Raw genomic sequence first — 140115 nt, 5'->3', positions numbered from 1 at the left:
TCTTAAGGGCGCCAGGACCCGCCCACTTCCGCTTTGGGGGCCAGCAACAGTTGCCAGGGCAATCCTGGGCAAGGCAGGGGGATTAAGGGCGCCTGGACCCGCCCACTTCCGCTTTGGGGGCCAGCAACAGTTGCCAGGGCAATCCTGGGCAAGGCAGGGGGATTAAGGGCGCCTGGACCCGCCCACTTCCGCTTTGGGGGCCAGCAACAGTTGCAAGGATAACCCTGGGCATGGCAGGGGGCTTAAGGGCGCCTGGACCCGCCCACTTCCGCTTTGAGCGCCAGCAACAGTTGCCAGGGCAACCCTGGGCATGGCAGGGGGCTTAAGGGCGCCTGGACCCGCCCACTTCCGCTTTGGGGGCCAGCAACAGTTGCCAGGGCAACCCAGGGCATGGCAGGGGCTTAATGGCGATAGGCCCCGCCCACTTCCGCTTTGGGGGACAGCAACAGTTGCCAGGGCAACCCTGGGCAAGGCAGGAGGCTTAAGGGCGCCTGGACCCGCCCACTTCCGCTTTGGGGGCCAGCAACAGTTGCCAGGGCAACCCTTGGCATGGCAGGTAGCTTAAGGGCGCCTGGACCCACCCACTTCTGCTTTGGGGGCCAGCAACAGTTGCCAGGGCAACCCTGGGCATGGCAGGGGGCTTAAGGGCGCCTGGACCCGCCCACTTCCGCTTTGGGGGCCAGCAACAGTTGCCAGGTCAACCCAGGGCATGGCAGGGGGTTTAAAGGTGCCAGGCCCCGCCCACTTCCGCTTTGGGGGCCAGCAACAGTTGCAAGGGCAACCCTGGGCATGGCAGGGGGCTTAAGGGCGCCAGGACCCGCCCACTTCCGCTTTGGGGGCCAGCAACAGTTGCCAGGGCAACCCAGGGCAACGCAGGAGGCTTAAGGGCGCCTGGACCTGCCCACTTCCGCTTTGGGGGCCAGCAACAGTTGCCAGGGCAATCCTGGGCAAGGCAGGGGGATTAGGGCACCTGGACCCGCCCACTTCCGCTTTGGGGGCCAGCAACAGTTGCCAGGATAACCCTGGGCATGGCAGGGGGCTTAAGGGCGCCTGGACCCGCCCACTTCCGCTTTGGGGGCCAGCAACAGTTGCCAGGGCAACCCAGGGCATGGCAGGGGGCTTAAAGGCGCCAGGCCCCGCCCACTTCCGCTTTGGGGGCCAGCAACAGTTGCAAGGGCAACCCTGGGCATGGCAGGGGACTTAAGGGCGCCAGGACCCGCCCACTTCCGCTTTGGGGGCCAGCAACAGTTGCCAGGGCAATCCTGGGCAAGGCAGGGGGATTAAGGGCGCCAGGCCCCGCCCACTTCCGCTTTGGGGGCCAGCAACAGTTGCAAGGGCAACCCTGGGCATGGTAGGGGGCTTAAGGGCGCCAGGACCCGCCCACTTTCGCTTTGGGGGATAGCAACAGTTGCCAAGGCAATCCTGGGCATGGCAGAGGGCTTAAGGGCGCCTGGACCCGCCCACTTCCACTTTGGGGGCCAGCAACATTTGCCAAGGCAACCCTGGGCAAGGCTGGGGGCTTAAGGGCGCCTGGACCCGCCCACTTCCGCTTTGGGGGCCAGCAACAGTTGCCAGGGCTACCCTGGGCATGGCAGGGGGCTTAAGGGCGCCTGGACCCGCCCACTTCCGCTTTGGGGGCCAGCAACAGTTGCCAGGTCAACCCAGGGCATGGCAGGGGGTTTAAAGGCGCCAGGCCCCGCCCACTTCCGCTTTGGGGGCCAGCAACAGTTGCCAGGTCAACCCAGGGCATGGCAGGTGGTTTAAAGGTGCCAGGCCCCGCCCACTTCCGCTTTGGGGGCCAGCAACAGTTGCAAGGGCAACCCTGGGCATGGCAGGGGGATTAAGGGCGCCAGGACCCGCCCAATTCCGCTTTGGGGGCCAGCAACAGTTGCCAGGGCAACCCAGGGCAAGGCAGGAGGCTTAAGGGCGCCTGGACCCGCCCACTTCCGCTTTGGGGGCCAGCAACAGTTGCCAGGGCAATCCTGGGCAAGGCAGGGGGATTAGGGCACCTGGACCCGCCCACTTCCGCTTTGGGGGCCAGCAACAGTTGCCAGGATAACCCTGGGCATGGCAGGGGGCTTAAGGGCGCCTGGACCCGCCCACTTCCGCTTTGAGGGCCAGCAACAGTTGCCAGGGCAACCCTGGGCATGGCAGGGTGCTTAAGGGCGCCTGGACCCGCCCACTTCCGCTTTGGGGGCCAGCAACAGTTGCCAGGGCAACCCAGGGCATGGCAGGGGCTTAATGGCGATAGGCCCCGCCCACTTCCGCTTTGGGGGACAGCAACAGTTGCCAAGGCAATCCTGGCATGACAGAGGGCTTAAGGGCGCCTGGACCCGCCCACTTCCGCTTTGGGGGCCAGCAACATTTGCCAGGGCAACCCTGGGCAAGGCTGGGGGCTTAAGGGCGCCTGGACCCGCCCACTTCCGCTTTGGGGGCCAGAAACAGTTGCCAGGGCAACCCTGGGCATGGCAGGGGGCTTAAGGGCGCCTGGACCCGCCCACTTCCGCTTTGGGGGCCAGCAACAGTTGCCAGGTCAACCCAGGGCATGGCAGGGGGTTTAAAGGCGCCAGGCCCCGCCCACTTCCGCTTTGGGGGCCAGCAACAGTTGCAAGGGCAACCCTGGGCATGGCAGGGGACTTAAGGGCGCCAGGACCCGCCCACTTCCGCTTTGAAGGCCAGCAACAGTTGCCAGGGCAACCCAGGGCAAGGCAGGGGGATTAAGGGCGCCTGGACCCGCCCACTTCCGCTTTGGGGGCCAGCAACAGTTGCCAGGATAACCCTGGGCATGGCAGGGGGCTTAAGGGCGCCTGGACCCGCCCACTTCCGCTTTGAGGGCCAGCAACAGTTGCCAGGGCAACCCTGGGCATGGCAGGGGGCTTAAGGGCGCCTGGACCCGCCCACTTCCGCTTTGGGGGCCAGCAACAGTTGCCAGGGCAACCCAGGGCATGGCAGGGGCTTAATGGCGATAGTCCCCGCCCACTTCCGCTTTGGGGGACAGCAACAGTTGCCAATGCAACCCTGGGCATGGCAGAGGGCTTAAGGGCGCCTGGACCCGCCCACTTCCGCTTTGGGGGCCAGCAACAGTTGCCAGGGCAATCCTGGGCAAGGCAGGGGGATTAAGGGCGCCTGGACCCGCCCACTTCCGCTTTGGGGGCCAGCAACAGTTGCCAGGATAACCCTGGGCATGGCAGGGGGTTTAAAGGCGCCAGGCCCCGCCCACTTCCGCTTTGGGGGCCAGCAACAGTTGCAAGGGCAACCCTGGGCAAGGCTGGGGGCTTAAGGGAGCCAGGACCCGCCCACTTCCGCTTTGGGGGCCAGCAACAGTTGCCAGGGCAACCCTGGGCAAGACTGGGGGCTTAAGGGCGCCAGGACCCGCCCACTTCCGCTTTGGGGGCCAGCAACAGTTGCCAGGGCAACCCTTGGCATGGCAGGTAGCTTAAGGGCGCCTGGACCTGCCCACTTCCGCTTTGGGGGCCAGCAACAGTTGCCAGGGCAACCCTGGGCATGGCAGGGGGCTTAAGGGCACCTGGACCCGCCCACTTCCGCTTTGGGGGCCAGCAACAGTTGCCAGGGCAACCCAGGGCATGGCAGGGGGCTTAAAGGCGCCAGGCCCCGCCCACTTCCGCTTTGGGGGCCAGCAACAGTTGCAAGGGCAACCCTGGGCATGGCAGGGGACTTAAGGGCGCCAGGACCCGCCCACTTCCGCTTTGGGGGCCAGCAACAGTTGCCAGGGCAATCCTGGGCAAGGCAGGGGGATTAAGGGCGCCTGGACCCGCCCACTTCCGCTTTGGGGGCCAGCAACAGTTGCCAGGGCAATCCTGGGCAAGGCAGGGGGATTAAGGGCGCCTGGACCCGCCCACTTCCGCTTTGGGGGCCAGCAACAGTTGCAAGGATAACCCTGGGCATGGCAGGGGGCTTAAGGGCGCCTGGACCCGCCCACTTCCGCTTTGAGCGCCAGCAACAGTTGCCAGGGCAACCCTGGGCATGGCAGGGGGCTTAAGGGCGCCTGGACCCGCCCACTTCCGCTTTGGGGGCCAGCAACAGTTGCCAGGGCAACCCAGGGCATGGCAGGGGCTTAATGGCGATAGGCCCCGCCCACTTCCGCTTTGGGGGACAGCAACAGTTGCCAGGGCAACCCTGGGCAAGGCAGGAGGCTTAAGGGCGCCTGGACCCGCCCACTTCCGCTTTGGGGGCCAGCAACAGTTGCCAGGGCAACCCTTGGCATGGCAGGTAGCTTAAGGGCGCCTGGACCTACCCACTTCTGCTTTGGGGGCCAGCAACAGTTGCCAGGGCAACCCTGGGCATGGCAGGGGGCTTAAGGGCGCCTGGACCCGCCCACTTCCGCTTTGGGGGCCAGCAACAGTTGCCAGGTCAACCCAGGGCATGGCAGGGGGTTTAAAGGTGCCAGGCCCCGCCCACTTCCGCTTTGGGGGCCAGCAACAGTTGCAAGGGCAACCCTGGGCATGGCAGGGGGCTTAAGGGCGCCAGGACCCGCCCACTTCCGCTTTGGGGGCCAGCAACAGTTGCCAGGGCAACCCAGGGCAAGGCAGGAGGCTTAAGGGTGCCTGGACCTGCCCACTTCCGCTTTGGGGGCCAGCAACAGTTGCCAGGGCAATCCTGGGCAAGGCAGGGGGATTAGGGCACCTGGACCCGCCCACTTCCGCTTTGGGGGCCAGCAACAGTTGCCAGGATAACCCTGGGCATGGCAGGGGGCTTAAGGGCGCCTGGACCCGCCCACTTCCGCTTTGGGGGCCAGCAACAGTTGCCAGGGCAACCCAGGGCATGGCAGGGGGCTTAAAGGCGCCAGGCCCCGCCCACTTCCGCTTTGGGGGCCAGCAACAGTTGCAAGGGCAACCCTGGGCATGGCAGGGGACTTAAGGGCGCCAGGACCCGCCCACTTCCGCTTTGGGGGCCAGCAACAGTTGCCAGGGCAATCCTGGGCAAGGCAGGGGGATTAAGGGCGCCAGGCCCCGCCCACTTCCGCTTTGGGGGCCAGCAACAGTTGCAAGGGCAACCCTGGGCATGGTAGGGGGCTTAAGGGCGCCAGGACCCGCCCACTTTCGCTTTGGGGGATAGCAACAGTTGCCAAGGCAATCCTGGGCATGGCAGAGGGCTTAAGGGCGCCTGGACCCGCCCACTTCCACTTTGGGGGCCAGCAACATTTGCCAGGGCAACCCTGGGCAAGGCTGGGGGCTTAAGGGCGCCTGGACCCGCCCACTTCCGCTTTGGGGGCCAGCAACAGTTGCCAGGGCTACCCTGGGCATGGCAGGGGGCTTAAGGGCGCCTGGACCCGCCCACTTCCGCTTTGGGGGCCAGCAACAGTTGCCAGGTCAACCCAGGGCATGGCAGGGGGTTTAAAGGCGCCAGGCCCCGCCCACTTCCGCTTTGGGGGCCAGCAACAGTTGCAAGGGCAACCCTGGGCATGGCAGGGGACTTAAGGGCGCCAGGACCCGCCCACTTCCGCTTTGGGGGCCAGCAACAGTTGCCATGGCAACCCAGGGCAAGGCAGGGGGCTTAAGGGCGCCTGGATTCGCCCACTTCCGCTTTGGGGGCCAGCAACAGTTGCCAGGATAACCCTGGGCATGGCAGGGGGCTTAAGGGCGCCTGGACCCGCCCACTTCCGCTTTGAGGGCCAGCAACAGTTGCCAGGGCAACCCTGGACATGGCAGGGGGCTTAAGGGCGCCTGGACCCGCCCACTTCCGCTTTGGGGGCCAGCAACAATTGCCAGGGCAACCCAGGGCATGGCAGGGGCTTAATGGCGATAGTCCCCGCCCACTTCCGCTTTAAGGGACAGCAACAGTTGCCAAGGCAACCCTGGGCATGGCAGAGGGCTTAAGGGCGCCTGGACCTGCCCACTTCCGCTTTGGGGGCCAGCAACAGTTGCCAGGGCAACCCTGGGCATGGCAGGGGGCTTAAGGGCACCTGGACCCGCCCACTTCCGCTTTGGGGGCCAGCAACAGTTGCCAGGGCAACCCAGGGCATGGCAGGGGGCTTAAAGGCGCCAGGCCCCGCCCACTTCCGCTTTGGGGGCCAGCAACAGTTGCAAGGGCAACCCTGGGCATGGCAGGGGACTTAAGGGCGCCAGGACCCGCCCACTTCCGCTTTGGGGGCCAGCAACAGTTGCCAGGGCAATCCTGGGCAAGGCAGGGGGATTAAGGGCGCCTGGACCCGCCCACTTCCGCTTTGGGGGCCAGCAACAGTTGCCAGGGCAATCCTGGGCAAGGCAGGGGGATTAAGGGCGCCTGGACCCGCCCACTTCCGCTTTGGGGGCCAGCAACAGTTGCAAGGATAACCCTGGGCATGGCAGGGGGCTTAAGGGCGCCTGGACCCGCCCACTTCCGCTTTGAGCGCCAGCAACAGTTGCCAGGGCAACCCTGGGCATGGCAGGGGGCTTAAGGGCGCCTGGACCCGCCCACTTCCGCTTTGGGGGCCAGCAACAGTTGCCAGGGCAACCCAGGGCATGGCAGGGGCTTAATGGCGATAGGCCCCGCCCACTTCCGCTTTGGGGGACAGCAACAGTTGCCAGGGCAACCCTGGGCAAGGCAGGAGGCTTAAGGGCGCCTGGACCCGCCCACTTCCGCTTTGGGGGCCAGCAACAGTTGCCAGGGCAACCCTTGGCATGGCAGGTAGCTTAAGGGCGCCTGGACCCACCCACTTCTGCTTTGGGGGCCAGCAACAGTTGCCAGGGCAACCCTGGGCATGGCAGGGGGCTTAAGGGCGCCTGGACCCGCCCACTTCCGCTTTGGGGGCCAGCAACAGTTGCCAGGTCAACCCAGGGCATGGCAGGGGGTTTAAAGGTGCCAGGCCCCGCCCACTTCCGCTTTGGGGGCCAGCAACAGTTGCAAGGGCAACCCTGGGCATGGCAGGGGGCTTAAGGGCGCCAGGACCCGCCCACTTCCGCTTTGGGGGCCAGCAACAGTTGCCAGGGCAACCCAGGGCAAGGCAGGAGGCTTAAGGGCGCCTGGACCTGCCCACTTCCGCTTTGGGGGCCAGCAACAGTTGCCAGGGCAATCCTGGGCAAGGCAGGGGGATTAGGGCACCTGGACCCGCCCACTTCCGCTTTGGGGGCCAGCAACAGTTGCCAGGATAACCCTGGGCATGGCAGGGGGCTTAAGGGCGCCTGGACCCGCCCACTTCCGCTTTGGGGGCCAGCAACAGTTGCCAGGGCAACCCAGGGCATGGCAGGGGGCTTAAAGGCGCCAGGCCCCGCCCACTTCCGCTTTGGGGGCCAGCAACAGTTGCAAGGGCAACCCTGGGCATGGCAGGGGACTTAAGGGCGCCAGGACCCGCCCACTTCCGCTTTGGGGGCCAGCAACAGTTGCCAGGGCAATCCTGGGCAAGGCAGGGGGATTAAGGGCGCCAGGCCCCGCCCACTTCCGCTTTGGGGGCCAGCAACAGTTGCAAGGGCAACCCTGGGCATGGTAGGGGGCTTAAGGGCGCCAGGACCCGCCCACTTTCGCTTTGGGGGATAGCAACAGTTGCCAAGGCAATCCTGGGCATGGCAGAGGGCTTAAGGGCGCCTGGACCCGCCCACTTCCACTTTGGGGGCCAGCAACATTTGCCAGGGCAACCCTGGGCAAGGCTGGGGGCTTAAGGGCGCCTGGACCCGCCCACTTCCGCTTTGGGGGCCAGCAACAGTTGCCAGGGCTACCCTGGGCATGGCAGGGGGCTTAAGGGCGCCTGGACCCGCCCACTTCCGCTTTGGGGGCCAGCAACAGTTGCCAGGTCAACCCAGGGCATGGCAGGGGGTTTAAAGGCGCCAGGCCCCGCCCACTTCCGCTTTGGGGGCCAGCAACAGTTGCAAGGGCAACCCTGGGCATGGCAGGGGACTTAAGGGCGCCAGGACCCGCCCACTTCCGCTTTGGGGGCCAGCAACAGTTGCCATGGCAACCCAGGGCAAGGCAGGGGGCTTAAGGGCGCCTGGACCCGCCCACTTCCGCTTTGGGGGCCAGCAACAGTTGCCAGGATAACCCTGGGCATGGCAGGGGGCTTAAGGGCGCCTGGACCCGCCCACTTCCGCTTTGAGGGCCAGCAACAGTTGCCAGGGCAACCCTGGACATGGCAGGGGGCTTAAGGGCGCCTGGACCCGCCCACTTCCGCTTTGGGGGCCAGCAACAATTGCCAGGGCAACCCAGGGCATGGCAGGGGCTTAATGGCGATAGTCCCCGCCCACTTCCGCTTTAAGGGACAGCAACAGTTGCCAAGGCAACCCTGGGCATGGCAGAGGGCTTAAGGGCGCCTGGACCCGCCCACTTCCGCTTTGGGGGCCAGCAACATTTGCCAGGGCAACCCTGGGCAAGGCTGGGGGCTTAAGGGAGCCAGGACCTGCCCACTTCCGCTTTGGGAGCCAGCAACAGTTGCCAGGGCAACCCTGGGCAAGGCTGGGGGCTTAAGGGCGCCAGGACCCGCCCACTTCCGCTTTGGGGGCCAGCAACAGTTGTCAGGGCAACCCTTGGCATGGCAGGTAGCTTAAGAGCACCTGGACCTGCCCACTTCCGCTTTGGGGGCCAGCAACAATTGCCAGGGCAACCCTGGGCATGGCAGGGGGCTTAAGGGCGCCTGGACCCGCCCACTTCCGCTTTGGGGGCCAGCAACAGTTGCCATGGCAACCCAGGGCATGGCAGGGGGCTTAAAGGCGCCAGGCCCCGCCCACTTCCGCTTTGGGGGCCAGCAACAGTTGCAAGGGCAACCATGGGCATGGCAGGGGACTTAAGGGCGCCAGGACCCGCCCACTTCCGCTTTGGGGGCCAGCAACAGTTGCCAGGGCAACCCAGGGCAAGGCAGGAGGCTTAAGGGCACCTGGACCCGCCCACTTCCGCTTTGGGGGCCAGCAACAGTTGCCAGGGCAACCCTGGGCATGGCAGGGGGCTTAAGGGCGCCAGGACCCGCCCACTTCCGCTTTGGGGGCCAGCAACAGTTGCCAGGGCAACCCTGGGAAAGGCAGGAGGCTTAAGGGCACCTGGACCCGCCCACTTCCGCTTTGGGGGCCAGCAACAGTTGCCAGGGCAACCCTTGGCATGGCAGGTAGCTTAAGGGCGCCTGGACCCGCCCACTTCCGCTTTGGGGGCCAGCAACAGTTGCCAGGGCAACCCTGGGCATGGCAGGGGGCTTAAGGGCGCCTGGACCCGCCCACTTCCGCTTTGGGGGCCAGCAACAGTTGCCAGGGCAACCCAGGGCATGGCAGGGGGCTTAAAGGCGCCAGGCCCCGCCCACTTCCGCTTTGGGGGCAAGCAACAGTTGCCAGGGCAACCCTGGGCATGGCAGGGGGCTTAAGGGCGCCTGGACCCGCCCACTTCCGCTTTGGGGGCCAGCAACGGTTGCCAGGGCAACCCAGGGCTTGGCAGGGGGCTTAAAGGCGCCAGGCCCCGCCTACTTCCGCTTTGGTGGCCAGCAACAGTTGCCAGGGCAACTCTGGGCATGGCAGGGGGCTTAAGGGCGCCTGGACCCGCCCACTTCCGCTTTGGGGGCCAGCAACAGTTGCCAGGGCAAACCTGGGCATGGCACGGGGCTTAAGGGCGCCTGGACCCGCCCACTTCCGCTTTGGGGGCCAGCAACAGTTGATAGGGCAACCCTGGGCAAGGCAGGAGGCTTAAGGGCGCCTGGACCCGCCCACTTCCACTTTGGGGGCCAGCAACAGTTGCCAGGGCAACCCTGGGCATGCCTGGGGGCTTAAGGGCGCCAAGCCCCGCCCACTTCCGCTCTGGGCCCCATAGCAGCTGCACCCCCTGCACCTATGGTAGTTACATCCTTGGTGCTGAGCATTCTAAGCGATGCTAGAACGCTCAGCAAGATCGCTCAGGACACAGCAATGTGTCAGCACTGTGTTTTGAGCGATCTCTCAGGGCCAGTGTTCTGCGGTGAGAAGTAGATTTATCCAGCATGCTGCATATTAATCGCTGAGCGATAGCAACGCGCGGGGCCACAAATCACTATCACTATGGCCCCTACGCACTGAGCTATGTAGGGGCATTTTCTAAGCGATCTAATGAGATTGCTTAGAAAATGCCCTAAAATCACCCCATTTGTAAGCCCCATTACATCTGCCCCAACTACAGTACAACATGGTTTGCCATAGTATCCTTTACTCACACTGATGAATCTGGCACATAAAGGTAAGTGGAACTTTGAAGCACTGGAAATTGTCCATACAATTATTGTCCATATAAAAAAATGTTATCCATATAACAATTAATTTTCCATATATTTTTTTTTTACTAATTTTATTTATTCCGTTACAGTGTCTTATATAGCGCAGCAGATTCCGTTAAAGGGTCTTATATAGCGCAGCAGATTCCGTTACAGTGTCTTATATAGCGCAGCAGATTCCGTTACAGTGCCTTACATAGCGCAGCAGATTCCGTTACAGTGTCTTATATAGCGTGGCAGATTCCGTTACAGTGTCTTATATAGCGCGGCAGATTCCGTTACAGTGTCTTATATAGCGCAGCAGATTCCGTTACAGTGTCTTATATAGCGCAGCAGATTCCGTTACAGGGTCTTATATTGCGCAGCAGATTCCGTTACAGGGTCTTATATAGCGCAGCAGATTCCGTTACAGCGTCTTATATAGCGCAGCAGATTCCGTTACAGTGTCTTATATAGCGCAGCAGATTCTGTTACAGTGTATTATATAGCGCAGCAGATTCCGTTGCAGCGTCTTATATAGCGCAGCAGATTCCGTTACAGCGTCTTATATAGCGCAGCAGATTCCGTTACAGTGTCTTATATAGCGCAGCAGGTCCCGTTACAGTGTCTTATATAGCGCAGCAGATTCCGTTACAGCGTCTTATATAGCGCAGCAGATTCCGTTACAGTGTCTTATATAGCGCAGCAGATTCCGTTACAGTTTCTTATATAGTGCAGCAGATTCCGTTACAGTGTCTTATATAGCGCAGCAGATTCCGTTACAGTGTCTTATATAGCCAGCAGATTCCGTTACAGTGTCTTATATAGCGCAGCAGATTCCGTTACAGTGTCTTATATAGCGCAGCAGATTCCGTTACAGTGTCTTATATAGCGCAGCAGATTCCGTTACAGTGTCTTATATAGCGCAGCAGATTCCGTTGCAGCGTCTTATATAGCGCAGCAGATTCCGTTACAGCATCTTATATAGCACAGCAGATTCCGTTACAGTGTCTTATATAGCGCAGCAGGTCCCGTTACAGTGTCTTATATAGTGCAGCAGATTCCGTTACAGCGTCTTATATAGCGCAGCAGATTCCGTTACAGTGTCTTATATAGCGCAGCAGATTCCGTTACAGTGTCTTATATAGCGCAGCAGATTTTGTTACAGCATCTTATATAGCGCAGCAGATTCCGTTACAGTTTCTTATATAGTGCAGCAGATTCCGTTACAGTGTCTTATATAGCGCAGCAGATTCCGTTACAGTGTCTTATATAGCGCAGCAGATTTTGTTACAGCGTCTTATATAGCGCAGCAGATTCCGTTACAGTTTCTTATATAGCGCAGCAGATTCCGTTACAGTGTCTTATATAGCACAGCAGATTCCGTTACAGTGTCTTATATAGCGCTGCAGATTCTGTTACAGGGTCTTATATAGCGCAGCAGATCCCGTTACAGCGTCTTATATAGCGCAGCAGATTCCGTTACAGTGTCTTATATAGCGCAGCAGATTCCGTTACAGTGTCTTATATAGCGCAACAGATTTTGTTACAGCGTCTTATATAGCGCAGCAGATTCCGTTACAGTTTCTTATATAGCGCAGCAGATTCCGTTACAGTGTCTTATATAGCGCAGCAGATTCCATTACAGTGTCTTATATAGCGCAGCAGATTCTGTTACAGGGTCTTATATAACGCAAAAAAGGGGGAGGGGACAGTAGAGATTGGGTGGGTGCACTCTGCAGATCGCTATATAAGGCGTCCAACTGATTATGTACTCTTTAAAATTTAACTTTTATTAGGTATGCTTTAAAAGAGAAGGAGTATGCTAATTACTGATTCTCATTAGAACAGATATATAGAAGTGCATAAAGTTTAGAAAAGTGATTAAAAATGATCGTGATGTAGATGCTCAATTAATTTATATGTGTTTCTGTCTCGTATTATTTCCTTATCCGCTAAGGAGAAGGAACTTTTGTTTATTGATTAAATGTTTTTTTTTTTTTTTCTGACCGTATTATTTTTACTCTAACCAAGTATTTTGCTTCCTTTAACTTTAAGAGCTCTTTGGCTCCTTGAATCTTCGTACACTTTTGGTTTTATGTGGATATAAATAGTGTATACTTCTTCCACTATATAGATATGTGACAATTAGATTGTATCGGTAGTACACACTGACCAATCAGTCTTTCAGTTGTCACTTCAAACGCTGGATAATGATCTCACATTATACACACTTTCTCACATTGTGGTACCCAATTTTCTAGTGGGTGCTTGATGGTGTATTAATCAAGTCTACACCCTTATAGATGGTCACTGAGCGATCTTTTCAGATATCTGTAACACTTCAGTGTGAACTCCTCATGTGGGTGCTTCCAAATATGTGTGTGTTTGAGTGAACGTTAAGACGGGCATACATTAGCCACTCCTGGTTCATCCAATCATGTTATATTGTGTCACAATATATTTATATGTGTACGTACAATTCTCCAATATTTTTTGGATGAGTGTATTATTTAGAATACTTTCTAAGTCATCCTATCCCTCATACTTGGTAACTGTTCAATGCATTTGCTGTTCGGCAGGTTCAGTCATGCGTACACACTATCCAATTTCACTAATGAAATTTTTTAGAATTTCAACAATTTTTCATCACTGTGCTTGACCACTCGTGCATGTGAGATCAGTGGTCATAGCCTTAATAATTATATACAGTGCCTGCAATATTTCTAAAAGTACATTCCACAACACCTTATTTATTATTAATGACCCGTGCAGTTAGTTACCGCTACGTATGCTACTTTATTTAGCGGTCATTTTTATTGGTTGATAAGTGGATCCTTTATCCCCTATAGTGCAGATCATATGCACTTAAACACTTTATGGGGATAGGAAACAGCGTTCATGCATGCGCGTCAGGCTGAATAACCCTGAGCCGCATGCTATGTGCGCTGGGCAAACGCTGGCCGCTTCCTTTGATGTTAGCACTGTGGCACCAGCGTATGTATCAGGCCCCTGTATATTCTGTGAATTTTTTAAACAAGTTTATTAGTGTGTACACATCATCCAATTTTGTCAGTAAAACCCTTTATATTTCTGCCGTTTTTTGGCTTTATTGCTAATATGCTTAAATCACATGTACATGTAAATTTAACGGTCAGAGCGTAACTGTATACAGTGCCTATAGTGTTCTAAAGGTACGTCTCACAGCACCTGTTTGTTACATTAGTGACCCGTGCGGTTACTTGCCGCTACACATGCTATAGTATTTAGCGGTCACTTTTTACAGGTTAGCCGATGGATCTGGACACCTCATCTGGTGCAGATCATATATCCTCTAGACTTTATTATGATAACGGGCAGCGCTACATATGTACGTTAGGCAGAGACAGCCATCAGCCGCGTGCTGTATGTACTGAACAAACGCTGGCTGCTTCCCTCCGTATCAGCGCTGCGGCTCAAGCATATAAGTTAGGCTCCTGTATAGTCAATGTATTTTTACTCTATGAGACAGTGTATCATCACAATATTAATTAGGTGGTATTCCTATATTGGTTGAGCTAATCTACATCACGCGCCTATGCGCATTTCACCGGCTGTGCCGGCTTCCTCAGGGCAAGCCGAGTTGTCCTTCAGGAAGGATATTTATACTGTTTCCTTAGTAACCGTTGTCATGGGGCGGGTCGACGCTATGTTACCTTCAAAAAATTTCTCTGGACTCTCCTTGTGAATTGAGACTTGTGTTCGTATTAATTAATCTATTTGTGTTTTTTTCATCTGGATCAATCACATTTTATTCTCAATGTGTCTCTCATAGGTGTGTACAGATTGAATATATTTTATTTAGTTGGTTCATCACCATTCGAGGATTTCTTTTATTAATATCATCTTGATTTTTACTGGTATTAATTATTGTTTAATATCACTCTTTTTCTTATTTTAAATTTATTTGTTATTATTAATTATTGATTTGTTCCTTGTTTGTTCGATAAATTATTTTTAATGAATCATCCTTTCATTTTTAATTTCTTATTAATATTATCTGGACATTTTCGTGACATGTTTTTAGTGCTTTATTTTATATGATAATTATATTTAGCCCCTATTTTGTCCAATAGTTTCCCATACATTATTGGATCCACTGTTTCAAGGGGAATTCCTTTTTGTGCTGGTGTCTGTATCCACTCAAGGGGAAATTACAATGTTTCGTTTTTTCACAATGTTGTTATTATGTGTCCCCTCAGTGATCTGCTAATTTATCTAGATGTTCAAAATAGTCATAGTGAATGTCCTTATTGTGAATGATCTTTAATGACTCAATATTTGATGATTGAAGAAATTGGTATTTATTTTAGTTGTTTCACTGGTTCCATGGTGAGCTCAATAGGAGGGATATTAGAGTTGCTCTCATATCATTCTAAAAACCTGAATATATTCTACATTGAAACAGTTATGTAGGGTGATTACTCAGTGCTGTTATATTTAATAATGAATAGTGATGGTGCTAGAATATTATTAATTGTAATTTTTATAGTGATTATTATGATTTTTAATGTGATTTTTGTGCATGATTTTTAAAGTTTTTGGTGTTGTGTAGATGTTAGGTAATCTAGAATAACAGGTAAATAAATAATGTAAGGAGATAGGGAAATGCCCATTCTCATGCAGTGAAGCAGGCAAATAAAATGAAATGAATAAATAAAGTACAATGTGATCTGGTATTTTAGGGTTACCGATTATGTTCAGTATCTTTTAGTGATTTAAATAACTACAGTGCCCTGAATGTTAAGTGTTGGTCTCTTAGGTATTTTTAGTATTTATATTCAGTGTTTAAATTTTTCTTCTTTCTTCACTTCTCCTATTATTGTCTCATCTCATTTCTGGTTTCAGTGATTTTTTATTAATTTTTCTCTCAGGTGATGATGTTATTTTTCATTTCAGAGCCATTCCAGCACATCTCTTCGATGTCTCTGGGTGCTTCTCATATTCCTGGTAAGTATCTATGTTAACCTATCTTTGTTTGTATGTCTGTATTGTTTCTTTATTTTTTTACCATTATCCCGTATATGTAAAAATGCATAAAAATGAGGAGAGAATAATGCATGAACAAAGAGGCAAGGGTATATGTATAAACAATGATAAAAGATAATAAATAATAGTACAATCTCAAAGAATAATTTTCATAGAAAATGATTGGTCAGGACTTCTGCCTATAGAATAAATAACAAAAAATCATATACTGGCCCTTCCTTACAATCAAATGTACCATCTAATTATAGACGCCCTTCAAAATCAAAACAAAATAAACCCTATAGATACCATAGCCAAAACAGAAGAGAAGAGAGACCGAGATACAATAATTCATCTCACCCTACTCAGTCCACTAATAAGGATATATATCACGAAAGAGGCCCTACTCAGTCCACTAATAAAGATATATATCACGAAAGAGGCCCTTAACACACTAACACCCTGGATTTAGGTGCTAGACCTAAAACAAGCAGAGAAAAAGACACCCAAGACCCTGAGGTTTTTTTAGATCCTCTGACCAGAAGGAGACGATACAGCCCTCTCCCCAAAAGAGACCGCCAATTAGGGACACCAAAAAGACGAAGGGGTTCAAGCTACGAGGAAGAAGGGGAGGTAGACAGACACAACTCAAGAGGTAGAAAATAATTGCTAAAAATGAAAATAATAATAAAAAGAGACCCTCCACGATTTTTAATCTTTCTTCTAAAAAATTAACCGCAACAGAAATTTCTTTATTAGAACGTGGCCTTAAATTTGCACCTTCTCAGAGCCCTAATATCTTCGACTTGTTCGTTGAGCTAAACAGATATGTCCGAATACTCTGTCGCAAACGTTATTTTGCACAGAAAAAATTAGATAAACACAATGATCAAATCTCCACACCTATTGTACTAGACTGTGAAGATAAACAAGCATTAGAAGATCTTGCGGACCTTCTGAAAGAATCAAAATCCCCTCAAAAAATCTTCGACCTAAAAAATCACTTTAAATTACAGTCAGAGTTCTTTCCAATAAAAACAAAAGGCAGTAGCATCGAAAGTTTCTATAAAACAACTTTGGGAGACTTCAAAAGACTGTGCAAAGAATCTGAGCACAAAACTAATAAGTATTCCAATCTCAATAAGTGGGAACTCAAAGCTCTTAAAAAATTGACAAAAGACTCCTCGATAGTGATAAAAGAGGCAGATAAAGGGGGGGGCCTCGTAATTCAGGATCGTGCTGACTACATCCATGAGGCGAATCGCCAACTGGATGATATCAAATTCTATTCCAAACTGGATAAGGATCCAACTGCTCCCTTTCAGGCTGATTTATTCAGTCTACTTGAGGAGGCCCGAATTGAGGGGATTATTTCCAAACAGGAATTCCATTTTCTTTTTCACGAGCACCCCCTAACACTATTATCACTTACCCAAAATCCATAAGTCACTTTCTTCACCACCTGGTCGACCTATAATTTCGGGCATTGACTCACTTTCTTCCAACCTCTCATTTTATGTTGATTCCTTTCTCCAACCACGGGTTCCTTCCCTCAGGTCTCACATCAAAGATTCTACTCATTTTTTACAATTAATCCAAAATGTACAATGGAAGGACTCATACGCTTTCCTTACATTAGAGAAAAGAAGGATATACAAATATCCAAAGAAGGCGCTTGGTGCGAGTAGTTTGGCTAAGAAGCAGCGGTCTAAAAAAGGGGTAGTCAGCCCCAATACAATATGCAAGAAGAAAAGGGGGTGGTCGACTGCGCTAGGGTGGGTTTACAAAAAAAAAAAAAAACATTTTAAAGCATATATTCCTTAAAAGAATGGTCAGGTGTATAGTGAAAAAGGAGTTACAATTTATTAAAATGGACACAATTGTACATATAAAAGCAACAAAATGACAAATGACTAAAAATAAATATATAGTCACCCTTAGATTTGCGACTGTCCAGTCCACTGGATTTTTTGAGGGAAAAAAGGACTTAGATTTGTAATCCACTCAAGCAATTTTTGAAGAAAGATGGTTTCACATCTAATGATGGTGTCCCAATGTAAGAAATGAATTTCCAAGAGACGAACTGCAGGGGAAACAGTGGGAGGGAAGGTACCTCAGAATTTGTGGGGGGCCAATTCACGTTATCTGAGGGAAATTCAGACGATGATGGTAGCCTTCTCAGTGTTGGAAAATAATTTTTCACTCACAGGGAGCACTGAGTGCCTTCCTTGATGTTACCGGGCTATTATTAGGGGGTAGCGTACCTCCAGAAGATTGTGTTCGCCCCGATGGGTGGAAGGTCCAGGTGTTAATTCCTGTTGGTAAAAGTAGAACTGAGGAAGGCAAGTCCCACTGGAAGATGGAATAATTTTTCCGGCTGCAGGTAGTAGGTAAGAATGGAATTCGGTGTTAGTAGTAGCAAATCTGTAGGGTGACTGGGGTCATCTGTTTGTACCTACGCGTTTCGCTGCCCACAGCAGCTTTTTCAAGGAAAAAGAAAGGAAAAGGCTGCTGTGGGCAGCGAAATGCGTAGGTACAAACAGATGACCCCAGTCACCCTACAGCGAAATTGGCGCCTTCCATACTACACCTCAGCCGGTCACGTGTCCAGATCACGTGATCGCGCCCGCCCCACGTGTCTACAAAAGCCTCATTGTTATTGGTTCAGCCTAAGATTGTTTATATGTATCCTTAGTAACTCATCCTCCCACTGGAAGATTGGCAGAAGTCCTAACCAATCATTTTCTATGAAGCTCTGACCCCGTTTTTTATTCTTTGAGATTGTACTATTATTTATTATCTTTTATCATTGTTTATACATATACCCTTGCCTCTTTGTTCATGCATTATTTTCTCCTCGTTTTTATGCATTTTTATTGATATTGTGATTTATGTATGCACAGGTGCACTCATTTCCCCATAATGGGAGGGGTATATAAACCCTTAGCAAACACTATGAGATTATCCTTTGATAAAGCTGCTCCTTTATGCAGCGAAACGCGTCAGGCACCCTGCACCAGCCACCTACCACCAGCCAATCTTTGCCACCTACCATCATTTGGGGATCCAGACCAGACGCCACCGGATTGTTTTATCCTCCAAACAGACCGCTTGAAATGGAGTCCTGAGGTAAATACCCTCAAAACCAATTGTTGGACTTTGCTCTTATGCCATCCTAAGAAGGATTAAAACCACATTTGGGACTACCTGCGGTAAATATTACTCTTACCTTTTATGTGAAGAGACTCTTCACTTTTCCGGAAACAGGCGACGTTTATAGGAATGGACCAATTTCTTTAGGTGCTGGTGCATTTGTTTTATGAATTTGTCTATTTTTAAATTGTCTGTGCACTTTATACATTAAATGTGATATTGCTTTTACTTTCTTATATAGCGCAGCAGATTCCGTTACAGTGTCTTATGTAGCACAGCAGATTCCGTTGCGCTTTACAATAGTAGACAGTGATAAAACAAACTAGGTAAGAGACAGACAGACTTGGAGGTAGGAGGGCCCTGCTGCAAGCTTACAATCTATAGGGATATAGGAGGGAAACACAAGGACAGGCATCAGTAATAGTATAGCAGTCCCACCAAGTTACAAGTCCAGAAGGGAAGCTATATAATACATAAGTACCTCAGAGGGTATATAAATATGATAGGCTTGCCTGAAGAGGTGAGTTTTCAGGGAACACTTGAAAGTTTGGAGGCTAGCGGAGAGTCTTATTGTGCGTGGAAGGGCATTCCATAGGATGGGAGCAGCCCGATGAAAGTCCTGTAATAGTGAATGGGAGCTAGTGATCCGTGCAGAAGAGAGACGCAGATCTTGTGCAGAGCGGAGTGGTCGAGATGGGAGATATTTTGTAATAAGTAAAGAGATATATGCTGGTGCAGTATGGTTAATAGCTTTATATGTGAGTAGAAGTGTTTTATATTGAATACGGTAAGACTAATGCCATCATCAAGAGTACAAATAATATTCCCTTAGGAAAATATACTGTATTTAACAATGTGCAAAATCTTTACTGTAGAGAAAAATAAACTTGATGCATTACGGGAGTGTGATTCCATTTGTCCTCTGAGGTCACCCGTAGTGTCACTGATGAGGTGCAGTCCACATGCTGTAGTCGTCACTATTAAAGCACCTGGGACAAATCTGACAGTGGGACGGCTGAGAAGCTGATTCCTTTTAGTGCCAGTTGTAGCTATTTCAAGGCTCCCTTCTCCTTCTGCTGAGAGCACAGAATACAACCAGACAAGAATAACTTTACTTATTGCAACATGTGCTGAGCTCAAGATGGCTTTTCAGAGTTCACATATGAAATTGCTTTACCCAACATAATGTTTGAAGTTTTTTTCAAGAAGGAGAAACACATTTTCATTGAAAGAGCAATAACTGAATATCGTTTGCAATGCCTCACACACGTACAAGGAACACCAGCCCTGTTCCCGAAGTGAACTGGGATGCAGGACTTAAGGAAATGAACGAAACATGGAAAGGAGCTATTGCTTGTGTCGGGGTTGCCATCTTTTTTATCATGACAATTGGCATTATTTACTGGCAGGTGATGGACCAACCTAACAAAAACTGGATCCTGAAAGGCAAAGTCAGTGGACTCATATGGGAAAGGAACACTCACACACTGATACTGCAGACATTGAGCGAAAACAAAACGTACGTGGAGATAGACGTGGGGAACTTTCCCGACATGGAACAAAATTTTGTGAAAAACTTATGTTGGCTCAATAAGACAGACTTTTGCTATACGTGGGATTCTATTACAGACCTTAAGATTACGCTCGATCGTAATTTCCCAGCTGGTACTGAATGTTACAATATTACTTGGACCCCCATACATTGTGATGTGAGACTAAAGGTATGTAATTAACTAACGGCCTGTCCAATGAATTATTACTGAAAGGTAGTCATGGAGCTATCAAACAGCGTTGGTGGGATTTTCGACTTTTGGGCTATTTTATTTAATGGTTTATCAAGTATATTTATTTATTTAGTAATAGTTACTTATATAGCGCACACATATTCCGCAGCGCTTTACAGAGAATATTTGAACACTGATATCAGTCCCTGCCCCAGTGGAGCTTACAATCTATATTCCCTACCACATTTACAGGCAAACACATTCATTCTAAGAAATAGAAAGAAAGAAAGGGTACACTGCGCTATAACTTGATTAAATATTAATAAAATAACGTTTATAAAAATGCATCAATTAATTAATGTGCCAGTAGTGTGTAAAATGTATAATGACATTTTAATAAAAAGACATATAATGACTATGACAAATATAACGAGAATAGATAAAAAATGTATATAAACGAATACTTAGACAAGGGGACCAATGGTAATGTCAGTCCATACGGTACCGTGTCTGGAGTGCTGTATGCAGGGGGTCCGTTCCTATATTGCCTTTTTGGTGGAGTAAAGAAACTGGAGTCAGCTTAAAGGAATTGTGGCCACCATAAGCCCCTTTCACATTGCAGTTTTAACACGGCATATTGCCGATTTTTAACTGCTTTAAAATGGTACCAGCTGCAATCAATCCACAATCAATTTACCGGTTCCAATATACCGGTATTTTGAAACGTGTTAAAAGCAGGATCCTACACGATTCAGAGCCGTTTTCCCTGCAGCCTGAACAGCTCAGAAACGGTATTTGCTACAAATGATAACCACACTTGATCCCCGCCCACAAGCAGGAAAAAAACATTTAAAATGTCATTGTATGGCTTTCTATGGGGGAAACGGGTTGAATCTGAAGGTACAAAAACAGTATTGAAACTGCAATATACCTTTACAACATGCAATATGAAAGGGGTTTAACTGGCTTATGACCCGTTTTAAGACACGTTTGCAGAAATGGGTTGAAAGCAGGTTTTTGCAATGTGAAACCAGCTAAAGATGTTTAGCCGTTATGTGGACAACATGATAGATGGTTTTGTGAGTCCAAAACATTTGCGGCTGATGCACCTAATAGGTGGACATCAGCCGCAAATGTTTTGATGCATTTTTATAAATGTTATTTTATTAATATTTAATCAACTTATAGCATAGTGTACCCTTTCTTTCTTTCTTTCTTTCTTTCTTTCTATTTCTTTATACTAGGGGTTGACTACCCCTTACACACACTGCAGCTTGACCAAACATCACATATTCCTTGCGGCCCACAACGTGTTGATAATTTATCAACTCCTTTCCGCATTCATTCTAAGGTTAATTTTGTTGGAAGCCAATTAGCCTACCAGTATATTTTTGAAATGTGGGAGGAAACCAGAGTACCCGGAGGAAACCCATGCGAGCATGGGGAGACTATACAAACTCCACACAGTTGGGGCCATAGGGGGAATCGAAACCCAAGTATATGCCCTGCTATGACTTCAAGTATTTCTTTGCACGTTCATCCTTGCTTTTATATAATCAGCAACCGAGTATATGTTATTTCAAAATTCTGAAGCAGCTTTTGGGTTATAATGCAGAAAGCCTAGAGACACTTGTTCCATATGTGGGGAACATAAGTCAAAGCAATTGGGCATTTTTAACCCTTTGAGTGCCAATATCTCTGTGAGACATGTGATTCACAGACCCCCGCACCACCCCCCCTGCGCCCCCCCTCCCTTGATTCACGGCACCCCCGCGCCCCTCCCTCGATTCACGGACCTCCACAACCCCCCCTCCAGCAATTCACTGACCCCGACAACCCCCCTCCCGCAATTTGCGGACCCCCCTTCCCGCGATTCAAGCCCCCCCCCCCGCACCCCCTCCCACGATTTGCGGACCTCCGCCCCCACCCACTTTTGGATTTTGTGTGTGTAGTGCTTTATACTTACCCTCCTCCATCACAATATCCCCGCGATCCACCGATATCCCCGGCAGCAGCGTTCAGTCCACCTCCTCCTCCGGCACTCGCAGCCATCAATGTACGCAATTCGCGTAATGCCGCTGTGGGAGCAGGGAAACCATGTGATGCTCCCCAAGCGGCACTAGGCTGAATTATATACATTGTACATGCGCCGGGGAGTGACTGCGGGAGGAGGGGGACTGAACGCTGCCAGCGGGGACATTGCTGCCGCCGGGGACATCGGTGGATAGCGAGATATTGTGATGGACGCGGTGGAGGAGGGTAAGTATAAAGCACTACACACACACACAAAATCCAAAAGTGTATTATCACGGCAACGGGCACCTTAGGGTACGTTGAAAACGTAGCGTAGCCGGGCGCCGTGATAATACACAAGTGCCAATGTATCTTTATTATTATTATCAGTTATTTATTTATATAGCGCACACATATTCCGCAGTGCTTTACAGAGAATATTTTGAACATTCACACATGTAACCACACACAGACATTCTAGGGTTCATTTTGTGGGAGCCAATTGACCTACCAGTATATTTTTGTATTGTGGGAGGAAACCGGAGTACCCAGAGGAAACCCACGCAAGCACAGGGAGAATATACAAATTCTGCACAGTTAGGGCCATGGTGGGAATCAAACCCATGACCTCGGCCCTGTGATGCAGTAATGCTAACCATTACACTGTCTGTATCTTTAAACCTCTTACCCAAATTAGGGCAGATTAAATAGAGTTTATTCCAATTTGGTTTTGCTTATGATTTTCAGATTTTTTAAATTTATTTCTATTTTATTATGTAAGGGTCCATACACACTGGCTGTCATCGCTGGAGGGAAAGCTGCTCAGTGCAAACACACTGAGCGGCTTTCCCCCTGCCAGGTGCTGTCAGCGGAGGGGGGGTGGCTTTCCATAGTGCAGCAAAGCCTCTCATCTGCTGGTAATACGGAAAGCTGTCCACAAAGCCTCTCATCTGCTGGTAATACCAGCAGATGAGCGGCTTTCCCGGTGATGATGCGGGAGCGTGCAGCAGAGCTCTCCGCTCATTGCAAGGCCATACACACTGGGGGCTTTGAGCTGAAAGCCGCTCAAACTTGGTGTTTTGAGCGGCTTTCAGCTCAAAATCACACAGTGTGTATGGGCCTTTAGGGTTGTTTTAAAGTTTAGATGGATAGAATGAACCAATCTAAGGCCCTTATTCTGATTGACGCGGACTTTACCGCATACTTTCGGATCGCGTGTTTTCGGCGTCTGCGCATGCGTGGAGAACGCATCGCGCATGTGCCACGCCTTGACTCCGTACCAGTTCGGCCAAATCCCGTCCAAAACTGTTCCCCGCAATCAGTCGGGAAATATGGGCGTATTATGGGCGTCATGCGGAATGAGACATGGGCGTAGTTTCAAAGTGGGCAAAACGGGGCGGAAACATGGGCGGATACGGGGGAGTACACTTATGTTGGGGGGCGTACATTCGGATAGCACTCCGAATGCACGCGATCAAAAAGGGCAGAAATGTGCGGTGTCCACAAGTGTACTATTGCTTAGCGGACACCACTCGTTCATGCGGTAGGCGAACGTACGCCTAATGACTACAAGCATTAACACCTGAACCCAATAGAATCGACTCCTTTACTCATTACTCACTAATAGGACGCTTGTCAGTGCTTTAATTGAAACCATTGCACTTCAATTGCTGTAAGGGTTAATGTGTGCAATGCATGTGTTAGGCATGCTTGTAAGGATATATTGGCATCTAATTGATTCCAATTCCAAATAAGAAGTTTTTTATGAGGATAGGTATTTGAATAAGTGGGTCATGTGATGTCTTGCAGAAGATACATAATAGTGGGTTGTTTGGCGTAAATACTCCGCTTACGTGCGGTAGCACCGCTTGGCTCCCGTTCGGATGCGGTATTCCCGAGCATACTCTGTAATACTCTGTAATACCGTGCAGAATCTGAGTGTTTCTCCCGCACACGCATGGTTTGTATGTCGTCCGTAAACACGCCCTGTTCTTAAAGAGTGAGTCCGTCCGAATGCGGAGGACCCGTGGGCGTTTCTACGGACGATGGCCGCACGCGGCAGAACACCGTGGCGTGCGGACCGCACCGTAAGAATGCGGGAATATCCGCACCGATCAGAATAAGGGCCTAAGTATTGTTGTTTCATTAAGATCTCACTCATGTTCTCTTATTTTAACTTTGTGGTGCTGATTTTGATTGTTGCATTTTAGAAAAGCATAAAAGACACCAAAAACTATTCAACAGACTACTGTCTTATATATTGAGCGGGAACATTCTAGAATGATCGCGGAGTGAACATCTAAAAAAGTCTAATTCCTCACCTTCTAGAATAAAGTAGATATTTAGGGGGAAATTTACTAATGGAAATTTGTAAAAAATAGGTGTATTGGTATCCAGAAATACACTTATTTTTGACATTTACTATCCCGAAAATACGCCAATTCGTATTTGTATTGATAGCACATCAATACGAATACGAATTGCTGTATTTTCGGGATAGTAAATGTCAAAAATAAGTGTATTTCTGGATACAAATACACCTATTTTTTTTACAAATTTCCTTTAGTAAATTTCCCCCTTATTATCTCAAGCACTAGAGCTATTTCCAAAAACAAACAAAAAAAAAATATCTACATTTTTCAAATGTCCTTGCCAACAAAACAATTTTTTTTGTTAGGCTGTTTTATTTATAGCGAAGCTAAGAACAAGTGTTGGCTTCGTTGCTATATGTTGCAGCCTAAAAGGGCTCATATTCAAGCAAGGACATAAACTATGTTTGTGAGCAGAGTTTAATCAGAGTTAAAATTTAAAATGATTCAAACAAAAGCAGGGAACAGAGCAGAAAATGGGGTCAATCCAATTGTCCATGATGATTTTGGGGGCGTGAGTCATTGCGGCAGCACTTTACGGTGGCCCAGATTTACACAAATGTGGGGCCGCTTTCAGACAGCAAAAGTTGCAAATTTGGGTGCCCTTACCGACGTTAAAACACAGCGGCAACAGCACATCACACTTCGCGGACAATGGGATTGACTCCTATGTAGACCCTGTGGACATAGGCAAAACTAAAAAGTTGGTAATGGGTGGTGCCAGTTGCAAATTTTCAATTTTTGAAAGAAAGAAATTGTGCGCGCCATGGTCTCACTGCATAGGGTGTGGCTTTGCTGCATGGGGCATGGTCTTAATACATAGTATGTATCTAATGTAGTGTCTAATTTATAAATCAGGGATTTTTATATTATTAGGCATGTTGATTCTAGCATACCTGGGAGCTTAACAATTCTAAAATTGTATTTAGGATGAGAAGAATGTTTTGTCACTTGGTGGTGCACCAATCGTAAGAAAAACACGATGTTAAAATATACCTTTTATTAGGTTATTTATTAAAAACTGCGAAATATAACAAACAACATATAACATCAAACACAAGTGAGTACAGTGCAAATTTAAAATGGTCAGAGGTTCAGAAGTAACAAGGCACAATGACCTTGATATTATCAATCAATGATGTTCTCTTATTACAAATAACCATGATCATCCTTGACCTTTTCTATTAGAGGGGAGGTGATCAGACCTATCTACGATGTATTGTATTATATACTGTATATATATATATATATATATATATATACACACATATTGAGGGTATTAGATTTAATAGAGGTAGCTTTTACTGTGTTGTTACGTATTTCTGAAGAGCAGACGGAGGAGAGACAGGATTGGGATGAATGGAATCTAGTATTATTATGGGAACAGATGGGGGAGAGGCACAATTGGGATAGAAGAAAAGGTATGGTAATATATTTAAAATTAATACATTTTTATAGATAGAGCACAAGCATTGAGTTTTCATTTATAGTATTTCTATAGATTGAGCGCAAATTTTGAAAAAAAAAAAAAAATTTTTGCCGACCAGGAGTTTGAAAGATTCAATATGGTGGTTCAGCAAGAAGGCTAGGCCATTATCCTTCCCCTCCTGATTTTAATCACTGTTGATTGATAAATTGCATAACTAGATGATCAGATTACGTTAAATGTTCCTACTGGTGTTTTTGAAGCCGCCGGTTTATCTGTCAAAAAAATGACTTCCAAACAAGTTCTAAATCTTAATACATAGTATGTATCTAATGTAGTGTCTAATTTATAAATCAGGGATTATTATATTATTAGGCATGTTGATTCGAGCATACCTGGGAGCTTAACAATTCTAAAATTGGCAGCGGTATAGCGAGGGGGGTGGGGGGGGGGGGCAACAATTATACCTGCAGAAGAATTCTTAAAAATCAGAGCCTATCTGAGAGGGGAGCCAGTCAATATAGGACTGATTAATGGTTTTTTTTTGCTAGGGTCTGAGAGCAGATGAGCTGGGGGGGGGGGGGGGCAGCCCAAGAGGCAGGTGGTCACATGGGTCATGGCTGTCTACAACCCAGAATGTGCACATCAGTCCTCCAACTCTCCCATAGCAAGGGATGTACACCTTATTGCTGTGATTTACAAAAACACTACTTTCCTACTTTGTAAGGCTCCTCGCAGGAGAAGCCCAGAGAGAAGACAGTGCAGGGAACTTCAGAGGGCAGCAGGGAACTTCAGGGGGCAGCAGGGAACTTCAGGGGGCAGGGCCCCACCCCAACATAGGGAAACCTCTGCTATGATGGTCAAAGCTAAATTACACAATCCAGTAATATGGCCCCACTCTCTTCCAACAGCTCACACGATTACTGGTACGTAGCATACAATGTATGTATTCACCTTGAAATCCAGTTGTCCAACCGGTAAGACCTGGTGGCTGCGGCCCGCCACATAAGTTTGGGTTCTAGCATAGGAGCCTTTGTGCAGACTCCTTTCGGCCAACTGAGTCATGTTGAATGGGATCCGCTTGGCCACTATGTGTGGCCCCAACCTAAAACATGTAAATGTAATTAAAACATCTCCCCATCTCCTTAAACGTTCTTTAAAGTGTTACTGTATGAACTATATTTGCAACATACTGTACTAAAATGATGGGTGCTTTGCAAAAAAGTGGGAAACCCCTTTATATTTTGCCTCAATTATATACATGCACCACATCTTCTTTATCAGTAAGTATTAGTTGTAATTTATTTAGCAAATTCAGCATCTTAACACTTTGCTTGAAAAAGTTCATGGGAGAAATTCCTGGCTCATTCCTGAGGAAGAATCCTCTAATTTTAAACCTGGAAATGTAACACTTCCTGGTTCAGTTTCATTACTGCACATCAACACCTTCAGTGAGGAACATAGTCTATAACTAGTATCCATCTACACTAGAACTGGGCTGACAGCTTGTGACCCAAGAGACATGGAGGTTTATGATATAAGGGGTTTATTTACTGAGCCTAGGATGGAGATAAGTGGATGGAGATAAAGTCCTAACCAACCAGCTCCTAACTGACATTTTTCAAACACATCCTATAACATGGCAGTTACACAGAACACAATTCCACTGCTCCACAGTCTAGTATCGGTGTGCTTTACACAACACCATATAACGCTTGGCATTGGTGATGTCAAGCATGCATCTGTCATGAAAACCAATTCCATTAAGCTCATGCTCCACAGTTTTTGTATTTACATTAATGCCAGTGGAGTTTTGGAACTCTTCAACTATGGAATAATGCGACTTTTATGCACCATGCTTCTTAGCAGTCATTGATTTTAAGTGGTCTTCCGCTTCATGGCCAAGTTGCTGTTGTTCCTAAATGTGTCCACTTTCTAATAATGTCACTTGACTGTGGAATATCCAGCAGGGAGAAAATTTCACTAACCCACTTATTGCAAAGATGGCATCCTATCACAATACCACACAAAGGGGCATCCTGTCACAGTACCACACAAAGGGAGTATCCTATCATAATACCACACAAAGGGAGTATCCTATCACAATACCACACAAAGGGAGCATCCTGTCACAGTACCACACAAAGGGAGTATCCAATAATAATACCACACAAAGGTGGCATCATATCACAGTACCTCACAAAGGGGGCATCCTGTCACAGTACCACACAAAGGGAGTATCCTATCATAATACCACACAAAGGGGGCATCCTGTCACAGTACCACACAAAGGGAGTATCCTATCATAATACCACACAAAGGTGGCATCATATCACAGTACCTCATAAAGGGGGCATCCTGTCACAGTACCACACAGAGGTGGCATCATATCACAGTACCTCATAAAGGGGGCATCCTGTCACAGTACCACACAAAGGGAGTATCCTATCACAGTACCACACAAAGGTGGCATCCTATCACAGTACCACACAGAGGTGGCATACCATCACAGTACCACATAAAGGTGGCATCCTATCACAGTACCACACAAAGGTGACATCCTATCACAGTGCCACACAGAGGTGGCATACCATCACAGTACCACACAAAGGAAGTATCCTATCACAGTACCACACAGAGGTGGCATCCTATCACAGTACCACACAGAGGTGGCATCCTATCACAGTACCACACAGAGGTGGCATCCTATCACAGTACCACACAAAGGTGGCATCCTATCACAGTACCACACAAAGGGGGCATCCCATCACAGTACCACACAACGGGAGTATCCTATCACAGTACCACACAGAGGTGGCATCCCATCACAGTACCACACAAAGGGGGCATCTTGTCACAGTACCACACAAAGGGGGCATCTTATCACAGTACCACACAAAGGTGGCATCCTATCACAGTACCACACAAAGGGGGCATCCCATCACAGTACCACACAACGGGAGTATCCTATCACAGTACCACACAGAGGTGGCATCCCATCACAGTACCACACAAAGGGGGCATCTTGTCACAGTACCACACAAAGGGGGCATCTTATCACAGTACCACACAAAGGTGGCATCCCATCACAGTACCACACATGGTATTACAAATGTTTGCAAATGGAGACTGCATGACTAGGTGCTTGATTTTATACACCTAGGCAACAGTTACACTTGAATCAATAATTAATAGGTTTGGCCAAATACCTTTGTTCATATATTGCATACAAAATTGCATGTATGTTTTTATGTGTTAACCCCCCACCCATGCAATATGTTGCAGTCGCTGGAGTACACAGGAAGCAGCCACCACTTTTTTAGCAATGCAGTATGGCCAGGAAGTGAGACACTGAACCATCACAGTTGCAAACAGGATTGTAGGTGTAGAATGCGACTGTCAATCAATTTCTGAATTAATACTCTCTGTGACCGCCGGCTGCAGTGTAGATCAAATATTATAACTTAATGGCAAAACCACTGGATTTGTGTACAGGCCCCATGACAACAGGAGGCACATTTTTGGGATTTATAATATCTTATAATGGCTCATAATGACCCCTGCCACAAGGTACGTTTCTGTGAAATCCATACACCGAAAGGATGGCTACTGTACCTATTGCAGCTTTCTGAAATGAATGCAGTGACCTTATCCACAAGTAACATAAGGAGGGTTTGGGATTACATGTTTAGTATTCCCCAAGGTACCAAAGCTCACTGGAAAGTTGCTGCAGAACCACTTATGGAAAATGATCCGTTTTATTTTGACACCCTCTGAAAATACTGTGCTAGTCAATGGTGTGCTATGTAATTAATAGAGAGCGAGTTCCTTGCTGGGATATTCAGTTCCTAATAACTTACTCCATTCGCTGGCAGAGGTCTCTTCCATATTTTCTCTCTAGTGGCCAGACTAAATTTAGGGCCCATATTGATGGGTGGTGAAAAACAACACTGCTTAATGTGTAAACCAGGCATGTCCAAACTATGGCCCTCCAGCTGTCCTGAAACTACAAGTCCCATCATGCCTTGCCACAGTTTTGCTACTAGGGAATGCTAAAATGATCAGAATCAGCTTTATTGGCCAGGTATACTCACATATACTAGGAATTTGATTTGGATTGCTGTGCAAGAGTCAGTTAGGTACAGTGACAGTACAGATATACATAACACATACAGGTATATGCTAGATGTAATACAACAATATTCCAATTCACGCTTATAAAAGTAGTTAGTGTAATTTTTACAGCAGTCTATACACTTAAATCCCTTGAAGGAGGGGAAAAGGAAATAACATGTAAAACAGTATTGACGCTAGTAACAAATGTCCATAATAGTTTCCGATAATGTAAATTTTCCAAATATCCAGAGTACGAAGCAGAAGTCTTATCCGGTGTTTTTTTTATTGAAAAGTCTTAAATATGAGCTGGCACAAGCCAACAGTTTTTCATGGTCAAGAAGAGGTACAGTACTCAATGCGTTTCTTCCTTAAAAGAACTTCATCAGGGGTAACAGATTCCTTTCCCCATATGGGCAGACAAAGCTTATAGGGGTAATGAGTGTAAAAAAATGAAAAAAGGCCCTTCAAATTGACCTCATAAAGTAGAACCTGTTCTCTCCGAGTCTGAAGCAGGAGGCTCTGTAGGTGGGGGGTGTGTGTTCCGTGAGGAGGCCTGGTCAAGATGGTGTTACACCTGGAGCTGGTGCAGTCTGCCGAATCCGCTCATTGCCGGGGACCATGCTGTGCCAGTGGACTTATGGGGCGGGGGGTAGTTGCCACCTCTGGGTGACATGCCAGGGGCCATGGTGCTGATATGCCTCCTGTCCCCCAGCGATGTGCATGTGTGTGTGTGTGTGTGTGGTGGTTCCCTGTGCTTGGACCCCCTCACCCCTCACTATCCATCCTGTGCCGGGCCCTCTATGGCACCTCCCGTTAATGGAGAGAAGGAGCTGGTGAACTTTCCTCATCTGGGGAGCCGATGGTGCTGCCGGGTGGAAGGGGGAGGGCGCAGCGCTGCCCGCTTCCGGCCGGGTGTCGCTGTATCCTGCTGCCACCACCATGCTACTCTGGAGGCCGGGGATGGTTTAGCTCCGTGGGAGATCAGAGCTCCACGTATATGCGACCATCTCTGGCCTCCACTGGATTTCAGACATCCAGCATGGCATGCTGGGATGTGTAGTTTCACAACAGCTGGAGGGCCATAGTTTGGACATGCCTGGGGGATGATTTTAACCCACTTGGTGAGGGTTGAATTCGCTACCCCGTCCTATATTTGGGGTTTGAGAATGCGTGAATATGCGCATGTGCAAACCCCCGGAGAGAACGCCTTTGGCGAGTTTCACATTCAGGGGGGCGTTCGCTCAATAGTGGGTGGACAGGGGGCGGAAGAAGGGGAACGCCAATCTTTTTATGGGCATGTCTATAGAAACGCTGGGTGTACCCCTGCAAAAGCAGGTGTGTCTATGCCTGCTTGGGGCGGGCGGCTGACGTCACATGACACAGGGCGGCGTTTAGTGAATATACACAGTCTAGCGAGCAGGACTGAATCAGGCCCCAAATTTTGTAGTTTGACTCGCTTTAGCAGAGTGTAAGTGGTATGTTAATTAATGCGCAGTGCTCCTATAGAGTTCCATTGTAATTAGCCAAACAGTAAAGTTTCTGATTGTTTTCTGCATTTCACAGCTGTTAATGGGCTTCGAGAACAACATAAAACACTTTGAAATTACCCTGCTTTTATCTATCAGCTGCATGTTCAAAAACTTTATGAATACAACCCCTCAACATATCTTTTGCCCATCGATTAGCCCATTCATCTTTCTCAGAGGAGGCTCAGCCTCAAAGTAGTTTGTCCAGGGAGTCAAGACCTTTATAAAATGAGCTGGTGGCCAAACCTGTTGTTATGACTCTGGAGGGTAACACCAAACTCCTAAACTCTATTTCCTTTCCCCAAGGCCAGTGGACACGTTCAGTGCTAATCTTCACCTCTATCAGCCGTGTTCGAAGAAGCTGGTTATGCCGGCTCCAACCCCAATGTCGCCAGGCCTTACATGGGACAACGTGTCCACCGAGGGGGAGAGAGAGCACAAGAGGAACGCTAACTAAAGAGACAAACAGGATGGGGTACCCCCAGAGTCTACCAAAGTGCAGGGATTATTCCCCACGGGTGCAACAATGCACTAAGGTGGTGAATACACAATACAACTCCAGACTACTGCACAGGGAAGGAATTACCCCTAGAGGGCAAGCCTGACCCCCAGTGCAAGCTGCTGCTACAATGCAGAGATGGTACAGGACAATATAATAATAAAATAAGCAGTTGCAGGGAGAAACCCCTGACTTATCTGGAATGATGGTATTACAGCAGACAGATCTCAGGAGACTGCAGCGCAGGCAGGACTGCTGACTGGGACCAGGAACACAGACATTGTAGCACAAGTAAGGCTTGGGGCTCAGGACGCTCAGCAGGAGTGCTTGCTGGAATACACAGGACTGTATCAGGGTTAAGACAGGACTCAGACCAGGCTCAGACAAGACTAGAGAGAACTCCACTAGGAACTATAACCGGCATGGTAGTGCTGGGGACAATGCCTTAAGAAGGGCTCAGGTGATCAACACACCTGTGACAGATCCAGACCAACTGCCAAGCTGGGATAATGAGGTCATTAACTCTCAGACTTGTGCATAAATCAGCTCACAGGAGATTGAGCTGCAATGGCACAGACCTACCACCGGAGGCCACCAGAGAGTCAAATACCTGGCAAAACCACAGAACTGACATTACAGAACTGAGACATTATTAATGGCTCCTAATACCTGTCCTCAAGATCTCCCAACAGTTCATAGTTTTTTCAGGAAACCTTCAGTAGAAATTAATGCAGCATGTTTGAAAATGTGACAGTTAGTAATGACTGCAGCTGTGCAGCAGCTAGGGAACTTAGAAAGTGTGGACCTTTTTGTAGATCTCGAGGACCGTTTAGGCCACCCCTGATGTAGACTGTATTAATTGTAGCAGTCAAAGATGGAGTGAGAAGATTTCCATAGCAAGGCACTGTGACACTTTGCAGAGTTTAAACTATGCCTAAATTACTTTTGAGTTGAGCAGAACGCATGAGGGTTGAGTTGGGAAAGTATAGAATATCAAGGAGAATCCTAAAGTTGAATTCCTCTAATTGAGAATATCCTATGTTTAACAGCAGAATAATGTATTTAATAATTAAAATCTTTTTGTGGGCTATGTTCAATCTTTCTGGCCTTAGAGAATGTGTGCTATAATAGGAATTATTGTGTTTACGATTATCTGTGTGAGAACTTCAATGCGCTACTTTATGTTAAATCTTTTGCACTCTACTAAGTAGTCATGCGGATTGTTAAATCTTACTAATCCTCTCTGGAGACAAAACCGATTTAATGGGTACAGAGGATTTGCGTTTAGGCTGACAGGCAGCACAACTGAGAAATTCCGATGAACTTAATAAAGTATGTGACTAAAGCAAAGGCCAAGATAACACTGTGTGAGAATGAGTGCAGAGAATTACAGTAAACAATAAAGTTATTTAACTTTGTATTAGATTCATAAATGTAAGATAATTGTATCTCCGTTCAGTGTGACACATTGCGAAGATAACCTCTTAACCATCCAGGGCCTGCAAAAAAAAAAAAAGGGGGGAGGGGAATGTATCAAGCCTAGAATAATGAGATAAAGTACCAACCAACCAACTTACTTTTGTCATTTACTGTTGGCCAGTTGGGACATGGCAGTGCATACACTACCAGAGGCGGCTGGCACATAATTGGGCATGTTGGAGCATTTTTATTGCAGAGCCCTCCGATCATCGCTGTTGGTTGGTGGGTATGTAATACCCCTTTCATCAGAAAAAAAGACCCGGTAATTTCCTGGCTCTTGCCGAGTTGACCCAGGTTTTTTTTCTGTCTGAAAGGGTCAAGATCCTCACCTCAAGGGGCATTGTATTGTGTGTACCCAGCAACAGGTAGCCAATAAACTAAAAGCTCTCTGCAAGTACTACAACAAAGTTTGTGACAATAACAGGAGGAAAAGTGGTGCTGGGAGGATGAAAGTCTCCCTGCCTGCCCAAGAACTTTTGTGGAGGGGAGGAGGGCTCCCCGGGACCCAGGCAGCACAAGCTGCCCTGCCCCCAGAGCCAGCAGGGGACCGGGTATAGTCACTGCTCCCGATCATGCATATGTAATGATCGGGTGCAGTGAATATATGAATATCTAATGAGCGGCTCGGCTCCCGGCCCCCTGCTGGCTGCTCTGTGTAAAAAAAAAATATATATATATATTCATGTGCAATAAGCACATGAATAAAAATAGCATGCCCTTTCACAGAATAAAATTCCTTATTTTTTTACACCAAAATTAAAACAAAAAAACTTTTATTTAAAAAGTTCACATTCCACTTCTCCATGAAAAGATGGAGAATTGCTAGACGGAGAGACACGGCGAAAAGATCACTCAGAAAGACGGCGAGAAGTGCACGTTGAATAGGGTTGTTCGCTTTTTAAGAGCAAAAGTCTCCGTCCAACGCGAGAAAAGCACAAACTTGCCATAAAACACGGCAAATTTTTCTCATTGAATACTGCCCTTTGTTACAAAAACAGTTTACTGCCGGCTGAAAAGGTGGGGCTGCTGGACAGTTATCACACTTGTGTGTGCCCTATACTCTAGTGTATTGCAATAGTTCAGTGCATATATGTTTACACTTTATATTTTAAAAGGGTATGTGCTATTTATATCCAAAAAAAGAATAGTCTTTAAACTGGAAAAAAAAAATGATATTTAAACTAGAGATGAGCGGGTTCGGATCCTAGAGATCCGACCCCCCACGAACTTACCTGATCCGAGACTGGATCCGAGGAGTTCGCTGGTTCCCGCCATCTTTCCGAGTCCAAATCGAGGCTAAAACGTCATCATCCCGTATCGGATTCTCGCGAGACCTGGGGATATATAGTCCCCGGCATTCGGCGCCATTTTCAAACAAGCTGGTGATTTCAGACAGCACAGATGTGTCCATGCTGTCTGCTGAGGGGTGTAAGGGGGAAACCTGCTGGGGGGGGGGGGGTTAATGCATAGAGGGGGCTGCTAGTGCTACAGAGGGGGCTGCATTATTTTAGTTAAAAAAAAATTCAAAGCAAAAAAAAAAGTTTTTTTTAACTACTGCTGCCAGTGCCCAGGGTGTCTGCATGTGTGCTGCATCAGTCCAGGGGTGCCCACATGTGTACTGTATCTATCCAGGGGTGCCCACATGTGTGCTGTATTTGTCCAGGGGTGCCCACATTTGTGCTGTATCAGTCCAGGGGTGCCCACATGTGTGCTGTATTTGTCCAGGGGTGCCCGCATGTGTACTGTATCCATCCAGGGGTGCCCACATGTGTGCTGTATTTGTCCAGGAGTGCCCACATGTGTGCTGTATCAGTCCAGGGGTGCCCGTATGTGTACTGTATCCATCCAGGGGTGCCCACATGTGTGCTGTATCAGTCATGGGGTGCCCGCATGTGTGCCATATAATTCCATGGGTGCCCCCATGTGTCCTGTATCAGTCCTGGGGTGCCCGCATATGTGCCGTATAATTCCAGGGGTGCCCCCATGTGTCCCGTATCCGACCTGGGGAGCTGCCCCTTTTTTTAAAATGAAAATAAAAATAAGGGTTTTTGTTTTACTGCAAGGGCTGTTAAATGCGCTGTAGTCCAGGGGTGAGCCAAGAGTGCTGTATAATTCATGGGGTATTGCTAAGTCTGCCGTATAATTCCAGGTGTGCTGCTCTTTTTTATAATTAAAAGAATACAAATTTTTATTTTTAAAAATGTGTGCCATATAATTTCATGCCTGACGCCATGTGTGCCGTATCAGTCCAGGGGTGCCATCATCTGTGCCGTATAATTCCATGTGTGCTGTATCAGGTCATGGATGCCCGCATGTTTGACGCATAATTTCTGGGGTGAGCCAAGTGTGTCATATAATTCATGGGTTGCTGCAAAGTCTGCTGTATAATTCACCGGTTGCTGCTAAGTGTGCCGTCACAGTCCAGTGGTGATGCTAAGTGTGCCGTATCAGTCCAGGGGTGAGCCAAGTGTGCTGTATAATTTATGGGGTGCTGCTAAGTCTGCTGTATCAATCCAGGGGTGCTGCCATTTTTTTTATTAAAATAATAACTCTTTTTACTGCAGGAGTGTCACTATGGCCCTTATTCTGATCGGTGCGTACGTTCGCGAATTCTTTCGGTGCGGTCCGCACGCCACGCTGTGCGGTGGCGTACGGCTAACGTCCGTAGAAACGCCCACGTGTCCTCCGCATTCGGACGGACTCACTCTTTAAGAACAGGGCGTGTTTACGGACGACATACAAACCGTGCGTGTGCGGTGGAAACGCACAGATTCTTGCACGGTCTTCCCGCACAAGCACGGTCTTACCGGGTCAGAACGTACAGGAAGCTGTCCGTACGCCCAGATGCGGAGTATTCACGCTCAATCCCACACTTTTTTACTGAGTACACACAGCGATCACATGACCCACTTAGGCAATTAGGCAACCTCCTGAAAAAGGGATTGTTATCAATTTCAATCAATTAAATGCTCATCTATACTGACCCACATTCCTACTACATTCATGACACACATTAACCCTTACAGCATGTGACCCTAACATACATCTATATACACTATTTACATTTTGCTTATTTAAAAGATTTTAAACAAGTTACACATATACTTTAGCATGTTAGAAAAAAACACTGACAACTTTGAACTTTAAATAACTATTTATTAAAAAACAACTGTCCACAAAAACGTAATTAATTATCGGCATCAATTATGCGGTCCATTTCCGCCAACATCTGGCGCATCAGGCCTCGCAGTCTAAGGAGGGCCCCACGGCGACCCTCCTCTGCTTGGGCAGGCTCATCTGTGGAGGAAATTCAAATTGAAAAATGACTAATGATATTCATGCATACATTTAACATAGTCAAACCTACATTTTAAACATGCACCGTGACAGGTGTGTGTGTATATATATATATATATATATATATATATATATATATATATATATATATATATACACACATATATAACTATATATATGAGACATACACCTATACATACATGCATACATACTACATGGAAAGCCTGATTTTGGCCCTCTACCCTTTACTCTGTCGAACACCTCACAGTCATACTGCTCCTTCTCAATCCAAACCCACCCATGACTAAGCTCTGAGAAGCATGTCACGCGCTGCACCAATCACAATTCTGCAAACAAAGTTCAGTGTCTGTTATATGATGGAGCCTGGCAGGGGAGTTACACAACTCTCAGGAATGCTCAGTACATTTGTGCAATCAAGCATGGCTTGCCTGCTGATGGTCTGCTCCAGAAATCATTGTCAGAATGCCAGTTAGGGGAAGCTGCAGCACTAACCCAATCCCATGATCAAAAGCATTACTAAGACCAAATCAACACACAATTATGGTGCAAAACATACATGCAGACCGCTAGAGGAGGGCCCAGGGGCACTGACCACTTGTTACTCCAGTCTAAGCCACGCCTGTCCATACTCCATTTATGCCATACTGAATCTAGTTTACAAAGATCAATCACCAGTAAACTCTACTCACCTATATGAGGCTACAGATTGTATGCAAGCAGCAGGGACATGTAACCCTTACATGAGCAAATCATCACTTTCTTCCTGGATACAGATTAACTACACAGGTTCAGTGGCACTTAAAATCGACCTGACAGCCATCCGCACAACCTGTGTCATTAATATGTGTCCAGGATGAAAGGGATGGTTTGGCCACCCTATCTAACCCCAAAGTGTGTCTGTTGCTATCCAGTTTGTTTTATCACTTTATAGTATTGCAAAAAACAATTGAATCACCAGTGCTACAAAGCAAATAGAAGATGACAAAAGGAATAATGAATCTTTATGTATACATACCACTTTCCTCCGCCTGCGCCACCTCACAGGCCTCCTCATCCTCCTCTTCTTGGTGGTCCTCCTCCTGTGGCACCACCTCCTCTTCAGCTGGTACCACCTCTTCCTCCACCAGCTCCTCCTCCTGTGGCACCACCTCCTCCTCCACAAGCTCCTCCTCCTGTGGCACCACCTCCTCGGCCATCTCGGCAGTGCCCTCCTCCTGGGCCTGCGACGCCTCTGCCTGCTCCCGGGCCTGTCTTGCTCGATCACGTGCTGTGTTTGGGAAAAGTAAAAAAAGTGCCAATTAGTGGTAATTTGTATTAAGCCTTATCAACCTATAAATGCAAAGGTTATAAGTACAGATAATTGTACAGGCAAACAGCTCCTTAGTGGCCTTTACAAAACACAGCCTGTAACATGGCAGGTATGCTGTGACATTTGGGCCATTGTAAGCATCACAAGCATTAATCCTCCCCAATAACATATTTTATGACCATTACAGGGTGTCAAACAGGAAGTAGCACTCATATATTGTATGCCATGTTTAACTCATGATCAGGCTGGTGACCTTAGTGGATTAAATAATGTCAGGTAAGCAATCATGTCCAAATCCCCATTTACTGTCGAAATACTCACATCTAGCAATGCTGGCCCTTATTTGCTGAAGCTTGTCTGGCTCCCTGCGCCTCAGGTCGGACCACCGCCGCTCCAGCTGAGCGATGGTCCGCCGCACCTGGGTGCGTGCGAATATACGGCGGCGGGCCACCGCATAGGCATTGCGTTTTTGCCTATTGGTAATAAATGGGCCCGCCCGCCCCAGCCTGGTCTCCATAACGGAGACCAGTGTTCTCAGCTCCGCTGGTGAGAATGGGGCTGCTCTCCCATAGGCCGCCATCTTAGCAATGGCACAAATCAAACAATCATGTGCTATCATTGGTTGATCAGAGTGATATTTGGTATTAACTTTATTGTTCATTTTTACACTAACAGCGTGTATGCGCCCGAACAGACGGCTAACCCATTGCATCGCACACCCATCCTAAACAGACAGTGTAAAATAAGATGGAAACACATTATATATAATCTATAACATTCACCAAACATGGGTATAAGCAACAGGTGAAATAGTCTGCATCACTAGACACTTACACCTAACTCCACAAGGTACTAAACAGCTATTTTATAATGAAAGCTATGCAGCAGAAACATAGCAAATAGTGGCAGAGCTTTTCCCAAAATTAGGCCATGCTGCCATGTGTACACTTACCTTCTACTGGCCCATACTACAGAGGTGGAATGAAAAGTAGCTAGCATCCAGCCTGAATTTGGAGTGCTTTCACATGTGATTTGGATGCTAGCACTGATTACTTGTGGCTAAGTGGTGGACTGGATTTACATATGGAATGGGTAGTGTCAGTTGTACTACATCCCAAACAAGTGCACAGTACAGATGTACAATCAAATATACATTTCATGTGTGACCTCAGTTTTATTTGATCTTTGTGTTGGAATCTGCATTTAGCTACTAAATCAGACTTACTCAGTTTGCCAGATTTTTGAGAAATATTTTTCCACACCAAGGGGCGTCCTGTATGCGCCGCACGGTTGACGCTGGCGTACGGAACGCGGCCGTACGGAACGCAGGTTGCAGCTGATTAACGCCAATTACAGAAATAGTATTTAAAGTGGTCCTAGAAAGGCAAACAGTTGTTGCAAACATGGCTGGCTCAGAGTCAGAGGAAGAACAGGTGGTGCAGAATCTCTTGTCCCGCATGGAGGCCAACACCACCTATGTCCCTCTCAACCCAGAGCAGCCAGATGGCCCATCAACATCAGGCCAATCAGCAGCTGGCCCATCCTCAGCATCAGCAGAATCATTGGCAACACAGCAGGTGGCTTCCCAACAGAGTAGCCAGCCCAGCACTTCAAGTACAGCAACCGGTGGCCGTGGCAGTGGCGGTGCCAGTGGCCGTGCCAGTGGCCGTGCCCGTGGCCGCAGTCGGGCAACAGAGGAACCAACCACAAGAAACATGGCATATGAACCGCAGGAGCTTGACATCCTGGTGACCCGGGCACGTGATTTGATAGAGTGCCCAGCGGTAAAGTTGACACACACAAGGAGATGGAAGATCTGGGAGGAGATAACGGCGGAGATTAATGCAGTGGCTCCACAAGTTCGTGAGGCGGAGCACGTTAAGAAGAGGCAAGTACATGTGTGTTACATTTGAGCAGTACAAGTCCAGTAATGTTTACATTCAATATTAGATGAAGTTGGTCAATGGGTGGTCACGTTGCTTGGAGGCACAGACATGTTTGCCATGACTTTGAATTGATAGTTATTGGAGGGTGACTGTTGTTGTATCTTCTAAGGGTTGGTTTTAAAAATGAATATAATGTAAGTTTGGTGTCAGTAGGCACATGTTGTATTATGTTTCAGATTGCAATGGGTGCTACAGCAAACATGAGGAGTTACATGTATTAATATGTACACTTTGATTGCAGGTGGCACGACTTCAAAGGAAACCTCAAGAAGAAATTGACCCAGCGGTGGGAACACAGCCACACCTCTGGGGCTGGCCCCATGCCTGGCAAGCTGAAGCTCACCCCCCTGGAAGAGATGGCACAGTGCTGCATTGCAGTGGAGGAGGTCCGGGGGGTGAGCACCATAGACAGCGAGTCCCCAGCGGAAGTGATGGCTTCTACGCTTGAAGGTAATTATTTGCCAGGCCATAAGTAGATGTTTTGAATTTGGCATGGAATGTGTGGTAATTGGTATTTTCTGGTTCAACAGCATCCCCACCGCTTGGTCAAGATTCTCTTGAGGAGGTTGTGGAGTCTGTGCCACCTGGCCCCAGTAGCAGGCCCGTGCAGCAGCAGCCGGAAATGTCCGCGGCTGAATTGTCCACGTGGGGGCGTGTGCTAGAAAGTATTGTGCAGCAGGGAGACTCGGCATCAGAGCGGGTGCGTAGGGCCGAGGAGGTGCTGCAGGGTTTGACCACCAGCCACCAGAGTATTGCTGCGAGCCTGCAGGCTATGAGTGCCAGCCAGCAAGCTATGAGTGCCAGCCAGCAAGCTATTGCTGCTAGCCTGCAGGTGCTGGCTGATCAAGCCCTGCGGCAAAATGAACTCCTCCTCCGCCATAATGAACTTATGGTGGAGCTAGTTACCACCAATAGGGTCCTAATGTCACCCACTTCTGGTGCATTACCACCATCATCACTCCCTGCTGCCAGAGGGGGAAGAACATCCACCCCCTCCCCAGCATGTGCTCCACGTGACCCACCATCTGACTGTGGCCGTGGGCGAGGCCGAAGAGCTTCTGCACGTGGCAAGGAGCCTGCCAGGGGCAAACGTGCCCGCAAATGAACTTGTGTCCCCATTAATCTCCACCGTTATGTCTTCCCAAATCTTCCATTGAGCTGTGTGTGTCAGCATCCTGCGTCAAAATCCGTGCCGAGGGTCACCACATTTGCCCGCGGTTCAAATGTCATGTTTGGTTCCCCTGTTGCCCTGTTTCGGCTAGCATTACTGTGTGCTGTACTTGAAGTGTTGGTGCTGTACTTTTGTTGTGAAGCCACCTGATGTGTTCCTAATGATTCTGCTGTGGCTATTTATTATATATTATTTACTTTTAGTCCTGTTATGGTACCATTTGTTTTGTGATGGTTTTGACATTTATGGCAAAGTTGCTTTAATAAATGTTAGTTTGGCCCCACAAATGTCTGCATTAATTGATACACGCAGAAGTGACATGTCTATTAGTATTATTAATATTAAGTTGTGTTGATTATTTGCTGTGTAAAAGTGTGTGACAAGTGCAGCATGTAATGTTCCCTTTAAGCTGCAATGCTTCCAATTGTAGCAGTGAGAAGCGTGTAATTAACAAGTAATGAGTAAAGTAGGTGATTGTATTGTGTTCAGCTGACATTGGTTGAGGTGCGTCCGTCCTGATTAGGCGTTCCGATTGCCTAGCGCATGACCGAGTGGTGTCCGCAAAGCAATACTAGCCTTTTGGACACTGCACATTTCTACCCTTTTTGTTCGCGTGCATTCGGCGTGCTGTCCGAATGCACGCCTACCAAAATATGTGTACTCCCCCGTGTCCGCCCATGTTTCCGCCCAGTTTAGCCCACTTTGAAACTATGCCCCTGTGTCATTCCGCATGACGCCCATAACACACCCATATTGCCCGAATGATTGCGGTGCACATTTCTGTACGGTATTAGTGAGAACAAGTACGGAGACCATGCGTGGCACATGCGCATAGCGTTCCCCACGCATGCGCAGACGGCTAAAAAACGCGATCCGAAAGAATTCGGGAAAGTACGCACCGATCAGAATAAGGGCCTATGTGTGCCGTATAATTCCATGTGTGCTGTGTCAGTCCAGGGGTTCCGCCATCTGTGCCGTATAATACCATGTGTGCTATCATGTGTGCTGTATCAGGTCAGGGGTGCCACCATCTGTGCCTTATAATTCCTGGGGTGAGCCAAGTCTGCCGTATAATTCATGGGGTGCTGCCAAGTGTGCTGTATTAGTCCAGGGGTGATGCTAAGTGTGCCATATCAGTCCAGGGGTGATGCTAAGTGTGCCATATCAGTCCAGGTGTGAGCCAAGTTTGCCAAATAATTCCTGGGGTGAGCCAAGTCTGCAGTATAATTCATGGGGTGCTGCCAAGTGTGCTGTTTTAGTCCAGGAGTGATGCTAAGTGTGCCATATCAGTCCAGGGGTGATGCTAAGTGTGCCATATCAGTCCAGGGGTGCTATTAAGTGTGCCGTATCAGTCTAGTGTTTGTGCCACCCACTTGTGTCGCTTATCATAGTTATCCAACTACTTCCGTGCAACCTTTTGGCATAAAAACAATATTGTGAAATGTTCAGAATAGACTGGAAATGAGTGGAGATGAATGCTATTGAGGTTAATAATAGCGTAGGAGCAAAAAAAAAACTAATTCTGCGATTTTAGCAGTTTTTATGCTTTTAAAAAAAAAATTCAGAACCCAAAACCCCAAAATCCAAACACAAAACGTTTAGGGGGTGTTTTGGCAAAACCCATTAGAACCCAAAACCTGAAGGTAATCAGAACCCAAAACACAAAACACGAGCCGGTAGACATCCCTAATTTAAACATATTTTGAACAAAATAAAACAAGTTATTTCAAACATACAACGCATGTGTCCTTGTACTGTGTCATTGTATGTAAGTTAACAGTTAGGGCAGTGGTTCTCAAACTGTGCGCCTAGGCTCCCTGGGGTGCCTCGGAGCACTTGCAGGGGTGCCTCGGTTTGGTGGTCCACAACTGATTCAAATTATTTATGGTCAATGCAAAAGGCAAAACCAGAGCTTGTGGCTTCCAGTTTTAAAATATGTGGATAAACAGAAGTGAATCCTGTCCCTTACCACATAACTGGACCTAAGGATGAAATATAAGCACAACGTATTTAATTTAATATTGTTTTCTGAAATTTCGGTAGTAAACTTTGCACCTAGGGGTGCCGTTAAAAATATTCTGATAATCTAGGGTGCCGTGATGCAAAAAAGTTTGGGAACCACTGAGTTAGGGTGTTACGGATAACCTCAGCACTGGAGCATCTTGTCTCACCCTCGTAGCCTGCTAATTCTACAGGGGTATCAGCAAGGTCATAGTCCATCACATTCCAATCAGGAAAAAAGTTCTCTTTCTGTAGCTCACACACATTGTGAAGAATGCAGCAAGCTGCCATTACATCCGGAACAAGGGTAATGGCAATGTCATTCCTCTTCAGTAGACACTGCCATCGCCCCTTTAGTCTACCAAAGGCGTTTTCCACCACCATGCGAGCCGAGCTCAAAGTGTGGGTGTAGTGGACTTGGTCAGGAGACAGTGGGGTATGTTGCGTGAAGCCCTTCATAAGCCAACGCCTTAAAGGGTATGCCACATCTCCAATAAGATGGACTGGGATCTCCACCCCAGATACAAACTTTGATCTCTGTGAAGGTAAAAACAAAACATTAGAATAGTATAGGTGGCAAGTGTATGTTGGTTTACTTGTGTCTTTATCTACTGTATATTAGACGTGAACAGCAGTGGTTAAAGAACACATGCCAGGATGTCAAAGAAAAGAGAAAAGATTGTCCATGTCAGGCACACGTAAAGAGAAAAAGATTTATAAAATATAACTTTTATTTCTTATTTTAAGAACTGCGACATATAAAACACATGTAAGGGTAAGACAAGGTAAGTATAAAATATGGAGAATGACCCCGCGTAGTGGATCCCCTCTATCCCCAAATAATATGTTATGATGCGTTAGTGCTAAATGTCAGGTAGGCTCGGCGCATTAAACAATATTTTCCTTGGATTTGTAATAGAGCGAAAGAATGTGTACAATGTGCTGTTTTTTCTCTTTTCTTTAACTACATTTCTATTGTCCCTAGGCAGCACACCCCACAACCAATTTTGTCTTAGACTATAACAAAGGGGTTCTACAAATATATATAATTCCTACCGTCCAGTGCGATTGGCAAAACCCCCCTTTTCTGTTGCACATGCCAGTATGCCTTGACACAGTTTCAGCTTTTTAACTGTGCCACAGCATGCTGGGATATGTAGTTACTGTATTCCGAAGCATTAGCAAAGTATATTTGACACACTAGCTGTCAAACTTAATAGGATGGACACTTACACCAATTTACATCTATTGCATGATTATTTTGCAGTAAAATAAACATTTTTCAAAAATAGACAAATTTAGCTCTCTAGGGAACAACCACCCACCTCTCTTCCCCTTCGCAATCTGGAACAAGTCTGAATTGGCAAGTACCCATGAGTCATGAGCAAGACCAGGCCAGCCAATGTAGACATACAGTATGTGAAACTGAACAGAAAACGTATTTGTGTTTAACAATATACAGTGCGGCCCAATCATATCACTCACATGTAAACACTGCATACTGTACTACTACTTATGGTCCACCACAGCCTGCAGGATGATGGAGTGCCAACCTTTACGATTATGGGAATCCGCTGGGTTATCTGGGGGTGCAATAATGGGTATGTGTGTCCCATCGATGGCTTCAGCACACTGCGGATAGCCTCTTTGCAGAAAGCATGTTATGGTCTCATCCAGTCGGTCGCCTTGTGGTAAGCAGATGAAACGGTGGTAAAGGCTCTCCAACAATGCCTGTGTCACTTCCTGCACTAGAACACACACCGTAGAAATGCCCACACCAAACAGACATGAGATGGTACAGTATTCCCCTGGGGTTCCGTACCACCACAACACAATCCCCAGTCTCCTGCACGGCTCATTGGTCTTCCGATAATTGGTGCATCCCCTTGTAAGTTCTGTGGTGACCAGTTCCAGCAAGTAGTTGAAAGTAGCTTGTGACATCCGAAAATGTGCCAGCCACTGCTCAGGTGCAAAGGCTTCCACCGTCGCCCAGAAAGCTTCTCCATGCCTGCGGTCTCTGGCCCACAACGACCTGTTTGTGGCACTTGTAAACTTCAGGATGGAGGTAACACTGGACAAAAGCAGGGCTTTCCTCTGGCGCAAATACCTGCATCGAGTGGAAGCCCTCTCCACCAAAAATTATATACGAGCAAAAGTCTATAGATATTCTTACTGATTTTTGATACTATGTTTATTGTAATTTGATATATATTTATTTATATTTTATTAAAAACATTGTTTGATATAAATTGTGTATAGCATTAATTCAGTCATATTGCACCTCATTTAATATTAACGCAGATATTGGGATTTATTTTCTGTTGTCTTGTAGGGGGTGTCCTGCATTTGTGTAGGGTTAAAACCTTCTAAATTAGGTGTGATTACACACTCACACCACCCCACCTGCTGCTGAACAAATACTATTTTTATTTTTATTTATTCTAATTATTCTTTATATCTATTGGATAGAGAATCAAATATATATATATATATATATTTCTAATTCATTCAGCGCCTAAAATCGGAGGGCAAACTCAAGAAACCACAAAAAATTGTGCCTTCCTCCTCTTGGCATAACACTGTGCCAGGTAGCACAGTGTAAGCATCTGCATAACTGTACACAAAAAAACACACAGAGCACTCATTACCTCCAGGTTCTGCAACTTGTCAGCCATGTTTAATGCAGTGAGCAGCAGAGGCGGAACTACCATTGGTGCAGCAGGTGCATTGCACCAGGGCCCCTGAAGACTAAGGGGCCCACTTCTGCCACCCACTGCTGTGTGGCATATTGTGAACTTGGGTTGGAGTGGAAGAGGAGGGCCCAAAAATGTCATTTTGCACCTGGGCCAACCACTCATAAGTTCCGGCACTGGTGAGCAGTCACCTCCCACTTTCCATGACCTCATCTCTGTGTGCCTTTGAAACTGTCCTTTTCTTATGACACACAGAGTTTTGCAGGAAAAATCCGGCTTCTGTGTGAAAGGGGTCGACACGGGAAATACCCGGGTTTTTGTTGCTGTGTGAAAGGGGGTCAGCACCTTTCAGCCTAGTTCTACCCGGGTTTTTGTATCTGGGAAATACCTGGGTTTTTGGGGAATTTCTGTCTCAAAGGGGTATAAGTATCATACAGCTCCACCGAAAATCTGTTGATTGGGCTGATAATTAAATATTGTAGGGGTTTCCCCATTACAGTACAGGTTTTAAGGATATCCATGCTCGAGCCAATAATGTTAAATCAAATTGACTGAGGTACTAGTTAAAGGTGTATTTACTATAAAGTGGACAGAGATAAAGTACCAGCCAATCAACTCTTAATTGCCATGTTACAGGGCCAGATGCACTAAGCCTCAAAAGTGATAAAATGGAGAGTTATAAACAACCAGCCAATCAGCTCCTACCTGACATGTCACAGACTGTGTTTGAAAAATGTCAGGCAGGAGCTGATTGGCTGGTTATTTATCATTCTCCATGTTATCACTTTTGAAGCTTAGTGCATCTGGCAATGTAATGGTGGAATTTCTGAACCTCTGATATAATGCATTTCTGCTTAAGATGTGAAATTTGTTTGAAGAAGAATTTGTCTAATTGGAAATTGCTATGGAGCAGGCAGATGTGGACACTTGAATCTATAGGGGAAATTTACTAAGATGTGTATTCTACTTCACATGTCATATTGTTATGGGCAACCAATCACAATGGACTTATTTATTTAGCACCATCTAGAAGATAGTAGACAGGATCTGATTGGTTGCCGATAGCAACATCACATGTGAAATAGAATACACATCTTAGTAAATTCCCCCCTATGACTCTGGCTTATACTCTTCATATTTTCCAGTCAGCAATGTTAGCATGTTGCCCATAGCAACCAATCAATTGAATCCACTTCTTATTTATTTAACACCTTCTAGAAGATAATACATAGAATTTGATTGGTTGCCCCTAGCAACATCTCACCTTCAATAGAGATCCCATCTTAGTAATTAAACCCCTAAGGTACAGATCGAGCGCCTCTCACACAGCATCCCCAGAATGCCCCTGCTGGCAAGATGGCGCTCCATCTGACTGGGACGCGTGGGTGTCTCACATGCATGCACGTCCCAGTTTCCCGTGAGCCCTGCCCGTCTCCGCTTCAGGGAGACGGGCAGGGTTTGGGGGGGGGGAGTTGGGGGCAATCGGCAGGGACCGACGGCGGGGCGTCAGGCACCGGTGGAGAGCTCTGTTAGAAGGGGGGTATGAGCGTCCCCTGCGCTTGCGTCCCCTTCCGGCGGCTGACGGTTGGCGATCCGACCTCCAGACCCCCGCTGAATGAGGCCGGCTACATCTGTATCATATCCTCGTATATACAAAGTAGAAAATACGCCTTGGTTTCCCGTTGCTGCTAGAGAGCCTCAAAATATCCGCTTTAAATGCCAGCATCGCTCACAGTGATTGTTCTTTTACAATAAATAAATACAAATACAACCAAGTCAATTAATTGAAATTTTATTAAATATTACACCCCCCCCCCCCCCCAAAAAAAAAAAAAAATTACGGTCGCTGCCATTCTTAACAGATATTTTGAGGATCTCTCACAGCAATGTGGGCACCCAAAGGGTTAATAAAAAGGGTTGCTTGGTAATTCTCACACCTATTTTTTTTTTTAAATTCCCTTGGCACTCAAAGGGTTAAAAATAGAATACCATACTTTTTTTTTTTAAAGCCTATAGATTGCATCCTTTACATTTCACTGTGGCTGTTTAATCTGAATTCTCAGGTGGCAGAGCAAGACTCAATCAAATTAAATGCTGTCACCCAATTTAGACTTGGTTCTTAGTACAAGAGGTCACCACTCTCACCAAGGTATTGATAGACAGTGTAAACAAATTATTTTGTAGCACTATAGGAGACAGTTCCTGTACATTCAAGGAATGAAAGATCTGCACAAATGGTAGAGGTAATGTATAGATGTGGTGAAAGATGACTGCTAATGTTTTTCTTTTAGACAAATTTGCAACTCTACTGAAAAAGCAAATTGCTTACATAATTCACAACCCCCCCCCCCCCCCCCCCCCGGTTACCCTTCCCAACCCATATTAGCTATGTACAAAGTGAAACATGATATTTTGGTACACGCTACACGCTTTTTATTTCAGAATTATTGTTGGACTGAAACTAGAGGGAAGAAGATTCAGGGGCAATTTGAGGAAAAATTACTTCACAGAAAGAGTAGTGGATAAGTGGAATAGCCTCCCATCAGAGGTGGTAGAGGCAAATACAGTAGAGCAATGTAAACATGGTTGGGATAGGCATATTGATATCCTTACGAAGAAGTAAGGATCAAATATGGTTTGAGGTAACATGTTTAAAAAAGGGGCAGACTAGATGGGCCAAGTGGTTCTTATCTGCCGTCACATTCTATGTTTCTATAGACCACATGGGGGATAATTTAGAGTTAGGTGCTAATTTGGTGCAGACTTTGGAGTTAATTAAGCCATTTTCAAGTTGCAAGGGTTGCAACTGATAAGTTATGAGAGCAAACACTGCTTTCATACAGGAGGGGTTGATTCTTTGTTGGGACCAAAGATCAAAAGTAAATCCTCATACACACTAGTCGACCTCTCCAACACCTATATGGGCGGTGACGGTGGCAGAGACCCAGCATACACACTTGCTGATGCCGGCTTTGAAGTGAGCAATGGTGGGGGGATGGGTGGCAGGGGGAGCGACGGCCATGCTGTGCAGCATGGCCATCGTTAACGAGGATCTCCCTTACCCGGACATGCTGGACGAGGTTAACGTTGTGCTGGAGCACACATTCAGTGTACACACTAGAAGATAAACTGAAATCTATCCTTGAGAAAGGACTTTCTGAAACATATCTTTCACTTTATCTACTAGTGTGTATGGGCCTTTACTAGACACCTGGGCAAAACCATGTTACATATCTGGTGGGGTAGAGTTAAAATGCGCAGAAAGAGATTTGAATTGAGAAGGACATTTCCACACTCAAATCTAAAGTGCAGTGGAAAATAAAGCTGCCCAGCAACTGTAGCTACTTGCAAAAACGGAAGCGGGACCATTTGTCTACAGAAATAAGATAGACAGCCATTAGGTTGACACCATTAGTTCGACAAGCCAATAGGTCGACATGCCATTAGGTCGACAGTGTATATGTCGACAGTCAAAAGGTCGACATGGGGTTGTTCACTGGGTTTTTACCCAAATGTCGACACCGTCGACATGGACGACACCGTTAGTTCGACATGCCAAAAGGTCGACATGGCAAAACGTTGACATGCCATTAGGTCTACACTGCCATTAGGTCGACAGTGTCTAGGTCGACAGTCAAAAGGTCGACATGGGGTTTTTCACTGTTTTTTTACCCAAATGTCGACATGGACACAGTTTGAAGTTAACTGCAGCCCCTCGCATCGCTCGCTTTGCTCGCAATGCTTCGGGCACGGTGCCTCACTGAGCTTGGCACACTATTTTATTCTCCCACCACGCCCTAGTGGATGGTAGAGCATGAAATACCGCCTGTCGGCACATGGGTCAAAAAACTGTGAAAAACCCCATGTCAACCTTTTGACTGTCGACCTAGACACTGTCGACCTAATGGCAGTGTCGACCTAATGGCATGTCGATCTTTTGGCATGTCGACCTGTTGGCTTGTCGAACTAATGGTGTTGACCTAATGGCTGTCTATCTTTTTTTTGTAGACAAATAGTCCGATACCTGCAAAAACAGCCAGTATTTACCATGGATGGAAAAAAGTAAATAAATGTACCCTTTGCATCGCAACATGGTTTGTCCAGGGACAAAGTAACTTGTGTTTTTTGTGTGTATTTTTTTTTCTTTTGCTGCCAAATCCACTCTTACTGTCTAAGCAGCTCCATATCTACACCAAACTTAAACGTTGGCCTGGATTATACCTCCCTCACAAGGGATACATTTACTAAAGCTTCTAAAAATGAAGGGGTGATGGTGCCCATAGCAAACAATCAGATTCTGTCTATCATTTCTTTATTGCATTCCACACAATTACTCTAAAAGTCTTATAGTCTTGAAACAATATTAAATTCACCTGCGTGCCAGTATTAAGCTTAAAGGGAATGACAATCTCGTTCACAGTTAAAGGGACAATCCATTCTTTCTTATCTGCACTGCAAAGTTCAATGCAATCCACAAAGAACTCCACTGTTTGTTTAACAGCATGCACTTTGGTTGTTTCACTTTTCATTTTACAGCATTTGGCAAAGTGAGTAAGTCTACCACATTTTGTGCAGGTTTTACCATAAGCAGGGCACATTTTAGGATTGTGAGCATTTCAGGCTTACACATATTAGTAAGGGAGTGTCTACAAATATTAAGCATTCTAATACACTAACATCACAACAACCCAAACATTTTTAACCAAATTACAAAAAGATTCTAGTGTTCAGCAGTGTTGGATTTCCCATTAGGGGTATGATTCTGGTTGGTTTGCAAAAGCAAATTCTCTCTTTAATGGACAAAACATTGGGCCTTATTCTGGCAATGTGCATGTGCAACGCAGTGTCTTCGCACTCGTTCTCAGCAATACTGTCTACAAATGTGCACCGAACTCCCTCTGGAAATCTGGGCGTAATATGGGCGTCATGTGAGCGTACACAAGGGCGCGGTTTCAAAGTGGGCAAAACTGGGCGTACACGTGGGAGTGCATGAACAGTGGTAGGCGTGCATTCGGACCGGACACCCAGTGCAAGCGAACCAACACGGCAGAAATCTGCGGCGTTCATAAGCAAGTTTCAGTTCTCGGGAAGGCAATGGTTCATGCGCTAGGCATTCGGATCGCCCAATTAGTACGCCCGCACCTTAAACACTCTCAGCTGAGCACAATACAATCCACTACTCTAGTCCGAGAGTTAGAAGTTGTCTGTGTGTTTTTGTTAAATTTTACAGTATATGTGTAAATTGTGTAATATATTTATGTCACTTGCAAAAGGTAGATACTGTATAGAGATGTGTGTTTGCATAAAGTGTAATAAAGTGAAGGGTAATGAATAAATGGTGTTGAAGGTGTGGTGGTGTGTATGTTTGTGTGTTTGCACAGCGATGTAGAGTACCTTTATTATAGTGACCAATTCATTGCATGACACAAAATTCAATTATTTTTAATAAAAATAACGTTAGCCAGTATGCATAATGATGTACACACACACGTACTATGTGTTAATCCCAATTTGAACATTTTGAATGATTGCATTTGACTTGCAATTAATATATATTATGCATACATAAAACATAGGTAAAGGGGCAACAATGAAGTAATCAAACTTAACATGATGTAATGGTTAATCTAAAGTGCAAGTAATGTGTTTAAGTGTCAATTAGGAAGAAATTGATTACATTTTAACAAAATATATATGTTACAAGGTAGCCTAATTGAATAAGTGTGTCATGTTGCTGAAGCATGACTTCTGAATAGATTACTGAGGTTTGCGCAAATACACCAACTCGGTGCGTACGGTCAGCTTCCCGTCCGTTCAGACGCAGTAAGACAGTGCAGATTCTTTGAGTTCCCACTGCAAACGCACGTTTGGATGCAGTCTGAAGACACTCCCTCTTCTTAGCAAGTCCGTCCGAACGGATGCAGACGAGCTGTGGGCATGTGTTCTTAGAATGTCCGCCGTGCGTGGTGTTCGGTCATTTCCGAAAGAACGCGCATCCCAAAGAACCAACCAGAATAAGGCCCTATGTGCACTGCAGGGGGGCGGGGGTGGTGGCTGATGTAACATGCACAGAGAGAGTTAGTTTTTGGTGTTATTTTGTCTCTGTGCAGGGTAAATACTGGCTGCTTGATTTTTACACTGTGATAAAGATATCAGTTTGAAGTACAAACCCCACCCAAATCTATCTCTCTCTGCACATTTTACATCTGCCACCAGTGCTCATGTTTTTTTTTTTTTTTTTCATTTAAAGAGAGAATTAGCTTTTGATAGTGAACCAGAATCATGCCCTAGGAATGCGAAGCAAGTGCCTAGGGGTGACACTTGCTTGGGTGCGGTAGAGCATGCCTCCTTGCATGAGAGCCCTGCTAGGCTGATGGGCAGAATATTTATTTATTTATTTTTTAACCTATATTTTATACCTTATTTTTACCTTATTCTTTTAACTTGTAACTGGTGGGGGGAGGATCAATGGGGGAGTATTGACAATGATCAATAAATTGTAAGCTTGCAAGCAGGGCCCTCCTACCTCTATGACTGTAACTACCAAGTATGATTTATCCCTATCTCCAATTGTAAAATACAACATAACTTGCTGCGCTGTATAAGAAACTTAATCAATTAAATACATTTGACCCTGGTGTTCTGCTTTGGTATTTTTGTAGATTGAATAGTTCAGACTCAATTCAGGCATCCAGTTGAGTTTACATTCCAATGATTACTTCCTGTGACTGAACGAGACATACTAAATTGTCCAAGGTCACAAGTAGCTGACCTTGCAAATGAAATGGAGGTGTCAATGTCAGAGCACTTAGTCACCAAGCCTCCTCTTGAATGAAACAGTTGTGTTAAATCCAAGCTTTACATATAATTTATTGGTCTTAGAACAATAATCATTTGGTGATTCCAAGTGTACCAAGCAGACAGCTAAATAAATTGATCAAACAAAATGGAGTCAATAGCCAAAGCAAAATAAATCAATAGTTACTCCTGTTGTATTATTCATTATAATTTTGAAGAGCACTTTGTACCCTTTCGGTATGATAAGCACACACTGCTAAAAATATACTTGTGTTATGATTTGGACTCCGCTATGTATTCAAACACAACTGAAGTGGGTCAAGTTTGGAGTGGGAGGAAAGAAAGGCAGTAAGGCAAACAATATGCTCAAGGAGTTTGGGGGCAAAAGCGAGGCAAAAGATGGGTCAGCAGTTTAAATTAAGGGTCGGTTTTTTAAGAATAGGGAAGACAAGGGAATGCTTGCATGCAGATGGGGCAGTATCTGATCAGATGAGAGATTTAGGAGATGGGCAATATGGGAAAAGGTAGTGGAGGCTGTCAGAGTTAGTAAGAGAAATGGGCTTACAGATGTTTCCACATACATCTTGGCTTTTTTTCTCAATTTGTCACAACATGTAAAACACGGCTTAGCTGTTTTTCCAATGGAAAGGGGTTGGTGGGTTGCTGATTGTCTGGTGGGATGAGATGTCCCCGACGTATGGAATCCATCTTGGATTTGAAGTAAGTGGCAAAGTCATGGATGGAGTTGACAGTGGCAATGAGGCTCTGGGGGCTGGAAGACTGCGAGGAGATGATTTTCTTGAAGTATGACTTTAGTGAGGGAAAGGGCAGCACTGAAGAACATACGTTTGAATAAACCTTGTGTCATCTCATTTAGAGCAACTATTTTCCATATAATCTACTGGCTGCTTTCTTTCAGGATTGTTTTTCAATGACAAATGTATCGTGGTATGGAGGAGCAAGCCTCAGTGCTCAGCACTGGCCCATGAACAATGTCAATGTGGCTCTGCAACCATTTGTGATCAGCAACTTGAAATCCAGTCCAGGTGCATATGGATCTGTATTAGAACGATATTTTCTGGGATCAACAGGTACGAACATACATGCAGTCTTCTCATTTGATGTATTCCATTACTGGGGCGATGCTTTACTTTCGATGATTATTATTATTATTTTTATCAAACAAAGTTAATTATTCCAAACTCATTTGTGTAAATAAATGAGATGGTAATGTATAAATTAGCGATATGCTAATTTACCCAATGAGTAGTGGCCGTTCTCAGAATAGCAAAGCAAAGGCTGAAACCATTGATTGTAGCACTATAAGCTCTGCAAAGTTGCCATGAAAATAACAAGTATGGTATAATTCATCAACAGTTGGGATTCTCCGACTTTGGAATCCCATCTGTCAGGATTGGTGGCATGCATCCCCTTTTTTGACTCTCTTTGACGGTAATCTATTTACTTTAGTATTGCAATTGTTGCAAAAAATTGGACTCAACTCAGGGCCGGTGCAAGGCAGGGGGCGCTGGGGAAATAGGCGGAATTTGGGGTGTAGATCCGGTCAGGCTCCAGGAAGGGGGGGGTGTTGGAGGGAGATGCAGGCTCCAGGGGCGAGGGTAGAATCACTCACCATGCTCCCAGGTGCTTTCCTCCTGGCTCCTGCTCTCCTCGGCGCTGCGGGGCCCTTCCTGTTCCTTCTGCTGCTCCTCCTGGCTCCTGCAGCTCACTACCGCCCTCCAGTGGCCATACCTGACTGTACTCAATTCAAAGGAGTCTTATATTATTCACCTTCGAAATTATTACATGTTCATTATCATAATTCTGGGACTGCAGTACTATCACAAATGTACTGATTATTTTACATGTTTGATGTTGTATATGTTTCATGTCGTATATTTTGTCATACCTACGTGCTTATCTTTTAGCTTAGTATCTCAAATAAAAGTTATGTTTTAATTCACCAATTTATCCGTTATTGAGTAAGTGTGCCCCAAAAAGACTTTGATTGTTCTCTTCAGGTCATTCTTATGACCCATTATATCAATATACAGAGAATAACAGAGAATATTGAATTATTAGCCCCTATAATTTACAAAGAACTTCCCTCACAATTTGTATTAAAAATTTATATAAATATGTAATATGCACTAAAAAGGGTAAATATTGCTTACAATGTAATTAATGCTTAAATGTTTAAATTAATACATGCTACAGTAATAATCAAGAGCAGCTCAATAGGTAGCTAAATCAGATAACAGAAAAAAATGTATACACACACAATATTAGGGGACTTTGGGATTAGGAGGAGGAGCGAGTCCTCCAACTGATAAGCAGTCTTACATAGCTTTGTAATTAAATAATAGGAAATGTGTCTCTTCCCATGGAAATGTTGGAAAAAAACATGAATAAATTATTTATCCTTGTAAGGAGCTACAAAGGGATGAGCTTTGTAATTGATTGCAAAAGCATATATATATATATATATATATATATATATATATATATATATATATATATATACATACTATATGTGTACACGCTGCTCGTGTCCATTTCGGAAGGCACCCGCAAGTACCCGATTGTGTTATTGAGTGCCGGGCTCCAGACTTATATATATATATATATATATATATATTCGTTCCAGCGCTCAGCACTCCAGTGTTCAGTTAGTAGTTTAAATAGTTGATGCGCCCGGTGCCTCTCCAAAGATATGGATAGATGTGGTTTGTAGGATGGCACTCCTGGTCTTATGTAGATTAGGGATGTAAGAAAACTCCCAAGATATCAAAGTTCATTTCAACGTTTCGACTTTATTAATCTTCATCAGGAATAACAAGTGAATGTGCAGGTACAGGTATTTATACAGGTGAGGTAACCTCGTGCTCAGGGTGTAGGTGCATGGTAGTGACATCATCAGTGGGAGACACCTCTGTCAGCTGCCACGTAAAGTACAGTGATTAGCATAAATTTACAACACAATGGAGATGGTATACAAATAAAAGCATTAGCTGGTTTCATTACAGGATCTGCAAACAAAAGGCATAGCATCGCATGATAATGTGCAGAGTTTGGTTAATTGACAGGATACAATGTTACAGCAAATAGTATAGGGATGTTGCAATATAAATAAACAGTACAGAAAACGCAACATTTACAGAAAGCAGTTCAAAGACAGGTATTCATTCAAACCATATGGTGCTACTGTGTTTAAATTGTGAATCCATGTTGTTTCTAACTGCAAGAGTTTTCTTGCACGATCACCGCCCCTTATATCTTCAGGAACAGTGTCAATCATTTTATATCGTAACGATGCCAGTGTATGTTTATGCTGCTGAAAATGTTGAGCAACCCCTTGATCTATTTTCTTACCTTCTAGGGCAAGCCTAATAGCACTGCGGTGCTGGGCCATACGTTCTTTGAACGTGCAAACAGTTTTTCCCACATAGTATAGCCCGCATGGGCATCGCAAAAAATAAATAACATATTTACTAGTGCAGGTAAGTATGTGTCGGATGGGGATTTTTTTACCCGAGTGTGGGTGCACAAAGGTATCCCCGATTTCCAGGTATGAGCAGGTCGTGCATCCAAGACACCTGTGATTCCCGTTCTTTTTGGACAGAAAGTGTGTGACAGAGTTTTGCTTATATCTGGTAATGTCCATGTGGACCAATTTATCTCTTACGTTTTTTCCCCGTTTGTAAAACAAGAAACATCTATGGTAGTTCCAGTGCGCAAATGTCCAGTCAAAAAGAAATCAACCTTTGACCCGACATCCAATAATCCGGCAATCAAAGCCTTCACAAGGACACTGATACAAGAAATTCAAGCAACAGATAAATGCCGCACACAAGCCCAAAAGAACTTATCAAAATCCGAGTATGAAGCTCTGAAAAACCTGGCCAGCTATGACGACATCACCATACGCCCCGCTGACAAAGGGGGCGTAGTGGTAATCCAGAACCTCACTGATTACACAGCAGAGGCATATAGACAGTTATCTGATACACGGGTCTACCAGCAATTACCCAAGGATCCCACAGATGACTACATACGGATACTTTCCAACATTCTACAGATGGGTAAGAACAATGGCTTTATCAATGATGAACTTTGTCAAGCACTATTAGTAAGCACCCCAAGGGTCCCGGTGTTTTACACCCTACCGAAGATTCACAAAGATGGGGCTAATCCTCCCGGCCGCCCTATAATCTCCGCCAGAGATTCCCTGCTTTACAAAGTGGCCAAATACCTTGATTTCTACTTACAGCCCTTGATCCAGAATGAAGTTACGTATTTAAAAGACACTAGCACCTTCTTAGAAAAACTGAGAACTTTTGACACTGTACCAGATGATTGTTGGCTCTGCACGGCTGACGTAGTAAGCCTATATACCAGCATACCACACATACGTGGACTAGAGGCTGCGAAGAAGCTTATCACCGATAACCCGCTGTACGAGGGTCCGGAACCTTCCTTTTTTCTTGAACTTTTATCTCTGACATTACATTGCAATTATTTTCTTTTCAATGGTGACTTCTATCTTCAGACGTTGGGCTGCGCGATGGGTTCTTGCGCAGCCCCAGCATATGCAAATGCTTTGATGTTTTCTGTTAAAAATGAATTATTTTTCAAAAATGCTAAATATTGTAACAACATTATTTTTTACACCAGGTATATAGATGATGTTTTCATACTGTGGGGTGGTACTAAAAATTACTTCTGTGACATGATGAACGATGTTAACTCTATAGATCCCGACATTAAATTTACATTTGAGATACAAGAGAAAAATATCCATTTTCTCGATGTTAATGTCATAAAAAACTCTAACAAACTCCAAACATCCATTTACCACAAACCCACCGATTGTAATAATTTATTACAAGCATCCAGCCACCACCCAGAACCTCTAAAAAGAGGGTTACCGTACTCCCAATACCTCAGAGTGCACAGGATATGCAGTGACCCAGCGGATGAACTCATCCAGCTAGAGGCTATGACCAAAAAATTCTTACAGAAAGGATATAGTAATAAACTTCTACAAGAAGCTAAATCCAAAGCCCTTTCAGCCCCCAAACAAACCCCAGCAAAATCAGCCAATAATGATAAAAATCTTAATTCCGTTATATGGGTTAATAACTACACTACCAGCAGCAACAGTCTGACTAAAATAGCGAAACAAACATGGCCAGTAATACAAGCAGATCGTGACCTGTCAGCCCTATGGAATAAATCATTACTGCCTTGCTACAAACGGGGAAAAAAATTAAGAGATAAATTGGTCCACACGGACATTACCAGATATAAGCAAAACTCTGTCACACACTTTCTGTCCAAAAAGAACGGGAATCACAGGTGTCTTGGATGCACGACCTGCTCATACCTGGAAATCGGGGATACCTTTGTGCACCCACACTCGGGTAAAAAAATCCCCATCCGACACATACTTACCTGCACTAGTAAATATGTTATTTATTTTTTGCGATGCCCATGCGGGCTATACTATGTGGGAAAAACTGTTTGCACGTTCAAAGAACGTATGGCCCAGCACCGCAGTGCTATTAGGCTTGCCCTAGAAGGTAAGAAAATAGATCAAGGGGTTGCTCAACATTTTCAGCAGCATAAACATACACTGGCATCGTTACGATATAAAATGATTGACACTGTTCCTGAAGATATAAGGGGCGGTGATCGTGCAAGAAAACTCTTGCAGTTAGAAACAACATGGATTCACAATTTAAACACAGTAGCACCATATGGTTTGAATGAATACCTGTCTTTGAACTGCTTTCTGTAAATGTTGCGTTTTCTGTATTGTTTATTTATATTGCAACATCCCTATACTATTTGCTGTAACATTGTATCCTGTCAATTAACCAAACTCTGCACATTATCATGCGATGCTATACCTTTTGTTTGCAGATCCTGTAATGAAACCAGCTAATGCTTTCATTTGTATACCATCTCCATTGTGTTGTAAATTTATGTTAATCACTGTACTTTACGTGGCAGCTGACAGAGGTGTCTCCCACTGATGATGTCACTACCATGCACCTACACCCTGAGCACGAGGTTACCTCACCTGTATAAATACCTGTACCTGCACATTCACTTGTTATTCCTGATGAAGATTAATAAAATCGAAACGTTGAAATGAACTTTGATATCTTGGGAGTTTTCTTACATCCCTAATCTACATAAGACCAGGAGTGCCATCCTACAAACCACATCTCTATATATATATATATATATATTTCAGCAGGAGGAACCGGCACTCCGCTTTTAATGGTAGAGTTTCCCCGGAGCCTTCAACAGTGGGTAGAGGTATATATCAATGGGAGGTTCGGCACTCGGATTTAGATACAGCGTGTTTATTGCTAAATCCGAGTGCCGCACCTCCCGTTGATATATATATTGTTCTCAACGTTTCGGGGAATATCTCCCTGTCGTCAGGAGAAAGAGGACAAACACCACACATGTATCTCTGCTTACCTTATGTAGGGAACACCAGCGCTACATCCGCCGCCCACTGCGCCATTCATCACGGAGTTCACCTGCACCTGCTCTCGGCAATGCTGGATGACATCAGCATGCCTCAACAGACCTGCTGCTAAACAGCATTCGGCATCTCCTAGGTGATACAGGTGGGGAGCGTACGTTAGCAAACTACTAGTGTAACCACACAAGTAACTACAGATTACAAACTAAAATATACAAATATATATATACAATTAAAACAAGACAGTAATGTATTGACAAAACATACATATAAATACATCACATAAACTTTAAAATAGGCACCAGCGAATGGTAAGTCACAGGAACATACATAATCATGTGAATGGTACACAGCTTCACAATAAACTATTCCAAGCGATCCTCTCATTAAGGCACCTAGGAGACACAGTGTCTAATCTGTGAATCTACAAAGCCTTAGGTCTTAACAGTTTTCTGTTGCGGTCCCCTCCACGGACAATATCAGGAATACAATCAATTATCTGATACTTTAGTGTGCACAGGGGATGGTTACGTGTTTTGAAATGTACCGCTACGGGTTGATCGCTAGGTTTACCCATTAGTGCCACTTTGATAACAGAGTAGTTCTGCGCCATCCTCTCTTTAAATTTCACCGAAGTCTTACCTACATAATATAGCCCACAAGGGCATATAATTATGTATACCACAAACCGAGATTCGCATGTTAAAACATGTCGGATTTTATACTTATTAGCATTATGGGGATGTTTAAAGCATAAGTGGTATACAGACAATAAACAAAATAGTTTATTGTCTGTATACCACTTATGTTTTTCTGGACCTGATGAAAAGACCCCAGTGGTCTTGAAACGTTGTCCTACTTTTTGATGTATTACTAAAAATACTTTTTCAAGTCCGTGGAGTGCCGCCTCTCAATCTCACTACCCTGCGGGGAGACACGATGGGTGTTCTGTGCTATATATATATATAAGTAAAAAATAAAACTTAAATACCTTAACACACGGTGCTACTCCTCCTTCTCCCTCACTGATGCTGCAGCACGCCTGCGGCGTGTTCCTGGTGTGTCCCGTCCTGCTCTCACCAGTTGGATGACATCACCGGGACTTTCTGCCTTCGGCTGAGCCGATACGTCTAGCTGGAGAACCTCAGCGTCTAGTAACCATGGCAACAACTGAAAGTAAAAGAAGAACCAAAAGGGTTTTGGGGCACGCTTTTTTATACATAGTGAAGAGAAAGATGAAAGAATGAATGAGAATAAGACATAACTTTTATTACACCAATAAAATATAGGCCCTTATTCTGATCGGTGCGGCCGGATCCGAATATGCGGCCAGGACCGTGCGTGCGAAACCCTGCCTTCCATATGGATCGCCAACTCCGTCCGTACGCGGTAAGAAGCTGTCCGAACGGACCGCACGTGTATTTTTCATGGAATACGCCTCCTCCATCTCAGGGAACCTCCCCCATCATTCGATGGTCGCAGACCATCGAATGCAGGACCGAGTGGTCCACCACCTCCCGCAACCTCAGACCACACGGACATTTTTCCGTGCAAAAGCAGGGATCTGGGCGGGCAGCTGACATCCGGCGATGTCATATGTCCGCCCCCTACACGTGCGTCACGGCCGCATTACCATACGTACGCCCAGCGTTTGCATGGGAACGCCCATGAAACGCGGGGCGTACGCATATGGTAATGAGCCCAAATAGCCCTTCACGCCCCTCTCCACCCCCTGTTCGTAGTGTTCACATTTCATGCGGGATTTGGCCGTACGCCCCGCTCGCACTTGCGCAGAGACGCCTCTGCACATGCGCAGACACAAAACATTGGCGGCACGAACGCACGCGGATATTACCACACCAACCAGAATAAGGGCCATAGTCACTTATTTACAGATAAGTAGTATTAAATATATATAATCACACTCAAATGAAACAATGTACACTGTTAAGGGCGACAATGATTATGTGGTGGGTTCAAATAACGGGTTTTAATACCCACGAGAGGCATGCATTGTATCCAGATTATATTTGCGTATGATAAACACACAATTTGTTTGACACCTTGGTTAATAAAATAAGTTCATAAATAAGTTGGTTAAAGTTATTCCACGAGTAATCATAATCACGTATCTAGGTCCAGGGATGAGGTTTGATCCAAAGAATAGCGGAATGCTTCTCATAGGACACCAGGTGCTTCTGCTGTCTGGATACCAATACAGAACCGGATATTCCCTAATGGTCACCCAGAAGGTACTGATCCGGCCAGTCACTGCTTAGCTGCTGAGTTCGGAAGGGATCAGGCGGCACAGTGATGTATGGCTGTATATTGATAAATGAGAGGGCCCCACGGTGATATAAGGAGCCGAGTGCCGCTTCTGCTGTTCTACGGTTATAAGTCAGATGAATGAGAGAGCGGCAGAATAATGGAGTGGATAGTAAAGAGTTCAGTCAGATGTTAGATGCTAGTGAGAAATAAAGGAATGTGCACACTGTTATTGATATAAACAGGGCTATTTTTGTGCAGGCTCCAGCAGGAACTGAGGCCCTTATTCTAGTTCACTCTTTCAGACAAAATATTTTTTAGATGGACAAAACCATGTGCACTGCAGGTGAGGCAGGTGTTACTTGTGCAGAGATAATTAGATTTGGGTGGGGTTTTACACCTGCCTCACCTGCAGTGCACATGGTTCTGTACATCTAAGAAATATTTAGTCAGAAAGAGTGAACTAGAATAAGGGCCTCAGTTCCTGCTGGAGCCTGCACAAAAATAGCCCTGGGTATAAATGTACAGGTGTCAGCGATGAACAATGCTGCACATCTATGTACAAACAGGGGTTACAGAGATTAAATTATTGAAATAAAGAATATAATATGTATCACAGATGGGAGGCAATCACAGTATGTCTTCCATAACAATTTATCAAAATTGGCTCATTCATTGGACTTATATCCGTAAGTTATGTCTTATTCTTATTCGTTTTTTCATCTTTCTCTTCACTGTGTATAAAAGAGCGTACCCCAAAACCCTTTTGGTTCTTCCTTTGTCTCTCTAAGACACATTTCTACTTTCAGTTGTTGTGCTGAACTTTTTTGGGAGCACCACCAACCCTGTACCTTATTAGATTAGCTCCATAAAATTGGTCTTATGTTGGTTATTTACATTACATTACATCTTAAACCAGGGTTGTCCAAACTTTTTGCGATGAGGGCCAGATTTGGTGAGGTGCAATTATGTGGGGGCCGACCATTCAGCCTGACATTCTTTGAATCATTAATCACATCAGAATGGTCCCCCACTCCCCCCCCATTCACTCTATGTCCCCCAGCCTGCCCCTTCACTGTATATTCCCCAGATTGCCCCCCTTCTCTGTACTCCCCCCAGTCTGCCCCCAATCACTGTATGTCCCCCACTCTGCCCCTTCACTGCCTCCTTCCCTGCCTGACCATCCTTCTCTGTACAGTATGTCCCCCAGCCTGTCCCTTCTTCACTGTATGTCCCCCAATCACTGTATGTTCCCCACTCTGCACCCTATTACTCTGTTCCCCAGCCTGCCCCCTTCTCTGAATGTCCATCACTGCCTCCATTCACTGTATGTCCCCAAGCCCGACCCTTTTTCATTGTATGTCCCCCAATCTGCCCCCATTCACTGTATGTCCCCCAGCCTGCCCCTCCTTCACTGTATGACTTCCATTCACTGTATGACTCCCATTTATTACGTCCCCCATTCTGTCCCCATTCACTCTATGTCCCACTCTACCTCATTCACTGTATGTCCCCCTGCCTGCCCCCTCCCTTCTCTGTATGTTTCCCAGCCCCTTGTGTAATCCAGAGGACAGAGAGGCAAAGCAGGCACTGCAAGGACAAGAGATGCTTGGGCTCCCACTGCCGCCCCCCTCCGCTCTGCATGTTACGGATGCAAGCTTCCCCCTTGCTGCATCCCTTCCCCACACACAGATGTCAGTGTGATTGCGGAAGAGGGTGTTATACGATTGCAGCAGCAGGGTTTGGATGCATACTCACCTGAAAGACGCCAAACACATCTCACTGTGGCGGCCGGCACCTCCTCACTACTGCAGACAGCAAGGTAAAGGCGCGCTCGTTGAGGCCCCACCTTTAGTGTCCTGTGCTGTGCATCCCACATCTGATGCTCCACACACTTCTGGCTGGAGACTGTGGGCCGCTTGAAATGACAGCACAGGCCGCAGTTGGCCCCTGGGCCTGACTTTGGACATGCCTTTCTTAAACTATCCTATGACGTTTTTACTGTGCCTGTGACAATCCATTCCATTATCAACAAACCATGGCAACAAATCAGGTTACAGACTTCAGGTCACCTAAAAAGATACAAACAAATATACTGTATACAAAACATATATATTGTGTGCTATACCAATTATAAGTGTTGCAGTGCGTGTCTAAGTATATATAACAAGATTTATTTTTCCTGTTGTGTATTAGTGCAATTGTAAGACTCCGACCAGCGGAGATGTAAAAAATGAATGGTGTCTTTCGAGGTGAACCAAAATGGCATCTCATACCAGGCACTTAATCTGTCACATATGTAAAAAACCTGTAAAAACCAGGCTAATGCTATATATTATATGTGAAAAAACATGGCAGACAAATTGCAAACAGATTAGTGGAGCATATGGGTTAAAACATTATGTAGTCTTAAAGCATAAACTATATAGCTGATTAAATAAATCAATAACATAATACCCAATATGCTATTTTATATGAATATGTTCCTGCCTCCTGGGTGGAGAATTTATAGAAAACACCCTAACCAGAGGGATTTGTTCAAACCTCTGGGGTGTACTGTATCTAGTTGGTATATCCATTTTGCTTCTAACTGAAGCAACTTCTTCCCTCTGTTGCCACCTCGGGGAGACAATGGAACCTGATCGATGATTTTGTGTCGCATGGATGCTATTGTGTGTTTATATTCGGCAAAATGCCGGGCAACCGATTGCTCACTTGTACCACTAATGAGAGCTGTTCTGATGGCAAATCTGTGCTGCGCCATCCTCTCTGCTCTGCCTTGTCTTTGTAGTAAAGACCACATGGGTAAAACAGAGAATATATAACATATTTGGAGGTGCAGGACAGCGATTTTGTTATGTGGAATTTTTTTTGCCCGTGTGTGGGTGTGTTATGTAGCTCCCCACAGACATGTAGCTGCATGTGGTGCATCCTAAACATTTATGACATCCCTTTTTCTTTGTTAAGAAATGTGTGTTGGATGCTCCACTGTTCATTCCTGAGATGTCGGTACGCATCACCCAGTCAAAAGGTTGGATGTGTGATGGGGTCAGTGGCAGCTCCGTCGCTAGTAAATGCTTATATGTGGAGCGTGGAAAAGCATCTTTTCTTTGAAAATCCAAACATTGCCTCCAGGATGTATCTGTACTATCGTTACATCGATGATCTCCTGTTCCTATTGACAGGAGAAATCACAGACCTTCTGGCCATCATACAAGACCAAAATGAATCGCCCAGTCCCATCAAACTGACATTAACCCATCCCCCGACTGAAATTAACTTCCTCGACATAAATATCCAGATTCATAATGGCAAGATGCTACGTCATTATACACGAAGCCCACAGACAGAAATACCCTGCTCCACCATGCAAGTTTCCAGCCTCTGGCTACCATAAAAGGATTGCCTTTCTCTCAATTTCTCAGAGTGTGCCGTAGCACAAGTGACCCCATTAAGAAAGAGAAACAATTAGACATCATGGTAAACAAGTTTGTGGCAAGACGATATCCGCTACGTGATTTACAGAAGGCCAAAAAGTAAAGCCAGCAAGAAATCGAGAAGTGAATTATGTAAACTATGGGAGCAAAAATAACTAACATTGGTTATCCCGAGGGTACAACAATACAATACTGGTAGCAGATCTATACGCAACAGAGCTAAACAATTCTGGCCCATGGTCTCGTCAGACACTAATCTAAAATCATTACAGAAGCACAGTTTGATACCAAGCTACACCAGGAGTCAGAATTTAAAAGACTGGGTGATGCGTACCGACATTTAAGGAATGAACAGTGGAGCATCCAACACACATTTCTTAACAAAGAAAAAGGGATGTCATAAATGTTTAGGATCCACCACATGCAGCTACATGTCTGTGGGGAGCTACATAACACACCCACACACTGGTAAAAAAATTCCACATAACAAAATCGCTGTCCTGCACCTCCAAATATGTTATATATTCTCTGTTTTGCCCATGTGGTCTTTACTACATAGACAAGGCAGAGCAGAGAGGATGACGCAGCACAGATTTGCCATCAGAACAGCTCTCATTAGTGGTACAAGTGAGCAATCGGTTGCCCGGCATTTTGCCGAATATAAACACAAGAATGCATCCATACGTCACAAAATCATCGATCAGGTTCTATTGTCTCCCCGAGGTGGCAACAGAGGGAAGAAGTTGCTTCAGTTAGAAGCAAAATGGATATACCAACTAGATACAGTACACCCCAGAGGTTTGAACGAATCCCTCTGGTTAGGGTGTTTTCGATAAATTCTCCACCCAGGAGGCAGGAACATATTCATATAAAATAGCAAGGAGGAGTCTATATAACAGCCTGGTTGTCCACATAATTAGCTGTTCATGCAGTAAATATTCCAGAGGCGTGGGATGTCTGTCCCGCCACAAGTGCCAGTTTTTTGGGGTATTATTTTATTAATTTATTTAATCAGCTATATAGTTTATGCTTTAAGACTACATAATGTTTTAACCCATATGCTCCACTAATCTGTTTGCAATTTGTCTGCCAGGTTTTTTCACATATAATATATAGCATTAGCCGGGGTTTTACAGGTTTTTTACATATGTGACAGATTAAGTGCCTGGCATGAGATGTCATTTTGGTTCACCTCGAAAGACACCATTCATTTTTTACACTTCTATACTTAGACACGCACTGCAACACTTATAATTGGTATAGCACACAATGTATATGTTTTGTATATGTTTGTTAGTATCTTTTTAGGTGACCTCAAGTCTGTAACCTGACTTGTTGCCATGGTGGTTACTAGACGCTGAGGTTCTCCAGCTAGACGCAGCGGCTCAGTCAAAGGCAGGAAGTCCCGGTGATGTCACCTGACAGTGGTGAGAGCAAGACGGGACGTGGCGGGAACACGCCTCAGGCGTGCTGCATTGTCAGCGGGCGAGAAGGAGGAGTAGCACAGTGTGTTAAGGTATTTAAGTTTTATTTTTGCACTTTGTTCAGTTCACTTGTTGTAAGGCTTGAGAAAGGGGTGAGATATCCCCAAAATGTTTCCGAATAAATATGCACTTTTGCACTTGAAAAATTATCGCCTTGGAGTGCCGCCTATTTATCTACGTATATAGTGGTTGGAGTCCTCTCTGGTCAGAGGAAGGCACCTGGGCCAGTATATCAGCATCAATATCGAAATTCATATATATATATATATATATATATATATATATGTATATAGAAACTTTGTTGCGGCCCGGCACTCCAACTTCCTTTGTCCAGCCACCTCGGTGCCATCCGGGTATAGAGTGGTAAGAGATAAAGTACAAACAGCGGTACTCATAGGTTTTTTCAAAAATTGTATTCAAACGTGACCAAACCAACATTTCAGGGACTAGCCCCTTTCTCAAGGTGTAGGTAAAACAGTGCATTAACTACACAAACAAACCTATATAGGTGAATGGCTTAATCTTACCGCTTCACGATGTCCTGAGACGCCGGGAGCCCGCAGCCGGAAGTGTACAGGCCGGAAGTGACGCTTCCATCATGCGTGCAAGCTTCTCCTGTCGCAGCCGGACTGGAAAATGAGAGAACAACTTTGGCAGATTACTAATATATACAATCAAACCAATACATACATTGCCCTTTGAAACATATCCTTAAGAGGATATGCATCTATAATGGCGTATAGTTATAGTGTTCATTCAAACCTACTGTACATCTACCCCTGATGAAGTCATGTTTCCCATATTTAATAGAACTCCCAACTTAGTAAAGAAACACATTAATCTTAATAATAGAAAAGATTCCTAATAAAAACAAGGATACAATGACCTATAAATATTGCATTTATATCTTCAGGATGCCGCTACAGAAATAATAATTGCACCTGAAGACAAGTGTATCTTTCATGAGATATCTAACAAACAGATTTTTGTAATTTTCAGATAACATACAGTATACCGTAGGTTCTCAAAGTCAGTCCTCAGGACCCCACACAGTGCATATTTTGCAGGTCTCCTCACAGAATCAAGTGAAATAATTAGCTCCACCTGTGGATGTTTTAAAACGTGTCAGTCAGTAATGAATGCACCTGTCCGATGACCTGGAAAATGTGAACTGTGTGGGGTCCTGGGGGCCGAGTTTGAGAACCACTGCAGTATACTAAAACAAGATTCAATTTATGACTCAGGATTTCTTTTTTATTGAGTTATTTAGTTTTTTATATAATTATTTTGTATTATTTTTTTTTATGTTTGCTTTAAATAGGGGTTTCAGTGCTGATCAATCCAAATACTCAAATTTCCATGTCAATTGAGAAGAATAAGTCTTTTTGTGTGGAAACACCTGCAAGTACAGAGAGATTCCCACTGCAATACACCATCTGCATTGGTCAGTCCATTCAGTCTGTCCATCAAGAGATAGGAAGCCAGCTCTATGAGAGCCAGAGAATGCTTCCGGACCTCGCTATTGTTAGGTAACTCTTAACAGTACAGAAACAAATAGGTTGAGTTAATATGATATATACTGTAGGAGGTCATTCTGATTTGTGAGCGTACCCGTGCGTTCGCACGGGGATTTGATGTTGAAGCTCATATTTGCCTTCAGAGACTTGCATGGTCTCCGTGGTACTTGCAAACTTGGTGGTGGGGGAGGGGATTTGGGGGCGTGTATTTCCTGGGGGTACCTACCGTATGAAAATGCTGGGTGCCCCCCAACGAACCTCGGTGAGAACCTGACTTCTGGGGACGGGCGGCTGATGTAACTGGACGTCAGCTGCCCACCCAGTTCTCGGAGCAGGAAGCTGTAGATTTAAGTCAGCAGAGACTGACTTAGATTTGCGAGCACTAGAGAAATCATTCGATGGTCGGCGACCATCAAATGATTTCGGGCCTGTACGCTAGCCTGCGAATGGATGTTTATGCAAAACATCCATCCGCAGTGCGACCGGTACATTTGCCATCTGGCGGGGGGCGGACAGTCATATGCCTGGTGGGCGTTGTTACAAGGCTCGATAAGCAGTTACCTAACGCTGCTTAGCAAGCCAACCAGAATGACCTCCATAATTAATTGTTTTTTATTAGCGTATTTTACATAATTAAGGCAGACATAAGTAATGTATTGTGTAATCTTTCCGAAAATATTAAAGGTGCAATACCCTCAATCCTTTTCTGTGGTCAGTAGGGTCTTGTACAGGGACATGCGTGTACAGGGCTGCCAAGAGAAATCATTCCTGGGCCCCGGTACAACAACTTCCTGGGGACCCCACGGACAGACCTCCCCGCACACTCTGTGGAGCCTTGTTACTCTACTGCTTCCAAGGTGGATACAGGGACAAATATTTACACCGTAATGCCTATTACACATGTCATTACATATTATACCACATGCCATAAGGCTCATTACACTTTATGTCACACACCGTAATGGCCAGTAGACATTATGCCATACACTGTAATACCTATTACATATTTTACCACATGCCATAATGCCCATTACATATTTTTCCACACCGTGATGCTTATTGTATATTATGCCACACACTCTAATGTCGATTACATATAATACCACACATACTATGCCACATACTGTAAATTCCGCTTACCTAAATGGATTCGGTATGAAATCCCGACGGTCAAAATCCCGACAGGGTCGAAATCCCGAATGGGTCAAAAAACCGACAAGGACAAAATCCCGACATTTAAAATCCCGACAGGGTCAAAATCCTGACATTTAAAATCCCGACAGGGTCAAAATCCCGACATATAGAATGTACAGGTGAAAAAGTCTACATGCCTTTTGGTCGACAGATGCGAGGTTGACATGGGTTTTTTCACTGTTTTTTTACCCGAATGTCGACACAATGCCGAATGTCGACACGGTCGACATGGGCACAGTTGCAAGTGAACCGCAGCCCCTCGCTTCATGCTTGATGCCAGGGGTTAACATGCTCTACCATGGGTTAACATGCTGGTTGCCATGGGTTTACATGCTTTGCCTGGAGTTACATGCTCTGCCAGGGGTTAACATTCTCTGCCAGGGGTTAACATGCTCTTTGCCATGGGATTAACCTGCTTTGCCAGGGGTTACATGCTCTGCCCAAGGTTACATGCTCTGCCAGGGGTTAAAATGCTCTTTGCAGTGGGATTAACCTGCTCTGCCAGGGGTTACATGATCTGCCTGGGGTTAACATGATCGTTGCCATGGGTTTACATGCTCTGCCCGGAGTTACATGCTCTGCCAGGGGTTAACATTCTCTGCCAGGGGTTAACATGCTCTTTGCCATGGAGTTACATGCTCTGCCAGGGGTTAACATGCTCTGCCAGGGGTTAACATGCTCTTTGCCATGGGATTAAGCTGCTCTGCCAGGGGTTAACATGCTCATTGCCATGGATTTACATGCTCATTGCCATGGGTTACATGCTTTGCCAGGGGATAACACGTTTGTTGTCATGGAGTTACAGTACATGCTTTGCCAGGGGTTACATGCAGACTTCCAGAGTTGGATCTCAGCCCCAGCAGCATGTAGGGAGGCAGCAGACACAGAGCAACCAGCCAACCACCTTCCAACTTGGAACACAGTGACCTGGACATGGGTGGGGAACAAGGTCTTGGATTGCTGGGCTGGATACATGGCACTGGCACTGGCAGCTGCTGGTGGCGGCTGGGATGTGAATGGGGGGAGTGGGGCGGGATGGGCTGGATTATGCAGAGTGGGTGGTACTCCTGCTGGCGATGGCATCTCTCTGACCCAGCTCCTCCCGGCACCCAGGGACTAGCTACCCTAAGTATCCTCCTGTCGCCGAGCCACAGTAAACTCCCAAGTCATGTGGTGGGTTCTCGGCAGGCCCTGAAAAGCTGACTCTGGTGCACTCATACCCGGCACACTCACCACCAAAAAAAAAACTGTGTGTTGAGACCCGGGCCCCCCTGACAGGACCAGGTAAACTGTACCTGCTCTTCCCCCTTCTCAGCACCCCTGTGCATGTATATTTATTATGGTTCTGTGCAGTGTATAATCAGGTTTAGGGAGTAGTGTTTGTTACCTATTGGCTGCCTATTTTTAGACCTTTTGCAAATTTGCCATACCCACTGTGATGTTATTGGTGTGGTATAGCTCACAGACAATGACTAGTCAGACAGGCAATAGGTCGACACCAAAAGTTAGACATGCATTATTTATTTATTTACAGTTTCTTATATAGCGCAGCAGATTCCGTTGCGCTTTACAAATGTTAAACATTGACCAAAGTTAGACATGCATTAGACATTAACAAAAGTTAGACATGTATTAGTCACACATTGACAAAAGATAGATATGTATCAGTTAGACATTAACAAAAGTTAGACATGCATTAGTTAGACATTAACAAAAGATAGACATGCATTAGTTAGACATTAACAAAAGATAGACATGCATTAGTTAGACATTAACAAAAGGATAGACATGCGTTAGTTAGACATTGACAAAAGTTAGACATGCATTAGTTAGACACTGACAAAAGTTAGACAGGAATTTGTTAGACATTGAACAAAGTTAGACATTCATAGACATTGACAAAAGATAGACATGTATTAGTTAGACATTAACAAAAGTAAGAAATGCATTAGTTAGACATTAACAAAAGATAGACATGCGTTAGACATTGATAAAAAATAGACATGCATTAGTTAGACATTAACAAAAGTTAGACATGCATTAGTTAGACTACCAAAAGTTAAGCTGGGTACACATATATACAATCCATTTTCTTGCGACCGTTTGACCGACCATAGACGCGACGGACCGTCCACAAACACCTGCCGATACGCGCGTACACACCTGTACAATTTTACTTGCGACGTCGCATGTACTCCCATCCAAACAGTCGCAAGAAAAGATTGTACCACTGTACACAGTCTCTCAATTTGGGCTATTGACATGATATATATAAACAAAATTATCATAATGGGCTGGGTTAAGGGCATACCAAAACAAAGAGGCGTGAGTACAGAACCTAAACAAAAGTGATTTCATTTTTTACATCAGTACTGGCTGTGCAGAGAACAGCAGTCTATAAAGACGGGGTATGTGTCTACAGTCAGCCGGCAGGGTGACTATGGGCAGATACAGCAAACTGCTATAAAGACGGGGGAAAGCGTCTACAGTCAGCCGGCAGGGTGACTATGGACAGATACGGCAAACTGACTGTAGTCGCGTACTCCGTCTTTATAGCAGTTTGCCGTATCTGTCCATAGTCACCCTGCCGGCTGACTGTAGATTCTTTCCACTGTCTTTATAGCAGCCGGCAGGGGGACTAGGGACAGATACGGAGACCTGCTATAAATATGGGGTGCATGTATATTACGATTATTTCTTTAAATATACATGGGGAGAGGTGAACGCTTCTTGTGCTTTAGTAGAGATCATGCAGCTATGGAACGCCCACATGGGCATTCCAGCTTTGGCAGTATAATCGCAAGATTGGCCAGCATATCGATCGAACGTGCGTACACACTGCACTTTTGATCCAATATGGGCCCCTCCTGTTGGATGAATATTAAACAGCACTGAACCTTCGACCGACCGAGTATGGATGGACAAGACCATTTTTGTCCATTTATCGATCATGCAGAGGAAGTCGGGACAGCGTACACACCTATACAATTTAACCGCCGTTCGTCCCAGAACGGAAGAACGATTGTATATATGTGTACCAAGCTTTAGACACAGACAAAAGTTAGACATGCATTAGTTAGACATTGACAAAATGAGCCATCTGGTGGGATGCGGTACACTTATACTGTGTCCATTTACATATATTGATTTCCCATGTCGTCATTTTGTTGTTACTGTTGGACTAAGGCATGTCTAACAAATATATGTTATTTACATACTGTATGTACACCATATTCTATATAGCACCTACAGTTTTGTTCCTATTTGATTTATTTTGGTAACTCAACAAAAAGAAGCAAAATAAATCACATGAATAACAAAAACCACACACACATTAAACATAACCATTCCTTCAAATGAACATGTCCTCTCCCTTTCCATGGCAAAAATTGCTAATTGTCATTATGTTTTCCATTCAGGAGACCAATCTGGAAACACTATGGGGTATTCGATTCTGCAGCAAAGCTTGAAAGAGAAGTAAGATCCTTCCATAATAAATTAAAGAGGCATGGCCTAGGAGAATGCCTAATATCTATCAGTGAACATTCCACAATGCTACTTTCTAGCAAGGTAAGTATAGACATGATGAAATAACATCTGCTTCTGTATATGTACAATCCATACAGCTGTCAGAGTCCATCTCCACAAGATACTGTTGAGCTCATGTCACAGGGCCCTACTACCAGATGGGGATAGGAAATTGTATACTCACTGAAACAAATAATCATTGTAGCTGTATTACATGTACTGGATATTAGGCGAGTGGTTTTGTTACGGATTAATGGATCGACCAGGTTTACCGGAGGGAGAAAAAGAGAGAAGAGCAGGGAAGGACACGGGAGAGTGGGAGGGGGTGGGTGAACATGGGAGAAAGAAAATGAGGGGGGCAGTTCTGGAGGTAGAAAAATAGAGAAGATCAGGGGAGGACAGAGGAGAGATGGAGTGGTGGGGAGAACAGGATGACAAAAAGGGAGAAAAAGCGAGGGAGCACAGGGGAGAGATGGAAAGGGGAGAGAGAAAGGGAGAGGAAGGAGGTAGGGGAGCATGGGAAGGAGAAAAAGAGAAAAGAAAGAGTTGGTGGGTAAGTGGGGGGGGGGGGGAAGGAAGGAGCAGAGAAGAAGAGAGGAGAGGCAGAGTCAGGCATCACCACAGGGTACCTTGCCCCCCTCTCCCCCAACACCAGGTACATAGCTCTGTCCCCTCTCCTACAGTAAGAGCTGTACAACTTCAGTTTTAGGTATTCTCATTAGAGTCTACTTAGGAGACCCACTCTCTGCTCCCCTGCTCACGGCCACTGTCGGGTCTCTCATCACTACTGCCGAGTCTCCTGCTCCCTAGCTCACTGCCACTACCATTCTCTTGCTCCCCTGCTCACCATCGCCGCAGTTCTCATGCTTCCAAGATCACTGCTGCCAACTTAACGTATGTGTTTTTTTTTCTGTAGGACCATGTAACTATCACAGACCAAGGAAGAGAGACCCAAAGACCTCACAAAGATCCACATCCATTTAAGCACCTCAATCTTTCAATAACCACATCTCCGTACCAAAGTGTTAACTCAGAGCAACTTCAAAGTTACCTCAATAAGGGGCAAGAAAACTATTGGCTCAGTCTTCAATCAAAATTAGATGGATCACTGGTATAACCTATTTTTTCCCCCGTAACAATAGTCTTTTGAAGTACAATTCTGTGAGATTTTGTGCTACAGTAGTCTGGCCACATTTTTAAAGCGGCAATCATTTACATGGCAAAACTAGATTAGTTTTGCCATGTAAATGATTTCTGCTTTAAAAATACAGGAAGCCTCGCACAAAGTCCTGCAAAGCCTGCAAACTCGCTGGCTATTAAATTTCACCTATGATCTCTTTGGGAAGCACATTTTCAGTTACTTCCAATCTCTGAACATTGCGTTTAATATTTTGATGCGTTGCGCTCGAAAAAGTGGGTTTCCCATCTCTTATATATTTGGCTACATCTGTCACCCAAAGTGGGTGGAGCCTCTGACTCACATGACAGAGAGCCCAGTGAGCCCACAGTGAAAGACACCCTCTGCCTCCCCATGTTACCCAGCAAAGACACAGCTACTCACCAGACACACCAGGTGAGCGCCCCCCGCCGCCCCCCTCCCACGATTCGCGGCACATAGTGTGATATTGTTTTTGTAAAAAGTACATTTATTAAAACAACACACATAGACATATACAGTAACAGTATAGGATGGACCCGTACAATGGCATAAAAGAATATTCGCTTATCTGATATGATGCCAGTGGGAATGGAGAGGTAGGTAGTGCCCAACCAGTTTTGTCCCTTTATCTCTGGGACTTCCTCAGGGGTTAAAGATGAGATGAATGGATGTTAAGGAGGAATAAATAAATTTTGTAATTAGCGCGATCTGAATGGCGTCCAGAGAAACAATGTGCGCATGCGCGGGTCCCCGCGTTGCCATGACAGCCATTTAGAAGTTTGTTTGGATATAGGGGACCGCAAAAGTGTTCATTTAGGCTGGACGGCACTGTTCGTCCCATCTGTGCCGCTTCTCAACCCGCATGCATGAGATACCCGCGATATCGTGAAAGTACAGTTCCGCATGCGCGAGTACATAGCTGGACGGCCGTGATTTGGATTCGGTTACCACACCGCCAATGTCTGTAATAGCGCATGCGCAGGTGGCAACTTGGTGTAGGCAAATGGTATATAGTTCAACGGCCTTGTTAAATCTCTGGTATTTATACTATATGTTTTAACATGCCTCCAGTAACTTTGCCAGTATAGATTTGTTACTTAAGAAGGTTACAAACAACTCATATTTAAGCATGTTAGTATTCATCCATGGGTGTGTTACCACACAGGCTGCTCAGTGTGGACCCCCTGTAACAGCTAGATGGCGATCTCACAACATGGAAGAATAACTACTACATACAGTAAACATGGACTTTATATACAGTAAAGATGAAATCTATATAAATACATTAAAATACAATAAATAACACTAGCAATATAGAACATATCTGCAATTCATATCTTATATACATACACATATAAAATATAAGCTCTTTAAAATATGGAACCGATTTAGGTTTAGTAAGCAGCATAATTAAATCTTTATATAACAATCTTTTTATACGTAGCATAGTTAGATCTTTATATGGTAAACATTATATTAGGGGGAGCAGTAGCGCACGCAGGGGGGGTTTCTGAGTACCCAGAAACCCTCCCAGGAGTTTAAGGGCCTTAGGCTGAAAGCTGAGGGTCTCCTCTTTCCATGGGTACAAGAATTTTAAAAATCGGCACTTGGGAACCGGAGATATCTGACTTCAAAACAGTGGTCCCCATCCAAGCCTGTTAATTGCACTTCCCAGTCAGATATTTCAGGTTCTGTCTGACTTAGAGTATTTCTGACGATATATTCCAAAAGCTGGGACTCTCCCACTTTGATGGACACTAGAAGCTTGTCTCTACTATTCCCAGAACCAGAGATATCAGCCTTCCAGTAGCTGGTTACTGCTCCAGCTCCACACACCTGGTATGTAGTTTTATATACTCGTTGGCAGATTGCTCTGCCTCCTGAATTCTGATCCCCTAGTCCCCATTACCATTTGGTAGGTGGGATTCTCTAGTTTTTAATTCCATTAAAATTTAAGAAATATATTTCTGGGAACTGGAGATATCTGCAGTCAAGCAAGCTATAAATGATAATTTACCAGAAAATGATGAATAATTAGCCCACTCCACTATACACCCCTCCTCTGCATATTAAACACCCTGGAAGTTATGTATCAGGGCCCTTTCATTCAGCCCAATGCCCCCTTCTCCCACCTCATCTCCCACCATCTGTGCTGTAAAGGGGTAATTAGTGGAAATTACTGATCCAGGCCCTACATGCTGAGCGGTTGATATAATACCCCTACCACCCGCGGGACATCAAAGCTTCCCCCACACCTACCGCTGGAGGATCGGTAGGGGCCCCAATACATTGCTATGCCCAGGGGTCTACACTGCTGTTATGTATGTATATGTGTGTGTGTGTATTATTTTAATATTATTATTATTATTTATATACATTTGGTCTATCTATAATACTTTAACTGACCCGGCATATACTGGGTCACCTAAGTGTCCATCTCCGTGCTTTGCTCCGCCTCTCTGGAAACCCCCTTCTGAAAATCCTGCGTTTGCCACTGGGGAGGGCTCAGAGAAAAGGTGCTATTTCATAAAAATCATTCAATCCAGTAGGTGTCAATGTGTTCAAATATCCAAAACCTTTCATCTGAGATAATTTATTGTCCCTATCTCCTCCACTTTCTCCCAGTATTATATGCTCTATAGCTTTAAAAGATAGATGATCAGGGTTAGATTTATGTGTGCTCAAAAAATGACGTGGAACAGAATGATTTTCCATTTTATTTTTAATGGCTCTAACATGCTCCTGTGTTCTCATCTTAAGAGGCATCTTGATCTTCCCTATGTATTTATATCCACATGTACACTCCAGGCAGTATACAACATAGGTGGTGAGACAGCTCATCTTTTGTTTAATTTTGTGAAAGACTGTTGAATCATAATTTGCAACCTGTTTACCATCTTTATGTGCAAATTTACAGATGCAGCACTGATTGCATCTGTAAAAGCCAGTAGTGTTGAGCCAAGTATTGGTAATCTTGGTCTGGGGGGTTTCAAGATAATTGGTGCTAGAATCTCCTTAAGATTACGAGCCCTTTTAAAAATTACTGTAGGTCTTCCAGACAGGGTATCTTTCAGAACAAGATCTAGTTTTAAAATTTCAGAGTGTTTGTTTAGGACCTTTTTCAGCTTGTTTTCTCCAGAGATATAGGTGGTAACAAAATTTGCATGTTGGTTCTCTTCTATATTTTTATAGATAAGGAGGTCCTCTCTGTTTTGTCCTCTAGTTTTCTCTTTTGCTTGTTCTATCAGCTTAGTAGGATATCCCCTCTCTGTAAATCTCATAGCATATTTTTTGAGTTGTTGTTCAAAATCTGTATTTTTATTGCAGTTCCATCTCAGTCTACAGAACTGCGAATACAGGATATTGGTTTTCCAACTTTCTAAATGGCCACTTTGGAAGTGTAATTAACTACTACTTCTTTCATAAAAATGTTTGTGCTAATATTTCCATTATCAGCCATTAAAACAAGGTCTAAGTATTCAATTTGTTTTTCTTGAATATTAAAAGTAAATGATAGATTATTATCGTTAATACTAATGTTGTCAAAAAACTTTAAAAAAGATTCTTTATCCCATTTCCAAATTAAAAGAATATTGTCTATGTACCTTTTGTACATGATGATATTAGCAGCCAATTTGTTTTCATAAATATGTCTCTTTTCCCAACTACCCATGTGCAAATTAGCAAAACTGGGCGCAAAAACCGTCCCCATTGCGGTCCCACAGACCTGGAGATAAAAATAATTTAAGAACCTAAAATAGTTGTGTTTTAAAATAAAGTTCATCAAAGAGCATATAAAATCCTTATGTCCTTCATCTAGGTTTGGATCATTCGATAGGTATTCCTTACAGGAATCTATCCCTTTTTTTGTGTACAATTGATGTATATAAAGACTGTACGTCTATTGTGACCAAAAGATAGTCGTTTTCCCATATGAATTGCTTTAAGTGTTGTAGCACCAAGTATGTTGAAAACCCCCCAGACCAACATTACCAATACTTGGCTCAACACTACTGGCTTTTACAGAAGCAATCAATGCTGCATCTGTAAATTTGCACATAAAGATGGTAAACAGGTTTCAAATTATGATTCAACAGTCTTTCACAAAATTAAACAAAAGATGAGCTGTCTCACCACCTATGTTGTATACTGCCTGGAGTGTACATGTGGATATAAATACATAGGCAAGACCAAGAGGCCTCTTAAGATGAGAATACAGGAGCATGTTAGAGCCATTAAAAATAAAATGGAAAATCATTCTGTTCCACGTCATTTTTTGAGCACACATAAATCTAACCCTGATCATCTATCTTTTAAAGCTATAGAGCATATAATACTGGGAGAAAGTGGAGGAGATAGGGACAAGAAATTATCTCAGAGGGAAATGTTTTGGATATATTCCTTGAACACATTGACACCTACTGGATTGAATGATTTTTATGAAATAGCACCTTTTCTCTGAGCTCTCCCCCTAATATAATGTTTACCATATGAAGATCTGGTACTTATGTAATATCTGGACTCCCGTTTTTCTTATGAGACCGCTTCCACTCGCGGGGCTCACTGCGCTCACCACGCTTCGGGCACAGAGGCTCGCTGCGCTCGCCACACTATATAAAATCAACTCCATGCGTAGTTGGATAGTAGGGGTATGAAAAAATGGGGTGCATTTAACATGGGAGTCCAGATAATACATAAGTACCGAAGATCTAACTATGCTACGTATATAAAGATTGTTATATAAAGATTTAATTATGCGGCTTACTAGACTTAAATCTGTTCCATATTTTAAAGAGCTTATATTTTATATGTGTATGTATATAAGATATGAATTGCAGATGTGTTTTTATATTGCTAGTGTTATTTATTGTATTTTAATGTATTTATATAGATTTCATCTATACTGTATATAAAGTCCATGTTTACTGTATGTAGTAGTTATTCTTCCATGTTGTGAGATCGCTATCTAGCTGTTACAGTGGGTCCACACTGAGCAACCTGTGTGGTAACACACCCATGGATGAATACTAACATGCTTAAATATGAGTTATTTGTAACCTTCTTAAGTAACGAATCTATACTGGCAAAGTTACTGGAGGCATGTTAAAACATATAGTATAAATACCGGAGATTTAACAAGGCCGTTGAACTATATACCATTTGCCTACACCAAGTTGCCACCTGCACATGCGCTATTACAGACATTGGTGGTGTGGTAACCGAATACAAATCATGGCCGCCCAGCTATGTTCTCGCGCATGCGCGACTGTACTTCCGCGATATTGCGGGTATCTCGCGCATGCGCGTTGAGAAGCAGCACAGAGGGGACCAGCCTAAATAAACCTGAGCAGCATGAACACTCTCGTGGGAGAGTGTTCATCCCCTCTATCATCCTCGGTGACTTTAACATTCCTATTGACATCAATAATGCTGCCTCCTCTAACCTTCTTGACCTTACCACCTCCTTTGGACTTTCTCAATGGACCTCCACCCCCACTCATAATCTCGGACACTCCCTTGACCTAGTCTTCACCCACCATTGTAATCTCTCTGATTTCTCTAATTCTTCCTTCCCACTCTCTGACCACAATCTGCTCTCTTTCACCCTCTCATCCTCCCCTCTCCCCTCATTGCCCAGACCCACAGTCACCAGACGTAACCTCGGATCTCTTGACCCCACTGTCCTGTCTTCCCTGGAGACTTTCCTCTCTCCTCTCTCAACCATGACTTGCCCCAACCAGGCTGCCTCTTTCTATTACTCTTCTCTCACCTCTGCTCTCGACTCTGTAGCCCCCCTCCACACTGTTCCCCTTCAACGCTCTAAACCACAACCCTGGCACAACAAAATAACTAGATTCTTGCAAAAATGTGCACGCTATGCTGAACGCCTCTGGAGGAAATCTCACTCTCTGGAAGACTTCCTCCATTTCAAGTTTATTCTCTCCTCCTACAGCGCTGCTCTCTCCTATACCAAACAATCTTTCTTCAAATCTCTCATCTCTTCCCATTCCTCCAATCCCCGACGTCTCTTTGATACTTTCAACACTCTACTTCGCCCTGCACCACCCCTCCTCCCTTCATCCCTCACTGCCACTGACTTTGCCTCCTTCTTCCTCTCTAAAATTGAGGTAATCTGACATGATATCTCCTTCCATACCCCCTCTGCTGCCCACCCACCCCAATCATCCTCCCCTACCAACTACCCCACTCTGTCATCCTTCTGCCCTACTACAGCTGAGGAAGTCCGCTCCCTCATCTCATCCTCTCCCCCCTCTACCTGTCCCTTGGACCCTCTCCCCTCCCGTCTCCTCAGTTCCCTCTCCCCCACTGGCTGCTCCCACCTTGCTCACCTCTTTAACCTATCTCTTTCTACTGGCATCTTCCCCTCACCCTTCAAACACGCTCTGGTCTCGCCTATTCTTAAAAAACCTAACCTGGACCCTTTATCTCCCACAAGCTACCGCCCTATCTCTCTTCTCCCATTTGCCTCTAAAATACTAGAACGGCTGGTTTACAGGCGTCTCACCAGCTACCTGTCTGACCACTCCATCCTAGATCCCCTTCAATCTGGCTTTCGCCCACTTCACTCCACTGAGACTGCCCTAGTGAAAGTCACCAATGACCTGCTGTCAGCCAAATCCAAGGGTCACTTCTCCCTGCTTATCCTTTTGGACCTATCTGCTGCCTTTGACACTGTGGATCACCCTCTCCTCCTCCACACACTCCAAAACATTGGCCTCTCTGGCACAGTCTTCAACTGGTTTTCCTCTTACCTCTTCAACCGTTCCTTCTCAGTCTCTGCCTCTGGCTCTACCTCACCACCTTCTATCCTTTCTGTCGGGGTCCCTCAGGGTTCCGTCCTTGGACCCATTCTGTTCTCTCTGTACACCTCCTCTCTGGGTGCACTCATTAACTCCTTTGGCTTCCAATATCACCTCTATGCAGATGACACCCAAATCTACCTCTCCTCTCCTGATCTGTCCCCCACTGTTTTCTCTCAAGTTTCCAAATGCCTCGCTGCCATCTCTACCTGGATGTCTGAGCGATTTCTGAAGCTGAATATGGACAAAACCGAACTTATTATCTTTCCCCCACCCAGAGCTATGCCCCCTACTAATATCTCTATCACTGTTAACAACACCATCATCTCCCCTGTTCCCCAACTCCGCTGCCTGGGTGTCACTCTTGACTCCTCCCTCTCCTTTGCACCCCACATCCAAGCCCTGGCCCATTCTTGCCAGTTCCAGTTACGCAACATTGCTCGCATCAGGCCCTTTCTCTCACAGAGTGCAACTAAGCTGATCATCCACTCATTAGTCATCTCACGGCTTGACTACTGTAATGCTCTTCTCACCGGCCTCGCTCAATCCCAACTAGCTCCTCTCCAATCTGTCCTCAATGCTGCAGCCAGGCTTATCTTCCTCTGCCGCCGCTCTAACTCTGCTACTCCCCTTCAACAAAATCTGCACTGGCTTCCATTCCCCTACAGAATCCTCTTCAAACACCTCACACTCACATACAGGGCCATCTCTAATTCCATTGCTCCATATATCTCTAACCTCATCTCCATTCATACACCCTCCCGCCCTCTGCGGTCAGCTGACGACTGTCGTCTCTCCTCCACCCTGATCACTGCTTCCCATGCTAGAGTACAGGACTTTGCCCGTGCTGCACCCCTTCAGTGGAACGCACTCCCTCGCTCCATTAGACTCTCCCCGACCTTGCAAAGCTTCAAACGGGCACTGAAAACTCACCTATTCATCAAAGCGTACCCTTCCACTGCATAAACCAGCTGGTTCTCCGACCCCTTGCCTGTTTACATCCTGCTATCTAACCACCACCCCCTCGCTTGCACCTCTTGTAATCTGTCTGTCTCCTCTTCCTACTAGATTGTAAGCTCCTCCGAGTAGGGCCCTCTTCCCTCCTGTTGTCAAAGCCCACTTCTCTTCACATTTCACTCACAGCTCTCCTTTACTCCATCACTCAGTGACCATCTTCATACTCATCTCCATCATTGGCCTCAAGCCTCTAGTTGTATGTTGATTGGGTCTTCACTACTTACATTTAAGCTGTGGTGCTCTTTATTTGTACTGTATTTTTGTTATTTATTCAATGTTATGCCAAGTTTTGTCTCCCTGTATTGTTCCTTTGTACGGCGCTGCGAAACACTTGTGGCGCCTTATAAATAAAATTATAATAATAATAATAATATAAATACCGGAGATTTAACAAGGCCGTTGAACTATATACCATTTGCCTACACCAAGTTGCCACCTGCACATGCGCTATTACAGACATTGGTGGTGTGGTAACCGAATACAAATCATGGCCGCCCAGCTATGTACTCGCGCATGCGCGACTGTACTTCCGCGATATTGCGGGTATCTCGCGCATGCGCGTTGAGAAGCAGCACAGAGGGGACCAGCCTGAGTAAACCTGAGCAGCATGAACACTCTCGCGGGAGCGTGGAGTGTTTGTACATGCGCGATAGTCCCCTATATCCAAACAAACTTCTAAATGGCTGTCATGGCAACGCGGGGACCCGCGCATGCGCACATTGTTTCTCAGGACGCCATTCAATTGGCGCTAATTACAAAACTTATTTATACCTCCTTAATATCCATTCACCTCATCTTTAACCCCTGAGGAAGTCCCAGAGATAAAGGGACAAAACCGGTTGGGCACTACCTACCTCTCCATTCCCACTGGCATCATATCAGATAAACGAATATTCCATTCGGGTCCATCTTATACTGTTACTGTGTATGTCTATGTGTGTTGTTTTAATAAATGTACTTTTTACAAAAACAATATCACACTACTGTATGTGCATTTCCCATGAGACTTTTTTGGTTTTAAGGCATCTTGGATATATATATATATATATATATATATATATATATATATATATATATATATATATATATATATATATATATATATATATATATATATATATATAAATATATATATATATAGCACTTACCCAACCTAGTGACAGGAAAGTAACAGACCAGCACACAGGTTTGTTGCAAAGAAACAAATTGTATTAAAGGTTTACAGCAATTAGGCTGACCCGACAGCCGTTTCTACTGGATTCCTTCCAGTTTTCATCAGGGAAGGAATCCAGTAGAAACGGCTGTCGGGTCAGCCTAATGTCTTTTCAACTCACCATGCTGTAAATCTTCAATACAATTCGTTTCTTTGCACCAATCCTGTGTGCTAGTCTGTTCCTTTCCTGTCGCTAGGTTGGGTAAGTGCTGTCTATCAATTATTTAAGGACCCTGCACCAGTACTTCATTTTTACAACATAAATTGGGTGCCATTTTTATACAATTTGCTATATATATTTATTTCTTTATAGTTTCTTACAAAAAAATCACATAGACTAGATTGAAATAAAGTCTAATTCTTTATTTGTAGCAGGTTGACAGCGTACCAGGATAACAGCTTGGCAATGCTTAGGTTACAGCATGGCAGTTCTTAGGTTACAGAAATGGCAGGTTTTCCAGCAGACAAAACACAAGCTTAAAGGAGAGAGGGCGGCCTGCTGTGCTCCTGCTGACCCGTCCCCGTTAACCCTCCACCCGAAATCATACTCTGGGCGGTATTCAATGAGCCGGAATCGCCAAGTTTTATGGCGATTCCGGGGTTTTTTCGTGGCTGACGGTGATTTTTGGAGCTGAAAATGCGAATCACCGTATTCAATGAGCTAGAATCGCCGTTGACGACCGGTGAATGAAGCTGCAATCGCCAAATGTTTTCCTGTACAAATCGCCGTTTTTTGTGTATAGGATTTTTCATGGGGAATCGACGGTAGTTGAGGGGAATCGCCAAAAGTGTATTCAATGTGAAGTTGGCGATTCCTTTTTCTTCTTTCATATCGCCGTTCCTCTCCGAGTGCCCCTCGTCATCTTTTTATGGTGAACTTTTATAGGAACATGTCAAATAATTGGTTTTAAGTGCTCTATTTAACTATGCAAGTGTAATGTATTATTATTTGCTGCCCTTGTGTGATGTGATGGTCGTAGAAGTGCTATACAAATATATATTTAATTTTTTCAGGTATTTTTTTTTTCTCCCACAAAGCACTGTTCTTACCCATGGTGCACCTCACTTACCCATGATTCTCCTCCCCACCTCACTCCTTCGTTTGCCCTTTGACCAGATTTCCCAGCGTTTGCCGTCTGCTGTATGGGAAGCGTTTGTCCAGGGTAATTTGCTTGTTTCTAGCATTTATCTGCGATTTTTTAAACAACTGACTACATTAATGAGGCTGTGTAGGGAAACGCCGGTATGGCTGAGAATCGCCGTTAGGGCCGGCGATTCTCAGCCACGTTGAATAGGGTGACTTGGCGACTCCCCACGAATCCCCATGCATGGCGATTCACTGCTAAAAACCGGCGATTGCCAGGCGAATGTTAAATCTGAATCACTGTAACCAGCGATTCAGGACATTGAATACCGCCCTCTGAGACAAGTTCTGGGATTAAATCATTGGCCACAGTTTATTTAACAATCCTTAACCAACGCTTTGCAGGGTGAGGACAGAGAGCTGTGGGCAAGGTGCAAGAGCCTATCAATGCCGATCATTGATCTCACACTGGGGCGTGCCACATACCTACGCGGTAGGCCCTTGGCAATGCCCCCTCCCGTTCTCGGGAGCCAGCCCCCGCAGATCCCTCTCGCTTGGCGCACAGCCGATGGCCCGCCGTCGAAAGCTGGAGCCTGGCATGCGGCACCGCGCCGAGGGTGAGCCTGCCACCTCAGCTGGTTCCCCTCCTCCGCCTGCCTTGCGCACCACCTCTTCCCGCCCTGCCACGTACATCAATGCAACCACTGTGACATAGTAAATAACACATACCCAATCCTGTTATAATACATCAATGCAACCCTTGACATAGCACATAACTCATATAAAACATCATTACAATAAATCCCTGCCACATTTGTGACAGCACTTATGCCCTAAAAAATGGGGTGGGTGGGTGGGATCACGCTTCGGATGTGTGTCCGGCCGCCTCCCCTGCTTGGCTTTTAACCCCTTCTCGGCATCGCCATCCCCCTGCCCCTCACTGGCTGCCTTTTGTCCCCCAGGTGTGAAGAGGGGAAGGGGGGATGTGGATACCTGGTGGCCGCCCCCCCTGCTGTGCCAGGTCGCCGGCCGCGCTGCCTGCCCCTCCCCCTTATGCCGCGTTGGCGACATGCTGGCGCCTGTGCTTCCTAAGTCAGGGTACACTCCAGAGAATCCCTAACATAATTCTCACATTCCCCAGCCTATTGCCCAGCCACTTAAAAGTGTTGGTAACCCTGACCCTCTGCTCTTGACAAACATATAACAGGAAGTAACAGATGTTTTTAATTAGCAGACAATGATCTCCCTAGCCCTGCTGCTGTTGCTATTCTAAATCCTGTACTGGATTTTCTACCTGCACCTCATGTGGAAGTATGCTGTCCCTGCCACAATATATATGTGTGTATAAATGTAGTCTGTAATAATGAATCATGTTGTACAAGTATGTATATCTAGAAACAAGCAGTGCTAAACAGTAGCATTATTTTCTTGCCATTAGTGAGATAGTTGACCATATTGACATCATATTCCAATTTTTCTTTCTAATTGACTCCCTATAGGCTCCAATTCTTACAAAATGGAAAGGACAGTTTTCCGTTAGATTAAATGTAACCAGTAAAGATGCTGTTAACTGGTATTTTAACAAGGTGAATCATTTGAGAAACAAGCTTGGAGCTCAGTACATCATATTTGAAGGGGCAGAAGGCAACACATTTCTAGAACAATCAATACAACCCCCCAAGGGCTTGGAGGGTGACTGTTACGCAGAATCTCTAGCAAAAGCGATTGCACAGCTTGGAAAATCTGCAATAATTACAGCCAGTGCAAGGTAAGGAAGAAGAACTCTAAATATCTTATATTTACATATGAAACAGTCATTGTTGCCACATGCTTGCCTTATCTCCTGCAAGTTGTGGGAGACTCAAGATTTATGGGTAGTCTTCCATTACCACAGAGGAGTAGACAGATCTCCTGCATCTTGCCTACTTCCTAGTGAAAGTGTGCCAGATAGGAGCTAATGTGATTATTGGATTATTTCAGCTCTGCCCCCTCCACTCAGACCCTCAAGTTGCAGTATTTTACAGTGACAGGGGAGGGGCCTAATAACACGTAGAGCCCACCCATCCTCAAAGCTGTCAGCAGCATCTCTGCATCTCTTCTTCTCTCAGGGGCTTCCCCAGGAGAGGAGATCAATAAAGCAAGCAAGTATGTCTTTGTGACCAGGGCCGATGCAAGGCAGTCGGGGTGGGGGCGCCCCGGTGCCGGGGGAGGGGGGGTACCTGTCCTGCGGCGCTGTGTATTTAAAGCTGGCGGCGGTGGCAGAGAGGGGACCCTGCAGTCAACGAGCGATATCCGCCGGGCTATGCGGAAGCGCTTCTGTTGTGAAAACACTGGCCGCACGGCGCACGCTGATTGGCTGAATCTCAGCCAATCAGCGTGCGGACAGTGTTTTCACAACAGAAGCGCTTCCGCATAGCCCGGCGGATAGCTCTCATTTCTTATTGACTGCAGGGACCCCCCGCTGCCTCCGCCGCCAGCTTTAAATACACAGCGCCGCAGGACAGGTACCCCCGCGGCACGGGGGCAAAATGCCGCCCTCCAGTGGCCGGCGCCCTAGGCAAATGCCTAGATTTGCCTAGTGGTGGCGCCGGCCCTGTTTGTGACCAGGTTCATAGATCATCCTTTCCAGATGTGGAGATAGAGAGACCTTTATTCAAGCTAAACCATGATTCTAAACACGTTGTTTGAGTCACACAGATAGGAATGCCGACAAGATGGCCAGGCCCTGGTAAAATTAAGGGAGCGTGGAGGTGTGGTCACACCCCTGTTTGTACAGATGGCCAGTCACCAGTGGGATTTGCACACCACCACAGGGAGTGAGGACAGGCTGCCACTGCAGCTGCCTCTCTCTCCCCAGCTCAGCACACAGCACTGAGCCCCATTTGCTGAGCTGTGGAGAGAGGCCGTGCTGCAGTGGCAGAATGTCATCTCTCTCCCACTGCCTGGCTGCTTACAACGGGGGAATGGGGAGCAGGACCTTGGCCCCTCCAGCAGACCCGGGCATGGGTAAAAGGTACCCGCTCCACCCCCTCTCAGTGCCACTGCACACTGACAATGCTAAAAGTGGCCCTAATGATTGATTTATCATCTATTCTATGTCATAGCAATTAACACCTGTGATTTACAGATTAAGGGGCCAGGTGCACTAAGCTTCAAAAAGTGATAAAACGGACAGTGATAAACAGCCAGCCAATCAGCTTCTGCCTGATATGTTTCAAACACAGTATGTGACATGGCAGGTGGAAGCTGATTGGCTGACTGTTTATCACTCTCCAATTTATCACTTTTTTTAAGCTTAGTGCATCTGTACCCTAAGGGAGTTTATCTTCCTATAAAAGCAGTGGAATTTAAAATAAATTATATCCTTGATCCAAGTCTGCACCTTATTGGACAGATAAATGTTAACATCAAATCATTTTTTTTAATGCACCCATCAAATACCATGTATAGAGTTCAGCAGAAGCTTGAGGCGCCACTACAAAGTGCATTAATGCAAAGAGGACACAGATATTGGGAAAACGTATCTGGGAAATGAAAGGGATGGAGAAGTTACTTCATTCTAGCACTATCTGAGCTGTAAAACCAATAAAAGCAAAATATACTAATTGCTCAATTATTTTTGTCAACAGATCTAATTACTTACCACTCTTTGTACAAATGAGCCCCCTCCACGCGGATTGGAGCTATCATGGAATAAAGGGAATCATTCCCTCTGTACTGCACTACAGTTTGTTAGGAAACAATTTTTTCATTCCAGATGCAGTAGGTAATTGTTTTATTGGTTATCTGCCTGCTTATTTCAATATTCTCAATTTAAAAAAAATTGTACTTTCTCATCTTTGCGGCCACCGCTACACCAGTTACGTTAGACGCTACTTAGCTGCTATGTAAGCAGCAGCATCATCCTCTCGCGGGCTTGTTTCGCTCACCACACTTCGGGCTCGGTGGCTCGTTCTGCTTCACTCGCTACAACTTTAGGTAAGGTAATACATGTAAGGTAATACATGGTGGCATGGGAACAGGAGGGTGCTGTGGACCCAGGGTAATGGCATGGACAGTACGTAAGTTCCATAGTGTAAGCGGTGGCCACAAAGATGAGGAAGTACCAAAAAAAAAAAAAAAAACATTTTTAATCATTACCCAATGATTATACTATAGAACAACCCTACTTTGCTGACCACTCAGATGAGAGTAATAACTGATTATGCTGTGCTGTGAACAGGGGCCATAGACTTTACAAGGCAGATTCCCGTGAAGCCGACGCACCTATGAGAACACATCAGCCACTGAGTTTTTTTTTTTAAGATGAGGCCCTTGTCAGAGTAGTGGCCCTGTTCCCCTCCTGTCAGCCACAGAAACAACTTTGCCTGTTTACAGAGCAGAGTACCCATCATGGCAATTACTCATCTATCATCTGGCACCATCTATATTCATTGTGACTTCTGTTACAGGGACAGGAGAGGCTATCTGGGGGTGTAACAATGTCTGGGGTGTTTTCTGGGCTCCACTTGTGGAGGGGTGGGGATACTGTAGTTGTCATATTCAGGGGATTATGGTAATGTTTGGTGGGTTTTGAGGTCTGTGTTCTGTCTCAGTGGGGGGGATATGGGTATTATGCATAAATGTGAAGGTTTGCGGTTCATCACAGCAGTTTTAATGTCTGTGGGTCACTGCACTGCCAAGCATATTGAAAGCAAAGGCTTCCAAAAATATGTAGTGATGGATTAAGCGAGACTATTTTGATGTTGGTCCCTCCTTCATTTCATTTGGTTCCGCCCATGTGAAGCCATTTCTAGGAATTTTTCCAGGAACGCTTTTAGTTCCCAATCCGCCCATGGCTGTGAACTACTGTATGATGACACAGACTTTGACATATATTTAGTTGAGGTCAGTGCTATTTTTGTAGGAAAATAGGTTCAGGAACTGTGGGCGGGGACAGAAAGTGGGCGGTGACGTGGGAGGAGCTACAAAAGGGGCATTACTTGGTTACTATCAATTGGTGCATTACTTTTTTTTTTTTTTTTAAACATACAATTCCTCCAAACAGTGCCATTTACATAACAATGCCCAGAAGCAAAGTGGAGAATTCCCCAAAAACAGGGGTGTAGCCTGACTGCAAGGGGCGCAGGATTGCAGGAAAAGACTACCTTATACCGCAGTTTTGCAACCTGCACACTGAGAATTGGCCACCACAAGAAAAACCTTGATTCATGCCCATTACATTATGTAATTTTTCCTCCTCATAGTAGTGCCCATTATACATGATGCCACACACCGTCATGTGCAGATACACAAATGCCCCCCACAGTGCAGATACACAAATGCCCCCCACGGTGCGGATACACAAATGCCCCCCACGGTGCGGATACACAAATGCCCCCCACGGTGCGGATACACAAATGCCCCCCACGGTGCGGAAACACAAATGCCCCCCACGGTGCGGATACACAAATGCCCCCCACGGTGCGGATACACAAATGCCCCCCACGGTGCGGATACACAAATGCCCCCCACGGTGCGGATACACAAATGCCCCCCACGGTGCGGATACACAAATGCCCCCCCACGGTGCGGAGACACAAATGCCCCCCCACGGTGCGGAGACACAAATGCCCCCCCACGGTGCGGATACACAAATGCCCCCCACGGTGCAGATACACATATGACCCTTACTTACAAATTCAATCAGCCTGCCTCCGCCTCCTGAGTCCGTCCTGTGAGCCGTCGCCTCCCCTCCCAATACTTTCTCCTCAGCAGGGCATCCTCTTCCCCCTTCCCACCAGCGCCAACTCAGTGATGAGACTGAGCGCGCCAACGCGCCACGGTGATGAGCGTCATCGTGCATGCGCAGTGGATGCGCTCCGGTTTTTCTTATGGCGGTACGCCGTACCGCCGCGGAGGCTGCGAGGGCTAGGCCAGGAGGTTCCGGAACGCCGTTCCTGGTGACCTAATTTTTCAGGTCAGCTTCAGGAACGGCGTTCCGGACCGTTCCGGCAAAAAAATAGCCCTGGTTGAGGTTGATTTGATCAATTTTATTCAATATCAGATCGATCTTAATCAATGTTGGACTCCCAGGGCTAAAAGACACATCTAACAATTAAAAATAGATATGAAAAATCATCAGCCCTGCAAGCCCAATATCTGGCATCAAAACATACCTCATGTCAACACCAAAATGTTGACACTAGAATGATGACATCGTTCAAAAAGTCAACAGGTACTATGTTGACACCCTCAGAGGTTCAACATGTTCACAATGTCGGCATGTGAAATATCAACATTTTTAAAGAGCGGGATGTTAGGCAGTCTGTTCACATAAATAAATGATAATTACATAAACACTGTGGCATCGAAGAAAATTCCCAAGATTGGCACAAGCTTATGGTCGACATAGACATGGTCAACATGAATAAGGTCGACATGAGTTTTTAATTTTTTTCCCCAAAAAGCTGGTTTTTCATACATTACTGTACAAGTGGTCATATATTGGGAATATAATAAGCATGGCGAGCGCATCGATACATGCGAGGGGACACAGTACACTAACACAGCATATTGCCAATTTTTAACTGCTTTAAAATGGTACCAGCTGCAATATGAAAGCTCCACAATCAATCTACCGGTTACAAAATACCGGTATTTTGAAAAGTGTTAAAAGCAGGATCCTACACGATTCAGAGCCGTTTTCCCTGCAGTCTGAACAGCTCAGAAACGGTATTTGCTACAAATGATAACCACACTTGATCCCCGCCCACAAGCAGAAAAAAAACATTTAAAATTACATTGTATGGCTTTCTATGGGTGAAACGGGTAAAAAAAACTGTATTGAATCTGCAATATACCTTTACAACATGCAATATGAAAGGGGTTTAACTGGCTTTTGACCCGTTTTAAGACACGTTTACAAAAACGGGTTGAAAGCAGGTTTTTGCAATGTGAAACCAGCTTTATATGGTATCCATGTCAACATATGTCGACATAGAAGAAAACGTGGAAAACTCACGTCGACCTTATTCATAAGCTTGTGTCAACCTTTGTCAGTGTCAACCTGGGGCATGCCGATCATTTTAAAGTGTCGACCTAGTCACTGTTGACCATTAGTGGTCGACCTAGACATTGTGACACTGTCAGGCGATAATCGCTCAGCCTTTGCTACAAATATCCACTGCAGACAGCTACAGATGTGTCCTTCCTATGTTTTGCAGCTAGCTGCGGCAATCGTGAGTTGTTTGCCGTGATTGCCTTGCCTTTACTGAGATGGGAGTTCTAACCAATCAGATACTATCTATTACAGTGGTCAGGGAACTTGGTCCTCTTTACCCCACGCAGTGCATGTTTTGCTGGTAACCCAGCAGGTGCACAGGTGTACTTATTACTCACAGACACATTTTATAAGGTCCGCAGGTGGAGTTAATTATTTCACTTGTGATTCTGTGAGGAGACCTGCAAAACATGCACTGCGTGGGGTAATGAGGACAGAGTTCCCTCACCACTGATCTATTTGTTCGTGGACTTCCCTGATAATATATGATTGCCATCACCTGTGGGGAGCTAGGTCATTGATAAGAAAGGTGTCACCACAGGTGCTGGCAATCAGACCTTACCAGGAAAGTCCAGGAACAGAGCATTTTCTCCCTCATGGAGAGGGTCAGGTAGGCAAGTATTTCTATTATCTTCTAGAACCGAGACAGTTCACGTTTTCCAGATCTCCACACAGAATCACAAGTGAAGGAATTAGCCCCATCTGTGGATCTTTTAAAATATGTCAGTGAATAATGAGGGCACCTGTAGGGTGACCTGGAAAACGTGAACTGTGGGGGGTCATGAGGACTGAGATTGAAAACCACTGTTCTAAAAGGTGCTAAATAAATAAGTAGTAGTCAAGCAGATTGTGATTGGTTGACCATGTGAAATTGAACTCTTATCTTAATAAATTTTGGCCTAAATGTATTTATACTTTGTTACTAAAATTAGCAATTGTATGTACATTAATTCTGCATAAAATATTTTCATCAAATGTGTTTATTTCAAGGTGGAACTCTAGCTGATGAATTTCTAACAGATGTAGAACTGTTTGTCAGGTGGCTACAAATTGTCACTTTTCTACCTGTCATGTCCTTTAATACTCCCCCGTGGGTTTGTTGCAATGATTGGGTAAGATTTTTCAAATACTAAAATGATTGTAGCAGAAAGAAAAGCAAAACACAACTGTTTTTTATTGGACTTGAGGCCTTATTCAATCCTGTTTGCTAGGCTGTGTTTGCATATTTAACGCCCCCCCCCCCCACACACACACACACACACACACACACGCCATGTGAATCCCCTCTTTAACATGTGAGGGGATGAGTACACTTAAGGTGTGTACACACGGGTGCAATTTCAGCACATATCGCTCGGAATATGGTCGCTGAGCGACCATATTCAGTAGCGCACGCAGGGGGGGTTTCTGAGTATCCAGAAACCCCCCCAGGAGTCTAAGGGCCCTAGGCTGAAAGCTGAGGGTCCCCTCTTTCCATGGGTACAAGAATTTTAAAAATCGGCCCTTGGGAACTGGAGATATCTGACTTCAAAGCAGTGGTCCCCATCCAAACCTGTTAATTGCTCTTCCCAGTCAGATATTTCAGGTTCTGTCTGACGTAGAGTTTTTCTGAGGGTATATTCCAAAAGCTGGAATTCTCCTTCTTTGATGGACACTAGTAGCTTGTCTCTACTGTTCCCAGAACCAGAGATATCAGCCTTCGAGCAGCTGGTTACTGCTCCAGCTCCACACACCTGGTATGTAGTTTTATATTCTCGTTGGCAGATTGCTCTGCTTCCTGAACTCTCATCTCCTAGTCCCCAATACCTAGCAATATACTACCTATTATATTACCTACCTAATATATTACCTATTCTAATCTGTAACTGGAATTGGCTTGGTGTTCTGATGTCTGCATATTTTTGTCTACTATGTAACCAATCAGCAGGATAGAGGAGGTCGTTATTTGCTTGTTGTTTTTGAATGTTGAAGTCTAAACATAGTAGACAAGGATAGCAGTGGCCTCTTTAAAATAACTGATCACCTACCTTTTATCAACGCCATAGATATTGAATCTGACAAGACGGTACATACAGAAACATCAGCACCTGGTTGTACCGCTTTTAATAAAATACGCTGAAGACTGGCTTAGCTCAGGAAACCCCATCTACAGGCCTGTCTGGTGGCTCAGTCCAGATGACTCAATTGCATTCACAATAGACAATGAATTTCTAATTGGAGATGAGGTAAGAAAATAAATGTCTAGGTTATTGTCCAAGGCAGGCTCTTCATGTGACATGTTTTTGTAATTATTGGCAAAAAAAAGAAAATGACACTCATACCCCTTTCACATCGCACTTTTAAAACGGTATATTGCCGTTTTTTTTCCATTTTAAAACGTTTAAGGCTGCAATGTGAAAGTGCCAGAGTTGATTTACCGGTTAAAGTTAACCGGTATTTCAACACGGTTAAAAAGCAGAGTCCTACACGTTTTGAAGCAGTTTTTTTGGCAGTTTGAACAGCTCTATTTCAATGGCTTGAAACGTGTCCCTTGGGGGTTAAACGGGTTGAATGTTTGAATGGTATTAAATGATTTTTAAAACGGTTTTCACCTGCAATGTGAAAGGTCTCAAGGCTCAGACCCGGTTTAAAGTCCCATTTAAGAATACTGTGTCATTACTCATTTCTGCAATGTGAAAGCAGTGCAATTGGACCCATATGACTCTACCATTTGGAGTGAGAGTAACTATAACAATATTACTTATTATTACTTATCAGGCATGGCATGATTTATTTGTCACATAACTTTGTACTTTGTAAATAAACCCAATTGACACCATCCCAGAGCCGAATTTCCCATTAGGCACGTGAGGCACCGGCCTAGGGGCGGCACATGTTTGGGGGCGGCACTTGGATGCCTGTGATAGTACTGTCAGACCAAAATGTACCAATAACTGCAAAATATCCACTGTACTGTACTATATTCCATCTTAAATAGAGTGTAAATGGATAGGACATGCAGATACTGCCCCTATAAACTGTCCTACTTAGTAAACATTATTGTTGTGCCTAGGGGCGCCCTCCTCCCTAAATCCGCCCCTGCACCATCCTCAAATATTATGCAAGTATTCCATGGTGGAATATATATTTGGCCGTGCTGACAGGGCTGTCTTAACAATCTACTGGGCCCCTGGGCAAAATAATTTTTAGGGCCCCCCTCCACCCACCTATGTGCAGCAGCAGAGGAGGGCTGGGAGTTGTGTGGCGGGGATCCGGGCAGCAGCTGTCAGCGGCATCTGTCTAGGCGACTCATCGGTGGCGGCGGTGATCCAGGCAGCGGGGGGGGGGGCTGGGAGCTTGATGTAGCGGTGTGTGGTAGGGATCCAGGCAGCAGCTGTCAGCGTTGTCCGTCCAGGCAGCTCGCTCAGAACTTGATGTAGCGCTATTTGCTGCCGGGCAGGAAGCGCTGCAGATTTTGAAAAGACTGGCCGGACTCTGATTGGCTGAGCGTCCGGCCAATCAACGTCCGTCCAGAATTTTCAGAATCAGCAGCGCTTCCCGCCCGGCAGCAAATAGCGCTACAGCAAGGTCTGAGTCACCACTGCCTGTATGGACAACGCTGACAGCTGCTGCCCGGAGCATCCCCGACATATGCCGCCCAGATTGCTACATCAAGATCCCAGCCCCCCGCTGCCTGGATCACCGCCGCCACCGCTGAATCGCCGCTGACAGCCGCTGACCGCATCCCAGCCGCCCACCGCCATTCCCCAGAGCAGTGCCGTCTTCCCCAGTGGGCTGGGCCCCTACAATCCTTGGGCCCCTGGGCAACTGCCCATTCAGCCCAATGGGAAAGACGTCCCTGCGTGCTGATCATTACATACTGCACTGGCTTTCAGTTAAATGTGGAAATGTATCTTTTATATACACATAAAAAAGGCTTCCCTGGCCTAATGGTTCTAAGGGCGGTATCCAATAAGCTGCGGTAATTTACCTGACCACTCCGGGACTATCCAATTAGCCCTGATACCGGATTTAGGGGGTTATTTAGTAAAACGGGAGTTCTATTGAAGATGGGATGTTGCTATGGGAAACCAATCAGATACTATATATTGTATTATAGAAGATAATAAATCAATATAAATTAGATTCTGATTGGTTGATATGGGCAACATCCCATCTTCAGTAGAATGCCCATCTCTTATTATGGATTGTGTTTCTCAGGGATGCAAAACCAAATCCATGAGAAGTATGCGATCACAGCTGCAAAAAAACATAGGTCAGCAACTTTTTGCTGGTTCCATGTATTTCTCACAAATAGAAAGACATTTTTCATCCAGAATAAAAGGATAGGGAGAAAAAAATGGTATCCGGACTAGGACGGAGTGAAAAAATTGAAATTGAGAAATTCAGTGTGGAAAAGTTGTGACTTGACCTGAATAAGAAACGTGTAAAAGCATTTTGATCTAAGTCAACATCTTCTGTTCTGGCATCTTCTGCTCCGATCTAGTTATAATTATTACCCCTTTTCCATCTGAAGCCCGTGTTTAACACAGGTTTTTGAACATGGATCATACCCGTGTAAGACACGGATAAAAACTCTGTTCACACTGCACATAGACCCGTGTTATACCCATGTCAGAGCCATTTACACTAAACCTGGGTAAGCTTTGAATAAAATGCCCACAAGACATAGCTTTTTTCCAGTCCAAACCAGTTTGAAGTCACAAAGGGGACAAAGGGGACAAACTGGAGGGGTGGTGGGTGGGGACTTCTTACAGCATTGCAGCAATGGAGTCTGATGGAGGGGCCATATTATGTCATACAGTACATCCACTCCAAATGGAAAAAATTTACCTCCCAGCTGAATACCCTTAGTACAGATGGAGCAGGTCTTTTCTTTGCAGGGGATGGCGATTGCGACGCCAGCCACCATCCCCCGCCACCCGCCATCTGTATCTGCGAAAGGGGACGCGCGCGCACGAGATGCGCACGTGTCACCTTTCGCACGGTTCCCCTGGGTCCCCGCCGGCTTGTCGGCAGTCACCCGGGGTCCCCACCGCCTCCCCGCACCCCCCTAACCCTGTCCGTCTCCCTGAAGCTGAGACGGACAGGGTTCCAGTCGCCCTGCTGCCTGGAAACTGAGACGCGCGTGCGCGTGAGACGCACGCGCGTCTCATTCAGATGAGAGCCGGGCTGCTGCTATACCGACCTTAGCCTACAACAACTATAAGAGGACCGATACCCCTACTCATAGAGAGGATTATCTGTCTGCGAAACAGATATACGACACCTTCCTTACTGAACAGGCCCAATCCTCTCATGATTATTATCGTGATACACTACATAGATCTGACAACAAGTCAGGGAAACTCTTAGCGAACCTTATAAAGGGACCATGCTCCCGCACATGGGTTAAGGCCATTAACCATTCAGGCACCCTTCTCACTGAATTTTCTAACTTCTAACTTTTCTAACTTCTATGGCTCCCTTTACTCTCTGGAACCCTCTGACTTGCGTAAAAGTGAGGCATTCCTAGCAGCAACTGAGCTACCTACATTGACTCATTGAGTACCTACATTGAGGAGAGAGAGCTATTAGATCGCCCGGTCACTGAGGAGGAGGTCTTAGACACCATTAAATCCCTGCCTAATGGAAAAAGTCCCGGACCAGACGGCTTCGGGGCAGAATTCTATAAATTATTGAAAGGAGAAATTGCGCCCACTCTAACATTATGATATAATCATCTAATAACAACTGGGAATATGCCCCATAGATTTAATGAAGCTAGGATTATAGTCCTATTGAAACCAGGAAAGGACCCTACCTTAATGGGCTCCTAGCGCCCAATCTCCCTCTTAAATCAAGACTCTAAAATATTAACTAAATTAATGGCTAACCATCTACAAAAATGTTTGCCTCGCCTGATCTCACCAGCCCAGTTAGGCTTTGTGAAGGGTAGGCAGTCGGTGATGGGCGTTTGCGTAGCCATTGCAGCAATAACGCATACCCGCCTTCACAGCCTCCAAAATAACATACTTATTAACTTAGATGCCGAGAAGGCTTTCGATAAAATCTCCTGGTCACATCTTCATAATGTGCTTTCTCGGCAGCTCTTTGGTCGACCTTTCCGGCGGCTAGTTCAGGCAATGTACACTTCCCCAACAGCCCGAATGATGGTCAATGGCATTGCTTCTCCGTCCTTTTGTCTTGAACAAGGTACAAGGCAAGGTTGCCCCCTCTCGCCTTTGCTCTTTAATTTAGCGCTTGAACCACTTATTAGACACATTACTTCCTCCCCCGACCATTCAGGTATAACAATAGGCAGTAGAGAACTAAAGGTTATCGCTTTTGCAGATGACATTCTTCTTTTTATGTCTAACCCAAAACACTCTGTTCCCTTCCTCATAGACATCATTACATGCTTCTCCTTATTTGCCGGCTTCTCCATTAACTTTAATAAGTCAGAGGCTCTGGCCATCTATGGTCAAGTGAGATCAGATTGGATCACTCCTTTTCCTTTCAGATGGGCCCCACCTATATCACATATCTGGGCATCGCTTTGCCACCCCATCCTCATAACATATATACGTATAACATTACTCTGGTGATCCGTAAGATTCAAACTGAGCTTAATTTGTGGCAGAACCTGCCACTAAATCTGTTGGGAAGATGCAACTTGTTTAAAATGGGCAGCTTTCCGAAGATGCTTTATGTGCTGCAAATGACTCCAGTTCTGCTTTCTAAGTCTGATATATCTTCACTTCATTCTATGCTCTCCAAATTTATTTGGAATTCTAAAATCTAGAATCAGCCTCGATAAGCTGATGCAGACAACTCAATGAGATGGTGTCAATTTGCCTAATATAAAGTACTATAATCTGGCCTGCATTCTCCGCTTTGCGGTAGATTGGGTTAATGACACTGCCATTTTCACTGACGCGGCTCTAGACTCACAGTTATGTGCCCCACTTTTGCTTAGCTTTCTCCAGCATGCACGCCCATCACAATTAAAATCACATCAATTTGACAATCCCTTATTATCCTCTACCATTTATGCTTGTAGGCGTGCAAGAAAGTCTTTAGGCCTACAACATTTTTATTCCCTGTCCCTCCCTTTGATCAGAAACCTGGAGTTTCAGAGGGGTGAAGCCGGATCACCTTTCACGATATGGCAATCCTCTGGAATTTCATGTCTAAGACATTTGCTTAACACCTCTAACACCCCACTTACATTCGAGGAGGCAATGCAACGATTCAATCTCTTACCTAGTCATGCATTCTCCTACCTTCAAGCTACTCATAACCTACAATCGATCCTTACCAAATTACAGCCTCAGGACATCACAAATCCATTAGACTTGGTAATTTGCACTAAAACACATTCTATCTCCACTATATATGGTCGTATACGCCTGGAACTAGATCCTGATACAGATCTCCCAGTACTTAATAAGTGGGCTTCGCAGTCCTCCTCTCTAGACTCCGAAGCCATTTTAGACACTTTCTTAATAAATCTCAAACTCATTCCGGCCAGTTCCTACCAAAAATGTTATATAAAAATTTTCACAGAGCCTATCTCTCACCTAAACGCTGCTATCTGATGGGCACAGCGGAGAGGTCAGATTGTTTTAAATGCCATGCACCAGAGGCTGATATATATCATTATCTCTGGCAATGCCCTCATGTACTCTTTCTGGCAAATACTACATAACTACGCTACAAACACACTTAAACTGTCATTTAGCTGCACTGACTCCTGGGCGATATTTGGACATATCGCCGACCATTCTAATATCCCTAAAAACGATAAAAAATTGATTGAACTCCTCTCAGCAGTAGGCAAAAAAGCCATATTACAGCAATGGATACAGCCCTCACCTCCCTCATTAGACATGGCAACCTCATGCCTCCTTTTCCTATTCACCATGGACTGGCTAGAGACCTCACTCCACAAAGAACTTCTAACCCCTAAGTTATTTGCCTGCAGGAACAAATTCATCCAGACCCTTCCCTCAGGATCCATCAGGCTATCAAAGGCTGTTTTCAAAGTACATCATGGTATTCCCTCCAACTTTTACAGAATGCTCCACCTATCACCCTATAATTCAGTTCCTAAATATTATCTTATCTATGCTTAATTTTTCACTTCCTCCCCCCACCCCTCCTCCTATTCCATACTTTTTGTCTTACCTATCCTCATTATCTGCATATTGACTGGATCTCTCCGTGGATGGGTCGGCGGTCCGGGTCGACGGTTGAGCAGGTACTTTGATTCATGATTCATCACTTGACCAATGTTAGTGTAGGACCAAGCTGTTTCTTTTTCTTCTTTTTTTGTTTTGTTATTATTTTATTTTTCTTATTTCGATCACTATATTGATTAAATACTCAGGTCGAGCTCAATGTTTAGAGAGATTCTCTCATACTCATTTATCGAAATTTATATTTTCTCGGCTTTATTGGGAGATAGTTCCCTCCCTTACTTATTTAGCGAATTTGTTAAGGAAAATGTTGAAAATGGTTCTTGAACCTCATTGTCATTACTTGCATGTCATCATACAGACATGGCCACGGCCTCATACAGATGGCCGCCGGCCTCCTGCACTGAGGACATGTCCTCAGTGCAGGGGGCCGCCGGCCATTTTCCTGTAGCCGCGGCCGTGTTCTGGAAGCCGCGGCCAGCGCAGGAGGGCTGCCTGGAGGAGGTGGATGGTGACCAGCGCGGCCCGCAGCCCGAGGGGCACATGGCACCCTGCCCCCTGGCCCAACCCGCCCCTGCTAGCTATCACATGGAACTAATTATTTCAGGCCTAACTAACGTACATAAATATATACTTATATATTTTTTATCCAAAAAATAACTGAAAAAATAAAATTGTGTACCAAATGGGCCAACTTCGGCCTCTCTAGCTATATTGTGCAGAAACCAAACAACTGTAACCTGAAAAGGTAAAAAACAAACATTGTTGTAACAACAACAGGCCTTACTTAAGTCAATTGCCTATAGACCTGAAATTGTTCAGTTTTTGAGGTTGATGTGTTAGGATATTGAGCATGGTCATAGTTGTACTGGCCATATGACACTTGTGTGTGGTCTTGTTGTGGTGCTTGGGTACTGTTAGGTAGTGTTCCCGCTAGGCTGTTTTAGCGGGGCGCTGCGCCCTGCCCGATTTCTAAAGGGCAAAATGCGCCCTGCCCCTCCAGCAGCGCCCCACTAAAAGAGCCTGCTGCCTGACTAATGGTGTGCCTGGGGAAGCTCCAGGCACTGCAATCTCGGCGGCACTAGGCTTCCCCGGCAGCACACGGACTTTGGCGGTGCCAGGTCCGCCCCCTTGTACGACGGAGGAAGCCCGGGCACACCCGCTTTAGTGACGCGGCTGCTCGGGCACGCCTCTTTTAGTGACGTGGCAGCCCGGGCATGCCTCCTTTGGTGATGCAGCGGCCCGGGCACGCCTCCTTTAGTGATGTCGGCGGCCCAGGACCGGGGAACACTAGTTAGGCATACGGCTAAACATACGCTTAAAACATGTCATCTGCATGCATCGCCGCTATTTGTGTTATAAATGAATCCTGCATTTCATTTTCAGATGCCAAAAATCTGGCAATACTTGCATCTTCATGAGCGTTCAAATCACTATCCTCTCACATAAATGATCCACAATAATCGTTGTCATTGCTCTCACCGATTGTTCTGTTTTGTTTGGTTTCGGCTTTCTTTTGGGAACGTTATAGACTGTGAAAGGGATAAAAAATGATTTGTTACACACTGAGCCTATATAAACATTGCAGAGTTTAGCATGTTTGTGGCCTTCCACCACCTGCACACTAGCTATACTGCAACATTACCCATTATGTTTTCTATCCTTTTTCAAAGACAGTTTAAAGGTATTGTGGGGTGTAATATTGTTCTAGGTTGCCATTCATCTATCCACACATCCCAGCATGTGTTAACATAGTTTTTATGTTATGTATGGACTACTACGGCAACTATGACACAGCATGCTAGGATGTGTAGTACCAAAGTAGCTTGAAGGGCGATAGTTTTGACACCACTGCATGATGTGTGTGTGTGTTTGTCTGTGTACAAATTTAACACTTACTATTGGAGCGCAAAGTTGTGGGCTTGGGTGACTGTGAAGTCTCCAGCGGCTTGGGTGCCTGTGAAGTCTCCGGCTGAGAAGTCTCTACCTCCTCATTAACAGCGCTGACAGAATCATCGTTCATACTTGACTCTTCCAAACTGCAGTCAGATATGAGCAGCGGGGATGGTGGTCCACATTGTGAGCTGGGGAGGCTGTGCTGGGTTTCGGCATGGTCCTCCTCTACTGACATCTGACTTTTGGCACAGCTGGATGATGATAGTGCGATGGGATTAGTTAGGGCACTTTTGCCAAAGACACTGTAGCATAGCTCATAATATGGCCAATCTATACGTCCTGCACCACTTTTCTTACAATTATGGTTGTGTGTTTTCGTAAATTGTTTGCGTAATGCCTTCAATTTGTTGACCACTTGCTGCTGTGTTTTTGTTATGCCCTGTCTGCCAGTATAAGGGATATTTTCTTGTACACAACAGTATTCTTTACTGTTCCCATCATCTGCCTTCTAATTTCTTCCTCTCCCCGAATATTAAGCAGCTCTTTTATCTCACTGTCTGTCCAACTATGGCTAGACATGTTTTGCTGTTCAAATACCTGCTTGTGCCCAGCGTAGGAGGGAATCTGCTGTGATGGCTGCTTGTGCCTAGAGCAGGGGGGAAGCTGCTGTGATATTGCTTGTGCCCAGCGTAGAGAAGCTGCTTTGATGGCTGCTTGTGCTCAGTGCAGGGGGGAAGCTGCTCTGATATTGCTTGTGCCCAGTTAGAGAAGCTGCTTTTGCCCAGCGTTGCAGAGCTGCTGCTGGGAAGCCTGCTCATGGTCAGTGTCTCCCACCGTGTCTCCAGCGCCTCCCAGCGCGTCTCCAGCAGATGACATCATCTTCAGGTGCCCCTGAAGAACCAATAAACGGCCTCAGAGCATTACCCGGATGTAAAACATGGGTAATGTGCGTTTACACTGTGCACAGACGCGTGTTATTGCCATGTTTTACCCTGGTAGATACCAGGGTAGAATTCCTTTGTCTCTCTACCCGTGTTTTAGAAGAAGCACCCATTCACAGTAACAAAAAACCTGTGTCGGTGCGCGTCCCCAAGCAAAAACCCGGGAAGAATTTACTAGTGGAAAAGGGGTATATGTCAGGATGTCTTAGAGTGGTTCAATAATATTCTTTAGCATAGTAAAAAACAGTACGAGCTTGTCCTAGTGCAAAATGACTGACTTTGGCGGTAGAAAAAATCCCTGATAATTGACCCATTTTCATGGTCACAATAGTGAATATTGTGTTTTCTCCTGAACATTTTTTTTTTTTTTTTTTTGGAGAGGATGCTCTGTAGTTGTAGTGACCAAGAAAAAAAAAACTTGGGGCAAAAAATCAGGGTAAATACCTTTTGTTTGCACCTAATAGAATAATGCACACCTGTGTCTTCTAATGTCCAACTCTTTACTGAATGCTACAGTAAGTTCAGTAAACAATGCATTACACTCTGTTCTTTGGGTGCAGTATATTATACACTTCTGTGTATTGTCTTTTAAACATGAATTGGTCTGAAAAATAGTTTTGCATCCCCTATGCTGGGAACATGAATGGGATGCATTACAGCAGTGGTTCCCAAACTGTGTGCCTAGGCACCCTGGGGTGCCTCAGGACACTTGCAGGGGTGCCTTGGGTTGGTGGACCAGGATCAATTCATATTATTTATGGTCAATGTACCAAGCAAAACCAGTGCTTGTGGCTGCCAATCATAATATATGTGGACAAACAGAAGCAAATCCTGTCCCTCACCAGATAACTGTGACATATAAACACAATGCACTTAATTTAATATTTTTTTTCTGAATTTCTCGATAAGAAGCATCTGGCCTAGTAGTGCCTTGAAAATATTTTGATGCTCTAGGGTGCCGTGATTGAAAAAAGTTTGTGAACCCCTGCATTACAGCATATAATTATGCCAAAGATAAGCAAATATATTAACAGTTAAATACATTGAAGTGTATTATGATGTAATAAACAAATACATCTAATGTTTAGAAAAATAAAATCTAGAAGATTGATTCAAAAATAACAGGTTAATCATTCTATGAGTGGTGTCCAGCAGTACATATATGCCAATCACTGTGTTAATTACTAGGCAGGATTGGTCAGGAATACTTTATTTCCTTTTTATGTGCTTATTGACCCAATTTAACAGTCTAATAATAGCAATATTAATAATATCAATCACAATTGGTTTGTATAAACCAACTCAAAACAGAACATAAAAAAATAAGAAGACAATACTGTATGTGCAACATCTTTGAAACCTGTTCTTGTTGAATCAATTGATTTTATTTTTCTAAACATTAGATGTATTTGTTTATTGCATCATAATACACTTCAACGTATTTAACGGTTAATATATTGGCTTATCTTTGGCATAATTATATGCTGTAATGCAGCCCAATCATGTTCCCAGTATAGGGGATGCAACAGATTTTTGTCAATAAAGAGAAGTTATATGTAAAATGATACATTAGACAGTTTACACTGTTACTTGTAATACTTATTGTAACAGTTAATGTTTTTCAATAACAGACTGCAACAGTTATTTCTTATTTATGTACGTTTCTTATTCAGGTCAAGTCACAACTTTTCCACACTAGCCGATTTTGAATTTCTCAATTTAAATTTTTTCACTCTGCCCTAATCTGGACCGTAGGTGGTATTTCATGCCCTACCATCCACTAGGGCATGGTGGGTGGGAGGATAAAATAGCGTGCCCAAACCATGGCGAGCGCAGTGAGCCATGCGAGGGGACACAGTGCATTGTTTTAAGTGTCCATGTCAAAAATGTCGACATTAGGGACAAAAAAAAGTGAAAACTTGTGTTGACCTTTTGCCTGTCAACCTTCTCATGGTCGATCTAACACTTGTGTCGACATTTAGACCCTGTCATTCATAGGTGTCAACCTACTCACTGTCGACCTAGTGAATGTTGACCTAGACATGTTCGACCTTGCATACAATAACCTAAAAAATTCTTTGGTAATGTAAAAAAAAAGTAACATTATACTCCCTGATATGTACTTAATATTGTACATATCTTAACCCTCTTGAGAGATTTGCAAACTATCTGCTAAAATTGCAGGCATCACTCAAATGTGTTATACACTGTAAATTCAAATTAAAAATGTTGTGCAACAAAAGATTATATTTACTATATACATTACAGGTCATTATGATGGATAAAATGTTTGCTTGGCAATTCAAGGTCGACAGTCATTAGGTCAACACAGTTGGGTCGACAGGCAACAAGGTTGTCAGGGTTGTAGGTCGACAGGTGTCTAGGTTGACATGGTTTTAGGTCGCCAAATGCGTTAGGTTGACATGGGATAGGTCGACAGGTCGCAAGGTCAGTTTTTTTACCTGAATGTCGACCCAGTCAACATGGACACAGTTGGAAGTCAACCGCAGCCCCTCGCATCGCTCACTTCACTCGCAATGCATCGGGCACACTATTTTATTCTCCCACCATGCCCTAGTGGATGGTAGGGCATGAAATACCGCGGAAATGTCGGCACATGTTGGCTCAAAAAACAGTGAAAATACCCACGTCGACCTCGCGACCTGTCGACGTAACCCATGTCGACCTAAAACCAGTCCCATATTGACCTAGACACCTGTCGACCTTCATCCATGTGGACCTAGAACCCTGTCGACCTTGTTGCCTGTAGACCCAATGGTGTCGACCTAATGACTTTCGACCTAAGTGTGGTCGACAATACGACCGTATATCATTTTGACAAATTCACCTGGCACTCAAAAGGTTAAAAGCGATTCACCTTCAAACCTAGTGCATAGAGAAATATGATTTAAAGATGCAATTTACCCTACGTCCATGGAGGAAGAGGTGGTCCCATGCACTTTGAACTCCCTTCCCCCAAGCGGCAGCGGGGTTGCCTTACACTAGATACGCCACTGTCCAAATTAATGATAATAATAATTTCTAATTGAATAAGCTTTTACTTATTTGCAGAATTTGTCACTTTTGCAGGTATTCTGTAAACACTGAAATACTTAATTAAATCAATTCCTTCATTTACAAGTCATTAGGCATTATTTACTAGTATACTGTAAGTCAAGTAGAATACATGCTGTAATAAAAAACAAACAGATGTCAGCTTACATTAATTTAACTATACTAGACTGCTAAATGCTGAAATCTGATGTGACGTTTGTACTGCTCCAGGCTCGGTACTTTTCATGTTAGTAAATAAGGTTTACTTAAAGAGTGAAAATTATATACAATTTAAAACAAAGGGTATATGGTCATTAAGTTGACCCTATTAAGGACGACATGCATTGAGTTGACCACTGTGGGTTGACATTAGGTCAACCTGGCTAAGGTCGATAGGGTTAGAAACATAGGCGAATCTAGAAATAGTAATGGGTGGTCCCAGATTATACGAACAATACAGAATGGATCCAAAAAATGGGTGTGGTCTCGTTTCAGGGGGCATGGCTTAACAGGGCAAGTCACTCCCCTATTTATATGAACACAGAGCCCTGAGAAAAACATCCTGAGCGACATATATATATATATATATATACATGTCACACAGATTTTCACGGGTAGGGCAGAGGGGGGGGGGGGGGGGGGTTGGATGGACAAGCTGCCTGCCATGCATCTAGGCTGGCAGCACTGCAAATGAGTCAGACGGTGTGAGTGTGCAGTGATCCACACTTACATTTTGAAGCCTTCAATCCCCGCCGGCGCGTCTCCGACCTGCTGCCCTGAAGCACGCTGCCGCTGCAGGCGGAGGGACCAGTCACCAAACAGTCAGACGGAGGTAGCTGCCCGTTGCTCACGCTCTGCAAAGGACCATGGAAGGAGCTGCATGCAGTCGCATATGCACACAGCCCTCCCGTGGCCATCTTTATGGTGGTAATCATGAATAAAGTGGGCGGCTGCGGCGGGCGTTCAAATTTCACAAAAATCATAGGTACATTAACAAAACAACCGGGTAGTCTAATGTGTGATCTGGTGCATCCCCGGACCACCCTTTAGATTCGCCTATGGTTAGAAAGTAGACACATGCATTACGTCGACAATGGCAAGGTAGACAGCCAAAAAGTTGACATGAGTTTTTCATGTTTTTTTTTTTTGAGCCAACATGAGGCGACAGGCAGTATATCATGTCCTACCATCCTCTAGGGTGCGGAGGGAGAATAGAATAGTGTGCCGGAAGCATCGTGAGAGCAACGAGCCATGCAAGGGGACGCGGTACACTGTGATGTGTCCATGTCGACAATGTCAATATTCGGGACAAAAAACACGTGAAAACCTCATGTCGACCTTTTGACCCATACCTAAACAAAGTACCCTGCTGGCTTTGGTGCATTTTCCCTTATTGCTGGTTCTCCATATATTGTGGATAGAGAATGCTGACTCTGGGCAGCATTTACAATTTGAACCATTTTTCTCTGGTTGTAAACATTCCAAAGTTTATTGGTTAAAATCATTCATGTTAAGCAATGATCCTATTCAAACAGCTTTATGGATCATATTAGTATCTGCCGCTTTGATGTTCATTTCATTGGAAGTCCAGACTACGCCACACAATCACATAAATAGATCACAGGGCTCAAATATCTCATGTAAAAAGGGGTGAAAGGATGTATTTTGAAGTTGGAGCCAATTAGTCATCCTTTCCATTGCAAAAAAGAACTCAAAGACATCTGCACTTGTCTGAAATGATTTGTAGTTTATATTGAGAGTAGGAAACTTCCAAAAAGAGCTGATGCTGCTGCATATAGAAGTACATGTGTATTTCTATTGTATGAAAATTTTATTTTTGTGCATCGTAATCTTAGCCCATCTTTTCCAACTTATCATTCATTCATTAATTTATCACCATGCATATTTATCAGAGAATGTGACACCTGGATATCCAAGTGAGATGCCAGAGAAAGTCCCAATGATTTTTCCTAAAAATAAAGTTTTTAGATAGTCAAACTTGTTCTGTGAGTGAATATTATTCACTCTTAAATGATCCCCACCATAGAAGTACAAGTACTTGATCATTGACGGAATTTAACTAATAATAAAACTCCTTATTAAGGTCCAATCATACTTCCATTTGTTTGCAGCATAATCATTGAGCAATAGCATTAATGAAACTCTATATTTCCTTTATATCAGTGGTTTCCAAACTGTGTACCTGGACACCCTGGGGTCCCTCAGGGGCGGATCCAGGAGAAAATGACAGGAAGGCACCATGATAGGAGAGGGTTTGGCAGGGGGAGGGGAAGGGGGTGTTAGTGGTGCCAGTGTACATCCTAAGAGAGCGGCGAGAGAGAGGAGAGCAGAGAGAGGGCGGGAATGGGTTTCAAAATAGGCCCTTGCATTTAAAGTACACAGGCCCACCTTAGCGACAATAGTAAAGTATATAGTTGTGCATGTGCCGAAGGTGCGCTCCGGAAAAGAGGGTGGGGCCACTCAAAATGGGGCATGTCCTTGAGTGTAGTGTACCACACCATATACAATGTCTACACATTATGCAACAAAATACTAGACCCCATTATATTTGTCCCTGACACTTGATGCCAAATGGAATAAGGCAAAATTTACATAATGCCACATGGATTGAGCAAAAATTCACATAATGAAACACGAAGTGAGCCAAAATTCATATAATGCCACACGGATTGAGACAAAATTTGCATATTGCTACACGGATAGAGCCATCATTCACAATATGCTTCATAAACAGGGACATTGCAAGCCAACGGCTCGCTTTAAAAATTTACACCATAATGCCCATTACATGTTAAGCCACACATCATAATGTCCATTATGTATTGTGCCAAACACCATAATGCCTATTAAAAATGATGCTACATAAGTGCTGCTTTCCTACTTGCTCATTGCCAAGGGTTCCATGGTCATTGCCAGGGTTTCCATGCTTGCTGCCATGTGGAATTACATGCTCATTGCCAAGGGGGAATACATGCTCGCGGTAACTGGGGGACAGCCACCGCCGGGCAAAAGTGACAGCCATTGACAGTCTTGCAGAGAGCGGGAGGCTGCCCAGCTGTATTTCGAGTACTGCATGTCCCAGCTATTAGAAATAATACCACTTTCACAACAGAAAATGCAGGGACTTTAACTGGCTATATTGCACGCAATTTACCGGCTATATCTTCGGGACCAACTGACCCATTTACATGAGACAGTATCATATTGAAGAACTTTTGAGTGGGCTTCATGTGATTTTGGTCCAGTGAAACTGGACTATTTGATTCCAGAGAAATCTGCCCTCAAAGAACATAAACAGTCATGAAATTACATTTCAGAAATAAATAAAATCCCTCAATATTTCCGGAACCAATTAATCCATATAGACCAGCCTGGTATCAGCTTGAAGGCCCAGCAATTTGGGTTTGAATAAGATAAACCTTGAGCTACTGTGATGCTGGGTTGGAATTGGCAGCCATCAGAACCGGCTGGGGGTCGGAATTAGCGGGTCCCATGTTATTCTATGGGGAAAATGTTCCACCTTTGCCCAGCAGTATCTCTGATTCCTGGGGTCTATCGGGGCGGGGCGAGCTCGTTGGAAAGCCCCAGTCCTCAGCTACAAAATGAGCTATGACAGAAATTACAGGAGGGCATGTGCCTAGGTGCCTTCCCCCTGAATCCGCCCATGGGGTCCCTCAAGCTCTTGGGTTGGTGGTCCAGAACCAAATGTAATTATTTATGGTCAAAGTGATAGGCCAAACCAATGCTAGTGGCTGCTAATCATAAAACATAAGATCAATCACAAGCACAACTGTACTCTAACAAATACACAACCTCAAGGATGACAGGTAGGGAAAATTTGATTATTTTTTTTTCCCGAAATTTAGGAACTTTTGTGATGTAGGAAAGTTTTGAACCACTGATTTATATAATATGTGTGTCTTGTTTGCTCTTTTTCGCCATGCTAAGTTTTTTTTGCATTTTTTATATATTTTTTTCAAAATATCAACTTAAAAAAAAGATTTTCTCAGAAAATTGGGTTGGACAAGTTTTAAATAAAGGTATTTGACTTAATTAAACTGCACAAAAATTTTAATTTGTGAATTATTAACCCCTTCCCGACATTTGACGTACATTTACGTCATGGTCGGGATGTACTTCCCGACACATGACGTAAATGTACGTCATGACTTCAAAGTGTCACCGCGTCTAGAGACGCGGTGACAGAGGGACGATGTCTGCTGTCCCTGACAGCAGACATCTTCCCTCATTGCCCAGGGGGGGCAGCGATGCCCCCCGCCGTGGGCGATCGCTGCGATTGGCTGTTCAAACGTGAACAGCCAAAAGCAGCGTTTACTGTGCTATGAGTCAAAATTTTGACTCTGCTGCCCCCTAGTGTCCAAAAAAATTAAAGGAGGTTGAAATAATGATGTATTAATAAAGTTTAGATATTGTCTATGTTAGTTATTAACTATTTTGAGTGGTATGATTATTTGTCTCACAAGCAGAAAATGTAACATTTTGCAAATTGCAAAATGTTCCATTTTTTTACGACATTTTGGTATTTTTCACAAAAAAAACTGTATCGACCAAAATTTACCACTAACTTAAAGTACAATGTGTCACGGGAAAACAATCTTAAAATCACTGGGATAAGTAAAAGCAAAAAAAAGTTATCCCCACTTAAGTGATACCTGTCAGATTTGAAAAAAAAGGCCTCTGTCAGGAAGGCAAAAACATGCTGCGTCGGTAAGGGGTTAATAATAATAATAATAATAATAATAATAATTATTATTATTATTATATAGCACTCTTTCTCTAATAGGACTCAGGGCACTTAACAGATATAATGAATGTAATACAGACCAGGCACAAAGAAGTACAGGAAAGCTTTACATAAACTACAGGGAGCATTGAATACCTAAAGGAATTACAAAATTGCTTGAGTAAACAGGAAAGTCTTGAGTCTGTTGTTAACGGATTTTAGAGTAGGCCTTTTTAAGTGATTAATGAATAGACCTCGCTGCATTTTGTATATGTCACTCATTATAGGAATAGCATATGTTGGTGTCAGGTTGTGCATTGTCAGCTATCCATGCCCACCCGAATGACTAATGAGATTTCTGTCCTCCTCAGATGCTTATTGCACCCATCACTGAAAAAGGTCGCACTCAACGAGACATTTTCCTTCCCGGAAAGGATAATCAATGGATGGACACTAGTACTTTACAGGTTTTTGATGGAGGCACCATGATACAAAACTATAACTGCAGCCTGCAGGAAATTCCAGTTTTTATAAAGAAAACTTAATAAATGCAAAACTATTAAATGCAAATGAGTATCACTTCTAAGAAGACAATTAATGTAGAAGTGTCTCTTATTTTGAGATGACTGCACCTTTCCAAGCACTCCAAGGATTAGATACTTCTATTTATGGTGCCCTTTGTAACTGTATTGTGTTTTATTACTGTATATATACTGTGTCGGACTCGCTCATCATCTGATCTATGATCCTAGTGTGTAGTGCTATGGGCAACCAATCAGAATCTACTTCTTATTTATTTAGCATCCACTAGAAGATAGTAGACAGGATCTGATTGGTTGCCTATAGCAACATCACATGTAAAGTAGAATACACATCGTAGTAATTTCCCCCCAAAGAGTCTTAGTAAGTAAGCTACTATATATACCTCTCTTTATTAACATAATGATTGCCTTGGTTGCTGTAATAGTATTAAAGTATTAAAGTTCAATGTTTTACCTACTTTGGTTCCCTTTGTTGTTTGTCTTTTTGATCTTTCTGAGACCATGTGGAGTTGCACTTACAGGTGGAGCACCTCTCAGCCAGTGGTAAAGAATCCCTTAGCTGGCGATTTACATGCAGGCGCGTCCCCCTCAACACAGCCGCGGGGAGCGCTTTTCATGCCCATCTCCGCTTCAGGGAGACGGGCAGGGATCAGGGGGAGCTTGGGTCAGCTGGGAGGGGAGCATCGGGGGAACTGCAGAGGGTGGCGGAGGGCTCTGTCAGAATGGAGAGCATGAGGATAAAGTGCGCCCCCTTCCGGCGGCTGTTGGTTGGCAATTCTATCGCCGGGTGCAGTGCCGATGGGAGCTGCCACATCTGTACAGTAAGCAAAGTTTTTTTGTGTGTAACATACCTGGACATATAAATCAGTGCTTGGAGAGAAATTAAGTGGAGAGAGATACAGTACCAATGAGCCTTTATCATGACTGTTAGAAAAGAGAAAAAGTATCAACCTATCTACTATATCTCTCTTCAAACGTTAATACATGTGCCCCTCTGTATGGCACGCAGTCATAAAGTATACATGCAGAATGTCAACACCAAAATGTTGACATGGTCGTTAACAGCATATTGACATTCAACATGTCAACAATCACAATGTTAACACTGATGTACAGTTGACATTGACAGAATGATGACATTGTGAATGTCGATTGCTAGAAGGTTGACTGTGTTAGAGTTAAGGTGTCCATACACTAGTGCGATTTGACAACTTTTCACCTGATTCTGATGGATCAGGCCAAGAACTCGGCTGAAAAGTGGCCAAATCGCATGTGTTTGACATGCCATCCAGTCTGATGCACGGTCCCGTGCGCATCAGGTCGAAGTTGCGGGGTTGGATGTGCTGGACATAAGATAAATCGGATGTACAGCCATCAATGCATATCGTGGGTGCTTTTTAGCAGCTCCCTGGGAGTCCAAGTGCCAAATTGGATTGAAACTCTCCTGGGAATTGCCATGGAAGTTCAAGGAAAATGAGGTCCGACTTGTGCCTCAGTCCTCAGACAAGTCAGACTAGTGTATGTGGGCCTTTAGGCTTAGGGTTATATTAAAGCTACATGGCAAATTGCATTTTCAACTTGCTGACTGTTGAAATTCTGGGGATGTCAACATTATAAGGGACGGAGTCTAGACTGCAAACTCAAATTATTAACATAAGATGTGCTTCATAGTTGATACTTGGGTACTTGTTTTCTAGCACGGCGCCCGCCGTGGATCATCGCATACCTTAAGTTAAGTTATGCGATGGACGCAACCGATGCGATTTTTGGGCTATTTTTAGCCTTTTCCCCGACAATTAAAAAATCGTGCCCATCGCATGCCTTAACTTAAGGTATGCGATGCGACCGACCCGATTTAACATTGAATGCATTGTATTCAATGTTAAAGTCCTATGTAAAATCGGTTCCATTGTATGCCATTATAATGGCATACAATGCGACCGATGCGATGGACCCAATTTTACATAGGGAACAATGTTAAATGGCCCAATGGACCCGATATTTGATTGTATACCCACCCTGATTGGTAATTTGTACGTGAAATGCCCCCCATTGTTAACGCCACCCCACGATGAACGCCAACCCGAAGCGTGGCGTGCGCAGCGAGCCCGCGAGGGGCGGCGGTACGCATCCTCCTAACTTTTCATACCCCCACTATCCACGTCCGTCGGTGTGGAGTTGATGTTATATAGTGTGGCGAGCGCAGCGAGCCACCGAGCCCGAAGTGTGGCGAGCACAGCGAGGGGACGCGTAATACTGGTGAAGTAATGCACGTCCGCCACACTATATAAAATCAACTCCACGCCGACGTGGATAGTGGGGGTGTAAAAAGGTCGGAGGACACATACCGCCGCCCCTCGCGGGCTCGCTACGCTTCGGGTTGGCATTCATCGTGGGGTGGCATTAACAATGGGGGGAGGGGGGGCATTTGACCCATCAGGGTGGGGATACAATGAAAATTGGGGTCTGGGGGGCATTTAAAATTGGGACCAATGTAAAATCGGGTCTCAGGGACCATTTTACATTGATTCCAATGTAAAAATTGCATTGATCGCATCGCATGCGATTTGGTTGCATGCGATGGATGCGATTTTGTTTTGTTTTCGGACCCGATGGATACAATTTTTATCGCTGGCGCCGTGCTAGGAAACAAGTACCGATACTTGTTGTGCCGCACAGAAATAAAGGGAAAAATGAAGGTGTAAATCAGGGCTTAAATTGGTCCTGGAGAGGTGGTTAAACTGATTTCCCTCAACCACCTTATTCCCCCTCTCCCCTCAACACATTAGGCAGAGCCAGGGCCAGGGGTAGGGTTTTTGGCCCCCTTCAACTATAATGCTTTATGTAAGAATTACTATGCAGGTACAAGGTGGTGATAAAAATATCAGCATTATAGGGGATGGAACTCTGCTCCACACTTCCCATCCCCCCCACACTTTAACCCCTGGCGCAAACTAAGCATTAATAACACAAGTATAATAAACTCTACCATTTAGCATTAAGAAAAATTGAGGTTCGTAGCACAATTGTGGCCATAAATGTGGGCCCATCTACGATGCCATAGCGACAAAACCTTAACAAATGGCCCATTCTTGTTTCCTGATGCCCACCAAATTGTAGGAATAGGTTTTCATAGTAAGACAAGGATAGGCCATTAGAGAATAAGCCTGGGAATACAATTGTGTATTAATATTATATGTTGCAGTTTCTGTAATCTTGTACTTTGATTTTGTTGCATAGCTATTCTATTTCCTGTTTTTATAGTACACACTGGTTATTGTCCATACATGAAGCTAGTTTCAAGTTTAGGGCCCATGTATTGTGTTAGATAGGCTAGGGGGGGGGGGGAGAACACCAGTGACAACTCTTACCATTTAGGAGGAGGGGGGCTGCCGTAATGCAGCCTCCCCTCCACTGCCATAGTCGCTGCCCCCACCCCGATCCTGACACCGTCCTTCATGCCGTCCCAGCCGCCGGTCCCCTGCACGGGGCCAGCGCATGCGCAGTAACTTCATACATGCTGCGCATGCGCTGGCCCAAGCCTCCATGGGCTGCCTTTGTAGCAGCCCCCGGAGGCTTAATCAGGTTCCCGGGTATGGCGCATCTGCAGTATCATCTGCAGTACTGCACATGCACAGAACCCAATTTGTAAGCTGCAGCGCATTTCGCACAGAGAGGCCTCCCGGAGGGAGGGAACACCTCCCAATGGGACTGCCTTGAGTGACTGGCAGGTCGGACTTCCAATAGGAAGTCACTGCCAGTCACATTGAAGCCAGGGCAGTCTCACAGACTGCATCTGGCTTCACTTTAGGCAGAGACAGTGATGGATTTTACTTGGGGGGGCTGCAGCCCTGCAGCCCATAGGTAAAAACCACAACTGGTGAACACTAAATGGGACTCAGTGGCATAGCTACATATGTGGCAGACCCCGCGCTGGCTTGGGGGAGCGGCGCCAGTGGGGTTTGTGGTTGGCATCGCTGGCTGCACTGACAGGCGACCCAGGCAACAGTGAGTGCTGAGCTGGTCCCACCCTGTACATATGTAATGAGCAGGGACCCAGCACAGTGCATATTGAATGAGCGGGTCCCGCCCCATGCATATGTAATGAGCACATTGCTCACTGCTGCCTGGGTCGCCTGTCAGCTCAGCCAACGGAACCCATAGTCCATCGCCTCTCCCCTTTTTGGGCTGAGGGGAGAAAAATTTCTAGCTACGCCACTGATCGCACTGATAGATCAGATGGCAAACTCTGTTGGATGTACCCGAGTGCCCTGTACATGAGCTTATCTTTTTAGCCAATCACTTTCCTTTGAATGGAAACAACTCATCTAGAATTGTTTTATATGAAAGACAACTTGATAAACTCACCATCGGACATCTTTATGCATACACTTTAACAAACTTACTTTAAACAACTTAACATTATCAATCTTAACAGTAGAAAAAAGACACAGACACAAGTGCTGGCATTTTAAAACAATGTCAAATTTATTGATTGACAGCTATGATCTGACTATAAATGGTGGCGGCACTAAATAACGGTCATAGAAAAGAGGGAGTAAGATAACCACACGCCATTCACACATCGTTGGTGATCAACTCTCTCATCGCAACCCACCCGTGCAGATGGTGCAGCCCATCCCCTGTCCAGGGGCATTGGGCTAATGACATATCGATGTCGGGAGAGCGCACCCACTATCTACATACAATTGCATATAAACAAGGACCGTTCTTTACCGCCAAGCTAGACCCTAAGCCGCAGCACAGCCACCACTAAAAATGCTCAGCACCACTAACCTAACCAATAAAACAAATCCTCCCGAAAAATGGCCATGCCCTCTGGACTCAGGTGGACACCATCTGACCTATAAAGGCTGTCCCGCTGAAATATAATGCCATCATGGCGGATGACGCCCCCACCATTCGCTAACAAGTATCGCTGCACCACAGCATTCATCTTCTTATGGACACCATCCAAACGAGGACCAGACCTCACATTCCTCCATACCTTGGAGGAATGATACGCCTGGGTATCATTGAGGACCAAACCAACTGACAACCTGGCAACGACTGCGCAATAATATGCAGGTCCTTAATGATAATGGACCGCAGCTCCAGTGCTGTACACTGACCCAGGTCATTGCCACCAAGGTGGAGCATCAACACCTCAGGGACCCCAAAGTCCCACAATGCCATCAATAACAGCTCCTGCAATGAGCTCCAGCACATCCCTCTCACCAAACCAACTGAGGGAGCACACTAGAATCCAAGACCAAACATGACAGTGAGGCCCAATAAACAAATGACTGACCTATCACCCACACCGTCTTGGAATCCTGTCGACCTGCAAGATGTCATAAGACAGGTTAGCAGAATGTCGACGTCCACACCATGTCCAACACTCACATCCATACCAGAGAGGGGGAAAGAAGAGGACCATGGCCGACCAGACCTTGAGGCACAAAAGCCTCTGGAGTAAACTAGCAGGTACGCCATATCAGATTGTAATTAGGGCAAATTGTGCCCCCGGGGGAAAGTGAACCACCTAAAGACACCCGCAGTAAGTCAATGAGTACTTATGAGTCCAGTGGACCATGGTCATACAGAGTGACAGACAAAAAAAAGGGAATGTGTGGTGCGCTATCATCAGCTGCTGGCACTAGGTTTGTCGGACCCAAATACAAGGAAATACAGAAATGGTGTGCCAGCGCTGGCTGTTTTAAGAAAACAATACGCGGTTCATAATACAAATATACAAATTTATTAATAACAACACTTTAAAAACACTAAAGGTGAATCGCTCTAGATGGTGCTAAAAGCACTATATTTGGGGCATCATTTGTGCAAGAACAAATAGATAGAAAGTCGGCTGTATATTACCATCCCTTTTTGTGCCTGGTGGTTTTTTGGAGCCAGGATATGGTGACAAATGTCCGTGGTATGTCCTATAATTTCAAGGACTCAGGCTTCCCATAGATTGGATGTCCTCTGGTTGTCGTCTGGACAGGATTAGGGACAAAGCAGATATCCCAAATGTGGTTTTGTAATCCAGGAATTCTTGAGGGTCATCTAGGGATGGATGGACTCGTCACTTGTAGAGGGATGGATATCAAACAGCAGGTATTTGGTAGTGCTCAACGCGTTTCCCCGGTATCACCGGCTTCATCAGGAGCAAGTGTGTCTGTGGTGGACTCAGGGCATGGTTTTTATACCTGTTAGTTAATTGCCTAGATGATTCACCTGTACAATCAATTATGTCTAAAAACAGTTAAAATTAGAAGAACCGCGTATATATTTAGTTATCCATATAGTAATCTTTATATAGGAGGCAGTCAATTGAATTATGGTATGTTTTATAATATATAATTACCATTTTTAGCCAAAAAAGAAGTTTGGAAAAAGACAGGAAGTATATTTGCAAAGGTCACGGAACCCGGAAGTGATTCATTAGTATTCTGGTTAGATGTTTTCAATACCCAAGGTGTATATATGAGCTGAACATATAAACATATATTTACCAGTGTGTCCGGATTCTCCGCTGCACCGGATGATGTCCGGAGCGTCTAGCCACTGTGAGCCGATTGCCGGTATCAGCTTCACTAGCGGCAGCCCGCTGCCGGAGTTCCGGATACAACACCCGCGTTGCCAGGCGACGGGCGCGATCACGTGACGCTGCGTGATTCGCGTCATCTCATGGTAACTGGATGTACGTCGCCAGGCGTGTTTGCGTCTCAGAGGGGGACGTTGTACGTCCTTACATCACAATTGTGATGATTCTCCGGCGCAATATACAACACCAAGCGGCGTCCACCGCGTTGTCTAGGCAACGCCCGGGGGTCCAATCTCCTGAGGGGAATTTGGACGGAGAGTCTAAGTGACAAAAAATAACGCAAAAGGAGGAATATCAATAGATCACAATGTTTGTCATTCTGCATATAATCGAAAAAAAGGGGAACACTGCAATATATAATTCTTGTGCACAATGTACATATGTTATTTTCTCTCTTATATCATTTCTTATATCATGGTTTTCAATCCAAAGCACTTATACATATTTAGTATTATTCGATAACAGAATATACATGAAATAAATATAATGATAAGAATAAAATAAAAAAAAAAAAAAAATAATATAAAGATAATAATATAAATAAAAATAAATATAAATATGAAAAATAAAAAATAATAAAAATAAAAATAAAGCATATATAACAAAAAAATATATATATATTTATATATATATATGCGATATATATATATGTGATATAATGTATTCCATATAAAAAATATATAAAAAATATATAAAAAATATTTATATAGAGAAAAAACATATATATAAAAAATCACAATACTGTATTTAATTCAATCATTTCATTTAGACCGTCAGGGTGGAGAGAACCAATGCTTAGACGTCAATGCCCTGTACACCCACATCCCACATCAATTGGGATGTGAGGTGATACGGAGGAAATTAATTATGGAGGATGACCTGGAGTCGGAACATAGGGATTTTATTCTCAATTCTATTTCATTTATCCTTTCACATAACTATTTTACTTTTCACGGTGAATATTTTTTACAGGTGATGGGGACGGCCATGGGGACCAGGTTCGCGCCCAGCTATGCTAACCTATACATGGGTGAGGTGGAGGAGACCCATGTGTGGGGGAGCGGCTGGGCGCAGAGCCTGGTCTACTATGGCCGTTACATTGATGACCTTATTATTATTTGGGATGGGGATTCTAATTCTGCCACTGAATTTGTTCACTCCCTTAATCTTAATTTATATAATTTAACCTTCACTCACACTTTCAATGAGTCATCTGTTAACTTCCTGGACGTGACTCTCGAGGTCAAAGATGATAAAATCATCTCTTCCAATTATGTTAAACCGGTGAACACTAATTCTTATGTTCACTTTAAAAGTGCTCACTATATGCCCTGGAAAACAAATATCCCGAAAGGACAATTCATGCGCCTAAGGCGCAATTGCACCGAAACAGAACAATTCTTAGAACAAGCCAATATTATGTCTGAGTCCTTCTTAGAAAGGGAATACCCTGATTCCCTTCTGAAGGAAGCATTACAAGAAACACTTCAAATGGAGAGAAAAGATCTCCTTAAGCAAAAAAGTACCAAAAATCAAAATACAAATGAAAAAGACAATCAAGTACCCCCAGAAACAGACAAAAACTTGGCCTTTATCAGCAAATTTAACAACCGTTCTAATGAAATAAGAAATATTGTTACTCGGAATTATAGGGTTTTACACCAGGACAAAATTTTGACTACCATTATCCCAGAAAAACCAAAAATTATATATAAAAAGAACAGGACCCTTAAAACAATCCTAGCACCCAGTCACCTCAAAAAAGACCAAATAGTGACAAAAAATAGTGACCATCTTGCGTGGCTTCCCGATAAACCAAAAGGTTTTTTTAAATGTGGAAAAAGTAAATGCACAATGTGCAAACACTTTCAAAAACAGAATGTTACAACTCCATCTGAACAACAACCCCACATTCCCAAAACTTTTATTAATTGTGACTCGGTATATGTAATCTACCTCTTAAAATGTGGGTGCAACCTTCCATATATTGGTAGAACAACCAGGTGTTTACGCACCAGGTTTATGGAACATAGAAGAAATATTCTAAAGGGCTTTGTACAACATAGTGTATCCAGACACTATAAAAATCAACATAATTCAAACCCAGCATGTTTAACTATAATTGGTCTGGAACAGGTTCTGTGTACATCACGAGGAGGGGACAGATTTAATTTACTCTGCAAAAGAGAGATTTATTGGACTCTAAAATTTGGTTCTCTCCACCCTGACGGTCTAAATGAAATGATTGAATTAAATACAGTATTGTGATTTTTTATATATATGTTTTTTCTCTATATAAATATTTTTTATATATTTTTTATATATTTTTTATATGGAATACATTATATCACATATATATATATCGCATATATATATATACATATATATATATTTTTTTGTTATATATGCTTTATTTTTATTTTTATTATTTTTTATTTTTCATATTTATATTTATTTTTATTTATATTATTATCTTTATATTATTTTTTTTTATTTTTTTTATTTTATTCTTATCATTATATTTATTTCATGTATATTCTGTTTTCGAATAATACTAAATATGTATAAGTGCTTTGGATTGAAAACCATGATATAAGAAATGATATAAGAGAGAAAATAACATATGTACATTGTGCACAAGAATTATATATTGCAGTGTTCCCCTTTTTTTCGATTATATGCAGAATGACAAACATTGTGATCTATTGATATTCCTCCTTTTGCGTTATTTTTTGTCACTTAGACTCTCCGTCCAAATTCCCCTCAGGAGATTGGACCCCCGGGCGTTGCCTAGACAACGCGGTGGACGCCGCTTGGTGTTGTATATTGCGCCGGAGAATCATCACAATTGTGATGTAAGGACGTACAACGTCCCCCTCTGAGACACAAACACGCCTGGCGACGTACATCCAGTTACCATGAGATGACGCGAATCACGCAGCGTCACGTGATCGCGCCCGTCGCCTGGCAACGCGGGTGTTGTATCCGGAACTCCGGCAGCGGGCTGCCGCTAGTGAAGCTGATACCGGCAATCGGCTCACAGTGGCTAGACGCTCCGGACATCATCCGGTGCAGCGGAGAATCCAGACACACTGGTAAATATATGTTTATATGTTCAGCTCATATATACACCTTGGGTATTGAAAACATCTAACCAGAATACTAATGAATCACTTCCGGGTTCCGTGACCTTTGCAAATATACTTCCTGTCTTTTTCCAAACTTCTTTTTTGGCTAAAAATGGTAATTATATATTATAAAACATACCATAATTCAATTGACTGCCTCCTATATAAAGATTACTATATGGATAACTAAATATATACGCGGTTCTTCTAATTTTAACTGTTTTTAGACATAATTGATTGTACAGGTGAATCATCTAGGCAATTAACTAACAGGTATAAAAACCATGCCCTGAGTCCACCACAGACACACTTGCTCCTGATGAAGCCGGTGATACCGGGGAAACGCGTTGAGCACTACCAAATACCTGCTGTTTGATATCCATCCCTCTACAAGTGACGAGTCCATCCATCCCTAGATGACCCTCAAGAATTCCTGGATTACAAAACCACATTTGGGATATCTGCTTTGTCCCTAATCCTGTCCAGACGACAACCAGAGGACATCCAATCTATGGGAAGCCTGAGTCCTTGAAATTATAGGACATACCACGGACATTTGTCACCATATCCTGGCTCCAAAAAACCACCAGGCACAAAAAGGGATGGTAATATACAGCCGACTTTCTATCTATTTGTTCTTGCACAAATGATGCCCCAAATATAGTGCTTTTAGCACCATCTAGAGCGATTCACCTTTAGTGTTTTTAAAGTGTTGTTATTAATAAATTTGTATATTTGTATTATGAACCGCGTATTGTTTTCTTAAAACAGCCAGCGCTGGCACACCATTTCTGTATTTCCTTGTATTTGGGTCCGACAAACCTAGTGCCAGCAGCTGATGATAGCGCACCACACATTCCCTTTTTTTTCTAAATTTTTACCAGTCAGTGTGGTGCTGCAATCATGAGCTGTTTTTTGAACTATTCTGACCGTAGAGACAGGAGGCAGTCATATATGTCCCAGTGGGCTGAGTGTAACACCAACTCTGTCCCACTGGCAAAAGAAAATAATGATTGGTATAAAGATTTGCATAAAATGGAGGATTTAATGAAAGCAGAGTCCAGGAACTGGCTCGACGCAACCAATCTGGAGCATTATCTGGGGAAAAAAATGATCCCACGTGGTTTGAGGATTTTTAAAAATTCCATCTTTCAAAATGAACCAGAACTCCAGTTGGAATGGGACCAGCTCCTGGACTCTTGCTCTCTCTCTCTGATGAAATTATTAATCAAATATAGGATGAGTAAAGTCACCCATATAGAGAGGGAGATAGAGGATTTGAAGAAATCCCTTGATAAATTTAAAATAGACGAATACTTTATCGAAAAGGACAAACAAATAAATGATAGGATTCTAAAATTTGAAAAGGATCTGGTTTTCACCAAACAAAAAAAGTTCCAACGAGATCTCTGGGACTACCAGAATAATAAAGTTAGAACCTTTAGGAGAAATATAGAGCCCACTAACCAAAGCGAACCAATTGATAGAGAGAGAAATCATACTTCTCATTACAATGGTCGATATAGACCGCTAAATAGAAATAATAGAGATTATGATTCCCCCCGGGGTAGAAACAGAACCTATAATAAATACACCAACAGAGATTCAAATTATGATGAGAGTAACTCTAGAAATACATTGTATCAGCCTAAACCCCAACGAGTAGAACCTATACAAGAACAAAGAGAGCGCCAGGAAACATCGTCATCTTTTTTGGGAGCCCGCCCAAAGTCATCGAGGTGGGATCTAAACCACTCACAATCCATCAGAGACTCCCCAAAAAGACGAAGAGACGACAGTATAGGGGAAATAGAGGAGGCAAACGCATCCAAAAGAAATCTAAGACCCATTTAAAACCGTGCAAAATTAAATGTGTATTCAATCTGTCTGATAGGACATTGGATGAGAGTCATATGTCAGTCCTACAAAAAGGACTAAAATTCAGTCCTACTTGTTCTCCAAACATCTTTGATTTGTTTGTCGAGTTGAATAGATTTGTGCGCACGTTGTGCAGGAAACGTTTTTTTGCACAAAAAACACTCAAGATTCATGGGGATGACTCTATTCCAATTGTCCTAGATAAGACAGATGAAACAACACTATTACATTTGGAAGAATTATGGGAACAAAACCATACAGAACCCACAAAAAAACAGATCTATGATCTCAAAAAATCCCATATTACCAAATTTCATAATAAATCGGAATTTTTTCCAATTAGTGCTAAGAGCTCCAGCATAGAATCATTTTACAAAATAACCCTTGAAGATTTTAAGGAACTTTGCCTCAAAGAAGATACTAAACTATTCAAAACCTCTAATCTAAATAATAGAGAAAAAAGTGCTCTAAAAAACCTTCAACAGGATAAACAAATAATTATTAAAGAAGCTGATAAGGGGGGGGGGGTTGTTCTGATGAATCGACAATACTATTTAGAAGAAGCTTATAGGCAATTATACGACATTCAATTTTATTCTCTACTAACCAAGGATCCTACATCTGTGTTTCTGGGTGAATTAAAAATACTATTAGATCAGGCAGTTGCCTCGGGAGTCACGTCCAGGGAAGAATACAGATTTCTCTTACCCACACACCCGATCACACCCACTTTTTATTTTCTACCCAAAATACACAAATCCCTTACTTCACCACCTGGGCGCCCCATAGTTTCTGGTATCAGTTCTATCACTGCTAACCTATCACATTATGTTGATTTTTTTCTACAACCCTATGTTCCGACTCTCAGGTCATACATCAAAGACACCCGAGATTTACTAACAAAAATTCAAAACATCAATTGGAAGAATGGCTATGCTTTTCTTACGTTAGACGTCAATGCCCTGTACACCCACATCCCACATCAATTGGGATGTGAGGTGATACGGAGGAAATTAATTATGGAGGATGACCTGGAGTCGGAACATAGGGATTTTATTCTTAATTCTATTTCATTTATCCTTTCACATAACTATTTTACTTTTCACGGTGAATATTTTTTACAGGTGATGGGGACGGCCATGGGGACCAGGTTCGCGCCCAGCTATGCTAACCTATACATGGGTGAGGTGGAGGAGACCCATGTGTGGGGGAGCGGCTGGGCGCAGAGCCTGGTCTACTATGGCCGTTACATTGATGACCTTATTATTATTTGGGATGGGGATTCTAATTCTGCCACTGAATTTGTTCACTCCCTTAATCTTAATTTATATAATTTAACCTTCACTCACACTTTCAATGAGTCATCTGTTAACTTCCTGGACGTGACTCTCGAGGTCAAAGATGATAAAATCATCTCTTCCAATTATGTTAAACCGGTGAACACTAATTCTTATGTTCACTTTAAAAGTGCTCACTATATGCCCTGGAAAACAAATATCCCGAAAGGACAATTCATGCGCCTAAGGCGCAATTGCACCGAAACAGAACAATTCTTAGAACAAGCCAATATTATGTCTGAGTCCTTCTTAGAAAGGGAATACCCTGATTCCCTTCTGAAGGAAGCATTACAAGAAACACTTCAAATGGAGAGAAAAGATCTCCTTAAGCAAAAAAGTACCAAAAATCAAAATACAAATGAAAAAGACAATCAAGTACCCCCAGAAACAGACAAAAACTTGGCCTTTATCAGCAAATTTAACAACCGTTCTAATGAAATAAGAAATATTGTTACTCGGAATTATAGGGTTTTACACCAGGACAAAATTTTGACTACCATTATCCCAGAAAAACCAAAAATTATATATAAAAAGAACAGGACCCTTAAAACAATCCTAGCACCCAGTCACCTCAAAAAAGACCAAATAGTGACAAAAAATAGTGACCATCTTGCGTGGCTTCCCGATAAACCAAAAGGTTTTTTTAAATGTGGAAAAAGTAAATGCACAATGTGCAAACACTTTCAAAAACAGAATGTTACAACTCCATCTGAACAACAACCCCACATTCCCAAAACTTTTATTAATTGTGACTCGGTATATGTAATCTACCTCTTAAAATGTGGGTGCAACCTTCCATATATTGGTAGAACAACCAGGTGTTTACGCACCAGGTTTATGGAACATAGAAGAAATATTCTAAAGGGCTTTGTACAACATAGTGTATCCAGACACTATAAAAATCAACATAATTCAAACCCAGCATGTTTAACTATAATTGGTCTGGAACAGGTTCTGTGTACATCACGAGGAGGGGACAGATTTAATTTACTCTGCAAAAGAGAGATTTATTGGACTCTAAAATTTGGTTCTCTCCACCCTGACGGTCTAAATGAAATGATTGAATTAAATACAGTATTGTGATTTTTTATATATATGTTTTTTCTCTATATAAATATTTTTTATATATTTTTTATATATTTTTTATATGGAATACATTATATCACATATATATATATCGCATATATATATATACATATATATATATATTTTTTTGTTATATATGCTTTATTTTTATTTTTATTATTTTTTATTTTTCATATTTATAATTATATTTATTTTTATTTATATTATTATCTTTATATTATTTTTTTTTTTTTTTTTTTATTCTTATCATTATATTTATTTCATGTATATTCTGTTATCGAATAATACTAAATATGTATAAGTGCTTTGGATTGAAAACCATGATATAAGAAATGATATAAGAGAGAAAATAACATATGTACATTGTGCACAAGAATTATATATTGCAGTGTTCCCCTTTTTTTCGATTATATGCAGAATGACAAACATTGTGATCTATTGATATTCCTCCTTTTGCGTTATTTTTTGTCACTTAGACTCTCCGTCCAAATTCCCCTCAGGAGATTGGACCCCCGGGCGTTGCCTAGACAACGCGGTGGACGCCGCTTGGTGTTGTATATTGCGCCGGAGAATCATCACAATTGTGATGTAAGGACGTACAACGTCCCCCTCTGAGACGCAAACACGCCTGGCGACGTACATCCAGTTACCATGAGATGACGCGAATCACGCAGCGTCACGTGATCGCGCCCGTCGCCTGGCAACGCGGGTGTTGTATCCGGAACTCCGGCAGCGGGCTGCCGCTAGTGAAGCTGATACCGGCAATCGGCTCACAGTGGCTAGACGCTCCGGACATCATCCGGTGCAGCGGAGAATCCGGACACACTGGTAAATATATGTTTATATGTTCAGCTCATATATACACCTTGGGTATTGAAAACATCTAACCAGAATACTAATGAATCACTTCCGGGTTCCGTGACCTTTGCAAATATACTTCCTGTCTTTTTCCAAACTTCTTTTTTGGCTAAAAATGGTAATTATATATTATAAAACATACCATAATTCAATTGACTGCCTCCTATATAAAGATTACTATATGGATAACTAAATATATACGCGGTTCTTCTAATTTTAACTGTTTTTAGACATAATTGATTGTACAGGTGAATCATCTAGGCAATTAACTAACAGGTATAAAAACCATGCCCTGAGTCCACCACAGACACACTTGCTCCTGATGAAGCCGGTGATACCGGGGAAACGCGTTGAGCACTACCAAATACCTGCTGTTTGATATCCATCCCTCTACAAGTGACGAGTCCATCCATCCCTAGATGACCCTCAAGAATTCCTGGATTACAAAACCACATTTGGGATATCTGCTTTGTCCCTAATCCTGTCCAGACGACAACCAGAGGACATCCAATCTATGGGAAGCCTGAGTCCTTGAAATTATAGGACATACCACGGACATTTGTCACCATATCCTAGCTCCAAAAAACCACCAGGCACAAAAAGGGATGGTAATATACAGCCGACTTTCTATCTATTTGTTCTTGCACAAATGATGCCCCAAATATAGTGCTTTTAGCACCATCTAGAGCGATTCACCTTTAGTGTTTTTAAAGTGTTGTTATTAATAAATTTGTATATTTGTATTATGAACCGCGTATTGTTTTCTTAAAACAGCCAGAGTGACAGACAACCCCGGCTGAATGTATCTGGGGAACGCTGCAGAGCGCCATCGACCCAGAGACTGAATCTCCATGTCGGAACGGCCCGCGCAGCAGCAGATGTGGCTGCCCCGATCCGAAAGGAGTGTGTTCCAAACTCCCCTGGATTGGGGCCCAAAGCATGCAACGCCCGATCCAAGACATGACAAAACTGATATTTGGTCAGAGATAACCCATCCTGATGCATCAACCATGCTCCAGGCGGGTCGGGACACACCTGTGCAAAGGCTCTCACCATTTCCACAGGGCAAACCCCTTCCACCAAGCATGGGAGCAGCGACAGCCACATCCCCTTCCATCTGCCAGCCGGAACAGCTGCACCTCATAACTGGAGTGGCATATGTCCCGAATAGCCCCCAGCAATGGCAGCAACAGGGAGATATCAATCGGACGCCTATGGTCCGAGGCCACAGGTGCAGCGCGCTACCAGCTCCGCAAAGCATGAGACACAATGAAAGACCGAGAAGGGTCCACTCTCTCATACAAAAAACAACACCCCAGCCAACAAGTGGCGCACCGCTGCCACAGAGTGCCCGCTGAAGTACAAGCTCCACACAAAGGCCAACATGACAGCACTTGGTGTCTTACCTGCCTGCGGAGCAGGCAGTCTGAACTACTCCCACTCAAAGCCCGAAACCTAGCCCAATCCCTTATGGAAAAGGCATCAGTAATAGAGTTGTCTATACCGGGCACATGTCTGGCAACAAACTGAACCTTAAGCAGCCGGCAGCTCAATACTAAATGTGCAAGCAGGCGAAGCACCGGCAGCAATGAAGAGCTCTGCCGATTGATGCACTGCACTACCCCCAGACTATCGCACCAAAAGACAATGCAGGCATCGCGCAGTCTATCTCCTCACAATTGTGCAAGCTCTGTGGCACAACAAACCCCAGCAGTGCTATTTAATCCCTGCAAGCCTGAAATGTCTGCATTAGCAATCACACATACAGAAAGGAACTGAAAGTCTGCTGCACAACAGACCCCAGCTATTTAGCCCCTACCAGCCTAGAAGCCTGCAATGTCTGCACCAAAGCACTCATACAGAAAGAAACTGCTGGAAGTAAAGGAGTAGGAGAGGGAAGAAGATTGAAGGAAAGGAGTAGGAAGAAAAGGCAGCCTTACACTGGGAAAAGAAGGAAATTCAGAGACCATGTGACAGGATCACTAACTGTGCATCCTACCTTTTTCCTTGAAAACTTAAGCTGAGAGGGAGAACATAAGAAATACACAGAGGAATAAAGATTCTTTAGAGCACTAGCATTTTCCAAATTCCTACCATCTTCAATTGAAAAACTTCCCAAAAGAGGCAGTTCACCTGACTTCCTGCCTACTCATATTCTTACAACTCCTCCCCTGTCCCTGGTTGGCTATTCCTTCATTTATCAGATCACCTTAGCAACCTTGCTACTTAAAGTGACAGCATCATCTCAGAACCCGTCAGTGGTTTATGTCACCTCTTTGCTTAATCAGCCTTCGGTTTTCTTACTGTTTATAAAGCTTGGTTTGATAATGGATCTATATACCACAAGTTTTTAGGCTTACAATAGAGTTTATCCTAAATGTCCTTTAATAAATCCAGGTAATTAACTTCAAGTGTACTATGTGCTTTATAACACTCAGAGTTCAATGTCTCTGCTGCAGACATTTGTTTGCCATTTCCCATCTGTTCTCAGCATGCTTTGGCAGACCTGAACTTGACAGACTGAGCTGTCAGCATTATACTGTTGCAGAACACAAGATTTTTTGGGTCATCAGGGTAAATATTTTCCATATCTACACAGTGCAGACATTTATTGCAATATTAAGACCAGAGGTATGCAAACTGTGGTTATCCGGTTTTCTCATTTTTTGGCATTGAGCATAAATGAACTTTATACCTCCCAACATGACCCTCTCCAGGAGGGACACAATGCTCTGCTCCTGGACTTTCCTCATAATGTATGATTGCATCACCTGTGTTGAAAAGGTAAGGTGCTAAGAAAGGCGCTTCAACATAGGTGCTGGCCATTATAATTTAAGAGGGAAGTTCTGGAGCAGAGCAATTTGTCCCTCCTGGAGAGGGTCATGTTGGGAGGTATGGAACTTCAATATAGTTTTAAGGGTAACACCATAATTCAAATATTTGGAGAGATGTACTATGCCTTGAAAAGTGATAACATGGAGAGTGATAAACAACCAACCAATCAGCTCCTACCTGTAATTTTTCAAATACAGCCAGTAACATGTCAGTTAGGAGCGGATTGGCTGGTAGTTTATCACCCTCCATTTTATCACTTTTCAAGCTTAGTATATCTGGCCCATTGTCTGATTAAAGTCTTCCTTGTAATTACACAATAGGAAACAAGAATACTGCCTAAAATTGACTGCTCCAAGTGAGTGACATGCAAGGGAGGTCATTCCTGTTGGCTCGCTAAGCAGCATTGGTTTGCTGCTTAGTGATCCATGTAATGCCGCCCGCCAGGCAAATGGCCGCCCCATGCCACACTGTGAACATACCCACTGCGCTGCAAATAGATGTTACGCATAAACATCCATTCACAGGCTAGCGTGCAGGCCCAAAACCATTCGATGGTTGCCGGCCATCAAATTATTTCTGTAGTGCTTGCAAACCTCATTTATTCTCTGCTGACTTAGGTCTGCAGCATCCTACTCCAAGAACTGGGCGGGCAGCTGATGTCCAGTTATGCCAGTCGCCCGCCCCTGGAAGACAGGTGCTTTCCATGTTCGCACGGGGACACCAAGTGTTTTCCTGGGTGCACCCAGGAAATGCAGGGCATTTGCATGTGAAAGCTCCATGCCCGCCTCCTTTACGCCCCCCACTTTGCGAGCGCCATAGAGACTATGCAAGTCTTTGAAGGCTCCAGCATAAATGCACATGTGTATAAGTGAATATGCGCATACGCAAAGCTTCAACATCGAACCCCGCGCGAACACACAGAGTAGTTCGTTAACCACAATCAGGGCCTAGGTGTAATGTAAGAACTAACAAACTGTAGCTCCACAACACAATGGGAATTTTGTTTTATATTTATTTAGATCAATATCTAGTATCTATATTATTGGTATGGTTCATTGGATCAACCCAATGTAGGTTGACACACACTGGGTTGACACCCTTATGTCGACCGGCCATAGGTCGACTTCTATATAAGGTCAACATGGCTTAGATCGGCAAGGTCGATAGGGACATGAAAAAGGTTGACATGAAAAAGGTTGACATGATTTTTTGCATTGACTTACATGGACACAAAAGTGTACTGCATTCCCTTGCATGGTGCACGTTGCTTGCCATACGTTGGGCACTTTCTTATTCTCCCTCCACTGCTAGTAACAAGTAGGCAGTCCCTGTCTTGTGGGATACTCTATCTGGCAACCAAAAGGGTTTCCTGCAAAATAACATAGACGATTGAGCAGTGAAACGCTTCAGTAACTGAAAGCTCGATCACTGCACCACCTCAACATGCTCATCACTTCCTCTGTATTGGATATTGGATACGGACCAGCCGCTAACTTGGGAACTTTCCACACCAGCATACTGCACCTCTTTTTCTTTTCTTTGTGAATACTGCTGCAATGTATTCCAATTCGATTAATTCCTCCAGTGGCCAAACATATGGTAACTATGCTATCGTTCAAAGAGAAATATTTACTTCCATAGGGGATGCCATTATCCATCTGTGGACCCTATAATTATTGGTGGTATTCCTAAGAATGGAATTGAATATTGTAATTGACAAGAGGTGTTCTGTACAATATGTGTTTTTTTTCACAAACTGGAGAATATCACCCGGCGCTGTCTCTAGAACATAACGGCAAACTTTTTAAATCAATTTTTAATAACAATTTATACAACCTCAATTCAGACTCTGCTATCCCCCAACCTACCCCAACCCTAATAAGGAAGAAATTATAAAGGTAATTAAAACCCTCCCCCGTACGAAGGCCCCAGGCCCAGATGGCTTTTCCAACACATTTTATAAAAAATACCCTAATAAGCTCGCCCCTTCCCTTTCCTCATTATTTAACTATGCTACCGATACTGGTACCCTGCTGGATGAAATGTTACAAGCCCGTATTATTACAATCCATAAACAGGGAAAATACCCCTCATGGTAATACTAGAAGGGTTTTTGACCTGGCAGAATACATCTCTCATACAGGTGAAGAAGCGATTTTCTTATCATTAGATGCCGAGAAGGCCTTTGATAGGCTTCACTGGTGCTTTCTCACTGAGACCTTGAAAAGGTTTGGCCTTCAGGGCCCAATCCTCTCCTCTATACTAGCCCTCTATAGTTCGCCAAACGCGGTAGTGTACAGTAACAGTTTTACGTCACACCCTTTTAAGATCTCCTATGGAACAAGGCAAGGCTGCCCCCTGTCCAGGGCCGGTGTAAGGCTTCTCAGCACCCTAGGCAAAACTCCAGCCTACTGCCTAAAGCTGCCTAGTGGTAGAGCCGGCCCTGCCCCTGTCCCCTATCATGTATGTATTGTCAATAGAACCCCTCGCAATGACAATTCGTTAGTCTCTAGACTTCCCAGGTATAGAAGTGGGTTCATCCCTCCATAAAATAAGTTTATTTGCTGACGACATTCTTCTCATAGCAATAAAGCCGGACACTTCACTACCAGCCCTCCATGACATAATTGATCGCTTTAGCGCAGCATCATTCTACAAACTTAACACAACCAAAACCGAGGCCTTACCGTTCAATTTGAGCGCTGATAAACTTTCCACTTTTAAACAGAACAAAACTTACAAACCAAGTGGGAAGAGAGCTTGGCTCGCTCTCTCTCCCAACAACAATGGGAAAAAATCTATCTTACATCACATAAGATATCTAAATGCAGCAACCACATAGAAATGCATTTTAAACTCTTACAAAACCTTTACTTTACCCCTGCTAAATGGCATAGAATCTGGCCCTCAATCTCTAACCTATGCTGGAGAGAATGTAATGAGATAGGAGACACCTTCCACATTTTCTGGGCCTGCCCGAAAATAAGACCACTCTGGAGGGGAGTCTTCGACCTTGCCTCAAAGGTCCTGGGAGTGTTGGTCCAAGAGTCGCCTATGTCGGTGTTATTTCATGTTTATCCATCAGATATCCCTCACCTTAAATGTTATGTATTGGGTCACATCTTCATAGCCACCCGGGCCGCTATAGCCCAGGATTGGAAAAACTCCGCCCCCCCCCCCACACACACACAATTAAAACCTATTATTCGATATGGCCTAATTTACTGGAGAATCCAATTAGTATAGTGCTACTTACTATAAAATGTATCATATTAATGTTACTCTTTCCATTTTGGTCCATTGCGATATTCTTATTACACAATATGCTTATTGTTGATTTTCATGTATATTGTTGTATGTTGGATTGTACCCTCCCTCCCCCCCCCCCCCCCCCCCCATCTTCATTCTGTACCCTTCTCCCCTTCTGTGTTTAATGGAACAAAACCCTTAATAAAAACTTTTTGAAAAAATAAAAAGATCTGGAAATATGGCCGATGTCGGGTACGAATTCATACGACCAGTATCGGTCATATTTTCTGGAAAATACAGTTTGTAAATACGGCAGATTAACTAATCTGCCGTATTTACGGATTAGTATTTGGCGACCGTATGGTGCCATTTTTGGGTTTGGCGGATATATCTCTTATATATTTGGCTACATCTGTCACTCAAAGTGGGTGTCTGTGTCTATAACGCTCTGTTCCTGGACTTTCCTCTTAATGTGTGATTGCCTTCATCTGTGCTGAACACCTTTCTGAGAAATTAACCTGTTTAAAACAGGTGATGGCAATCATACATTAAGGGGAAGTCTAGAAACAGAGCATTGTGTCCCTCCTGGAGAGGGTCATGTTGGGAGGTATGTGACAGAGAACCAGCCCAGTGAGCCCACAGACAGTGCCAGACACCCGCTGCCTTCCCATGTTGCCCAGCACTGCTACTCCACAGCCACCAGGTGAGCGCCCCCCTCCCGCGATTTGCGGCAAAACCTCCCCCCCCCCGCGCGCCCCCCCTCCCGCGATTCGCGGCAAAAACACCCGCTCCCCCGCGACCCCCCCTACCGCGATTCGCAGCAAAAACACCCCCGCGACCCCCCCTCCCGCGATTCGCTGCAATAAGAACCCCCCCACGACCCCTCCCGCAATTCGCGGCATAACCACCACCCCGCGACCCCCCCTCCCGCGAATCGCGGCAAACCCTCCCCCGTGACCCTCCCCCCCCCCCCCGATTCGCGGAAAAAACACCCCCCCCGCGACCTCCCTCCCGCGATTCGTGGCAAAAGAACCCCCCCGCAACCCCCCCTTGCACGATTGGCGGCACCCCCCCTGCGACCCCCCTCCCGCGATTCGCGGCACCCCCCCCCCCCCCCGCAATTCGCAGCAGCCCCAGGATTAAATGGCACATGCAAAACACTGACATGGCTATGGTCGACAATGAAAAAGGTCGTTTTTGAAGATTTATTTTTCATTTTTTTAATTTTTTCATATTCATTGTCATGTGTCGACATGGACACCAATGAAGTGCCACACTTATGTCCACATTTACATGTGTTGACCTTTCTGTGTTGATTTTTTCTTGTGGCGATTCGCGTCACACCCCCCCCACCCCCCCCCCTGCAACCCCCACTCCCGCGATTCACGGCACACACACACCCCCCCGCGATTCTTGGCACCCCACCCCGTCACCCCCCCTCCCGTGATTCACGGCACACCCCCCGCGACCCCCCCTACCATGATTCGCCGCAACCCCCGCCCCCGTAACCCCCCTCCCGCGATTTGCGGCAACCCACCCCGCGACCCCCCTCCCGCGATTCTCTGCAATCCCTCCCCTCCCGGGATTCGCAGCATCCACCCCCCCCACAACCCCCCCTCCTGCAATTCGCGGCACCCCCCGCGACCCCCCCTCCTGCAATTCGCGGCACCCTCCGCGACCCCCCCTCCCGCGATTCGCGGACACCTAAGTTGCAATACAGGGCATCTTTCATACAATTCTAACCATATTTCTCATATACAAACGTTCACAAATTAAGGGGGCGCAGCCCCTTACGACGGTGTGAAGAGCGCCCTACGGGCGCGATGAATCACCTAGTATATATATATATACATACAGCCGCTAAATACAAATAGGAGTCGCAGCCTGCACGGATCAGTCAGATGCATGCATGCAGCAGTGTAAAAATAATAGTTAAAATAAACAAATAATTCCAAAAACCGGTGTGCCCTTCCCCCTTCCACGGCCATAACCAGCCCTGGGCTCAAAGAGCCGGTCCTGGTTTTAAAAATTCAGAGGTTCCCTGTAATTTTTAGAACCAGCACCAGGCTCAAGGGCCGGTCCTGGTTCCCAAAATACGGTGGACAAAATGAATAGGGGTCCCCTGTATTTTTTGAACCAGCACCGGGCCGAACTAGCCAGCAGGTTAATGTCACAGCCGGGGGACACTTATATAGGGTTCCAAAGCATTTACCCATTGAACGGTCAGCCCGATTAACCCTGCCCGGGCTGAAGCTTGGGATTGTCCCTGGTGCTCTAGGGCGGTGGGCACTGGGCTGATGGCATTTGTGTAAAAATAGAATTAACTATTGGGTAAATGCCCAAAATACGTGTAGGCAGTCATATTTCCATACGACTGCCTACGAATACGCCTATTTTAGGCATATTCGCTTTAGTAAATTTCCCTCCATGACTCTGGACAACTGAAGCTTAGCCATTATGAAGATTACTCTCTGTATTAGCCAGAGTTGCTGGAGAAGCAGTGCAGAGGAGTCCATGATCCGAGGTGCTGGAAAATGTTCTATTGCACTGGTACTGCACGCGATTTGCAGGTCTTTGAAAAGGTGGTGGGACCAAATGCAAGAGGGATGGTGCTTAAATCACGGACCATGCCAGGGGGCTTCATTACATTATTTGAAATTGTTCATCAGGGGGTGTCTAGGCACCCAGAACACCTCCCCCTGTGTGCACCACTGCTGATAATTGAATACAAATTTTGCCTTTTCTAAATAATCACCGGTGCTTACCAATTAGATTTGTCACTTATGATAGATCTTCACTTCACAATGGGCACATCATCGGTTAGAAATGAAGGGTAGGTGAGCAGGTTTTTCTTTGTAATTGTTTCCTGTTTCCTCCCTTTTATCAAGGCTGCATCATAACAAAAGCTAAGTTTGACTGTTCTCACATGAATCATGTGTCTTGCATATGGTTATAATTTGTGAAATCTGTTTTTTCACAGATTTATTTTGTACTTTTTTAAAGACGTTAATAATATCACACTGTGGATCAGAATGTCGGAACTCATGTGCCAATTGTGTCAGTGATACACAATGCCAAGCTCATACTTTTTGCTATTAAAACAATGATTTCCTCCTTGTTAATTAAAGGGAAAAAACAATGAAATAACAGGAACTGTGTAGGAATGCACCAGTTGAAATTATTTGTTGCTGAAAATATCCCTATTTCCTGTAATGAGTTATGGGCTTGGTTTAAATGAAGATTTTCTATCAATGCAATTTATTATTAGAAAAAAGTTACTTGGGTAATGGGGATTTATTTACAAAGTGCCCAGTTGGAGGTAAAAATTCAAAATGGCAATAACATTCAGTGTAAAGTCCGGCCCTAGAAGTGTTGCAGGTGACCTGTGCATACTTGCCTATCTTTAGAGTCTCCTCTTTGGGAGAAGCACAGAGAGGAGACTCTTTGCAGCTTTTCCAGGGGCTTGTCAGCATTAAGCCCCACCCCATTAAGCCCCGCCCCAGCCCTGTAATACCCTAGTACTACATGACATGATTTGCATAATTTTAGCCACTCCCCCTCCCGAAAGAGCCACAAATGCCAGTATTTGACTGGCAGAGGGAGGAGGGGGTGCAGGGGCTAATGTGGGGGACCCCCATTAAATGTGGGAGACCATTCTGGGAGGGTAGGTATGTATGAACCTGTGTCTACTATCACCAAGGACATTAAACATTAAACAAAACATTGTTGGATCTGACATGTTTTGGATTCAATATAACTCCCTCCCATGGTCATTTGGGTGTTATTTCACACTGGACCGCAGAAGGAGAGCTGGCACTAGACTACCAGGGCAGCAATTAATATATCTGTCTTTCATAATGGTGCATACAACTCAGAGCTCCCAAGGGAAGTGTTAACCATCAGTAACCTTTTATTTGTCCACAAACACAGTCAGGGCCGGGCTGAGCTTAATTATTTTAGTGAATATAGATTTTGGTGGCCTTGATGCCATAAACGTTTTAAAGGGACAGTGTATGCTGCAAAAAAGGTGGGCTCTCACAAAGAAGGGGCTTAGCCACACAATAGTAGTACCCCCAACAGTACAAGGAGATAGTGGGTCAATGTGAGAAAGTAGGCAACTAGAGAGGCAGGGGTGACCGGAAGATCGTAAGTGACTGGGGAGGCAGGGGTGAATAAATACATAAATAGACAGAAGCACAAAAAATGCATAGCACCAATTGATAAGTTAAAAAATAAAATATTGATGAAACCATAGAAAAATATGTAACATTTAATCCAATACCATACCTAGAACAAAATAAAAAGTTAAGGTCTATACGCACTGGGCAATTTTGCCCAGCGTGTATCCTGACTGATGATGGGGAAAATCGCTGGGCTGAAAAATCGCTACGTTTTAGTGATTTTCGTGGGGGTGGATGACTTTCCATAGCGGGATGCTGTGGAAAGCCATCCACCCCATCACTCATCAGCCGGACCAGCGATGATGCTGGAATACGCATCAGTACTCACCACTCATCACTGCCCCGTACGCACTGGGCAGCTTTCGAGCTGAAAGCAGCTCAAATGAGTAAACCAAGCTGCTTTCAGTTCAAAGGCGCCCAGTGTGTATGGGCTTAAATCTATTACCAATAGCATAGAATTTCCCAATGAGCCAATAAAATATGTATGTCCCCTGAAATGCCGGATTGGTTATAATTGTGCATCATCTGCAGAAGTACAGAACATCAGAACCAATGCATTGGTTCATTTCATATGCTTTGTGTGATTATTCATGATTTGGACGGCCTTATTGGCACAGGAACCAACACACCTAATGCACAAAAACAGTGTGTGTAAGATTTGGCATTTTTACATTATATTATTATATTTATGCTTTACAGTGAGCACTACCATTTGCAAGGGGATGTGGGGTCTGGTCCATTAATCAACAGTAATTAGGTTGACAGTCAATAGGTCGACAGGCGTTAGGTCGACATTGACCATGAAGTCATTGAAGGAGGAAAAGGTTGACATGAGTTTTCATGTTTTTTTTTTAAACCAACTTGTTCTTACTTCATGATCCAAGTGGGTATAGAGTTAGATTATAATCGTGTGCCCAAAGCGTGGTGAGTGTTCTTACTTCACGATCCAAGTTGGTATAGAGTTAGATTATAATAGTGTGCCCAAAGCGTGGTGAGTGTTCTTACTTCACGATCCAAGTTGGTATAGAGTTAGATTACAATCGTGTGCCCAAAGCGTGGTGAGTGTTCTTACTTCACGATCCAAGTTGGTATTGAGTTAGATTATAATAGTGTGCCCAAAGCGTGGTGAGTGTTCTTACTGTTGAGAATAAATGCATCAGATGAGACTTAAGTTGCAATTACACTGGAGGGACAGCAGGCGGTGCTGTCACATTTGTGTTTGTGTGTCTTACAGTCTGTGATGTATGTATATACTTGTTTGTTGTTGTTTCCTGTGTCTGAAGGTTACATGAAGGAGAAAGACAGATGCAGCATGCAGTGAGAAGTTATTCATGTACAGTTACCTTGTTCTCATTACAAGTTCATGTTATGACCAGTTCCAGTTTATATAAAACCAATCATACCACAAAGACCTTTCCAGTGTGTGTCTACTGAATGAAGCTTGATACAGAAGGTGATCCTGACTGCGTGGGTAAAACTCAATTGCCAACAGGTTATGGGCCCAGACACAGACAAGAGGATCCAAGTTACCAGGAGTAAAGCTTACAAGGATTAAGGCACCAGAAACATCTCTGAGAGATCTGCAAAGCAACTGTGAGTAAACCCAGTATTACAGTATAACTCAAGGGGAATAGCAGATAAGCAGAAGAGATGGCAAGCAGCACAGATCTTAGACTTGCAGTAACCAAGCTGTCTAATGATAACTACCAACTGTGGAAATTTAAAGTTGAAATGCTGCTGACTAAAGATGATTTGTGGGAAGTCATAACTACAGACAGACCAAGTGATAATTACCAGGAATGGGACAAGAAGAACAGACAAGCACGTGCAACTATAGGCTTATTAGTTGAGGATGATCAATTAGTCCATTTAAATGGAGAAAACACTGCAAAGGGCATGTGGGATACATTGCAGAAGCTACATGAAAGAAGCAGTTTAAACAGCAAATTATTCCTGCTAAGAAAACTGTACCAGATGAGACTTGGCAAAGGGCAGACTATGCAAGAGCATATAAGTAAACTGCTGGAAATGGTAGCAAAGCTCAGATCTATAGGAGAAGATCTGAAATGCAGTCACATAGTAGCCATACTCCTGTGCAGTCTACCAGACACATACAGTGCACTGATAAATGCCTTGGAAACAAGACCTGAAACAGAACTCACACTAGACTTTGTGAAAAATAGGCTTATAGATGAATATCAGCGCAGGAAAGAAATCACACAGGATTGTATGGACAGTGACTCTGAAAAATCTCTCAAAGTTACAGACATCAGGGTGCATAACAAAGAAACAAGAGCATGTTTTAGATGTAAGAAAATCGGGCAATTAAAAAGACAGTGTTCCATATGGAAAGAAGAACAGCAGAAACTACTTTTAAAAGGGTCCAAGCAGAAAGTGAAAGCTGCACTCACAGATATATGCACAGATAAGTGGAATGGAACTTTTAAAGCTACAGTAACACATACAAACTTTAGTTGGTTCATAGATTCAGGAGCAACAAGTCACATGACAAGCGACAGAGATTTCTTCACCGAGATTGACACAAGTCATAGAGAAGCAATCTATCTTGCAGATGGTACCAATATCACTGCAGAAGGTAAAGGGCATGGTATGCTCATATGCTCCAGTACTAATGAAAGTGACAAAACAATACCAATTAAAGATGTACTATATGTTCCCAGATTGGAAGGCGGATTAATATCTGTAAAGTGCTTAACGGATAAAGGACTTACTGTTAAATTCCAAGACAAGATGTGTCTTATCCAGAATGGAACAGAAACAGTAGCCACAGCCAAAGCAGAGAAACACCTGTATCGCCTAGACACGACAGTACAACAGGTGAGATTAAGCACACACGAACACAACGACTGTATTCACATGTGGCACAGACGACTAGGACATAGGCATCCAGACAGCATTAAGGAACTACAAAAGAGAGGTCTAACGAAGGATCTCACAGTATCAGACTGTTCCAACAACCATGAGGTGTGAATGCTGTATAAAAGCCAAAGCCACAAGAATGACAGTTCCAAAACAAAGTGAGAACAGAGCCCAGAGACCTCTAGATCTCATACACAGCGACGTGTGTGGCCCAATGCAAGTACATACACCAAGCGGTAACAGATATATAGTGACTTTCACTGATGACTACTCCAGATACACAGTTACTTATCTCATCAAAAGCAAAGATGAAGTACTGGACAAGTTAAAGGATTATATAACAATGGCTACAAATAAATTTCAAAGAAATCCACTAGTGTTTCGTAGCGACAATGGAGGTGAATTCACAGGTCACAGAATAGAACACTTCCTGAGACAGCTCGGTATAGAGCACCACAAGACCGTACCCTATTCACCGGAACAGAATGGGGTAGCTGAAAGGAAGAATAGGACTCTGACAGAAATGATCAGATGCATGTTAACAGATTCAGGACTACCTGATAAATACTGGGGTGAAGCCGTAATGACAGCCACGTACTTACAAAACAGATTATTCTCAAGAACAGTGGAGAAAACACCATATGAGTTGTGGCATGGCAAGAAACCAAATGTGAAACACATAAGAGTCTTTGGATGTAAAGCATTTATGTACATTCCAGCAGAAAAACGAAGTAAACTGCAAAATCGCGCAGTAGAAGGAATCTTCGTTGGATACAGTGAATGTTCCAAAGGATACAGAATTCTGAACCCAAAGACAGATAAGATAACCATAAGCAACAGCGTGACCTTTGTGGAGGAACTAAGAAATGAAGTAATGATTCCAGCCGATCTGGATAAAGAAGACAACGCTGACTCTAGTGACACCACCACAACAGATACCATCAAAGAGGTTGAAGTCGGTCTGGAACCAATTACCAAAGGTATGGAAGAGTGCACAACAGGTGAAGTAAGGCGCTCGAGCAGAGAGAACAAAGGCAAACCACCAGTGCGTCTCTCATATAAAGCTAGCACCACTAGTATATGTGAACCCACATCCTGGGAAGAAATATCTAACTTACCAGAAAGGGAAGCTGAGAAATGGATAGAAGCAGCAAAAGAAGAAATTAAATCCATGCATGACAATCAGACATGGATACTAACAGAACTGCCATCAGGAAGGAAAACCATAGGCAGCAAATGGACATTCAAAGTTAAATACAACACAGATGGAAAAGTGGAGCGATACAAGGCCAGACTAGTAGCCAAAGGATACTCACAAAAATATGGAGAGGACTATGATGAGACATTTGCTCCAGTAGTAAAGCACACAACCATCAGAACATTGCTTACAGTAGCAGCCGCAAAGGATATGCAAGTAAGACACTTCGATGTAAAGACAGCGTTCTTACATGGCGAGCTAAAAGAGGATATTTACATGGAACAGCCACCGGGTTTCAAAGACCCTGAAAGTCCAGACCTAGTGTGCAAGCTCCAGAAAAGTATATATGGTCTAAAGCAGGCGGCAAGAGCCTGGAACACAAAATTAAACGAAATCCTCATACAGGAAGACTTCGTGAGAAGCAAAGCAGATCCCTGCCTATATGTCAAGAAGATAACTGACAGGTGGATCTACCTGTTAATCTATGTGGACGATCTTCTAGTATGTTTCGAGCAAGAAGGGGATAAAGTGGAATTACTGCAGATCCTGAATAAGGAATT

The 140115-nt window shown here is 44.6% G+C and overlaps 1 protein-coding gene across 1 annotated transcript; it reads left to right on the top strand.

The window, feature by feature from the left end:
* The first annotated feature begins 19355 nt into the window (after positions 1–19355).
* On the top strand, positions 19356–110725 carry LOC146046148 (SITS-binding protein-like). Its single transcript, XM_083165360.1, has 10 exons — positions 19356–20007; positions 53594–53765; positions 67684–67891; positions 72493–72643; positions 73518–73712; positions 85395–85663; positions 87525–87661; positions 91928–92049; positions 92983–93162; positions 110145–110725. Exons 1-10 carry the CDS (start codon positions 19543–19545, stop codon positions 110316–110318), a joined length of 2073 nt encoding a protein of 690 aa, XP_083021486.1. The 5' UTR covers positions 19356–19542; the 3' UTR covers positions 110319–110725.
* The last annotated feature ends 29390 nt before the right edge of the window (positions 110726–140115 follow it).

The sequence above is a fragment of the Crinia signifera genome, chromosome 11, assembly GCF_055691185.1.
Source record: "Crinia signifera chromosome 11, ASM5569118v1, whole genome shotgun sequence".
Lineage (NCBI taxonomy): Eukaryota > Metazoa > Chordata > Amphibia > Anura > Myobatrachidae > Crinia > Crinia signifera.
The sequence above is the reverse complement of the archived record's forward strand: the minus strand, read 5'-3'. Positions and strand labels throughout refer to the sequence as shown.

Bases quoted from the DNA above. Each gene is read 5' to 3' on its own strand.
- LOC146046148 (XM_083165360.1), top strand. From the start codon at position 19,543: ATGCCTCACACACGTACAAGGAACACCAGCCCTGTTCCCGAAGTGAAC. The intron at 20,008-53,593 runs GTATGTAATTAA...GCTTTCTTTCAG, and splicing joins ATTGTGATGTGAGACTAAAG to GATTGTTTTTCAATGACAAA. The intron at 92,050-92,982 runs GTAAGATTTTTC...TCAACGCCATAG, and splicing joins GGGTTTGTTGCAATGATTGG to ATATTGAATCTGACAAGACG.